The sequence below is a fragment of the Lepidochelys kempii genome, chromosome 15 (assembly GCF_965140285.1).
Source record: "Lepidochelys kempii isolate rLepKem1 chromosome 15, rLepKem1.hap1, whole genome shotgun sequence".
NCBI classification, from domain to species: Eukaryota; Metazoa; Chordata; order Testudines; family Cheloniidae; genus Lepidochelys; species Lepidochelys kempii.
The window spans coordinates 10,683,889-10,791,316 of record NC_136394.1 but is presented as its reverse complement, the minus strand read 5'-3'; the positions used below and the strand labels follow the sequence as shown (position 1 = coordinate 10,791,316).

The following is a 107,428-nucleotide window of genomic DNA, read 5'->3' as shown; positions in this document are numbered from 1 at the left end:
ACGCGCTATCTCAGAGTATGGAGAGAAGTAAATAGTGGTTTCCCTGAGGGGCTTGTACTGGGACCCAGTCAACAGATTCATAAATGATCTGGGAAAAGGGGTAAACAGCGAGGTGGCAAAATTTGCAGATGATACAAAAAACTACTCAAGGAGACTTAAGTCCCAGGCAGACTGCAAAGAGCGACAAAAGGATCTCAGGTTTCAGAGTAACAGCCCTGTTAGTCTGTCTTTGCAAAAAGAAAAGGAGTACTTGTGGCACCTTAGCGACTAACCAATTTATTTGAGCATGAGCTTTCGTGAGCTACAGCTCACTTCGATGAAGTGAGCTGTAGCTCACGAAAGCTCATGCTCAAATAAATTGGTTAGTCTCTAAGGTGCCAAAAGGATCTCACAAAACTAGGTGACCTGGCAACAAAATGGCAGATGAAATTCAATGTTAAATGCAAAGTAATGCACCTGGCAAAATATAATCCAACTATATATCCAAAATGATGGTGCCTAAATTAGCTGCTACCCCTCAAGAAAGATCTTGGAGTCATTTGCAGTACTCCGGAAGCACTGTGTTTCAGCTTACTGCAAATGTATAAGAAGCCTTCTCGCTGTGCCTCTATCATCCTGAACTCATTCTTCAGCTTCAGAAGACTTCAGAATTATCTCCAGTCATCAATGGGACAGACACAACTGAATAACGTAGCTGGGCTTAACATGCATCAAAACAATACCAAGGGACCTAGATGTAAATAAGATTGCTGATCCTTTCATCCAGAAAGCGACAGTGATCCATAATGTCTTTAACCTGGGACGTTAGTGAAGACCGCTTTTAAGTAATTGCAATGATTTTAATCTACTGTAATTCATAGTAGTGTAATTATGTAGTTCAAAACAACTTAATTTTTAAATAGTAAAGATAACAATGAGAGACACATTCAGTAACTAGAATAGGATAGACGTGTGCAGTATAAATGCTGACAATTGCTTCCCCCCAAAACTGGCAGAGTGCCCCCTTCACCCTCCCTCCCCAAGCACACACACACCCCCACCTCCTCAAAGTATCCACTAGTCAGCACCTATGCTACACACAACTCACTCACCCCAAGGGTCACGTAGTCGCTCCTCCTTCACCTGGAGAACTGCCTCCCAAAGTCAGGTTAGCTGCTCCTGTTCCCTAGCTCCTCTGGTCGCTTAGGAGCAGACTTTTTAAAGACTCGTTCTTCATGATTAGCCCCAGCCCCGAGTGAAGGGTTGGCAGGTCCTACAGGGATGGGGGGATGAAAGCCTCGAGAACACGCTCTCAGCCTTGCATTGCAGTCCGCTAGGCTCAGCACAGGCTCCCTCAAACAACCAGCACACCACACACACACACACACACCACAAACTCACCCCATGGGCTGAAAGTTTCCTGTTCCCAAGCATCCCTCATCCCTTCGGAGCAGGCTTTTTAAAGACTCGTTCTCCCTGAGGAGCCCCAAACCCCTGCTAAGGGTTGATGGATGCTCAAGGGCTTGGCCATCACAGCCTCCTTAAGAAGCTCTCAACTTTCCTAGCAGGCCACTAGGCTCAGCACAAGTTCCTTCAAACAACAGACCACACTATATCCTTCATTGAAGCAGCAACCACACTACACCCCCCCCCCACCACCACACTCACACACACGCACACCCACCCACCCCACAGAGAAAAAAACTCACCTCAAGGGTCATGGACCTGCTCCTCCTTCATCTGGTTACCTGCCTTGCAAAACTCACAATAGCTGCTCCTGTTCTCTAACTTCTCTCCTCCCTTAGGAGAGGGCTTTTTAAAGCCTTGTTCTCCCTGAATAGCCCCAACCCCCTGGTTAGGGGTTGATGGGCGGTGGAGGGCTTGGGGACCAAAGCCTCCTTATGCAACTCTCCACTTGCATAGCAGGCCCCATCCATGCCCTGACGAGGTGTGAACTGCCTCTCTGTTCTTGGAGAGTTTTTGCATGGGCTCGCTTTAAGCAAGGAGGATACATTTTCAGCCTCATAACTATATACATAAAATTATAACTATACTATAACAATTACTGTAACAATTTAATAATTTTATTAAGATGAAATTTATAACATCACTATAACAACCATGCTTAGTTCATTATGAGCGTTCCGAAGGCACCCAACATGACAAACTTTGCATTGCATACCACACAATCATTTTCTAAAGATGAACCTGGTGTGTAGGATGTTCCCCCCGAGGTACAGAGCATCACACCTCCCCTCTTAGTTTACTGATCTGAAAGGTAGTTTGTTGTTATAGTTCTCTTGGCATCCAGCCATTAAGGCCATGAGGGAGCGTGACTCAGTTTCCCCATTCACACACCGCAAACCAGGGGTTTTTTTTGTGGTTTCTCTGCTGTGATAAGGTTTAAACCCGTTTACAGGTATTAATTGAAAAGTAGCATTCTCAAAAGGTTTAAAATCTGTGTTGAAATTCCTATCCCCAAAACTTAACATTAATACCAAATTTTTTTTATCACAGATGGGTGTTTACAAGTATCTTTTGGATACCACACCCCTCTGTTCAGTTAGTGTAGTTTGAGGTTAGTTTGTTCATTACCCATGGTGTCCTTTGACTCTCCCATGTAATCAGTCACAGGCTTCTCTTTCCCTCCAGTGTTTCCCTTTGTGTGGGCTCTTAATTTAATCCTATTTCTGGGCATTTTGATATCTCAGGCTCTGGCAAGATAAGGGTCCAGGGGGATCCTGCACACTGGCTGGCCCTTTAGGGAGTGGTCTCCCAACCCCAGGACTGTACGTATGTAGGCAATCCAGCTCCCCTTTTGGGGTTACCCCTGTGTTTCCCCCTCCCAGCACTGAGTCCTTCCCTGCCCCCTAGAGGGCTGTGATCATAGAACATCAGGGTTGGCAGAGATCTAGTCCAACATCCGGCTCAAAGCAGGACCAATCCCCAATTTTTGCCCCAGATCCCTAAATGGCCCCTCTCAAGGATTGAGCTCACAACGCTCAGTTTAGCAGGCCAATGCTCAAACCACTGTGCTCTCTCTCCCCCCTGCGATCCCTGCTCTCTGTGCTAGCTGTGTTTACCCTTTGACCAGCTGAACCTCTTCCCAGCAGCTTTCCCATAACTGTTCCCCGTCTCTCAGCAGCCATGGGGAAACACCCCTCCTCTCTATCGGCTGGGTCATTTGTGTTCTGGCCAAAGGCCACCGGGAACTTTCCTGGACTCAACTCCCCTGCTGTTACTGGAGCTGCATCCTGATGTAAAAAGACAGTTGGTTTCCAAAAACTTATCAGAAATAGCATCTTGAAAACTCGGGACCTGGATTGGGGTACCCTGCGCCAACCCTCTCTCTGTCCCTGAGAAGTCAGCTCCAGGAGGTCAGTTACAGAGGTCCTTCTCAAAACCTAGGTCACAGGCTGAGTGCCTGGGTGCAGGGATGCTGAGCCAGCCACCCCCCTAGTGTCCTTAGCATCCTGCCCCAAGTGACTAATGAGGACACACTCCTGTATCCCCACTATTCTTTCCCCAGTTTCCTCCTCTGGGCCCCCTCCTTCAGCTGCCAGCTAACAACGGGGACAGTTTCCTTAATGACTGAGGACACCTCTCCTGCCCCTGTGCCTGAGGGCATGTGGCCTTCTGCTGGAAAGGAGCTAGTCTCAGCCCCTCCCATACTTAGAAGCACCCTGCTTCCCTGTGTTACAGAAATCCTCACTCACCTCAGTGGTTTCTGAGATTCCCTGCTCCATATCTTAACATGCTCCATATCTGGTTCTGCAGTGGCTAACCTCACAGAACCGATATGCAAAAAGAAAAGGAGGACTTGTGGCACCTTAGAGGCTAGCCAGTTTATTTGAGCATAAGCTTTCGTGAGCTATAGCTGACTGCATCCAATGAAGTGAGCTGTAGCTCACGAAAGCTTATGCTCAAATAAATTGGTTAGTCTCTAAGGTGCCACAAGTACTCCTTTTCTTTTTGCAAATACAGACTAACATGGCTGTTACTCTAGAACCAATATGATAAGTTTCAATTGCTTGGGGGGTTTCTGGGTTGAAAACAGCAGAACTAACATGAACTATTGTTTGCTTGCTTGCTTCCTCCTAGCACAGGGCATTTATTCCTCCAGCGATCAGTGGAATTACACTGATTGCACCTTCTGGTCTCTAAGCTCGCAGTTCTGTTCTCTCTTCTGAGGGACAAAACGGGATCCTCCCCTCCCACCAGTTTTAAACTCCTCTTTCTGGGGCCTGCCCTCAATAGACGCCTGATTCTGTTTGAAGGCATCAGCTGAAAAAAGCCATCTCAACCACAGACTTTCCATCTTTGTCCCACAGACACTGCTTCACATCAGCCTTAGGTATGCTTATATTGCACCACAAACACACAATACAGACAAACTCACCCCAGGGGTCATGTAGTGTTCCTCCTTCACCTGGAGGACTGCCTCCCAAAAGTCAGGTTAGCTGCTCCTGTTCGCTAGCTCCTCTGGTTGCTTAGGAGCAGGCATTTTAAAGCCTTGTTCTCCCTCAGGAGCCCCACCCCCTGGTTAAGGGTTGATAGGTGCTAAATGGCTTGGCCATCAAAGCCTCCTTAAGAAGCTCTCAACTTTCCTAGCAGGCCTCTAGGCTCAGTTCAGGGTCCCTCAAAGGAACAGACCACACTATATACTTCCGTCAAGCAGCAAGCACACAACGGACAAGCTACGGACCATAGGTGCTGACTCTGTGGGTGCTCAGCACCCAGGAGCCAGAGCTTCAGTGTAGAATGTGATCAGTTCTGCGCTGGGAACAACTTCTGCCCTTTGGGCAGGGAGTTTGTTTGTAAGCAGAGGCAGGGTGATTAATTACAAGCCTTTTGTAATCTTAAATTAAGTTAAGGATGGCTAGATCATGAAAGCATTCCCAGGCTCTCCAGTAAAAGATAGGAAACAAAAGGTAGGAATAAATGGCCCATTTTCAGAATGGAGAGAAGTAAATAGTGGTGGTCCTGAGGGGCTTGTACTGGGACCTAGTCAACAGATTCATAAATGATCTGGAAAAAAGGGGTGAACAGCAAGGTGGCAAAATTTGCAGATGATACAAGAAACTACTCAAGATAGTTAAGTCTCAGGCAGACTGCAAAGAGTGACAAAAGGATCTCACAAAGCTGGGTGACCTGGCAACAAAATGGCAGATGAAATTCAATGTTAAATGCAAAGTAATGCACCTGGCAAAATATAATCCCAACTATATATCCAAAATGATGGTGCCTAAATTAGCTGCTACCCCCTCAAGAAAGGGCTTCGGCTTCAGAAGACTTCAGAATTATCTCCAGTCATCAATGGGACAGACACAAGTGAATAACGTAGCTGGGCTTAACATGCATCAAAACAATACCAAGGGACCCTAGATGTAAATAAGATTGCTGACAGTTTCATCCAGAAAGCGACAGTGATCCATAATGTCTTTAACCTGGGACGTTAGTGAAGACCGCTTTTAAGTAATTGCAATGATTTTAATCTACTGTAATTCATAGTAGTGTAATTATGTAGTTCAAACAACTTAATTTTTAAAATAGTAAAGATAACAATGAGAGACACATTCAGTAACTAGAATAGGATAGACATGTGCCGTATAAATGCTGACAATTGCTTCCCCCAAAACTGGCAGAGTGCCCCCTTCACCCTCCCTCCCCAAGCACACACACACACACACACACACACACACACCTCCTCCAAAGCACCCACCAGTCAGCACCTATGCTACAGACAACAAACTCACCCCCAAGGGTCCATGTAGTCGCTCCTCCTTCACCTGCAGAACTCCCCTCGCAGAGCTCTCCTGTTCCCTAGCTCCTCTGGTCGCTTAGGTGCAGGCTTTTTAGAGACTCATCCTCCACGGTTAGCCCCAGCCCCAAGTGAAGGGTTGGCAGGTCCTACAGGGATGGGGGGGGATGAAAGCCTTGAGAACATGCTCTCAGCCTTGCATTGCAGTCCGCTAGGCTCAGCAGAGGCTCCCTCAGACAAACCAAGCACACCACACACACACAGACCACAAACTCACCCCATGGGCTAAAGTTTCTTGTTCCCAAGCGTCTCTTGTCCCTTAGGAGCAGGCTTTTTAAAGACTCGTTCTCCCTGAGGAGCCCCAAACCCTGCTAAGAGTTGATGGATGCTAAAGGACTTGGCCATCACAGCCTCCTTAAGAAGCTCTCAACTTTCCTAGCAGGCCACTAGGCTCAGCACAAGTTCCCTCAAATGAACAGACCACACTATATCCTTCATTGAAGCAGCAACCACACTACACCACACATACGTACACCACAGAGCAAGAAACTCACCCCAAGGTCATGGACCTGCTCCTCCTTCATCTGGTTACCTGCCTTGCAAAACTCACATAAGTTTTCATCGGATGCAGTGAGCTGTAGCTCACGAAAGCTTATGCTCAAATAAATTGGTTAGTCTCTAAGATGCCACAAGTCCTCCTTTTCTTATAACATCACTATAACAACCATGCTCAGTGCATGATGAGCCTTCCCAAGGCACCCAACATGACAAACTTTGCATTGCATACCACACAATCATTTTCTAAAAATGAACATGGTGTGTAGGGTGTTCCCCCAAGGTACAGAGCATCACACCTCCCCTCTTAGTTTACTGATCTGAAAGGTAGTTTGTTGTTATAGTTCTCTTGGCATCCAGCCATAAGGCTATGAGGGAGCGTTCCTCAGTTTCCCCCATTCACACACCGCAAACCAGGGTTTTTTTTTATGTTTTCTCTGCTGTGATAAGGTTTTAAACCTGTTTACAGATATTAACTGAAAAGTAGCATTCTCAAAAAGTTTAACATCTGTGTTGAAATTCTTATCCCCAAAACTTAACATTAATACCAAATTTTTTTATCACAGATGGGTGTTTACAAGTATCTTTTTGATACCACACCCCTCTGTTCAGTTAGTGTAGTTTGAGGTTAGTTTGTTCATTACCCATGGTGTCCTTTGACTCTCCCATGTAATCAGTCACAGGCTTCTCTTTCCCTCCAGTGTTTCCCTTTGTGTGGACTCTTAATTTAATCCTATTTCTGGCATTTTGATGTCTCAGGCTCTGGCAAGATAAGGGTCCAGGGGGATCCTGCACACTGGCTGGCCCTTTAGGGAGTGGTCTCTCAACCCCAGGACTGTACGTATGTAGGCAATCCAGCTCCCCTTTTGGGGTTACCCTGTGTTTCCCCCCTCCCAGCACTGAGTCCCTTCCCTGCCCCTAGAAGGGCTGTGATCATAGAATCATAGAATATCAGGGTTGGCAGAGATCTAGTCCAACATCCGGCTCAAAGCAGGACCAATCCCCAATTTTTGCCCCAGATCCCTAAATGGCCCCCTCTCAAGGACTGAACTCACAACGCTCAGTTTAGCAGGCCAATGCTCAAACCACTGTGCTCTCTCTCCCCACTGCGATCCCTGCTCTCTGTGCTAGCTGTGTTTACCCTTTGACCAGCTGAACCTCTTCCCAGCAGCTTTCCCATAACTGTTCCCCGTCTCTCAGCAGCCTGGGGAAACACCCCTCCTCTCTGTCAGCTGGGTCATTTGTGTTCTGGCCAAGGACCACCGGGAAACTTTCCTGGACTCAACTCCCCTGCTGTTACTGGAGCTGCATCCTGATGTAAAAAGACAGTTACTTTCCAAAAACTTATCAGAAATAAGAAAAGGAGTACTTGTGGCACCTTAGAGACTAACCAATTTATTTGAGCATGAGCTTTCGTGAGCTACAGCTCACTTCATCGGATGCATTACCGTGGAAACTGCAGCAAACTAACCTCAAACTACACCAACTGAACAGAGGGAGAGTGGTTTCAAAAAGAAACTTCCTGAAAAAGCACAAGATCAAATCCGCACAGACACACCCCTGGAACCCCGACCTGGGATATTCTATCTACTACCCAAGATCCATAAACCTGGAAATCCTGGGCGCCCCATCATCTCAGGCATTGGCACCCTGACAGCAGATTGTCTGGCTATGTAGACTCCCTCCTCAGGCCCTACGCTACCAGCACTCCCAGCTACCTTCGAGACACCACTGACTTCCTGAGGAAACTTCAATCCATCGGTGATCTTCCTGATAACACCATCCTGGTCACTATGGATGTAGAAGCCCTCTACACCAACATTCACACAAAGATGGACTACAAGCCGTCAGGAACACTATCCCCGATAATGTCACGGCTAACCTGGTGGTTGAACTTTGTGACTTTGTCCTTACCCATAACTATTTCACATTTGGGGACAATGTATACCTTCAGATCAGCGGCACTGCTATGGGTACCCGCATGGCCCCACAGTATGCCAACATTTTTATGGCTGATTTAGAACAACGCTTCCTCAGCTCTCGTCCCCTAAAGCCCCTACTCTACTTGCGCTATATTGATGACATCTTCATCATCTGGACCCATGGAAAAGAAGCCCTTGAGGAATTCCACCATGATTTCAACAATTTCCATCCCACCACCAACCTCAGCCTGGTCCAGTCCACACAAGAGATCCACTTCCTGGACACTACAGTGCTAATAAACAATGGTCACATAAACACCACCCTATACCGGAAACCTACTGACCGCTATTCCTACCTGCATGCCTCCAGCTTTCACCCTGACCACACCACACGATCCATCGTCTACAGCCAAGCTCTGCGATACAACCGCATTTGCTCCAACCCCTCAGACAGAGACAAACACCTACAAGATCTCTGTCAAGCTTTCTTACAACTACAATACCCACCTGCAGAAGTAAAGAAACAGATTGATAGAGCCAGAAGAGTTCCCAGAAGTTACCTACTACAGGACAGGCCTAACAAAGAAAATAACAGAACGCCACTAGCCGTCACCTTCAGCCCCCAACTAAAACCCCTCCAACGCATTATTAAGGATCTACAACCTATCCTAAAGGATGACCCAACACTCTCACAAATCTTGGGAGACAGGCCAGTCCTTGCCTACAGACAGCCCCGCAACCTGAAGCAAATACTCACCAACAACCACATACCACACAACAGAACCACTAACCCAGGAACTTATCCTTGCAACAAAGCCCGTTGCCAACTGTGCCCACATATCTATTCAGGGGACACCATCACAGGGCCTAATAACATCAGCCACACTATCAGAGGCTCGTTCACCTGCACATCCACCAATGTGATATATGCCATCATGTGCCAGCAATGCCCCTCTGCCATGTACATTGGTCAAACTGGACAGTCTCTACGTAAAAGAATAAATGGACACAAATCAGATGTCAAGAATTATAACATTCATAAACCAGTCGGAGAACACTTCAATCTCTCTGGTCACGCGATCACAGACATGAAGGTCGCTATCTTAAAACAAAAAAACTTCAAATCCAGACTCCAGCGAGAAACTGCTGAATTGGAATTCATTTGCAAATTGGATACTATTAATTTAGGCTTAAATAGAGACTTGGAGTGGCTAAGTCATTATGCAAGGTAGCCTGTTTCCTCTTGTTTTTTCCTACCCCCCCCCCAGATGTTCTGGTTTAACTTGGATTTTAACTTGAAGAGTGGTCAGTTTGGATGAGCTGTTACCAGCAGGAGAGTGAGTTTGTGTGTGTATGGGGGTGGGGGGGGTGTGAGAACCTGGATTTATGCAGGAAATAGCCCAGCTTAATTGTCATGCACATTGTGTAAAGAGTTATCACTTTGGATGGGCTATCACCAGCAGGAGAGTGAATTTGTGTGGGGGGGTGGAGGGTGAGGAAAACCTGGATTTGTGCTGGAAATCACTTTAGATAAGCTATTACCAGCAGGACAGTGGGGTGGGAATAGGTATTGTTTCATATTCTCTGTGTATATATAAAGCCTGCTGCAGTTTCCACGATATGCATCTGAAGAAGTGAGCTGTAGCTCATGAAAGCTTATGCTCTAATAAATTGGTTAGTCTCTAAGGTGCCACAAGTCCTCCTTTTCTTTTTGCGAATACAGACTAACACGGCTGTTACTCTGAAAAAAGATACTTGTAAACACCCATCTGTGATAAAAATTTTGGTATTAATGTTAAGTTTTGGGGATAAGAATTTCAACACAGATGTTAAACTTTTTGAGAATGCTACTTTTCAGTTAATACCTGTAAATGGGTTTAAACCTTATCACAGCAGAGAAAACATAAAAAAAAAAAAACCCTTGTTTGCTGTGTGTGAATGGGGAAACTGCGGCACGCTGCCTCATGGCCTTAATGGCTGGATGCCAAGAGAACTATAACAACAAACTACCTTTCAGATCAGTAAACTAAGAGGGGAGGTGTGATGCTCTGTACCTCGGGGGAACACCCTACACACCATTTTCATCTTTAGAAAATGATTGTGTGGTATGCAATGCAAAGTTTGTCATGTTGGGTGCCTTCGGAAGGCTCATCATGCACTGAGCATGGTTGTTATAGTGACAAATTTCATCTTAATAAAATTATTAAATTGTCACAGTCATTGTTATAGTACGGTTACAATTTCACGTATATAGTTATGAGGCTGAAAATGTATCCTCCTTGCTTAAAGCAAGCCCATGCAGAAACTCTCCAAGAACAGAGAGGCAGTTCACACCTCGTCAGGGCATGGATGGGGCCTGCTATGCAAGTGGAGAGTTGCATAAGGAGGCTTTCATCCCCAAGCCCTCTACCGCCCATCAACCCCTAACCAGGGGGTGGGGCTATTCAGGGAGAACAAGGCTTTAAAAAGCTCTCTCCTAAGGGAGGAGAGAAGTTAGAGAACAGGAGCAGCTAAGGACAGGTTTCAGAGTAACAGCCGTGTTAGTCTGTATTCGCAAAAAGAAAAGGAGTTCTTGTGGCACCTTAGAGACTAACCAATTTATTTGAGCATGAGCTTTCGATGAAGTGAGCTGTAGCTCACGAAAGCTCATGCTCAAATAAATTGGTTAGTCTCTAAGGTGCCACAAGTACTCCTTTTCTTTTTTCAGGAGCAGCTTATGTGAGTTTTGCAAGGCAGGTAACCAGATGAAGGAGGAGCAGGTCCATGACCCTTGGGGTGAGTTTCTTCTCTGTGGTGTACGTATGTGTGGTGTAGTGTGGTTGCTGCTTCAATGAAGGATATAGTGTGGTCTGTTCATTTGAGGGAACTTGTGCTGAGCCTAGTGGCCTGCTAGGAAAGTTGAGAGCTTCTTAAGGAGGCTGTGATGGCCAAGTCCTTTAGCATCCATCAACTCTTAGCAGGGTTTGGGGCTCCTCAGGGAGAACGAGTCTTTAAAAAGCCTGCTCCTAAGGGACAAGAGACGCTTGGGAACAAGAAACTTTTAGCCCATGGGGTGAGTTTGTGGTCTGTGTGTGTGTGGTGTGCTTGGTTTGTCTGAGGGAGCCTCTGCTGAGCCTAGCGGACTGCAATGCAAGGCTGAGAGCATGTTCTCAAGGCTTTCATCCCCCCCATCCCTGTAGGACCTGCCAACCCTTCACTTGGGGCTGGGGCTAACCGTGGAGGATGAGTCTCTAAAAAGCCTGCACCTAAGCGACCAGAGGAGCTAGGGAACAGGAGAGCTCTGCGAGGGAGTTCTGCAGGTGAAGGAGGAGCGACTACATGACCCTTGGGGTGAGTTTGTTGTCTGTAGCATAGGTGCTGACTGGTGGGTGCTTTGGAGGAGGTGTGTGTGTGTGTGTGTGTGTGTGTGTGTGCTTGGGGAGGGAGGGTGAAGGGGGCACTCTGCCAGTTTTGGGGGGAAGCAATTGTCAGCATTTATACGGCACATGTCTATCCTATTCTAGTTACTGAATGTGTCTCTCATTGTTATCTTTACTATTTTAAAAATTAAGTTGTTTGAACTACATAATTACACTACTATGAATTACAGTAGATTAAAATCATTGCAATTACTTAAAAGCGGTCTTCACTAACGTCCCAGGTTAAAGACATTATGGATCACTGTCGCTTTCTGGATGAAACTGTCAGCAATCTTATTTACATCTAGGTCCCTTGGTATTGTTTTGATGCATGTTAAGCCCAGCTACGTTATTCACTTGTGTCTGTCCCATTGATGACTGGAGATAATTCTGAAGTCTTCTGAAGCCGAAGCCCTTTCTTGAGGGGTAGCAGCTAATTTAGGCACCATCATTTTGGATATATAGTTGGGATTATATTTTGCCAGGTGCATTACTTTGCATTTAACATTGAATTTCATCTGCCATTTTGTTGCCAGGTCACCCAGCTTTGTGAGATCCTTTTGTCACTCTTTGCAGTCTGCCTGAGACTTAACTATCTTGAGTAGTTTCTTGTATCATCTGCAAATTTTGCCACCTTGCTGTTCACCCTTTTTTCCAGATCATTTATGAATCTGTTGACTAGGTCCCAGTACAAGCCCCTCAGGACCACCACTATTTACTTCTCTCCATTCTGAAAATGGGCCATTTATTCCTACCTTTTGTTTCCTATCTTTTACTGGAGAGCCTGGGAATGCTTTCATGATCTAGCCATCCTTAACTTAATTTAAGATTACAAAAGGCTTGTAATTAATCACCCTGCCTCTGCTTACAAAACAAACTCCCTGCCCAAAGGGCAGAAGTTGTTCCCAGCGCAGAACTGATCACATTCTACACTGAAGCTCTGGCTCCTGGGTGCTGAGCACCCACAGAGTCAGCACCTATGGTCCGTAGCTTGTCCGTTGTGTGCTTGCTGCTTGACGGAAGTATATAGTGTGGTCTGTTCCTTTGAGGGACCCTGAACTGAGCCTAGAGGCCTGCTAGGAAAGTTGAGAGCTTCTTAAGGAGGCTTTGATGGCCAAGCCATTTAGCACCTATCAACCCTTAACCAGGGGGTGGGGCTCCTGAGGGAGAACAAGGCTTTAAAATGCCTGCTCCTAAGCAACCAGAGGAGCTAGCGAACAGGAGCAGCTAACCTGACTTTTGGGAGGCAGTCCTCCAGGTGAAGGAGGAACAACTACATGACCCCTGGGGTGAGTTTGTCTGTATTGTGTGTTTGTGGTGCAATATAAGCATACCTAAGGCTGATGTGAAGCAGTGTCTGTGGGACAAAGATGGAAAGTCTGTGGTTGAGATGGCTTTTTTCAGCTGATGCCTTCAAACAGAATCAGGCGTCTATTGAGGGCAGGCCCCAGAAAGAGGAGTTTAAAACTGGTGGGAGGGGAGGATCCCGTTTTGTCCCTCAGAAGAGAGAACAGAACTGCGAGCTTAGAGACCAGAAGGTGCAATCAGTGTAATTCCACTGATCGCTGGAGGAATAAATGCCCTGTGCTAGGAGGAAGCAAGCAAGCAAACAATAGTTCATGTTAGTTCTGCTGTTTTCAACCCAGAAACCCCCCAAGCAATTGAAACTTATCATATTGGTTCTAGAGTAACAGCCATGTTAGTCTGTATTTGCAAAAAGAAAAGGAGTACTTGTGGCACCTTAGAGACTAACCAATTTATTTGAGCATAAGCTTTCGTGAGCTACAGCTCACTTCATTGGATGCAGTCAGCTATAGCTCACGAAAGCTTATGCTCAAATAAACTGGCTAGCCTCTAAGGTGCCACAAGTCCTCCTTTTCTTTTTGCATATCGGTTCTGTGAGGTTAGCCACTGCAGAACCAGATATGGAGCATGTTAAGATATGGAGCAGGGAATCTCAGAAACCACTGAGGTGAGTGAGGATTTCTGTAACACAGGGAAGCAGGGTGCTTCTAAGTATGGGAGGGGCTGAGACTAGCTCCTTTCCAGCAGAAGGCCACATGCCCTCAGGCACAGGGGCAGGAGAGGTGTCCTCAGTCATTAAGGAAACTGTCCCCGTTGTTAGCTGGCAGCTGAAGGAGGGGGCCCAGAGGAGGAAACTGGGGAAAGAATAGTGGGGATACAGGAGTGTGTCCTCATTAGTCACTTGGGGCAGGATGCTAAGGACACTAGGGGGGTGGCTGGCTCAGCATCCCTGCACCCAGGCACTCAGCCTGTGACCTAGGTTTTGAGAAGGACCTCTGTAACTGACCTCCTGGAGCTGACTTCTCAGGGACAGAGAGAGGGGTGGCGCAGGGTACCCCAATCCAGGTCCCGAGTTTTCAAGATGCTATTTCTGATAAGTTTTTGGAAACCAACTGTCTTTTTACATCAGGATGCAGCTCCAGTAACAGCAGGGGAGTTGAGTCCAGGAAAGTTCCCGGTGGCCTTTGGCCAGAACACAAATGACCCAGCCGATAGAGAGGAGGGGTGTTTCCCCAGGCTGCTGAGAGACGGGGAACAGTTATGGGAAAGCTGCTGGGAAGAGGTTCAGCTGGTCAAAGGGTAAACACAGCTAGCACAGAGAGCAGGGATCGCAGGGGGGAGAGAGAGCACAGTGGTTTGAGCATTGGCCTGCTAAACTGAGCGTTGTGAGCTCAATCCTTGAGAGGGGCCATTTAGGGATCTGGGGCAAAAATTGGGGATTGGTCCTGCTTTGAGCCGGATGTTGGACTAGATCTCTGCCAACCCTGATGTTCTATGATCACAGCCCTCTAGGGGGCAGGGAAGGACTCAGTGCTGGGAGGGGGAAACACAGGGTAACCCCAAAAGGGGAGCTGGATTGCCTACATACGTACAGTCCTGGGGTTGGGAGACCACTCCCTAAAGGGCCAGCCAGTGTGCAGGATCCCCCTGGACCCTTATCTTGCCAGAGCCTGAGATATCAAAATGCCAGAAATAGGATTAAATTAAGAGCCCACACAAAGGGAAACACTGGAGGGAAAGAGAAGCCTGTGACTGATTACATGGGAGAGTCAAAGGACACCATGGGTAATGAACAAACTAACCTCAAACTACACTAACTGAACAGAGGGGTGTGGTATCCAAAAGATACTTGTAAACACCCATCTGTGATAAAAAAAATTTGGTATTAATGTTAAGTTTTGGGGATAGGAATTTCAACACAGATTTTAAACCTTTTGAGAATGCTACTTTTCAATTAATACCTGTAAACGGGTTTAAACCTTATCACAGCAGAGAAACCACAAAAAAAACCCCTGGTTTGCGGTGTGTGAATGGGGAAACTGAGTCACGCTCCCTCATGGCCTTAATGGCTGGATGCCAAGAGAACTATAACAACAAACTACCTTTCAGATCAGTAAACTAAGAGGGGAGGTGTGATGCTCTGTACCTCGGGGGAACATCCTACACACCAGGTTCATCTTTAGAAAATGATTGTGTGGTATGCAATGCAAAGTTTGTCATGTTGGGTGCCTTCGGAACGCTCATAATGAACTAAGCATGGTTGTTATAGTGATGTTATAAATTTCATCTTAATAAAATTATTAAATTGTTACAGTAATTGTTATAGTATAGTTATAATTTTATGTATATAGTTATGAGGCTGAAAATGTATCCTCCTTGCTTAAAGCGAGCCCATGCAAAAACTCTCCAAGAACAGAGAGGCAGTTCACACCTCGTCAGGGCATGGATGGGGCCTGCTATGCAAGTGGAGAGTTGCATAAGGAGGCTTTGGTCCCCAAGCCCTCCACCGCCCATCAACCCCTAACCAGGGGGTGGGGCTATTCAGGGAGAACAAGGCTTTAAAAAGCCCTCTCCTAAGGGAGGAGAGAAGTTAGAGAACAGGAGCAGCTATTGTGAGTTTTGCAAGGCAGGTAACCAGATGAAGGAGGAGCAGGTCCATGACCCTTGAGGTGAGTTTTTTCTCTGTGGGGTGGGTGGGTGTGCGTGTGTGTGAGTGTGGTGGTGGGGGGGGGGTGTAGTGTGGTTGCTGCTTCAATGAAGGATATAGTGTGGTCTGTTGTTTGAAGGAACTTGTGCTGAGCCTAGTGGCCTGCTAGGAAAGTTGAGAGCTTCTTAAGGAGGCTGTGATGGCCAAGCCCTTGAGCATCCATCAACCCTTAGCAGGGTTTGGGGCTCCTCAGGGAGAACGAGTCTTTAAAAAGCCTGCTCCGAAGGGATGAGGGATGCTTGGGAACAGGAAACTTTCAGCCCATGGGGTGAGTTTGTGGTGTGTGTGTGTGTGTGTGGTGTGCTGGGTTGTTTGAGGGAGCCTGTGCTGAGCCTAGCGGACTGCAATGCAAGGCTGAGAGCGTGTTCTCGAGGCTTTCATCCCCCCATCCCTGTAGGACCTGCCAACCCTTCACTCGGGGCTGGGGCTAATCATGAAGAACGAGTCTTTAAAAAGTCTGCTCCTAAGCGACCAGAGGAGCTAGGGAACAGGAGCAGCTAACCTGACTTTTGGGAGGCAGTTCTCCAGGTGAAGGAGGAGCGACTACGTGACCCTTGGGGTGAGTGAGTTGTGTGTAGCATAGGTGCTGACTAGTGGATGCTTTGGAGGAGGTGGGGGTGTGTGTGTGCTTGGGGAGGGAGGGTGAAGGGGGCACTCTGCCAGTTTTGGGGGGAAGCAATTGTCAGCATTTATACTGCACACGTCTATCCTATTCTAGTTACTGAATGTGTCTCTCATTGTTATCTTTACTATTTTAAAAATTAAGTTGTTTTGAACTACATAATTACACTACTATGAATTACAGTAGATTAAAATCATTGCAATTACTTAAAAGCGGTCTTCACTAACGTCCCAGGTTAAAGACATTATGGATCACTGTCGCTTTCTGGATGAAAGGATCAGCAATCTTATTTACATCTAGGTCCCTTGGTATTGTTTTGATGCATGTTAAGCCCAGCTACGTTATTCAGTTGTGTCTGTCCCATTGATGACTGGAGATAATTCTGAAGTCTTCTGAAGCTGAAGAATGAGTTCAGGATGATAGAGGCACAGCGAGAAGGCTTCTTATACATTTGCAGTAAGCTGGAAACACAGTGCTTCCGGAGTACTGCAAATGACTCCAAGATCTTTCTTGAGGGGTAGCAGCTAATTTAGGCACCATCATTTTGGATATATAGTTGGGATTATATTTTGCCAGGTGCATTACTTTGCATTTAACATTGAATTTCATCTGCCATTTTGTTGCCAGGTCACCTAGTTTTGTGAGATCCTTTTGGCACCTTAGAGACTAACCAATTTATTTGAGCATGAGCTTTCGTGAGCTACAGCTCACTTCATCGAAGTGAGCTGTAGCTCACGAAAGCTCATGCTCAAATAAATTGGTTAGTCGCTAAGGTGCCACAAGTACTCCTTTTCTTTTTGCAAAGACAGACTAACAGGGCTGTTACTCTGAAACCTGAGATCCTTTTGTCGCTCTTTGCAGTCTGCCTGGGACTTAAGTCTCTTGAGTAGTTTTTTGTATCATCTGCAAATTTTGCCACCTCGCTGTTTACCCCTTTTCCCAGATCATTTATGAATCTGTTGACTGGGTCCCAGTACAAGCCCCTCAGGGAAACCACTATTTACTTCTCTCCATTCTGGAAATGGACCATTTATTCCTACCCTTTGTTTCCTATCTTTTACTGGAGCGCCTGGGAATGCTTTCATGATCTAGCCATCCTTAACTTAATTTAAGATTACAAAAGGCTTGTAATTAATCACCCTGCCTCTGTTTACAATCAAACTCCCTGCCCAAAGGGCAGAAGTTGTTCGCAGCACAGAACTGATCACATTCTACATTGAAGCTCTGGCTCCTGAGTGCTGAGCACCCGCAGAGTCAGCACCTATGGTCCCTGGCTTGTCCGTTGTGTGCTTGCTGCTTGACGGAAGTATATAGTGTGGTCTGGTCGTTTGAGGGACCCTGTGCTGAGCCTGGAGACCTGCTAGGCAAGTTGAGAGCTTCTTAAGAAGGCTTTGATGGCCAAGCCCTTTGGTGGGTGCTAACTCTTAATCGGTGGGTGGGGCTCCTCAGGGAGAACAAGACTTTAAAAAGCCTGCTCCTAAGGGACCAGGGGAACTAGGGAACAGGAAAGTTTTGAGGGAGATTAGAGGGGAGTGGGCGGGGGGGGGGGGAGGGAGGGAGGGAGAGGAGAAGATAACATTAAAGAATGTTAATGAAGTTTAAGTAAATAAAACCCCCCTGATAAAAACAAAAACAAGAAGAAAGGAAAGAGCTGCAGGAGTAAAAAGAGAATGCAGGCAGAAGTCCAGCAACAGAGTGGGGGCTATCCAGTTTATTGCACTGAACGTAGGATGTATGATTACCTGGCCTACAGGCTGGCGGCAGACTGCTACAACATGGCACACCATGCAGTAAGTTGTTGGACCATCTCTTCCTGGCTGTAGCTCTGAGGGAGTTGAGTGGGATGGGGGATAGAATCCTTCAATGACTTTGACCGCCTTGTAGACAGGCTCACTAAAGACCTGTCTGCAGAAATTCCATCGGGGAAGAATGGAAATCAGGGGAACACAGCGAATTCTCACAGAGCCCCTGCGTCTAGATATAACTACAGCCAGGAAGCCGGGAGAAGAAACACCTGAGTCACCGCTATGATCCGACAGCAGATTCCAGGATTCAGAAGCAATAATGGTCAAACCGTCCTAAGGCTATGAGGGAGCTCCTCGGACGGGTCCTCATCCTACCGTGCCATCCCATCCGAGAGACTCTTCTCATACTCCATGGCTGTGTTTGACCGTGTAGTCCCGAGCGTTCAAGATGGTTTTCGCCCCTGCCCCAGCTCAGCCATGAAGTGGTGCTGGAAGAAGTTGACTTTACAGCACAGGAAATAGTGACAGACGCATGAAGACACACAGTAGAGCCCCAGGAAAGGACAGCATTTGGTACGACAACTCCTGAAAAATACAGATCGTGGTTTCCTGGTGCTAACTGCTGTGGCAAAGGTACCTCTCAACAAGGCAAACAGCTCCATAAGGCAGCTGGCGAAGAAGAGGCTGTCACTCCCTGGGAGGGCTAGTAACGAGCACAGGTAGGGAGGCACCAACATCCCTCGAAGGGGTGATGTGTCTGACGCTGCGGCGATCACTTGCGCATTCCATCTTTCGATGTGCCTGGATGCTACGGTGAGGAACCTTGTGGCGAGTGCTGTGCGTGACATCATGGGGAAGCGAATCGCCGTGGCCCCTTCCAGCCAAGAGGTCGCCTGGAAGCCGTATTTGGAAGAGACGGTGGAGTCTTTGCTCCACTTTGGACTCATGCCTGCAATGCAACACAACAGCTGGAAAAGCATATCGGCAGCTACTTGATGTGGTGTGAGGAACGTCGGGAGCTGGGAGTCCTGCTGCCACGGGTCAAGAACACCGAGCGCACCATCATCACTCCGAGAGCGAGAACCATGCTGGAGAGGACCCTGGAGGATGCCATCCGTGGGTAGTACATGGAAAACCGGAGATGGAAGAAGACGCTTTTCATCCAAGCAGAGTCGTAATTTGGGGGAACCAAGTTGATTTTATTTGGAATAGAGTCTACGTGGGGGCGTGGTGCTGGAACAGGTACTAGGCTTATAGCTACGATGCCGGGCAGAGGAGCCCGTCGACTGCACGCCCTGTGGGTCCCAACAGCCGGCTCTGCTCAGCCTGCAGAGCAGACTTCACGTTCCCCTCTCTAGGGTCGGCTGTGGAGCGATGGCGCCACCTGCTGGTTCGGATTTCAAAGCTTGGTAGCAAAATAAACAACCGCAAGGGCGGGGGAAGCAACTCTCTCACCGAGTGCCTGACAGAGGTAAATCGATCCCCACAAAAAGAGAGTGAATGGAAGAGTAACGAGGAGCACTTCACAGTGGGAAAGCCTGCCACAAGCACTAGATCATGTACGCTCATCACAAAGCTCCTGTGGATGAGCTTAATCTTAACGGGGGTGGGAGCCTGCAGCGTGAAGTGGCCTGTCCCAAGCCACAGCCTAAGAAGGAGACGGTAAGTATCATGAGTTAGAATTTTTATAGTAGGTTTGGAGGAAAAAAGAAAAAAAATCAGGACGGGGACCTCTGGGTACAGCAGGACACCTAGTGCCTTCACATGGTTTCACAAATCAAGATCCATGGAACACATGCTGGGTGGGGAGAAGAATACAACCAAGTCTAATTAATTCACACAGTTGTTTAATCCAGGTTCTAAAAAGTAAGTATCACTTCATCAGATGCATGGAGTGAAAAATACAGGAGGCAGGTATAAATATACAGCCCATGAAAAGATGGGAGTTGCCTTATCAAGTGTGGGGGTGGGGTGGGAGGGCGGTCAGTGCTAACGAGGCCAATTCAATCAGGGGTGGATGTGGCCCATTCCCAACAGTTGACAAGAAGGAGTGAGTATCAACAGAGGGAAAATTACATTTGAGTGACCCAGCCACTCCCAGGCTTTATTCAGGCCTAATGTGATGGTGTCAAGTTTGCAAATTAATTCCAGTTCTGCAGTTTCTCGTTGAAGTCTGTTTTTGAAGTTTCTGTCTTTGAAGAATGGCTGCTTTTAAGTCTGTTGAGTGTCCAGGGAGATTGAAGCGCTCTCCTACTGGTTTATGAGTGTTACAATTCTTGATGTCTGATTTGTGTCCATTTTATTCTTTTGCGTAGAGACAGTCCGGTTTGGCCTATGTACATGGAATCAAGTTCACGCAAGTTAAGAAGGTAGGTAGGATACATCTGGGGTCAGGCTTAAGGCACGTATCGGTTACAAGGCTCACGAGATACATACATAGTATGTAACCAGCATACATACATACACCCAGATTGGGGGGTGCGAGTTCTTAAAGCATCAGTGATATGCCACCCAGAGAATATAGTGAGAATCCAAGTCGGTATTGGGTGTACCAAATTCAACTACTTCTATTTTTTTAACCACAATAGTCTCCCCAAGGGGAGGTGCACCGTTCCTGGAGGTACTGCAATACCAGGTCGATGCGTGGAGTGGATGGAGCAAGCTCCTATTCCATCTCCCTGTTCCAAAAATCCATTTAATATATAGTCCTCAGATAGAGGACGTATCAGATATTAAACTGATAAGAACAGATACTACACTTGATCTTAGCCAAAAGGCCGAGAAGCGATAACGATACGCTGAAAAACGAGGCAGCCCTACCTCTGCCACAGCTTTCTATGTCACCACGAGGAGCTCCCAGACAGGGACCAAATGCCCTCAATGAGACTTTGACAACTAGGAAACTCTCAGTGACAATCGCTCCCCCTAAATGACTCCAATGTAATAATTCAAGCAAGAACTCAACACACAATTCTGCTCAAGGACCGAGAATTCTTTCAGTCTGGTTACTTGGGTTCATCTCGCTGCTTTCCCTGGCTGCTGCCGCATACTCCTAAATTGCATAAACCCACCCACTTCCTGTGACGTACTCAGTCACTGTTAACTCTTGCAGCAAAACAGATCAAAGCAAATGTGAGCAAGCGCTATCCGGCCGGCCGGGGTGGCCAAACTGCATGCGGCTCTTTTACAGTTCCAGTGCGGATCCTGGAGCTCCACATTTCCCCCTGCCCGTTCTCCACCTACCACAGACTGGGGACGGGGAGCTCAGGGCTTCTGCCCTGCGGCAGAGTGGTGGGGCTAGGGGCTTCTGCTAGAGGAGACTGGTGCTTGCCACGGATAGCTCAGTGGTTTGAGCATTGGCCTGCTAAACCCAGGGTTGTGAGTTCAATCCTTGAGGGGGCCATTTAGGGATCTGAGGCAAAAATTGGGGATTGGCCCTGCAGGGGGTTGGACTAGATGACCTCCTGAGGTCCCTTCCAACCCTGATCTTCTATGATTCTCTTTCGCTGCACAGAATGCTTAGGGCAGATTGCTTTTCTTGCAGCATTTTCCAGGCAGACTTCTCTCTCCGTGTTCACTTCGGTCTCCCCAAGGACCGCTCATTTATCTTGAGAAAACACAGAGGACGCACACAGTGACGACAAGCCACAGAGAGAATGGTAATCTTTAGACAGGCATGGAGAGAGTGAGGAAAATCTAGCCTATAGTCAAGCAAATATAATAACTAGCCTATAAATCTTATATGCACATAGTTTGAAATAACTTGCTCACCAAGTACTCAGGATAGTTTGATATAGATAGATCTAGATCTTCCTTCGCTTCTCTCAAAACCCTCTATTTATCCTTTCGTCAGCACTCTGATATTTACTGTGAAGTTTCCCAAAACTGATGGAGGGAAGCCAAAACAAATGCATCCTCCTCAAGATCCGCTCGACTCAAGTCCATAAGACGATCGCCTGCAAGCTCAGGCACGTGAAACGTGGATGGCTCATGAAGCAGAAAGCGGCGTGCGCACTAAAATACACTATTGTACGGCTCAGAAGAAAGAAAACACACGAACACTTAAGAAAACGAAGAAAAACAGGAACGAAGGCACTATGCGACTCAACGTGCTGGACCGTAAACCAAAGACGGCGCCCTTCCGGGTATTACCAGCCAAGGGGGACGCTACACATGACCTCGCTCCTAGGACGAGTCCCGCACGAGTATGAGCTTGGCAGGATTGCTTCCTGACGCTGCCGTCTCTGACCTCACATTTCCTCCCGATTTTTACTGGGGGTGAGGTTATTTATTTAAATGAGTTCTGAAGGCACGGTCAGAATTTTACCAGTTGCAGCTGGCCGACAAAACGCTGCCTTAGGAGACTGACAGCAGACTTACTTGTAGAAATACTAATTTTACAAGTGCAATTCCCCCTTCCCTCAGCCCTGGCCTCGCACCTGTCAATAATGAACAATTAGTAAAGGGTAAGGGTTTTTGTCTAGCCAGATGTGTATATTTGTCATATGTGAACGAAAATCTCCTCCTCTTTTTCCCTTATCTCCTTTATTTATCAACCGATTTTGATAAAATTTGAAATGGAGTCAGTTTTTTCTTTTTTAGAGGCCTCTCCTACTGCAAGGCCCTAAGCTGTTCCTTAGTTAGCTTATGCCTTAAACCGGCCCTGGCCCCTGTGCTCTACGGTAGCCCCAATGCTCTTTTCTGCTCTCCCATAACTCTCTCAAACAGACAATCAGGCTTGCCTAAGGTACTCGCTCTCTTGCAGCACCAGTCCAGTTCCTTGCTGACTCTTGTCTAACCACCGCCCATACACCCTATCCTGAGCTGATTCCGTTCCCAACACTCCCGCTCAACTCAGGAAAACCAAGAATTAAGAGGTAAGCTGTGCAGGGAAATCCTGTTGAGGGTAGTTTTCTGGTGGTGGGGTGGGTGGCACTACTCATTCCAAAGCACGGAGTAATAGAGACAGATACCTAAATTAGATATAAAAATAGAGCTGGATAAATTTAAGAGTGGGATTGTCTTATGTGAGAACAAGGCTTCCAAAAGCCAACTCTCAAGTGACCAGAGGAACTAGCGAACAGGAGCAGCTAACATGAGTTTTGCGAGGGAGTTCTCCAGGTGAAGGAGGAACAACAACGTGACCCCCTAGGGTGTGTTTGGGGGGTGTGTGTGGGTGGGGGGGGGTGCTCACTGAAGTCTATAGTGCGCATTGGCGGCCAGTTCTAGGGGCCCGTAGTGCCTGGGCACCAGGAATATTCCTGGCCAGGGGTGACAGTAACTCTGCAGACTTACCTGTAAGGGGGCTGGGGCCAGTCCCGGCCCCCGGGAGGGGCGGGGCTGGGGGGGGTCAGCGTCCCCCAGCCCGCCCTTCAGGCCGCCTGAGCCACACCAGCCGGGGCGCCAGTGGCGGTTTAAAGGGCCGGGGGTTCCGGCCCAGTAGCAGCAGCCCCAGGCCCTCTTAAATGGCCGGCCCTGGCACGGCTGCTCCCTTTGCCCCCTCCCGCCCCCGTTGGCGGCTTGGCGGGGGGAGGGAAGGGGGAAGAAGGGTTCGTACCGGCAGAGGCGCCAACGGGGAAGGCGCAGGGACGTTAAAGCGCTGTTGCGGCAGCGCTTTAAGGACCGTCCCTTGCCGTGGCAGCGCTTTAACGTCGCCGCCCCTTCGCTCTTCTCTTCCCCCCTCACTGTCGGCGGCCCTGCCAGTGCTGGCCCTACCAGCAGGGCCGTGGACGGGGGAGGCAAAAGCAGCAAGCAGCGCTTTAATGTGGGCTGTGTGTGGGCGGGTACCGGCTCCCTTTCACCCCCGCCCGCCCGGGGACCGACTCCAGCGCTGTTTGAGGCTGGGTCTCTCCCTCCGCCCCGCCTTCCACCCCCGGGCACCCTTCGCCACCACCGGCAGCGGGGTGGCTTCCTGCCTGCTCGCTCCGCATGGCTGCCGGCCGCGGGCCGCGGCCCCTGGGCGGAGTGAGCAGGGTCTGTCCACACCTGCTCCTTCTGCCCCAAGCGCCCCTGGGGCCAATAGGAAGCTGCAGGGGCAGAGCCTGGGGGCAGCAGCGCGCGGAGGCCCCCCCGGCCCAGGAGCCCCAGGTAAGCACCACGCACCCCCCCCCTCCTTCTGCCCCTCCCCCCACGTCCTGTGACGTGCTCCGTGACCGTTAAGTCTGGCAGCAAAACAGATCAGAGACCATGTGCGCAAGCGCTGTCTGGCGGGGGGAGGGGGGCAAACCACACGCGGCTCTTTTACGGGTACAGTCCGGCTCCTGGAGCTCCCCATCCCCCCGCCCGTTCTCCACCTTCCAGACGGGGGGAGCTCGGGCGCCTGCCCGGCGGGGGGGGGGGGGGGGCTCGCGGCTCCCGGCTGCTGCCTCTCCCCAAGAGTGAACCCTCCCGGAGCAGTCGCAGGACGTCCGAGCGCGGCCACGGCCAAGGACGGTCCTTAACGCGCTGCCCCTCCCTGGTGGCTGCTGCGGCAGGAACCCCCGGCCCTTTAAACCGCCACTGGCGCCCCGGCTGGTGTGGCTCAGGCGGGCTGAAGGGTGGGCTGGGGGACGCTGACCCCCCCAGCCCCGCCCCGCCCCTCCCGGGGGCCGGGACTGGCCCCAGCCCCCATACAGGTAAGTCTGCAGAGTTACTGTCACCCCTGGCCAGGAATATTCCTGGTGCCCAGGCACTACGGGCCCCTAGAACTGGCCGCCTATGCGCACTATAGACTTCAGTGACCACCCCCCCCCCACCCACACACACCCAATCCCCAAAACAATACCAAGGGACCTAGATGTGAATAAGATTGCTGACCCTTTCATCCAGAAAGCGACAGTGATCCATTATGTCTTTAAACTGGGACGTTAGTGAAGAGCGCTTTAAAGTAATTGCAAAAAGAAAAGGAGTACTTGTGGCACCTTAGAGACTAACCAATTTATTTGAGCATGATGTAGTTCAAAACTATTTAATTCTTAAAATAGTAAAGATAACAGTGAGAGACACGTTCAGTAACTAGAATAGGATAGACGTGTGCAGTATAAATGCTGACAATTGCTTCCCCCCAAAACTGGCAGAGTGCCCCCTTCACCCTCTCTCCCCAAGCACATCCACCCCTCTTCCAAAGCAGCCACCAGTCAGTGCCTGTGCTACAGACAACAAACTCACCCCAAGGGTCATGTAGTCGCTCCTCCTTCACCTGGAGAACTCCCTCGCAGAGCTCTCCTGTTCTCTAGCTCCTCTGGTCGCTTAGGAGCAGGCTTTTTAGAGACTCGTTCTCCACGATTAGCCCCAGCCCCGAGTGAAGGGTTGGCAGGTCCTACAGGGATGGGGGGGATGAAAGCCTCGAGAACACGCTCTCAGCCTTGCATTGCAGTCCGCTAGGCTCAGCACAGGCTCCCTCAAACAACCCAGCACACCACACACACACACACACCACAAACTCACCCCATGGGCTGAAAGTTTCCTGTTCCCAAGCATCCCTCATCCCTTAGGAGCAGGCTTTTTAAAGACTCGTTCTCCCTGAGGAACCCCAAACCCTGCTAAGGGTTGATGGATGCTCAAGGGCTTGGCCATCACAGCCTCCTTAAGAAGCTCTCAACTTTCCTAACAGGCCACTAGGCTCAGCACAAGTTCCCTCAAACGAACAGACCACACTATATCCTTCATTGAAGCAGCAACCACACTACACCACACACACCTACACCACAGAGAAGAAACTCACCCCAAGGGTCATGGACCTGCTCCTCCTTCATCTGGTTACCTGCCTTGCAAAACTCACATTAGCTGCTCCTGTTCTCTAACTTCTCTCCTCCCTTAGGAGAGGGCTTTTCAAAGCCTTGTTCTCCCTGAATAGCCCCACCCCCTGGTTAGGGGTTGATGGGTGGTAAAGGGCTTGGGGATGAAAGCCTCCTTATGCAGCTCTCCACTTGCATAGCAGGCCCCATCCATGCCCTGACGAGGTGTGAACTGCCTCTCTGTCCTTGGAGAGTTTTTGCATGGGCTTGCTTTAAGCAAGGAGGATACATTTTCAGCCTCATAACTATATACATGAAATTATAACCATACTGTAACAATTACTATAATATCACTGGTTTCAGAGTAGCAGCTGTGTTAGTCTGTATTTGAAAAATTCCCACTGTGGGAAAGGTTTCAGAGGAACAGCCGTGTTAGTCTGTATTCGCAAAAAGAAAAGGAGTACTTGTGGCACCTTAGAGACGGTTAGTCTCTAAGGTGCCACAAGTACTCCTTTTCTTTTCACTGTGGGAAAGGGACTGCGAGGCTTTCCCCATTGGACCTTATGAACTGGAACCATAAACCCACTGAACATTAAATCCCACCAAATGAGGGTAGACCCATCCCCACCATCGTATCCACTCACTATACTCCGCACCTGAACGTAGCCGTCATGTGGATAACTTACCCCATATCTCGATGTCTGTACTCTGACCGGTTAAACTTTTACCCCTAGTCGGGGAGATTGCAGATTATTATGTGATCCTTGCTCCACCAGCTCCTAAATCGAATTTCGCACCCCTTGATAATCTGTACCTTATCCCCTGACAACCAGAAACTTCTATGCTTGAACTCTGTACCGTTTCTTATTTCAACATTATCTTAATAAAATTATTAAATCTGTTCTTATCAGTTTAATATCTGATACGTCCTCTATCTGAGGACTATATATTAAATGGATTTTTGGAACAGGGAGATGGAATAGGAGCTTGCTCCATCCACTCCACGCATCGACCTGGTATTGCAGTACCTCCAGGAACGGTGCACCTCCCCTTGGGGAGACTATTGTGGTTAAAAAAATAGAAGTAGTTGAATTTGGTACACCCAATACCGACTTGGATTCTCACTATATTCTCTGGGTGGCATATCACTGATGCTTTAAGAACTCGCACCCCCCCAATCTGGGTGTATGTATGTATGCTGGTTACATACTATGTATGTATCTCGTGAGCCTTGTAACCGATACGTGCCTTAAGCCTGACCCCAGATATATCCTACCTACCTTCTTAACTTGCGTGAACTTGATTCCATGTACATAGGCCAAACCAGACTGTCTCTACGCAAAAGAATAAAATGGACACAAATCAGACATCAAGAATTGTAACACTCATAAACCAGTAGGAGAGCGCTTCAATCTCCCTGGACACTCAACAGACTTAAAAGCAGCCATTCTTCAAAGACAGAAACTTCAAAAACAGACTTCAACGAGAAACTGCAGAACTGGAATTAATTTGCAAACTTGACACCATCACATTAGGCCTGAATAAAGCCTGGGAGTGGCTGGGTCACTCCAAAATGTAATTTTCCCTCTGTTGATACTCACTCCTTCTTGTCAACTGTTGGGAATGGGCCACATCCACCCCTGATTGAATTGGCCTCGTTAGCACTGACCGCCCTCCCACCCCACCCCCACACTTGATAAGGCAACTCCCATCTTTTCATGGGCTGTATATTTATACTTGCCTCCTGTATTTTTCACTCCATGCATCTGATGAAGTGATACTTACTTTTTAGAACCTGGATTAAACAACTGTGTGAATTAATTAGACTTGGTTGTATTCTTCTCCCCACCCAGCATGTGTTCCATGGATCTTGATTTGTGAGACCATGTGAAGGCACTAGGTGTCCTGCTGTACCCAGAGGTCCCCGTCCTGATTTTTTTTTTTCCTCCAAACCTACTATAAAAATTCTAACTCATGATACTTACCGTCTCCTTCTTAGGCTGTGGCTTGGGACAGGCCACTTCACGCTGCAGGCTCCCACCCCCGTTAAGATTAAGCTCATCCACAGGAGCTTTGTGATGAGCGTACATGATCTAGTGCTTGTGGCAGGCTTTCCCACTGTGAAGTGCTCCTTGTTACTCTTCCATTCACTCTCTCTCATCCCTTAGGAGCAGGCTTTTTAAAGACTCGTTCTCCCTGAGGAGCCCCAAACCCTGCTAAGGGTTGATGGATGCTCAAGGGCTTGGCCATCACAGCCTCCTTAAGAAGCTCTCAACTTTCCTAGCAGGCCACTAGGCTCAGCACAAGTTCCCTCAACAGACCACACTATATCCTTCATTGAAGCAGCAACCACACACACCACACCACAGAGAAGAATCTCACCCCAAGGGTCATGGACCTGCTCCTCCTTCATCTGGTTACCTGCCTTGCAAAACTCACATTAGCTGCTCCTGTTCTCTAACTTCTCTCCTCCCTTAGGAGAGGGCTTTTTAAAGCCTTGTTCTCCCTGAATAGTCCCACCCCCTGGTTAGGGGTTGATGGGCCGTAGAGGGCTTGAGGATGAAAGCCTCCTTATGCAGCTCTCCACTTGCATAGCAGGCCCCATCCATGCCCTGACAAGGTGTGAACTGCCTCTCTGTTCTTGGAGAGTTTTTGCATGGGCTTGCTTTAAGCAAGGAGGATACATTTTCAGCCTCATAACTATATACATGAAATTGTAACCATACTGTAACAATTACTATAATATCACTGGTTTCAGAGTAGCAGCCGTGTTAGTCTGTATTCGAAAAAATAAAAGGAGGACTTAGAGACTAACCAATTTATTTGAGCATAAGCTTTCGTGAGCTACAGCTCACTTCATCGGATGCAGTGAGCTGTAGCTCACGAAAGCTTATGCTCAAATAAATTGGTTAGTGTCTGAGGTGCCACAAGTTCTCCTTTTCTTATAACATCACTATAACAACTATGCTCAGTGCATGATGAGCCTTCTGAAGGCACCCAACATGACAAACTTTGCATTGCATACCACACAATCATTTTCTAAAGATGAACATGGTGTGTAGAGTGTTCCCCCGAGGTACAGAGCATCACACCTCCCCTCTTAGTTTACTGATCTCAAAGGTAGTTTGTTGTTATAGTTCTATTGGCAAAAAGCCATTAAGGCTATGAGGCAGCGTGCCTCAGTTTCCCCATTCACACACAGCAAACCAGGGTTTTTTTTTTATGTTTTCTCTGCTGTGATAAGGTTTAAACCTGTTTACAGGTATTAATTGAAAAGTAGCATTCTCAAAAAGTTTAACATCTGTGTTCAAATTCTTATCCCCAAAACTTAACATTAATACCAAAATTTTTATCACAGATGGGTGTTTACAAGTATCTTTTTGATACCACACCCCTCTGTTCAGTTAGTGTAGTTTGAGGTTAGTTTGTTCATTACCCAGGGTGTCCTTTGACTCTCCCATGTAATCAGTCACAGGCTTCTCTTTCCCTCCAGTGTTTCCCTTTGTGTGGGCTCTTAATTTAATCCTATTTCTGGCATTTTGATGTCTCAGACTCTGGCAAGATAAGGGTCCAGGGGAATCCTGCACACTGGCTGGCCCTTTGGGGAGTGGTCTCCCAACCCCAGGACTGTACATATGTAGGCAATCCAGCTCCCCTTTTGGGGTTACTCTGTGTTTCCCCCTCCCAGCACTGAGTCCTTCCCTGCCCCCTAGAGGGCTGTGATCATAGAATCATAGAATATCAGGGTTGGCAGGGATCTAGTCCAACATCCGGCTCAAAGCAGGACCAATCGCCAATTTTTGCCCCAGATCCCTAAATAGCCCCCCTGAAGGATTGAACTCACAACGCTGAGTTTAGCAGGCCAATGCTCAAACCACTGTGCTCTCTCTCCCCCCTGCGATCCCTGCTCTCTGGGCTAGCTGTGTTTACCCTTTGATCAGCTGAACCTCTTCCCAGCAGCTTTTCCATAACTGCTCCCCGTCTCTCAGCAGCCTGGGGAAACACCTCTCTCCTCCCCCCACCCCCCACCCCCCGTCAGCTGGGTCATTTGTGTTCTGGCCAAGGATCACCGGGAAATTTCCTAGTCTAAACTCCCCTGCTGTTACTGGAGCTGCATCCTGATGTAAAAAGACAGTTAGTTTCCAAAAACTTATCAGAAATAGCATCTTGAAAACTCGGGACCTGGATTGGGGTACCCTCCACCACTCCTCTCTTTGTCCCTGAGAAGTCAGCTCCAGGAGGTCAGTTACACAGGTCCTTCTCAAAACCTGGGTCACAGGCTGAGTGCCTGGGTGCAGGGATGCTGAGCCAGCCATCCCCGTAGGGTCCTAAGCATCCTGTCCCAAGTGAATAATGAGGAGACACTCCTGTATCCCCACTATTCTTTCCCCAGTTTCCTCCTCTGGGCCCCCTCCTTCAGCTGCCAGCTAACAATGGGGACAGTTTCCTTAATGACTGAGGACACCTCTCCTGCCCCTGTGCCTGAGGGCATGTGGCCTTCTGCTGGAAAGGAGCTAGTCTCAGCCCCTCCCATACTTAGAAGCACCCTGCTTCCCTGTGTTACAGAAATCCTCACTCACCTCAGTGGTTTCTGAGATTCCCTGCTCTTTCTCTGGGACACATCTCTCTGCTCCCTAGAGCCGGGTTTCTCTCTGGTTCAGCTGCAACCTGGACAGTTGTCTCCCTGGCAGGCATTACACCCCCATCCCTTCCTGATGTGGTGTTGCCTCCAGCTACAGTGTAGGAGTTGGTCTCAACCACCCTCCCACCTAGAAGCATGTGGCTTCCCCCAGCTGCAGAAGAAGCAAGGGGACTCTCTCCCATTCTCTCAGAAGTTCCTGAGACCTTCCCCTTCCCCTTGGGGGGTCCCAGCATAAAATTCCCTCCTGCTGCAGGCAAAGGCTTTAATCTGAGGTAGACAGAAAAAATCGTTACCCAGGAGCAGGCCGAATAGGAGGTGTTCCATTACCCGCCCAGTGAAAACACCTTCCAAACCACATGGATTTTAGCTAGTGGTATGAGGAATCTGCTTTTGTGCACCCCCAGAATCTCTGCTATTTGGCCAGGCAACATACTGGCCTTTGGGACCCCACACTGCTTAACCAGAGAGATCTGGGCCCCTGTATCCCTCTGCCCCGAGCATTACCTGCCATCAATTTGGACAGCCTTAACATGCTCCATATCTGGTTCTGCAGTGGCTAACCTCACAGAACCAATATGCAAAAAGAAAAGGGGGACTTGTGGTACCTTAGAGACTAACCAATTTATTTGAGCATAAGCTTTCGTGGGCTACAGCTGACTGCATCCGATGAAGTGAACTGTAGCTCACGAAAGCTTATGCTCAAATAAATTGGTTAGTCTCTAAGGTGCCACAAGTCCCCCTTTTCTTTTTGCGAATACAGACTAACACGGCTGTTGCTCTGAAACCTGTACTGCTGAAGTTATGAATAAGTTCTGAAGGCACAGTCAGAATTTTACCACCAGCTGCTGGCCAATAAAATGCTGCCTTAGGAGACGGATAGCAGACTTACTCATAGAAATACTAATTTTACAAGTGCAATTATCTTTTTTCCCCTCAGCCCTGGCCTCCCACCTTGTCTATAATGAACAATTAGTGAAGGGTAGAGGTAGGTTATGGGTATTTGTGTAGCCAAATGTATATATTTTTGTCATATGGGAAAAAAGATTATCTCTAAATATCTCCTTTATTTATCAACTGATTTTAATAATATTTGAAATGGAGTTTAAAAAAAAAAAGACCCCTCACAGTGCAAGGCCCTAACCTGTAGTTTAGTTAGTTTATGCCTTAATCCGACCTTCACCCCTACGCTATACGGTAGCCTCAATGCTCTTTTCTGCTCTCATATAACTATCTCAAACAGACAATCAGGCATACATAAGGTATTTAAAGTTTCTTGCAATACCAGTCTAGTTCCTTGTGTAACCACGGCACGTACACCCTACCCAGAGCCAATTCTCTACTCTACTCCGCTCAACTCAGGCAAACAAGAATTAAGAGGTAAGCTGTGCAGGGAAATCCTATTGAGGGTAGTTTTCTGATGGTGGGGTGGGTGGCACGATGCATTCCAAAGCACGGAGTAGTAGGGACAAATAACTAAATTAGATATAAAATAGAGCTTGATAAATGTGAGTGGGATTGTGTTATGTGATTAATGCCTGTGATAGAGACTTGGATCGGTGGCCATGTGTTCCCTTTTGGTCCTAAATCTTATATTCAAAATCTCATGCTTCAGGGATTCAGACATACCCCTCCCCTTATGTATTCGAGGTTTTATTTTTTGTCTTTCTCCTAAAGCATCTGAGATTGGCCATGGCTGGAGATGGGACATCAACCGGGATGGCTCACATGCTCACGGTCAAACTGAGCACCATTTTTTAGGTCAAGAAGGAATTTTACTGTAGGGGCTTTGGGTTTTTTTCAACCTTTCTCTGCAGCATGGGGTGTGGGTCGCTTGCTAGAATCATCTAGGTGTATCGCACCAAATCAATTCCCTACCTTTGCAGGGCCTCGGGCATTGGTGCACTTCAGTCCCTCCTATTCTTTGCCTGTGGCAGACACAGTTTAGTTTCTGGATGGCTGTAATACTTTAGTCTAATCCAGGTTAGTGGGCTCTTTGCAGGGGTAGCTGGGAGGGGTTTAGTGGCCTGGGACGTGCAGGACGTCCGATTAAGGTCAGAAAAAGCCACCAGATCATGTGATTCACAGGGCCACAACCTGGTTCTTCTGCTCCTATAAATTACCCCTAATCTGGGCAAACCATTTACAGAGGCTTTCCTAAATTAAAATAGTGAGGTTTTCTCCAGGGGAATGGGATGGAAAAATTCTCTCCTGGTAGGAGGTGGAAGAGAGAGAGAGAATGATCCTGACCACACAATCAATTCTGGAAGGTACACTAAGTACCTACAGAGAATAAAAAAAGGAAGCAGCAGTTTAACTGACCTATGAACAATAAAGTAAAATCTGCAAGAGCAGCCTTTCAACTCAGAGGGCTAATAAGAATAAGCTACACCTAACCAACCAAAGAGAAGAGTTACAAATGAATGAAAACTATACCCATATTACAAACAAAATGTTAACATAGACAACAACACAACACATTTCTTTGCTGTTTTTCAGCTAGGACGTGTACCATTCCTCAGTTCAGTGCCCCCACCTCCCCCAATTTAGTCTTATTTAGCCTCACCTGTTCCTAGGGGGTTTTCACACACACACACCCAGGCCAGCGCAGCTGGGCTCTTTACTCGTTTCTTCCCCCTCCCATCTTGTGAGACCGGTGAGGAGAGACTCTGCCAGCTTCTACCAGGGCTGACCTTCACAAGGCAGTTGGAGCATCTCGTGTCATCACCAGACAAGCTCCTGGCCTGTCTGAAATCCTCTCACGCGTGAAAAACTCATGAGATACCATTATTATGTCAGCCCCATCTCCATTGCCCTTGTGCAGGGAAATAGGGAGTGGGCCACAGTGACCCCAATGCCGTTGTGGTCTGAGCAGCTCGGGTAACCGGAGCCTAAGTTAGAGCAGCCCTGAGGCACAACAGGGTTACTATGGCTGTGGCATGTTTGATGGACTGAACTCCCCTGCCAGGCATCAGAGGGATGTCAGAGATGATGTCACAATACTGGCTCCATTGGGTGCGGGGGGGGGGGGGGGCGGGGGGTGCTGCAGGATGCCACGGGGAAAATCAGAGGGCAGGTTTTGGTGGTCCCTAGGCCCCGTGGCTGAAGCCCAGTATCCCAATAAGCTGGCGTGGAGGGGAAGGGGGGGGTGAATATCTCTCATCCAGAAGGGGGAGCCTTAGCAGGAGTTAGGGTTCTATGTGCTGCTACTGCCCCTTTAAATGACAGCGCCTTCTTGTGAATGACAAGTTTTCTGTCCAATAGGAGGGAGGGACTCGACCGGTCACCTGGATTGACGTCTACAAGGATCCAATAGATTGAGCGTGGCCGGAGGTCACCTATCGCTGATTGGCTGTGGCCGGGAGTATAAGAGGAGAACAGAAGGCGGGCGCGCTCCCTTTTCTTTCCCGGAGCCCTGGTGGGAGGTGGGTGTCCGGAGAGGGGGCGGCCCGCGAGGGACTCGGCCGCGCTCAGCCCCCGGCCGGGGAGGAGATCACGGGGATCCGGGCGAGTCGGCCTTACCCCGGGGCTCCCCGGCTTGCTGGGGCCCGCCGCGGCTCCGGGTGTCGCTAGGCCTCGGGCCTGGCCACGCGGGGCCGGCTCAGCACCGGGGCCGGGCTGATCCCGCGATCCCGATGGCCAAGGGGCCTCTTCGTCGCCTCTACGGAATCCCGTGAGGGGGCCCGGCCCCCCCGCGCGGGGCTGGAGGGAGCCGGGGGTGCCCGGGGCCCATAGACACCGCCCTGCTGGTGCAGGGGACACACAGACCGTCGGTTCCCCAGCTCCCCGGGGCAATCCCGCAGCGGCTCCGTTTTCTAAAACCCTGGAAACAGCCTCCACTCTAAGCCCCGCTTGATCGTTTGGGGGCCGGGCCATCCCCTTATCGGGCGGGGGGCCGGAGGCCGGGGCATAGGCTGCGGTTGCAGTGGTCTGGCTGAACCCTGGTTTCCCGACCTTGTCTCCCGCAGGTAACAGCTTGTCTTTAAACCCTTCGTGGCAATCCTTGGAAGCACCGTCGAGATGCCCAGGGAAGACAGGGCTACGTGGAAGTCCAACTATTTCCTGAAAATCATTGTAAGTGTCTCCCTTGGGGTGTGTTCGAGACAGTCTGGACCAGGGGCTGGGGCTGGGATGGACTCTTGTCGCTCCTGGCTCAGTCTGCCTTGGCCGTTCTCTGGACTGCACCTGCAGACGTGCACCCTGGGTTAATCCTAACGCAGCATAGATCCGTGGTGGCACATGGGGCGCTACAGAGTGAAGGGGGGCTGCTGTGTTTGACAGCAAGGCAGGAGCCAGCCTCATCATTCACACAGAGCTGCAGTTTGCAGAGGTTACGTGATGGAGGAGGAGCAAGCTGTGCTGGGACAGTGGGTCTCCATAGGCTGTAGTTCCACACTGTGGTTAATGGCTTGTGTAGCAATTTGCTCCATTGTATACCAATGAGGTGCAGCCCCCAGGCTCCTGGAAAGTTGCCAGTGAAGCTGCTGATTGGGCAAAAACTGAGTAGCACTATTGCAGCTGGTCCCCAAACTTTTCACAGTCATGCTTCCCTCTTACCCTTCCCCCGCCTGAGCCAGAGTGGGACTGGGGGTGGGGTGGGAGAACACAGACAGGGGGGCCTCAGCTGAGGGCAGAAGTGGAGCTCTGGCTGAGGCCAGCAGATGGGGTGCCGGGCTAGGGAGTGGAGCAGGGTGGCGCTCCCTCCCCGCCCCCTGTAGGAGCTGGCTTGGGCCTCAGCTGTGTTCCCCCAAACATTCCTCCATGCCCACCCTCACCCCCAGTTTGAGTACCTCTGACCAAGAGCCTGGTACTCCACATTTCCCTGCTGGTGGCTGCTATTATGCGACTCTGAAGACTTTTCTAGATGTTATATCCAAATTTCATCAGAAGGGTCCTCAGTAGGCTCCTTCAAGTGATCTTTGAAATAGATACTTGCATAGCTGTTGTCTCTCTCTTACAATGAATATACCTGCCATTGGCAGGGTTTTGAACATTTTAAAAGCAATTGGGAAGCCTGAGTAAGGTCCCCAGAACACTTGAATCTGGAAAGAATTAAACCATGCTACTAAGAACGGAGTCCACTCCAATCACAAATAAATCCTTCAGAAGAGCCCTGTCAATGTTAGTGCTGCTTCTTAATTGAATATCATTTGTATTTTTAATGCCTCAATGTGTTCTGTAGCAGTGAGATACTGTTCACAGTGACTGTGTAAGCAAAAGTAGCATCGGCAAAAGAGCCACACATCCGAGCCTCCTTAATGGAGAGCATTATCAAGTTGTTGGCTCTTTACAAGGGATCCTTTCAGATAAACTGCATTAACGTTTTTACAGGCATAAACATCACATCTCCGCTAAGCTCCTGGTACGTCCTTACTGTGCTTTATTTGGAGGGTTGAAATGCATCTCATTTAGCATGTTTGTCTCCCTTAAATGTACCTTGGGACTCCTTTATTTCCTCTCTGGGGGTCATCAGAGAGCTGCTCGTATGTAATTTTTTTCAGAAAGAATTGCACTCTGCATTTTCTGTAGCATTGGGTTGGCAGCCTTGTAACCATATGTTTTAAACAATGGCACGCTCCCTGTCAACCTAAAGAGCCTGAAAATTGGCACATCATGGTTGGTTTGGAGACTTGTGGGGGAAAGGAGGGAAGTAGCCGCAGAGTGGCAGATGGTGGGACAATTTATTTGATTAGTGCACATACTGGTTGCTGACTGGAATGTGTACCAATGTTGGCTGTTTAAGAGCCCTAGTCAGGTGAAAGGGTTTTTTGGTTGCTTTGGGACAGGTTCTGGTTGGTAACATTGGGTCAGATTTCTCAGCTTAGCATACAGTAGCTCCCATTTATGCATCTAAATGGAGTTCCTGGGTGCTAAGCACTTGTGGAAATCTGGCCATTTCATTATGGTGCCTAAATGGGACCTAATGTTACTCTATACCCTGGTCTAGGTTTCTTTGTAAAACTCATTTGTTCTTTCTGTAGCAACTCCTGGATGATTATCCAAAATGTTTCATTGTGGGAGCAGACAATGTAGGATCCAAACAGATGCAGCAGATCCGCATGTCCCTGCGTGGGAAGGCTGTCGTGCTGATGGGGAAGAACACCATGATGCGCAAGGCTATCCGTGGTCATCTGGAGAATAACCCTGCTCTGGAAAAGTGAGTAAAATAGTATGATTCCACACCCTGTTTCCTGGGGAAGACTGTATGTTGTCTGGAAGAGTGAAACTGAATGATGCTGTCTTTCTGCCAGGCTCTTGCCTCATATCCGTGGGAATGTGGGCTTTGTGTTCACCAAGGAGGATCTGACTGAGATCAGGGACATGCTGTTGGCTAACAAGGTAAGGGAGGAGGACACTATTGTTATAGTGCGTCTACTCAGGGAGGTCTTGGGGCCTGATCTGAAGGAAGGAGAGAGTGTAACACTGAACGTTCTCTGTGGATGTGTGATTTTAGAATGAGCAAGAACTGGGAACCAGGCATTTCCTGTGTTATACTCAGAGTGCTGCCATTGACTTGCTGTGACCTCAGTTTCCCCATGTGAATAACTGGGAGATGCTGATTTCACAGAAGTGCTGTGAGGATGAATTAGTGTCTATACAGTACTGTCTGAAAGCCAAGCATTATTTTGCTTTCTCTTCTTGCACTGTCTTGTCAGGTGCCAGCTGCTGCTCGAGCAGGTGCCATTGCCCCTTGTGATGTCACTGTGCCAGCCCAGAACACTGGTTTGGGTCCCGAGAAGACCTCCTTCTTCCAGGCTTTGGGCATCACCACGAAGATCTCCAGGGGTACCATTGAAATCCTGGTGAGTGCAGAGCAAAGTTCAGTGTGCTACTAGCAAGTAAAAGGTCATTCACAGCTTTTTAGCTGCTCCTATATACTGGATGGCCCTGGTTGGACAGTTTGGCAATTCCACTGAAGTTGGGACTATAGATGTGTAGCTAGTTCATCCCTACATCCCCATGTCTTGTGCTGCTTTCCATGGCACAAGATCGATCCCCACCTTCTATTGAGGACTTTGGAGGCATGTCTCTAAAGCATCTTAAAAGGAAAATAGCAGAGTAATGTGACAATAGGACATTGCATGACAAAGAAATCCTAATCAAATAGTAACCTGTCAGAGAAATTAGGCTGGATAAGTTCTTTCTGCCTCTTGCCAAGCCGGGTGGGAGCGTTGTCTGAGCAGTTGATCTCCCATCCCTAACCTCTCAGATGCCTTTACCAGATGGCAAAGCAGGTCAGATTTGCTGACTGAGAGCCTGCAAATGCCTTCGTCAGTGGCCCACTCATTCATCTATATGATTCCATGCTATAATTGAAGCGTACGTCATAGGCTTGTTGCAGGAATGACTGGGTGAGGTTCTCTGGACTGTGTTGAGGAGGAGGTCAGACAAGATGACCATAATGATCCTATTTGGCCTGAAGAAGTGGTTTTTTTACCCACAAAAGCTTATGCCCAAATAAATCTGTTAGTCTTTAAGGTGCTCATTGTTTTTGTGGATACAGACTAACATGGCTACCCCTCTGCTATTTGGCCTTAAAATCTCTCCCAGCAGCCCTCTCCCTTGTAAAACACTCTTGGGAGGGGTGACCTGCTTACTCCTCAGGTCCTTTCCAACCCTGATATTCTATGATTCTGTCAAGAGCAGCATTGCCAGTCTCCTGCCCCTGCTTAGGCTTGGGAGGCCAGTGCTTTCCCTCCCCGTGAAATACAGCGGGTGTGGTAGCAAAGGGGAGCTGTGTGAGGACCTGGACTGGTATTTCACTGTGAGGCAATTTGAGGGAGAAGTTCCTTGCTCTCTAGCCATTCTTGGAGGTGGGGAAAGTGGGGCCTGAGGCTGCTTCTGAAGGCCAGGTGCCTATCGAGTTACTCCCCTTCATCAGTTCAGGTAAATCTAGATAGTGGCTAGTGTTGGCAGTATTCTCATTTACTTGGAAGAGTTGGGAAAATAAAAGGGGTAACTTCTGCTAACTAGTGGTGTACGTAATAGTGCAGGTTCAGTAATGCGAGAGAGGAATTTCAAGTCCAAGTCTGTTAGCTTTGGCAAAGGGTTTTTGAAAAAAGATGAGTCTCTGAACAGTTTCAAGGAAGGTGAGGTTTTGAAAGGCTTATCAGTGAGTATCGATCCATTTTTGACAAAACTGCCCTCACAAATTTAGACTATTTTAGGTAACTGCTGCTCTGTGAGGAATAGTAAGTATAAAGGTTAAGACGTGAATAAAAACTTAGACATAATCTTAATGGCAGTGGTGTTGCTGCTCTACCTTCAGTAATCTTTAAAGCCAGATGTCTAGTTTGACTCCTGTGGAGAAGAAGGGTTTATTTAGTTCCTTCTAGCTGGGCACCCTGTACTTTGGGTATGAGAATCTCTGATTTGAGTGGCTAATGGGGCAGCCTAGGTCTAGATGATGTGTTAAGTGTAGCTGATTCCATTTGCACATCTCATAATTATGGACCTCGCTTTGAAATGTGCCATCTGCTGGGTGGGCTGTGCCTCATGCTTTGCTCAGCTGAGCTTTGAACTTGTTTTGATACAGAATCATTTGTGGGTCTAACTCCTTCAGTCCCATCTACAGATGTTTGTAATGGGAAGCTGAACCTTGTTGCGGCTCTGTGCCCGCGTTTTAACCCCTGTAGCGGTTCGTTGCTCACTTTTCCCTCTTTGACTCTCAGAGTGATGTGCAGCTGATCAAGACTGGAGATAAAGTGGGAGCCAGCGAAGCGACCTTGCTGAACATGTTGAATATTTCCCCATTCTCCTTTGGGCTGATTATCCAGCAGGTGTTTGACAATGGCAGCATTTACAATCCTGAAGTGCTGGACATCACCGAGGAGACTCTGCACAGACGCTTCTTGGAAGTAAGAGTTGCTTGCCTGTGCTATATGCCCTGTCTACTTTATTCCATGTAGTTATGGGGACAGATTAAGTGCTTGAGTATCTAATCTGAAGTTCAGGAGGGCTGTGTGTGTGGTTTTTTTTCCCCTTTTGAATTGTGAATGAGACTAGCACTGAATTCTAAAAGTGATTTTACAGCGCTGCAGTCCTGAATAACAAGGTTATTGGCCTGGCATGGTCCCTTTAAAACTGGTCTGTGCCATTTCATTGCCCTCCAGAGTTGGGACATCCAGATGCAAGTGTGTGTCAGCCTGCTGGCCAGCACCCCAATTTTCCCAAGGTGTTTTGATGTTCCCTATTACCTTTGGAAAATAGAGGTAGTGCGAATCGTGGCTTTGCCATACAGTAGTCTTCTTGGTGGGTTGTAGCATTCATCCCTGAATGCTGGGAATTTTGATTTGCAACACAGATGTGTTTTCTACTGGGAGTGATGTTCCATTCTGTTAGCTATCTGTTATGTATGAAATGCAGAGAATACAAAATCTGGAAACCCCTTGTAACGAGTGTTAAAGGTATGTGGTTAAGGCTACCTCTTGTTTATCTCCTTTGCCAGAACCACGCAATTCTCTCACCCATAGTACCCTTTATTATGCTTGCACATATTGTTATTGATGGTTGTGTTTACTTGCAGTATAATTTTCAGAGCTGAATGCTTGGAACATGACTTTCTTTCCCTCTTCCTCAGGGCGTTCGTAACGTAGCTAGCATTTGTTTGCAAATTGGCTACCCAACCATCGCTTCTGTGCCTCACTCCATCATCAATGGGTACAAGCGAGTCCTAGCTGTGGCTGTGGAGACTGAATACACCTTCCCATTGGCTGAAAAGGTAAAGTGTGAGCGAGACAGACTGGAATAGATTGTGCGCGGACTTAAGGCTCACAAACTAGTCTTTGAGCCTGAGCCTTTAAAGATCTAGAAGGTTGTATGTTAGAGATCTGCACTGAAAAGAGGCCTTGAACAGCGTGAAGTGCATGTAACTGCATTGCAGCTGGGGGAATTCCTTGCTTAGTGGAGGTGCAGTTCTGCCTCTTCACCCCTCAATCCTAGGAGCAGTATATTGGCAAGGAGGGTGTGGAGTGTGTTTTCTGAGAGCATCCCCAGTCCTCTTCTCATATGATAAGGCAACGTTGCCCTCCTCTGTTGGTTGTCTTCAGTTTGTTTGTATAATGCATCCCTTGGGTTGCTAGTAAGTTGCTTGCATGGCCTTTGGGGTTGCAAAGGTTGTGCTCCCTGCTCTTAATTCCTGGGGAGACCCACTAATACGCTATCTGTTTTCAGTCTGGCAATCGGATAGTAAATTGTGACCTGTTTGTTCCCTGAAATTACTATATGCTTTTATCCTCTTACAGGTAAAGGCCTTCCTAGCGGACCCCTCAGCCTTCCTGGCTGCTGCCCCTGTGGCAGCTGAAGCTGCAGCTCCTGCTGCTGCTGCTCCAGCAAAAGAGGAAGTAAAGGAGGAATCAGAGGAGTCTGATGAGGACATGGGATTTGGTCTCTTTGACTAACCCCTACCACATGCTCACCACTTCATCAGCTGGTTTAATTAGAGAAATAAAGTGCTATTTTACACCCTCTGTTGTGTGTTTATCTTGGGTGGGGGGGAGGAATCATCATGCATGAACTTTCCATTGGTGTGAAACTTAATATATGGATTTTGAATCTAAAGATGTACTTTTTTGATTTTGCCTTCAATCATAAACACTTACCAAGACACCCATAAAATAATTTCAAGAAACCTTCAACTAACTTTCCCCTGCAGGTGAGAGCAAGAGGGATCTACACATATCAAATACTAGTCATGTCACTTAATGAATTCTGCCTTGGCTACACTGGAATGTTACTGTGAATTAAAGTAGAGGGTGAATTTAAAGTGCAAGAGATATTCCAGAATCACTCTGTGTGGATGCTATAGTTATTCAGTTGTGTAGACAAGCCCTTAGGCTAGCAGGACTTGAGCTACTGTACTAAAAATAGCAGTGTGGATGTTGTGGGTCAGGTGCTTGCTCAGGCTTTGTCTTACGAAAACCCCTGGGTCTGAGCTCAAGTGGCTAGCCTGAGTGTCTGCTGGAGCCATGAGGCACAGCAAATGTGCTCAATGAATCACTGATACTGCAGGCAAATAAACAGTGTCCCTGCCCTGAGGAGCAGTCTACATTAAACCGAATACACAATGAAAACTAAGGCCTTGGTTGATAAATTAGATAAGCAAGTGATGAGTGGATCAGTTTAGAGACTCAGTCTTATGAGGTTGCCTGTTGCAGCTTTGGAACTGTCTTCAAGGGGCCAGCAGTGGAACATTCTCAGTTGCAGATGTCACCGCAGTGTCTGGAACTTGATTGCTCTGGTGTGCTTCAGATTACGCTGTAAGATTTAGCAATTCAACAGTAAATGTTTTTGTTCTGCTGCCCAGTTAGGCCAGGTGTGTCCTGTATTTTATGAAGAATGAGCTGTTGTGATTTTTGGTGCTGTGATTCAATCATTATGTAAGATGCAGGCCAAAATGTTGAGCCAAAACAAATGCCTGATTTTCAGGGTTGTAGAATATCACTCCTTTTAATTCAATGAGAATTGTAGCTGATTATCACTTCTGAAAAAATGACCCACATATAGGTCAATGTGGATTTAGGTGCATAACTATTATGTTTTGATACTAGCAGCCGTGTTAGTCTGTATTCGCAAAAAAGAAAAGGAGTACTAGTGGCACCGTAGAGACTAACCAATTTATTTGAGCCTAAGCTTTTGTGAGCTACAGCCCACTCACTTCCCGCTGATGAAGTGAGCTGTAGCTCACGAAAGCTTAGGCTCAAATAAATTGGTTAGTCTCTAAGGTGCCACAAGTCCTCCTTTTCTTTTTGCGACCTTCACCCAGGCGCTCTGAAGATGGGATTAAACTCTGGCAGCAGGAACTGCCTTTTATGTTGGCCCTGGCAGCACCTCGCCCAAGGGGACCCCGATCAATGACTAGGTGCAACTTTACACCAGCAACTGAAGACGGCTCCTATTGCTACAAAGTCAATTTCAGAGTAACAGCCCTGTTAGTCTGTATTTGCAAAAAGAAAAGGAGGACTTGTGGCACCTTAGAGACTAACCAATTTATTTGAGCTCAGGAAAGCTCAGGCTCAGATAAATTGGTTAGTCTCTAAGGTGCCACAAGTCCTCCTTTTCTTTTTACAAAGTCAATATCTGCCTGAGTCAGCCCGTGAGCAGCGGCGCCCGGGTTTCCGAGGCAAGTGACCAGCAGCCTCGCCGCGGATAAGGGAGGAACCATCAGGGGCAGGGAGCGGCTCGCCCGCTTGTGCTCGTGCACGGGGCCCCCGCTGCCCTGGTCGGGGCCCCCGGGCCGGCCGCTGTGGCCGAGCCTCTCCGGGCGCGTTCCGCTGGGTTTCCTTGCCGCAGGCGGCCGCTGTCCGCCCGGCGCTGGAGCTGGGGAAGCTGCGGGGGCGGGGCCGCCCCCGGGAAACGGGCAGCTCCTGAGGCCTCGCCGGGGCGGCCGCAGGCCCCAGCCCCGCTCACTCGGGGTCAGGCCCCGCGCTCCCGGCATCTCCAGCGCCACGAGCCCCGCCTCCTGGGCGGGTCTGCGCGTGACCCGGAACTGAACCTCGTGGTGCTTCCGGGGTCAGGCCGGCGCGATGGCGGCCGACACGCAGGTGAGTGCGGGGGGCTGGGCCCAGCCGTGGGGCTGGAGGCGGCTCCAGGAGAGGCGCTCCCGCGGGCCGGCCGTGGTGCGGGCTCCGCTCTGGGGCTGTCTGTCTCCGCGGCCCGGTTCCTCAGCTTGGCCGCGCTCGGGCGGCCGCGTCACGGGGAGGTGGCGGTGGCTCGCGGGAGCCGGCCCCTGTCAGCGGGAGAAGGGACGTGGCAGTCGCGTCAGCCCCGGCCCTCGCCGGGCGCCGACCCCCAGCCAGCCCGGCCGAGCGCGGGCCCAGCCCCGGGACAGGCCGAACGAGGCCGCGGGTCCCCGGCCGAGCTCGCGCCTGCCCCAGACAGCCCAGGCTCGCGGTGCGAGCCTGGCCCCGCCGCGGAGTCCGGCCCGGCTGCGCAGGGGATCGGAGCAGCCGCGCTGCCTCGCCCCGCGCGGGGAATGGGACGGGAGGCGTTTGTAGAGCGCGACTGTCGCGTCGTCTGTGTCCGTGCGAGATGGGAGTTGTCTGAGCCTCAAGAGCCGGCGGGACGAGCCTTTCTCTGCCGCTGGGCCAGGCTCGGCGGGGGCGAAGGTCGGGGTTGGCTCAGCGCTTAACATCAGTGTTAAAGAGGCCCTTATGACGTTGAAACTTGCTCAGTTTCCAGCAAAAACAATCTGCTCTGGGCACCACCCCAGCCACTGAGACTTTTTGTGGTTCTACAGTTGCCTTGTTGTATCTTTTAAACAAATGTTTCTGTTGCCCTCTAAAAACCTTCACACAAACAGTAGAGGACATTGACCCCTTTTGTAAGGAAACCAATGAAACTGACTATATGGAAATACCTATCAAAAGTATAAAGTGAAAAAATCGATAAATATTTTCTCTAGTTTTCCAGTTTCTTTGGTCTTGACTGGTACTTGGAATGTGAGTAGGTTTAAAAAAATTCAGTAAATGTTCATTTTAAGACAAAAAGGGCTGTCCCTAATACATTGAAAAAAATATGTACGTAATAAAAATGTATTCCAGTTTAATCACATAGGATATTGCAATAAGACTTGTGCATGTGATCACATGCATGTTCAGCTCTTTTTTAGGTGGAATCAGAACTGCTCCGATCCTATTATGTGTCTAACAGCTAATGAAGATTTATCAAGTGGTATGGATTTAGGCTTTAGGAACAGGAGAGTGAGTTCTGTCCATATTGCTGTGAAATTATAAATAGCTGTGATGTGCAGAAGAGTGACAACCATACAGTTCTTAGCTCATTTGTTACAATATTTTCCTCTTTTCTCTATATGCTTATGGTGATGCACTTTTCATTATTTTATGGAGGTTGCTTCAGAGAGCCCCTCCAAAGTCAGGTCTTATCTGGCTTGATATGTATGTTTAGGCTTCACTTTTTCATGGACCTTTTTTCTTGTATAATTTACTAACACATGTTTGTCTATATACATCTTAATAAAAAGAACAAGCAGTGGTGCATGAGACTTTTGCACAGTGACTCCTCGTCACCGAAATGGTGTGAATGATAAAAACTGCTCATTCCCTAAGTTAGTGGATCAATTGGGAACAACTGGAATATAATGAGGATTTAAAATTATCCCAAGCCTCTGAAAACAGAGGTGTATTCCTTGTAAATGGCTGTCACACCTATATATGGTCAATCAGCATCAGTACCTACTAGACATCTTGGATTTATCTTTAACAATGGAAAGTTTTCTCTAAAATAGTTGCTCACATATTCGTACCTTAACTGGTAGGCTGACAAACAGTTAATATTGATGACAACCATCTCTCAACAAATTCTGCAGGTTGCTAGCCAGATTTACCCTACCCTTTGCCCATCCTTGGAGAGAGGCACAAGGATTGGGATGGCTGAGTTGGAGGAAAGGGGAGGTAGGAATTTCCTGGAAATTTCAGTCAGCAATTTTGAGGGGTCTCTTGCACACAGACAAAAGCTTCATTGAGATCAATGGAGGCAGTTCATACTTCTCAAGAGCAAATCCTGCCATTTCCATGCATATGAAGGAACCTTTTATTACAAAACCAGTGGAGCTCTGCTTTGGAGGAGATGGATCAGGATTTGAGGAGTCCATGGAGGGGATGGAGTCCATGGAGGGCATGTGTTCCTGGGAGTGCAGGGCACAGTTCAGTTGGGCTCCCTGTGTGCCCCAGTATAACAGGGGCTTTGGATGGTGGATCAAGGCATCTCCACCTATGCTGTGGAGATACAGGTGGTATGGAGGCTATTCCAGCTTTGAAGTTGAAGTACTGTACATGAAGCATTTTAGGACTGCTCAGTCCGTGTGCTGGGTTGGGATTTTATATTTAGGTGGTTCTCATGCATCTACTGTTTCAGGTTGTCTGCAGGAAATTGACACTACATCAGTTGCTACTTGCCACCAGATGTGCCAAGCCCTGCTGTTAGCCTAGAACAAATTTTTTTTCATGCATGTTTTACAAAACTTTAATAATGTTTTAATATATTTAAAAATTAAGGAAACAGATTATTACTGGGTTTGGGATTTAAACATTCTCCTGCAGTGTTTTCAGTCCAGACATCACAACATGGTGCTAGTGCATGAAAAGTGAAACTGATGATACACCAAAGTGAAATTGAGTGGTCTAGTTCCACTTCTGAAGCTGGGTTAGGTGTAAAAAGTAAACAGACAGCATAAATGGTGAAAAGTAAATTACTGAAAGAAAACATTTAACAATCTAATTTCCACTTGTGTGGTAACATAGGAAAGAGTTTTTTTTATAAACAGGATGTGACATTTTTAAACCTGATAGACATTTCAGTTTAAAAGGAGACTAACCTACACAAACTCCATGAACATGTGACAGGTGTCTGTTAAGGTACAATGAAAAACCTTTCACTTGTTGTTCCTCTTACATAATTTCATAACAATTGACAATGTGAAATACTCAATATATGAAATTAAGCCTGCAGCATAGACTGTCTCATGGAGGAAGCTCCCCTTAAATGAGTGAGTGAGTGCAGTCTAGGGAGGGATCTCAAACTCAAATCACCATGGGGGCCATATGAGGACTAGTACATTGTCCTGAGGGCTGCATCTCTGACACTCACTGCCCGGCCCTGCCCCTGCCCCACCTCTTCCCGTTCCAACCTGTTCTCCAAAGTCCCCTTCCCCAAATCCCCGCCCCTGCCCCGCCTCTTCTCCGCTTCCTCCCCTGAGTGTGGGGCTCCTCCCTCCTGGAAAAAGCTAAGCGCTGCCAAACAGTTGTTTGGCAGTGGGAAGTGCCTGGAGGTAGGCAGAGGAGCGGGGACGCAGGGAGCAGGGGGGAGGAGAGTGTGGCGGCCTGCAGGAAATAACTCCGGGGAGGGTGCGAGGAGCTTGGTGGGCCGCAGGAAATAACCCTGTGGGCTGTGTGTTTGAGACCCCTGGTCTAGGGGCTAAAGTGCACCACTGGAAAGCAAAAGATCTGCATTCTATTCTGTTGCAAATTTTTTAACCTTTAAAGTCACATGTACTAGGCAATTGATTTTTCCAGTTCCTTGAGTGATTCACATGAGACATTGCATTGTAAATATAGTCTGTCCACTTTATAAAAGGGTAATTGGAGACTAATGGTAGTGTATATTACTGAGTGAGGATGCAGTGCCACATAAGAAGGTTGAAAATCAGAGAAAGGTCATCCTACTGTATATATGAAAGAGATTTTGAATTATCAAACAAGTAGAGGAGCGTCACTTTGTATGAGACTCTAATGATTCTTTCTTTTCATGGATACAGGCAGGAGTTGTTGGCTTGCCAAGTACCATGGTGGTTTGGATGACTGTGTCTAACCACACCGGTCAGTTAGTAAGAGGAGTTGGCTGTCTGCAAAAGAGCATATTCTCCCTTCCCGGTGCTTCTGTTTGTTTTGGTTGTGCAGTCCATATGTTGATGGTGACAAGAGAGTGATAACTTTTTTTTGTATGAATGGCTGTTTTAGGTTTCTGATACACTGAAGAGGTTTGCTGTAAAAGTGACCACAGCCAGTGTGAAGGAGCGAAGAGAGATACTTAATGAACTGGGAAGATGTGTCACTGGGCAAGGTACTTGTATTTCATCTATTTAAAGCATTTGTTTGCTATTTCTTTCACAGAGAGTATGGAATGGGTTTAGGCATGTGCTAAAGCAGCGTCTCCCAAACTTCATTGGTTCACATACCACCTTCTGAAAAAAATCATGGAGTGAATGGATGAAACATCAAGCTCATGTACCATCAGTGGTCCATTTACCACAGTTTGGAAACCCCTGCAGTGCATTTCATTTTAAAAGACCAGTGAAATATTTGTCCCTTTTTTGAGACCGTAGGGCTGTAGGCATTGGACTATGTGCTTTCCCTTTAAGCAATTCTAACAATTGTGTGTTTGTGTCTGTATATATGTATACACAAGTACAAGGAGACATGAACCTTTAGCATGGCTTGCTGGTCCTGGAGATTTTGCCCGATTTTTCTGTTCTGCCCCTCTCCTCCTAAATAGCTCTAAACACCAACAGACCTTAATGTTATTCATAAGGAAAGACCACAGGCTCAGTTCAGTGGCAAAGACGCTCGGCCAGGTATATTGTTGACAAAGCACGGTACTAGTGTCCCATAGGAGCTACAGGTACGTTAACATGTATGCCTGCAACAAGGCAGCTGCTCAGTCCACGCACCAGGATGCAGTCCCCTCGGCAAGTACAAAGTTGCCTTTCCTATGCCTTTCCCCTTTTATACATTGATACAAACAAGTTACGTATTGCACTCCATATGGTTTTCGTTACTGTCCTGTACCTTGTGCCTGCTAGTTCAAACAAAACATCCCCATCCGTTATCTTGTCATCCCATCCTTTTCTTACGAGAGTCTGTGTGTTCCTGTCCCGTCTCCTAGGAATGTGTTTATGCCGTTATTTGAGAACACTGTACCATCCTCTCAGGTCAGGAGTGTGTTTACTTGGTGCGCTGCTATTTTGCCAAGGCCAGACCACTCTGGTTCATAGCCTTTGGTTATTTATTTATGCGTAGGATTCCAGCAAAGCCAAAAACGGGTATCTCAGATGAGAAGTGAAGATGTAAAGTGGTATTCCTGATTATTACATATTCCCATTGTAGAGGTGTCCTGGCAAATTTTTGTGAGATCAGATAAATTTTGCTGAGATGAAATTGCAGGAGTGATTTAAATTTAGTTTCTCCACTTTGTTTTAACATGTTGTGTAGTGTAGTGTTGTTTTGTACTTTTAAACAGCTGCTGTGAACTACCCCAGAGGTGGCTGTTTTTCAGTGTTGACTGAAATGTTTCCTTTTTACATGAAGTTCATTGGAATCCTTTGAGGTGTAAAGGTGTTCTGTAAATGTGATGATAGTATTACTGGGCATGATAGCATGCCTCTTCTGAAAGGTGAATAAATAACTTCCAAAATGGTCCTGATCTAAGAGCAAGCAACCTATAGCTGATTACTCATCTGGGTCTGCCCTGTGGCATAACTCTGCCCCGCTGAGTCTGACCATAGTGAAAATGTATTCTCTACATTTGGAAAAAGGTAACTAAGAGGGTGATGAGGAAACATGCAGCAACAATTTTTGTATCTTGTTCAGCGTAGACATAAGAAAAGAGGACGAGGAATGAAAATATAAAGGTTAAATCCTTCGGCAGATACTCATAAAATATTTGTGGACACTGAGATGCGGAGGGAGCCCTGTTTGATGCTGATGTCCAGTTGGTTTCACTCAAACTAGTGTTACCATATTTCATGTAGGAGGCTGGATCTTATATTATGCTTCTTGATTACAAAGCAAGCCTAGAAGTTTTAACTTGCTCTCTACAAATGATTAAGGACCTGATCCAGAGCTCATTGAAGTTGATGGAAAGACTTCCTTTGTATCTATGCACTCTATATCTGGTCCTAAGGTTGAATATTTGTCTCAGCCATGGCTTTTAGGGTTTTTTGTATAAAATCATGCTCTTTATCACCCTGGTCAGTCTTTTACTAAATAAGACTCCTCCATGAATCATTACTGCAAATGTAGCTTTATATCTGTGCAGAGTAGTGGAATATGGGATTTTCAAATGCTCTTAAATAATTTAAAATGCATTTATGATTGAAAATGAGGGTTTTTTTTGGTATGGTGGTGGGTTTTTAAAAAAAAAAAACGATATTTATTTGACTTTTCTCACACTCTCCCATGGCAAACAATTTAATATTCAAGTATTGTGTGCTCTGATTTTTTTCCCCACTTCTAAAAATTGAAATTCTGATTCCCATTTTTTTTTGGGTCATGACAGTCAATCAGCCTTGGGCCCTGGTCCTGCAAACACTCACACACATGCTTAACTTAACTGCTGTGAATAGTTTCAGTGGAATCAGTGGGACTACTCACAGTAGTAAAAGGAAGCATGTGCATTTTTTCAGGATTGGGGCCTTAGTGATGATTCCCAAATAAACACTTTGGAATCCAATTTATTTCAGATCTGCCAGAGAGTGTGGTTAAAGGCCTTTGCAAACTATTCTGCCTCACCCTGCATCGTTACAGGTGAGTACGTGGGGCTGGGAAGGCTACATATCTGGTAGTTGTACTTGACTGTAGTAACTTCCATATGGAAATAGTGTTGATGTGGAGTGTAGTATATAGAGAGATTTGTCATAAAAAATGCTGTCCAGTAATGTCAGCCCAACATTTAGAATCTGTAGAAAAACAAGTTTTATAACACCTAATAACAAAAATTCATCTTTTCAAATTAAAAACAAATTCAGATCTTGATCCTGAAAATCACTGTGCATGAGTGCATCCCTTTGCCCTTGCAGAGCTCCGTGAGTTGCAGGATCGGGCTGTAACTGAGCAATTTTTGGTTAGATTTAAAACGTGGTCTGTAGAAAAGAAGTGGTTGAAACCCCCCCTTGGGCCTGCCAGAATTAATTGTTAATCTTGTGTCATGGGATGAGAATTGTTGTGGTGGTCCTCTGGTCAGGTCAGGCTGTGTGTTGAGGTAGGATATGGGGCATTCTGCCATGCGTGTAGATGATACAGAACCTTCTTCACCTGTTGGAATGGTAAAGATATACTGGCTGTTGGCCAGACTGATGAGAAGAGGAAGCAGAACCCTGTGTGTGGAATCTAGAATTTAATATCTGAAACACTGACAAGATTTGTAACATTTACAGAAAATGTTTCCTTTTCTCTATAGAGATGCAGCGTCCCGCAGAGCCCTGCAGTCTGCTCTCCAACAGCTTGCAGAGTCTCAGCCAGAAGCAACTGCAAAGAACCTTCTGCAATCCCTGCAGTCTTTAGGGATCAGTGGCAAGGCTGGAGTTCCAAGGTGAGGGCTGACTGCTATTCCCGTTGCTGTGCATGAAACCATTTCATGAAATACTGCCAGTCAGCTTCTTGCATCCAGAATTGAAGCTTTACCACTGAGAGGGGTTAACTCTTACTTTTGCAAGCAGAATTAGGGAAAGTTGATGGTTTGTATTTTATTCTCATTTACCACGTCAACTATCTTGCCATAGAAGCAACATCATTTCCAAGAAGGTGACTCAGAAACTTCTGCCGAAGCCTGTTTCGACTCTGATTGGAGAGTACTGCGGCTAGTACTTCTTTATGCAGACGAAGCACACTGAATGCCCATTGGGAAGGGAGAGGCTTGGTTCTAGTGAAATTCAGATAGCAGGGTTGGGCTGGATTACAGTTTCCTTTCAGTAGCCTTCAAATACAGGACGACTTGTTTTAAGCTGCTTTATCAAGGAATGACCAGGAAAGGGACACTTGTTCAGCTATTTAATTTCAAGATATTATTATAGACATTCTTAGCTTTGGTACCTTAATCTGCTTTGGGTTGGTTCTCTGGTGCAGGGGTAATCAATAGGTGGACCATGTTTTAGATTCAGTTCTAAAACACTTTATTGCTGTTATATTACAGTAGCAATCAGAGATTCCAGTTAGGGAATGGGTCCAGAAGGCCAGAAGTGACCATTATGATTGAGCAAGACCGCTAGCATAACACAGACCACAGAACTTCACCCTGTGATTCCTGCATCAAGCCCAATAACTAGGGATTTGAATTAGAGTATTTTTAGAAAAAATGTCCAATCTCGATTTATCCATGTAATGTTGTATTTACTCCTCTAGTTACTGTCTGGCAGCAGCTGGTTCTTAAGGGACTCTGATCCTATTATTGTCTATAAGGATGTTGGCTATGACATTGTACCTTGAAGGAGAGAGAGGTCAAATGGGGGTATGATTTTTAGAGCTCTGACAGACATGTGAAGGATTCATCTTCTGCCATCACCTTGGGAGAGAGCTGAGGATTACAACAGAGATAGGAAATAGATCTGGCACAAATCAGAAATAAGGGTATTGTGCCAAAGTGGCTGAGGGTGAATGATACGTGAGTGTTCATTCAGTAATCTGAGAAGTGCAGTCCAGTCTGCCTACAGAAGAGAGCAACTGATGAGAGGGCTGGGTTACTTGCAGCCCACAGTTTCAACTTGCAAAATGTTTGCCTCTCCCTTCTGTACTGGCCTTAGGGATCTCCACAGATCTTAGGGATCTTTCTCATATTGTGGTTTGACATCCCCAGAAGGCAAGGTTTGGCCTTTTGATGTGTTGTTCAGAGGATTCTGAATGTTTAAAGTGTGCTAATTAGTGGTGCTGAGAAATGATTTAAAACCTGAGACTTCAGCTGTTTTTCTCCAGTGAAGATGCTTCACTAACAAGGTGACAAATTCCAGTTTGGGCATAATAATGTGTGTGTCCTGGGTTAATAACACTGAGCAATATCCCTGGAACTATAGACTCACTCCTTTTCCCCTTTCTATGGCAGTAAGAGCAGTGGATCTGCAGCTTTGCTGGCTCTCTCCTGGATTTGTTTGCTTGTGCGCATAGTCTTCCCAACACGTGACAAGAGAGAAGGAGAAACATGGAAAAAGCTGGTAGGTACTTTTGTGCTCTGGAAAGGTATCTTGCCCCTCAGGGATAAGGAAGAGTCTTTGAAGTATTGTGTATTTCCAGGCTAATGTGAAGAATCCTGAATGTGACTGTGGGCTCAGTAGTGGTGATTGTAACAGCTGGTGTTACATTAAAACACATCCTTATAGGGCTTTCTCGTCCCTTTGTTTACCCTATACACTTCATATAGTTTTTTGGTCTCCCTTATTCTGGTAAAAGAGGCAGGAGGTATTGAGATTAATAGTCTTGGCTAGAGCCAGGCAAGCTTGCTCTGTACACTTCTGTCTGGCAACAAAACTGGTTCTAGTCTGGGATACCCCCTGGATCTGTTAGCAATGCAGCTGAATCCCAACCTGCAGTATCCTGTGCTGGTCTCATCCTGGGTGTCTCCTAAGCAGGTTGCCAATTATACCACGTTTGGGATGGTGTAAAGAAGCTTTTCACTTTGTTTTCTCTCGATTGGTTGGTCTGTCCTGTGGACCTTATTCCTGCCACCTTGGATTGCAGTACCAACTGGAGAGGTGAAACTGCTGTTCTCTTTACAATGCTCACATGAAAATGTATTTGAAATCCTGTTTAAAGTCATTTGTGTTGAGGAAGTTGCTGATAAAGATCCTAGAAGCCTTACTCCAAGTTAGAGTGGACGTTAATTGTTTCTTTCTCAAGTGGTAAGTGTGTGAATGTGTCTTTTCCTATTTCTCTTGGCAGGTGGAAGTTCAGTGTTTGCTTCTATTAGAAGTTCTGGGAGGTTCTCACAAGCATGCAGTGGCTGGAGCTGTGAAGAAATTGAACAGGCTTTGGAAAGAGGTGACACATGGGTTGACACAGTGTGACCTAATTCACTGACTTTTCTAGTGTCACTTGAGTAAATGTATCTTATGGTTCTTCTCAACAGAACCCAGGGCTGGTGGATCAGTACCTGTCTGTCATTCTCAGTCTAGAACCAAACCAGAGCTATGCTGCAATGCTGGGGTTTCTGGTGCAATTCTGCACGAGCCAGAAAGAAATGGATGTTGTTAACAGACACAAGGTAAATAAGAACACTGGCTCCTCTTTCTCCTCCATAATAATCAGAATGATTTTCTATTGGGAAGGGATAGAAATGTTACAGCAGGGCTGGTGCTTTACATCTGTCTGTCTGATAGTAAAGTGAGATTGCTCTGATTAAAGCTCAGGTGTCCTGATCTGAGTTATGTTTAGGGAGACCGTTGGCACACCCAGCTCTTCAGTGTATCTCTTGCTTCTAGGGAGATGGCCAAGATGCTTGCTTTCCCTATCTCTGTATCCTGATTTCAGGAATGGAGCTGAGCCCCTAGCTCTCTGTGGATTTTGTGTGTTCAGGCTGGCAGATAGGGCAATGAACCATGCTTCCTAGTGGACCTGTGTGTGAGGGAGTGGTAATAGAACTGAAATTCAGCTTGAATGGGACTATGGGACTTTTGGGGGAAAGAAGATGGGGCGTGATCTTTGGCTCCCTGCTGGCATTCGGGGAGTGTGAGCAAGTTGTGACATGACTGTAATGGATGTTCTGCTTGTTCAGAGTGCCCTTCTGGATTTCTACATGAAGACCATCGTGATGAGTAAGACAAAACCTCAGAAGCACTTGCTGGTGAGAGACATGTGGCACTGTTTATACTTTTGTCCCAGGTGTAAGGTTTGCTGCTGTGCTGGGCGCCTGACTGTGTTCTCTCTGCAGGATAACTGTGCCCCCCTCCTCCGATATGTGACTCACTCTGAATTCAAGGACCTGGTCCTACCAACTCTGCAGAAATCCCTACTGCGGAGCCCTGAGAACGTGATTGAAAGTGAGTCTTCTCTAAAGCAACATGGGGTGGGGGCATGAATAGTTGTTACTTGGAGTTCAGGAGTTGGTATGGGGAATAGGAGAATGCCACCCATTGGACTGTGCTCAGGCAGACTCTTTGCCTGTGAGCTCGGTGGCAGGTTGGCTGGCTCCTATGGGGTGGGTGTGGAGAGGTAGCATTGGTGATGTGATCCCAAGTGGCTGGGTGTGTGGTGTCTACTGCTTGCGGGGAACAGACTTTCAGAGCTGAATGTGTAGAATTATTTTGAGTAAATTTGTGCATTGGGAGGCAGTTTCTATGGTTTTCTTTCCATTTCTCATGGCAGCAACTCCTCTCTAATGGTCTCTGACGGCTTGGACTGTGTGAGGTTACTGCCAGGCTAGAAGCCAGTTGTTGTTTAACACCATAACTTCTTTTCTGTCCCCAGCAATCTCCTGCTTGCTAGCATCCGTGACTCTTGATCTCAGCCAGTATGCTGTGGACATCGTGAAAGGACTGGCCAGTAAGTGCCATGACCTCTGGATGGGTTGACAGATTCTTAGCAGGACTCCCTACAACTCCGACTGTGCCTGTGTGTTTATGATTGCCATATTGTTAGTGCCATTCTTGACTATGAAGATGTCCTTGTCATTGTGGGTGGGAGGCGATGCTGTGATATGGAATTAAAATATTGCACATTAAACTTTTGAAAAAAATTGGGGTTTCAGTTCTAGCAATCTTATGGCTGCCTGAGGCCTGTTGTGCAAAGTGGTTTAGTAGCAGGACGACGGCTGCTTTTGGGGTAAGGCACAGAACAGGGAATTAAGAGACTTGGCTTCTGTTTCCAGCCTTGCTACAGACTAGCTTTGTGATGCTGGGCAATTCACTTAATTCTGTGTGCCTCAGTATCTCCATTGGTAAAATAGGGAAGTGTCATTCCAATCTCACAGAGGAGTGGAGTGTACATTTATTAATGTCTGTAAAATGCTGTAGAACTGTGGAGTTAATAGTAACAATATTGATTATATGCCCTGCCAAAATGGAAGGGAGGAAATTCTCACTTGGCCAGAAGCTAAGGCAGGCCACATGGATTGCACAAAGATGACTCTGCACCCTGTTGAGGAGATGTGCGTAGCTCTTGAGTAACTCTTAGCTTGTATATTCCATTTTTAGGTCAATTGAAATCCAACAGTCCACAGCTGATGGATGAGGCAGTGGTGGCATTAAAGAATCTGGCTCGACAATGCAGTGATCCATCGGCTGTGGAGTTGCTGGGGAGACACCTGTTTGCCATCCTGGGGGGTAAGTAACTTATGAGTCAGTCAGTGCAGTTCAGCTGAAGTTTGCTTGCTTTGAGGAGTGTTCCATGTCGTATGTCAGCTGTAAGTTGAATAGAGCCAGCATGATCTGGATCAGATGAAAGGCTGAACAGTTTTCTGGTAAAAAATAGTCTGCCTCTCTCATGGATTTAATGCCCCAGTTAGATTGCTTGCTACCAACTCTCTCACCACCATGTTTTTTGTTGACAGGTTCTGAGGGGAAACTGACGGTTGTGGCTCAGAAGATAAGTGTCCTTTCAGGTAAGGCTCCTGGAAGAAAGTAGAGAGGTTTATTCTACAGTGGAACAGATTTAGCAGAAAGATGAGTACGTGAGCTATCAGTGTCTGGGCTGAGAGCTCCCAGCCCAGTAATTCTTAACCAGCCATGGCTAGAGGGTCTTGGGTGAAGGTACATATTATTGCCTGCAGGCTAATGGCCTTCTGCTGTTTAAGTAGGTTGATGGCTGTTGGTGGCCATTAGAGACCAGTGGAATTCAGAAAGCTTTAAAATGTGTAGCCAAAGAATGAGGATTACGTGGTTGCAGCAATGATTGAAATTTAGAGAGAGGTCCTGCAGGTACAGAACCTGGTGGACGGCTAAATCCAGAACTGGTGCAGCGATGGAGAGAAATTTGGACAGGCAGGGTTGAATGGGATTGAGCTATGAGGTGTTGGTTGTAGCCTACATTGTCTGGTTTGCAGTAACTCTTGTAGTAGGGCACAAACCAGGGAGGGTTTTGTCGTTTTAGGAATTGGCAGTTTTAGTCATCATGTGGTTTCTGGATCTTCAAGTCAAGCTCTGAGTGGAACCATGGCTGAACTTTTCATCCCTTTCCTGCAACAAGAAGGTGAGGACACAGTTTTCTTTGTTCTGGATCCTGCCCAGCTTCATTCAAGCCAGAGTAGGATTTTGGTGCAGATCATGTTTAGCTGAAGATCACTTTGAAACACAGCTGTTGAGTTGCTGGATCCTTTGTGTACACCAGAGGTTCTCAAACATCATTGCACTGCGACCCCCTTCCGACAACAAAAATTACTACACGACCCCAGGAGTGGGGACTGAAGCCTGAGCTCGCCCACCTGGGCCCCGCTGCCCTGGCGGGTGTTCCAAAGCTGAAGCTCAAGGGCTTCAGCCCCAGGTTGGGGGGGCTTGTAACCTGAACTGTAGCCCTTGGGCTTCGGCTTTGGCCCCGGGGCCCAACAAGTCTACTGCCAGCCCTGGCGACCCCATTAAAACAGGGTTCCGACCCACAGGTTGAGAACCGCTGGAATAGACCCTCATTCTATAGTGATAAAACAGCCTTGTAGAGAAAATATGCTATGTAAGTTCAGTTTGAAGTGTAACGATGGATTATCCTTTCCATCACTCCTCAGCATCTTCCTGCTACCTTGTCACTGCATTCGTGGGTTTGAGATAGCTGTGTTGACTTTCTCTGCATTTCTTCCCAGTCCATGAAGGCACTTTGGTACATGCTGTCTCTGTCCTTGCTCTTTGGTGTAATCGGTTCACCACAGAAGTTCCTAAGAAGCTTGTAGAGTGGTTAAAGAAAGCCTTCAGCCTTAAAACCTCTACTTCAGCTGTGAGACATGCCTACCTGCAATGCATGCTAGCCTCTTTCAAAGGTAAACTTTACGATCATAACTCTTACAGTTATGCAGGGGAACAGAAGGGTAATTGAATCTCATTCTTCTAGGTGTAAACTGATCATTGCAGGGATATAGATAGATTCTGTGTGGCAAATTGTTTCTGAAGTAAAGGTCTTCAGAAACCACAAACTTTTGGTGCTCCTTTGAGAATTGCTTTCACTGGCCCTCATCATTGTGGACTCAAAATTTGACTGTAGAGTAACAATCTCTGTAGTCTAAATAAAATATATAATATACGTTTAAATAAATCCACTGTTACTGAGACTGTATAAACCAAAGAGATGATCAGCATTGGTGTAGCTGAACAATAAATGCAAATATTATACAGATACTGTGGAGCTGCCTTCATTTTCTCATTGTGAGTGACTGAATTTGGACTTTCTAAGTGAACCCTGCATTTCTCTCTACCAGGAATCTTGTCTATTTTTATGAGGGCAGAAGCAAATACTTTGAGAACTAAATTAGTCACGAGAGCTAGGATCCTGCAATGAGACCCATGTAGGCAAACTCCTGAGGTTGTTGGGGCTTCATCGGGGTGCATGGGTCTGCTTGTGTGCAACTGCTCATGGGATCAGGAATCAAGGCATTAATATTACAAAAATGGAAATTACCCATTCATCTTGTTGATTGTGCCTTTGGTTTGACCTACCTGGCAAACCTTGAGAATTTTTTTCCCAAACAACTGATAAATATGAAGAATATAAAGATATTGATCTCATTCTTGGATTTTTTTTTATGGTTAAAACACTCTTTCTTGACTGACTTCAGAGTTTTGTGGTGATACATATTTGGAAATGTTTCTTTTTGTTTATAGTATTTTGTGTTACATCTTGTTTTGGAAATTTAAAAAAGGTAGGTAGTTTTGAATGTTAATTTAAAGGATATTTAAATTTGAAAGCCAAAGGTAGAATCCTGTGATTTTTTTTTTGATTGTTTGAGATGAGAGGGGTGCTCACAGACCTTCCAATGCAGTCCGCTTTGCCTCGTTTCAGAAAATGTACTCTGTTCAGGAAACATTCTCTGTCAAATGCAAGGAAACTGGGTGGAATTTGAGGGGATGAGTAATTGTGTAGCATTGGATCAGAATCTTTCACTTGTGAACAGAAATTCAGAGAGAGAGAAGGCAGCATGCTCCTGAGGAGGGAGGAGTGGGGAAGTGCCTCTGTTTGCCGTGGCTTAAAATTTAATTACAGTGGTGATGTAAGGAACTAGAGTCCTTTTGGCAGATTATCTGTTCTGGAGATGTAGACTTTTCCCAGTGGTCTCTCTAGTTCATTTCCATAACTGGATTTGTGACAACAGAACAGCTGTTAGAATTTTTCAGTGTAGATCCAGGAAGTCCACCTTCTCTTGCCTCTTATCTCTTCCTGTTTCCTCAGGCGACACGTTATTACAGGCAATGGACTTATTACCAATGCTTATCCAGACAGTGGAAAAGTCTGCATCTCAAAGTACGCAGGTTTCCATGGTAACGGAAGGAGTTGCTTCTGCTTTGCTGATCTGTAGGATGTCTTTGGCTGATGCACTAACTGGTAAGAGCCCGCAAATGAACAAGTTACCAGGACAGTGACAGTGGATTTGTGATATATGTCATATTCTTAGTCTGTTTGTTGCTTCCTCATAGAGAATCCTTGTCCGTTTGTAAGCTAGTTAAAGTATAAACCATGGTAAGATTTATCCCATGTGGAGCTAATGCAGGCAGATCTCATGTGAGTGAGACTACGCAGAATTGTTACTGTGCCATAGCTGTGAAAATCCCAGCCTCCGGTGCCTTAGCTGGTGCAGCATGCCTTTTTAGTGGTCTCTCTTCTTACAGAAAATCTTCACGTAGGTGTTAAATTCCCATAATTCTTGACTGAGGCATTGATTAAACCAGCATTAAGAACATCCTTTTTCTTTTGTAACACTTTTTCTCTTTCTTTGGAGCGTGGTGGGATTGGAAACTTGGGAAATGATCCTCTAAAGAAGTAGCTGGGGACGCCACCATCCATTAGAGTAGCAAAGGTTATATGCTTCCAATTAAATACTGCCACCAAAGCCTCTTTCCAAGAACTGTCCAAACCCAGGTATCTGCTAGGGCAAAACTCCTCTATTCAGCTTCCTCCCCTTCAATGTTTGGATCACTTGAAAGACTTGTCCTCGGAAAGTCTGGATGAGACAGAGATGCATGTGTAAATGGGGCTTTCTAGTTCTTGTAATCTCTTGGTTCATAAGTAAATGTCTGTAGTAGAAAGTGCTGTTGTAACAGGGCTGTGGGTGGGTGTGTAGGCAGTATACATTCTGCGATAGCGGAAAGTTGTGGTAGCTTTATACCTGAAGAGCAGTGAAGGTAGAGAACCCCAATTTAAGAGACAGGATTGAACTATGTTTCAATGAAAGAAGTAAGTGCATGGTAAATCTGGCCTTATTTTGAGTTACCTTGATGGAAGAATCTCTCTCTCTCTCAGAGTCCAAGCTGAGTGGTTTCTGGCAGCTGATTCTAGATGAGAAAAAGCAAATATTCACTTCTGAGAAGTTCTTGCAGTCTGCATCAGAGGAAGGTGAGTTGTTAAATGTGATCAGAGTTCATTCGTACATATAGCCAGTTCCTGTTTAATCCTGTTATTTGGGACTTTACAAGAGCTTCTGCTGCTTATTAGCCATATTGTCTGACACTCACAGGGTCAGATTTCAGATTAAAGTGAACAGACTGCTCTCTCAAAGGGCCTATCTAGTCTACTGATGATCCTCTTTTAATGTGAATTTGTTGGTTACCGATTACTTTGAAACACCTTGTGAAGTGTCTAGATTAGCATTTAACAAATGTTGTTCCATGACAGAAATAATTGTGGAGTATCTAGAGCAGTCATAGATTATCACAAATTTTAGTTTAGAGAAACCCAAAGGGTGAGGTCTGGTGGAGGAAAGCAAAAAAAGGGAGAAGTAGTGGTGTGTTGGGAAAGAAAATGTATGGGAGAAAGAGAGATTTGTGGAGGAGGAATAATCTGGGAGACAGAAAATCTGTTGCGCTATAAATTATAGTGAGTGCTGTCTCCATTTTGTCCTCCAATGTTCAAAATGAATTAAAAAGATTTAAAAGAAAAATTAACAGAACATGTGTCCAGAAAAACATGACCTTTTCAATCAAAATATTTGAAAATGAGCTGAGTAATTAGTTCTCAAAGTGATTTTATGAGTGCAGAGCTTTGAAGATGTAAATCTTTCTAAATTTGTAGTAGTATTATTTCTCCTTCACTCACCATGATTGCAGTTCAGGAGTCAGAGTTCTCCTTTTCTCCTGATGACATTAGTGTTGCTGAAAGATGTTGTACTCGTCATCTTGTTCCTGTTGAGAGCAGAGCTATGCACACAACAACTCTATGAACATGGCGGTCACGAACAAGGTGCTAGTGTTGTTTCCCTGACTAGTATGGACAGGGATTTTTTTCTCAAGACAATGATAGCAAAACAGTATTACAGAGATGTGATGATAGCCAGGGCGCATGTGTTCTGTGCTGCTGCAGAATCCACCCTTTACTATAAAATTATGCTTCAGAATCTAAGCTTTCATTTAAAAGAAGAAGTTTCCTGCTCTCGCTGTTGTGAAGGAAACTTTGGAAACACTAACAGAGGTCCTCCTGAGTCTGCAGACAACCTGAAATACTATCCCTCAGATACTTGAACAGCCACTGTTAATTGCAATTACATTTTAACTCTGGAGCCTAACGCTGACAGTGTAAGTAACCAATTGTTAAATGTTTCACTACAGATTAAGTAAGCAGAAAGAGCCAACTAAGTTGCTTAATAATACCAAACCATTTCTGGTGACTTTCTGGTTGCCAAAAAGCCCCACTTTCCCCTTATCCAAGTGCCAAAACCTTCAGTGTCTCTCAACATCTTCCATCATGCAGCTATATGTTGTTGAGACAAAAACCGGGGGCATGCTGAAAAAGAGAATCTGAGGATGGCCTAAATTAAGTAGCACAGACTATTGTAGCAATAGTAGTATATGCTCATTTTTGAATGAAGCTGCACCAGAACGCCACAGATACTAGGGCGTTGCTGCAGAATTTAGGACCATCATGTCGCAGGGTACACAAGATCTTGTCTGTAGCCCAGTTTCTATAACCCGGTATCAGACAAAAATTGTCCCCACTCACATTGCTCGGAGGAATCATGCTAGACCCCTGCTAGTAACAGTCCTGTTCAGTTACATTTGGTACTTCCAGTATGGACAAAATCTTAGTTGCTTGTGATACTGTTACCCCTTACACAGGATCAGTAGAGGATGTTTCTTGGCAGCTATGGAAGGATCGGTTTTTCAGATATGTTGTTCTGAAGTGTCCTGTGTACTCTTTGTCTGCTCATAGGTTAAGATCCAGCCTCTTTAAACCCACAGTAAGTAAGCCCTCACGCTGTTTGTCTTACGTGTCTTGTGTTTCTCTACAGCCATGTGCACGGTATTGCAGCTGACCGAGCGCCTCCTCTTGGATCATGCACATCGGCTCCCTGAAAATAAAGTTCAGTACGTAGAAATTGTCTGTTTTAATTGGATGCAGTTAACTTGCTGAAATATTAACGCAGGCAGTGGAGAGGAAGGTCTTGGGACTTTACACAGAGAGGCTGGACTTTTTGTATCTACATGTCTGAATGTTCTGCCTGACTAGCTCCCTTGCTGAACTTGTTTCTCTCTGTTTTCAGACAGTATCACCGAGCCCTTGTTGCAGTACTGCTGAGCCGGAACTGGCATGTTCGTAGGCATGCCCAGAAGACGGTTAGGAAACTCTTGTCCTCACTTGGAGGGTACAAGTTGGCCTATGGGATCTTGGAGGAGCTGAAAACAGTTCTCAAGTCTCATAAGGTGAATGATCACCAGGTCTATTCCCTTGCCACTAGTTTCTAGTGTCATGCAGATTTAGCCTCTGTAATCCCTTTGCTATTAATGTTGCTGCACAACATGATGTCAAAACCAGAATTTTGGCTTTATAAAGGATGTTGTGTTAATGATCCCACATAACACCACTCCTTCCTTACTAGACTTCCATAAGGTGTCCAGGACCTTTCAGGTGATTTATCTTTCCTTGTGACCCCAGTTGTCCTCACTATCCCTCCTATGCCTCTGTTTGGGGAGGAAGACTTCCACCTTCTATTTGCCTGTGTTTTTTTTGTCTAAGTAACCTAACCCATTTCCCCTTGTTCTCCCCCCCCCCCCAACAAGATGTTCTTGTTAAACCCTGGATTTGTGCTGGAAATGGCCCACCTTGATTATCATACACATTGTAAGGCGAGTGATCACTTTAGATAAGCTATTACCAGTAGGAGAGTGGGGTGGGGGGAGAGGAAAACCTTTTGAAGTGATAAACACCCATTTTTTCATGGTCTGTGTGTATAAAAATATCCTCACTGCATTTTCCACTTTTATGCATCCGATGAAGTGAGCTGTAGCTCACGAAAGCTTATGCTCAGATAAATTGGTTAGTCTCTAAGGTGCCACAAGTACTCCTTTTCTTTTTGTCTAAGTAGTTACTTATTATTTTCTCTGTCTCCTTGGTGAGGCCAGAGTACTCTGTTCCCTTTCTCAGTGTGCCGGTTAGTAGCAGGCCTTAGCTAATAGTTCAGATGCTCTGTTCAGGCTATCTTTAAAAATTATGTATAATATGCACATTTTATTGGTAATTATTTATAAATGAAAAAATAATAAAATAAGAGACCAAATATAACACACTATTTGCTAGGCTGTGACTGTGCGTAGTTATAAATTGATTTGCATTATCCAACCACCATAGATGGGTTTTGCAAAAGCACCTACATGACTTTCAGTGGGACTGCTGCTCCTAATTCACTTAGGCATTCCCTCCCAATGTCAGATGGATCCAAGATGCTTAGCAGAAGTTTTTTTGGTTAAGGACCTTGTGGGGAATTACACATTATACAGTTTGGAGGTACTTGTCAGAGTGAACGTCCCCAAATCCATCCTCTAGGAGGGTGACTTATTTTATCCTGCCTTTCCCCACTGGTTGAGTTTAGAATAACCTTCCTTTCTCAGTTTTTCTCTTTCCTTTACATTGCTCTTAGTTCTGTGCTTCAACCACAGAACCAGCCTTTATCCCTTCTTTCTTCCATAGTCTGCAGGTTCACAGTATTATCTAAGGCAGTTTATTTTTGTTCCAATACAATTTTATTTGTGCTGAGGGGGAGAAGTGGCAAGGCCTTAGAACATGTGCTTTGATGGGTTAATAGCAAGTTCTGTCTGTTCAGGTGCTGCCCATTGAGGCTCTGGTGACAGAGACTGGAGAGCTGTCTGAGCTGGGGAAAGCATACATACCCCCTCGTGTGCTTCAGGAGACACTATGTGTGATCTCAGGTGTAGCAGGGCTGGAGGTGGACCGTACTGAGACAGAAAATCTGGCACTGGAGATGCTGTTAGTGAGCCATCATCCTTCCTTGGGTGAGTGAAGGGACAAGACCATCCTACTGGCTATTAGGTGTTGGTGAGGGGTGCCTATGGGGTTGCTTAGATTTCTTAGCAGTCCCTGCTCTGTATTTATTATGCCTATGTATTCCCATAAACGTCTCTTCAGTGGAGGTGCAGTCTGGGCTTTGGCCAGCCCTCCTTATCAAGATGAAGATAGACCCTGAAGACTTCATTACCAAACAACTGGATAAAATTCTACCCAGAATCACCACCCAGACACCCATAAACCAGGTGACTAGCTTTTGCTTTCCCTGAACTATCTCCAAAAACATCTTAGGGGCAAAAGGTGGAGGTGATGAGAGAGGCAGAGTGGTTCATCGGGAGGGAGCTCTGTTCTGCCATGGAAAGAGTGCAGGAATGAAAAAACCTTTTCCATAGGAAGTTCCTGGGAGATGAAAGGGAAATAATGTGCCAGTGACTGAGCTCTAGGCCTGGGTGAGGTGTCAAGAGCACCTTAGACAAGGAGCTCTTTGCTCGGAAAAAATGGCCTACGGGACAAATAGTTCAGGCCAACTGAGCAGGGACTTAGTCTTGTGAATAAGATGGCGAGACTGTTTCAGTGAACACTGACCACGGTGTTTTTTTCTTCGCAGTCATCCATGAATGCAGTGGGATCGCTCTCGGCACTTTCACCTCGCAAAGTGCTCCCTCAGCTGATCAGCACAATCTCAGCTTCTATGGAGAACCCAGCTCTGTGCCATGTGACTCGAGAAGAGTTTGCCATCATGCAGACGCCAGAGGGGGAGCTGTTCGACAAATCCATCATACAGAGGTGAGGGCTTTTAATTCCCTGTGTAAGTTGGAATGTGGAAGTCAATTTCCAGTGGCTTCCAGTCTTGGGGTAAAGGGCTTCAGCAGCTGCTCGTAGATGGGTGTTCCTGGATCTTTAGCAAGAACCTTTTCAGTCCACTTCATTGTGCTGATTCCTCTAAATACTTTTTCTCAGTGCACAACAAGACAGCATGAAAAAGGCCAACATGAAGAGGGAGAATAAGGCTTATTCCTTCAAGGAGCAGATCATTGAGCTGGAACTGAAGGAGGTAAGGCTATAGTAGCAGGACATCCCAATGCTGAAGGTTTTAATGACCAGCCTAGCTCATCCGTTTCATTGCATGGCTCTGGTGTGTGTGTGTCTGTGTGTATTGAAGGAAATATAAATTTTTGGTGTCCAAATACCAGCTGTTACAATTGATTTAAATGCATACATATGCTGTGCAGTTTTAGTGAAGTGAACGTGATTACAATGCAACCAGTATATAGTGCATGTGCAAGGGTCTCTTCTCTCCTCATGTCTTATTTCATGCATCTTGTATAACAGTCTATTAATAGGTTCTCAGTAGGCGTTAACGGGAACTTGCATTTTGGTAACAACTAGCAGATCCATTCAGTATGTACATATATTCTTTATGGGGAAAGTAACAGAGTAGAAGGAATTATGTCAAATTAATCAAAGGGCTCTTTTTGGACACGTTGCCATATGTTTGATCAATGACCTGCTCAACCCTCAGAGGAACAGGATGAGTATCAGTTCTGTCTACATGTGATATTAATGTCTGGGAGAGCACCTCCCATCACAGAGCTTTACAAACCTGTCTGATGTACACACTACATGTAAGGATCACTTTAGGGATTGAAATGTGTCCGCTTTAATAGCATCCAGCAACAATCAACTGTATGGGACAGGAAGTGAAGAATAATACTGTGTCCAGTTAAAACTTTAGGAGGAATTAGGGGAGGCAAAAATATAGTGACCTGAGTTTTAATCTGTCCAGTATACCATGGTTAATATCTCCTGTCCTTGTGAAGATGCCATGGTATCTTTCAGGATTTCTCATTTAAAACCATGGGAACACAGCTCTCTAACTCTGTGCCATGACAGTAGTTCAGTATGAACTAGGAGAGGCAACATAGTCCAGTGAATAGGATGCTAGTCTGGGACTCAGAAAACCTAGGTTCTAGTCTCAGCTCTGACACTGACTTTTCATATAACCTTGGGCAGGTCATTTCACCCCTCTATGCCTCTGTTTTACCTTACATCCCTTGTTCAGATTGTAAACTATTCAGGGTAAAGACTGCCTTTTACTCTGTGTGTGTGTGTGTGTGTGTGTGTGTGTGTATACACGTACAGCACCTAACACAATGGTGCCCCAGTGTCAGCTGGAGCCTCTAGGTGATACTGTAATACAATTAGGGAGGAAAGGTGCTACCTACTGGATCACCGGTATCTGAATGGCAAGGACACAGCAAAAGCATGTTTGCAGAATCCAGAAGTAAATGAGTAGTTTGCTATTAAACAGGGTGTGGCAAGGTACCTCCTTCGTCTTTCCAGACTTAGCACTTCCCACTTAGGTGGTGGTGGGCCTGGGGAAATCCAGCCTCACTCTGGGCAGCATTTGTCTTCGCCTTTCCGTGTTCCTTTGGCTGTATTTTCAGGGTGGGCCTTAGGGTTGGCCTAAGGGGTGATTCCTCCACCAAATAAAAAGGAAACAGTCTCACAAACTCAAAAACAAAGGGGGATACCTTCCCTCACTGGGGCAGGGTGTTGTCCCATTGTTTGCCTCAGGGTGTCAGTGTCTGCTAGGGGAAGAACTCGGGTTTGGCTGTTTTCCCCTATGGGAAGGAGCACAGCCTCTCACCCTGGAGAAGTTAATTTCCTTGCTGCCACTAGCCTGGCAGCCACTTCTCTCTCTCTCTCCCCTTTTCTCTCGCCAGAGGAGGGGTTTTAAAAGGTCTCAGGCAGCCCTTAATTGGATTCAGGTGTCCCTAAATGACCTGAGGTAAACCCTTCTCGGCTTGTAGGAAAAAGGGCCTTTAACATTCTAGGGCTAATATCTTGGCCTTCCAGAACCCTCTTGCAGCCATCCGGCCTGACTTTGTCACAAGGGGTAGTGCTGAGCTCCAGGCTGAGGTGGGGAGAGGACATCTCCAGCAAAGATCAGTGTAGAACCAGTCCAAATGCAACCTAAGACCAGAGCTCAGTAATATGAAACACTGCCATTAGGACTAAATGTGATAAACTGAAATCGTAGCAAGCAAATAAACACTTTTTATGTCTGTATGAGAGAATAATTCCCATTATTGTATGGGACAAGTGGTAAATCCTGTTTAAATTGGGTAGCTGTATTCAAGTGTGAAAGCATAACTTCCTGGAAAAAAACAAACCCAGATTTATTTGGAGGCCTCTGATTTACCTGATATAGTCAATGGAAATACTGCATACAGCTATTTCCACTGAAAGTGCAGTTCATTGAATAATTCCTTGCTGAACAAAAGCTGGGCAAAACTGGTGCCTTGCTGCTGATGGGATGCTCTGCTGAGTTGTGAACTCATTGAGCTTCATTCTGCATTTAGGGCTTGTCTAGGTTTGAAATGCAGCCGCACAGCTGCAGTGCTTCAGGGTAGACACTACATACGCCAACGGGAAGTGTTTTCCCATCAGCGTAGGTAATCCACCTCCCCAAGAGTCAGTAGCTCGGTCAGTGGAAGAATTCTTCTGCTAATCTAGCCTTGTCTACTTGGGGATTTAGGACACTTTAATTATGTCACTTAGGGACCTGGAGCTTTCACACCCCTGAATAAGGAAGCTGGGTTGATCTAATTTTCAAGTGTAGACCAGCCCTTTGAGTAGGAGTTGTATGCCTTTGGAGCAGTGTTTTGATGTTGCCTTATGAGTAGCTAATTTTGAGTTGATTGCATTTTCTCTGTCTCCACCTCCTTCCCTCCCACTCCATAGCCTGTGTGGAGAGGATAGTGCTGATAGTCCCCAAATAATGTCAATAACTCTGTCCTTCAGGAAATAAAGAAGAAGAAAGGAATAAAGGAGGAGGTGCAGCTGACTACTAAACAGAAGGAGTTGCTGCATGCACAGTTGGAGAAGGAGTCTCAAATCAGAAAGCAACTGAAGGAGGCAAGTTACTGAATTTGCCTGAAATTGGATCTCTGCTAGCTCTAGGGTGGGGACAGGGGATGGTATTCTGATATTTTTGACTCAAGGCACTTTCGTCACCTCTGCAAACTGAGATGAACAAATCATTTCAATTAAAAGAAAAGTTAATGAAAATGTAAGAACTGACAATAATCCATTTGCGGTTTTTCATCAGAAACAAAAGATTAAACCTCTTCCTTGATTTGTAGATAGTCTTTGGAGTAACCATTGCAATGATTTCTCTTGCAGCTTGATGGCGAACTGGAAGCAGCTCTAGGACTCCTGGATGCTGTTCTAAAGAGTAACCCTCTTGGTCTAACCCAGTACATCCCGGTTCTCATAGGCTCCTTCTTGCCACTGTTAAAATCCCCATTGGCTGCTCCCAGAATTAAAACCGCTTTCCTTTCCTTAGCTTCCTGTGTCATGCCTCCTCGACTGAAGACTTTTGGTTAGTGTCTGCAATTTGTTGTGTGTTGTATAAAGATTTCCTGTTCAGGGAGTGCTTCTGTTATATGGGATTGTAAATGTTTCTTCTGGAACTTTTAAAGTGAATAGAGAGAGTGTGAAATATGTTAGCTAGATAGCTCTGAACGCTGCTTTGTTTTAGCAATAGAACAGATATGTCTCAGTCTGTCCTGGGATGAGAGTATCTGCCCCAGTGTAGTTCTTTGACTGCACGCATTCATCATTCAGTCCTTGGCTACCTTGTTGAACTTGCCAATAGGGGTACCAAATGTCAAACTTGATGTTTGTTCATTGGATGTGGAAATGGGCAGTAACTAGCAACTCATAGCAGGCCATCAGATGGCGATAACAACTGACCTATGGCCCTTATGTGGAGAACTCTGAGAGAAACTTTGAATGCATGAGGCTTCTTTTCTTGGGTTTCCTGATGGCTCTTGCAGAAAACGGCTCATTTCTGGTCAAAGAATTAAGCTTAGCCTGAAATCTGATTGAAATGCACACAGATGGAGACATCTCTCATAAGCTGGAGAGTTTGTACTCTGTTCCCTCTACTCTCATCCAGCTGGTGTGAGAGCCCTTAGCTCTGTGGGTAGCAGTTCCTTCTCTCTGGAAGTTTGGTAACAGACGTGCTGGAACTACGGGTGCTGGGAGTGCGGCAGCACCCCCTGGCTTGAAGTGGTTTCCATCATATACAGGGCTTACAACTTTGTTCAATGGCTTTTAGCACCCCCATTATAAAAATTGCTCCTACGCCACTGGTTGATAATGTTTGGGGATTTATGTTTTACCTCTGGGAATGACTTTTATTGTTTGTATTTAGTCCACTCAAAGACTGTTTTATTATATTTAGGTACTTTAGTGAGTCATGTGACCTTACGCCTGATGAAACCAGCATGTGAATTAGATGAATCCTGGTGCCAGGAAGAGTTGTCTACTGCCATTAACAGAGTTGTTTGCTTGTTGCATGCACACACCATCCCCAGCAAGACTGGCAAGGGAGAGCCAGGTAAGAGATGCTAGGGGTTTTCCAGATGATTTTTTTTTAAGATATTTGTACAGCCTCTTGTGAGCTAAAACGTCACATTTATTTTCCCCAAATTAGATAGAAAAGCTCCTCTACTTACCCAAATCCCCAGACTTACTCCCTAAGATTTTTTTTGTTGCAGTAATAGCGGTAATGCATGTTGTCACAGGTACAATCAGTGCAAGTATAAAATTGCTATCAATTATTCCTTGTTAGTTTTTCATCTTTAAAAAACACAACCAAAAACCAATTATACAAACAAACCATGCTACACCAGAGTTCATACTAAGGCCCACATCCTGCAGAGGAATCTGTACGCATGGTTCATAAATATGTGCAAACACTGAATAATTCTTAGTATTCAGCACTGCTTAATAAGTGTTGACTAAGTGTGGCAAATATTAGTCTAAGCGAAAAGAGGAAAAGAAGGGGGGGGAAAAAAAGGTGAGTTGCCCCAGCTTGCTTGCCGTGTGAGCTGTGGCTCATCCCGGCTTCTGGTTGTTTACCATCTAACTTAACCTTTCTGTTCCTGTCCCATTATGACCAGTATAATACCTTAGGATACAACCCTTACAGTTCTTTAGAGGAAATCTAAGATACAGCTTTATTCATCATTTTAAAGACCTTGTACCTCAGTGCTATAGTCCTTCACCCACCACGGTCTGCTTCTTTGTGGTAGCAGTACACTTATTCTTTACAGTTTAGTGAGCCATTGACCATGGTGCTTTCCACTTCAGTACGTTGTTTAACATCTCAGTGATATTGTGACTCTGCAGTATATCATCTGTTTCAACTGTACTGTCTCATTAATATTTAGATCCATTTTAAAGCTTCTGTCCTGAAAGTGGCCGTTGCTGGATACAACCACAATACACATTGTTCCTCCCACTCAGCAGTTATTTGAACAAATGTCTGAGAATTTGCTCATTAGTAGATTGTTGTGCAAATCTTGTTGCATGGATAAATGCTTTCCCAGCTTTTCTATTTGAAATTTTGATTTAACTCCTTTTCCCATTAGATTGAAGATTTTTAAATGCTGTAGTGCTTAATGTCTCTTAATATCCAAAATATTATTAATCTTTTAAATTAAGATTAATTCCTTGATTTACCATGAAATTACCCCTTCAAAATGTGATGTAATCATCTGTTTCTGAAGCATCTGGGCATATTTTTACATACTTAAATACAATAATTGTTGTCTGAAATGAATGCAAAATAGCTTTCCTCCCTGATAAAGCCCCTTGTAAAGAAATCAAGAACCTCCCTTGCTTAAACCCATAGTCAAGCCAATGCTTGACCCATGATGAGATATGCCCTGAAGTTACCGTAATTTGGGGCTAGAGGGAGCAAATTCCACAGCCGTGGCTTCTTCATCCATGGTCCCTCTGTAGTAGTGTTAAATTAGCAGCTTCACAAAGAAAAAGGGTCATTAATAATTCTTCCTTGAAATGCTCTGACAGCTTGTGTCCTACATTAGAGGAAACTGGCTATAACACTGTAGTGCTGTATCTGCAGAGCTCTTCATTCTTCCATTTGAAATTAAAATCTGCATTCACTGATAGAGAAGGTAGAAGGCAAACATTCCTCTTGGGTATTCACGCTCTCTAACCACTATTTATTTTTAGCAGTATTTGGAAAAGGACTGTAACTGTGGTCCCATGGGAGGATTCTTATGAATACTGGTCCATAACTAACCAGTGGCTATATTCATGCAGTACCCTGCAGTAAATAACTCTTGACAGGATAGCCTGACACTGGAGATTTAGGGTCATTTATTTTGCTAGCCTTTCTAATGCTTTATTTTCTAATACCTCCCTGTTTTGGACTGGCTGGGAGGAGTGTGTGTTTCACACCAGTTCTAAAGTTGATTCACTATGAGAGAAAAAGACCCAGCTGCCAAACAACTGGAGTTCAAAATGCTTTATTTGTTGAGCCTCAAACCAGAGTTAAAGGAGTGTTGTCCCCTGGAATCCATGTGACGTCTTTAAGGGGATGGTCTGGCTAGGCTGCTGGGTACTGTGTAAAAGCTATTGATGCTGAGCTCAGTATCTCATCTGTTTTTCCACTTTTTGTCCCCTGAATTTCAGTGATTCCTCTTACTCTTTGTGCTTTTTCTGCACGGTCCTAAGCGTCTGACATCATTTGAGCTCCTAATGTCACTTAATTAAAAGCCCACTAAAAGCACACTAATATAAAATGCACCAGCACTGAGAGCAGGCATCTCAGACCGGCTCAATGCTGCGGCCTGAATGCCACTGCTGTTGAAGTGAAACTGCAATGTGACAGTGGTTAGGCAGATGGTGAGCTGTGATTGCTGCTTTAGAATAGCTAAGAATTGTGCACACCTTGCTACATTTCTTACCCTGTTGCCCAAGTCCACTTGTTACGTATGGTCTCTTTTAGATTGTAAGCTCTTTGTGGCATTTATTGTGTGTGTTTGTACTGTGCCTAGCACAATGGGGCCTAACCCGGTTGTGGCCTTTAGGCGATACCACAATATAAAAGTTAAAGAATAATACATTAATCTCTTACATATCTACAGAGTAAATGAAGGCCCAAGAGACTCCACTGTGCTCACAGGATTTCTTCTTTTCTCTCTACCCATTACAGGCACTGCATCGTTATCAGCCCCAGCATTTTCCTTAGTCTTTCCTCTGTTAAAGACAGTGCTGACTGAGACGCCCAATGATAGTGAAGAGAAGGAGGCGCTCATGGTCAAGATCCTGCAGATCCTTACAGTTCATGCTCAGCTGAGATCAGCAAGTGGCCAAACTTTGCTGGTGGATGAGGTCAGTGTTCATCCGTTCCCCAGGGCTGGGAACTGGAGGAATGTGAAGAGATCACTCTGAAGATAATGGCATTAAAGATAAGAGAGTTGCCAAGGAGTGGTTAATGTGGGCACTGATACCTTCAGCAAGAAACCCTGGGATGAAGAGTTCTGTGCAGCTACTAAGTTGTCCCTTCAGCAGAGCTTGCTATTGATTGTATGTGAAAATATCAGTGATTGTATGCAATGATCAGTCCCAGGATATTAGAGGGACAAGGTGGGTGAGGTAATATCTTTTATTGGACCAGCTTCTGTGGGTGAGAGAGAGAGAGAGACAAGCTTTCAAGCTTACACAGAGCTCTTCCTCAGACCTGGGAAAAGTATTCAGAAAGTCACAGATAAACACAAGCTAGAACAGATAGTTTAGCTTAAGTAGTTAGCACATATCTATCTGTACTTAGCTGTGTGACTCTGAGTGTCTTTCCCAGACTGAAGAAGAGCTCTGTGTAGCTCGAAAGCTTGTCTCTCTCCCCAACAGAAGTTGGTTCAGTGAAAGATACTTCCTTGCCCATCTTGTGTCTCGAATATCAGTGAAGCAGTTTCCCTAGCTCCCTGCTGCTGACTTGCTCTGTATCCCCTGTTCTTAGACACTCAGTCTGAGCCTTGTTGCTTGGACAGAATTTACAAGCTGGCAAGTTGATGAGGGTTTATAGGGAGTATCTGTTGTCTTTTTCACAGCCTCTTAGGCTTTATGTGGTAGGCTTTAGCACAAATTTGGTGCTACACAAATAATCTGATTTCTCTTTGTTCATATACTTTTCCCTGGTCTCATTTGATGGTAGAGGACCTAACCATCACTACTTGCAAATAGCTTAGTCAAATATTACTTTCCCTTCAGAAGTCCCTCAACATCTGTCGTAGATATTTTGAAGGTTCCTATCCTCTTGCTACTGAATTGCCTAGCTAAGATCACTATCCCAGCATCTATCAGTATATGGATTAGTTTGAATTAATCCTTAAGAGTGTTAAATTCTGGAATGGATAAAGCAAATTCCTTCTGTGTGTCTGATGTAATGATTCAAGGTTTTTTGTTCACTGGTGTAGGAGTAGTGCAGCTGGCATTGGAGTGGGTTTCCTTCCTGCCCAGCTAACTTGCTAGCACTGGATTTTCTCTGTCTGTTAGCTTTTGGGGTTACATTTGAACGAATTAGAGTGGCAAGATGTTATTTTTCCCCCTCTTCTTAGAATGGCCCCGAGTTGCTTCCTCGCACAGATATGCTGCTGTTGCTGACCAGGGTGATTGGAACAGGTTCTCCACGGTTACAGGTGAGCTGTCCACTTAGTCTAGCAGTATAGACCCAGCCTAAGCTGGATCAGCAGCTGAACCTAGGAAATATGTCCATCAATTCTAAAATCTCTGGGGCTGGTTGTTCACATATGTTCACGTACCACCAGTTGTTTTATATGGTGCCAGTATCTGAGGATAACAAGCCTTTGTTCTTCCTCTACTGGACCAACTCGTTCTTCCCCATTTCCCCCTGAGTTTGTCCCTATTTATTTCCTCTCTAAGGCCTTGTGTGGCGATCCTTGTCCCTCCAGCAAAGAAGTGTAGAAGTGGCTCCTTTCAGAGTCCAACTACACTGCTCATTCTGTATTGGCCAGGATGCTGTTGAGGAGGAGAGTCAGAAAAGCCTTTCCCAGATAGAAAGCAAAGCACCAAGTCACTTCCTGGCTGCATGTTGCACTGCCACTGGACTGTCTGTTAGATTTTTTCCTTTGTTGCAATGTAGTCATATCCACCTATATTTTATTTATGATCAGTGCAATGGGATGGAAGGCTAGCAATAGGAGCTCTAATACTTTGTAATTGTGTTTCAGGTTCTGGCTTCCAATACGCTGACTGCTCTGTGCACCAGCAGCAGTGGAGAAGATGGCTGTGCCTATGCAGAACAGGAGGAGATTGATGTGTTACTCCAGGCCCTGCAGTCTCCATGCATGAATGTTCGAGATGCAGCTCTCAGGGTAGGTGTGAAACATTTGTTCTGACTTCCACTTAAACTCGGGGCTCTCTAAGTCCTTTGTGCAGGCTACCCAACTCCCTGTTTGGGATAGTTCCCATCATTTGTTAAGCGGGTCTCTGGGCTAAGCTCTGTAGGAGGAGACAGTGACTACTAAATGTTCCCACTATGGACAGTCAGAACATTATTAATTGCATTAAAGGGTCTGCACTGGGTTTGTGGTTCAAATAGCAGTTCTGGCTTATCCCCGTCTCCTTCCTCGTACAGCTGTGTAACGCTTTAACATTCTGTTTGCCCTTAATTATAGGAGGAGCTGGTTGTGCTCCTGTAGTAAAGGTTGCCTGATGCTTCACATTACAAGACCTTATTTCTGGTTGCTTATAACTTTGCCAAACTTTGGGCCATTTGGGCTGAAATGTTCCGTGTCTGGCTCAGGTTGAATGTTTTTAGAAAGTTTCAGCAAAAATGGGTCAGCCATTTCTGAGAATGGGATAAGGGGACAAGAGGTTGTTGTGTCAAAGTTAAAAATTCTTCCTACAGACTTGCTAAGGAGCTCAAGCACCTCCATGCTTTGGAGCAGGGGCTTGAAATTTGGCAGGAGAGGGTCCCTCTGATATCAGGGATGTGTCTCTTACTGTTCCCATTTAAAAAAACCAACAAAACCTGTCCAAATTTTGGCCAAGTTTTAAGCCTTGGGAAAAAAAACTGTTTACACATGCTCAGTAGTGTTCGGAAGGAGTTAAAATTTAGCCAGCAAAAAAGACAAACTGCTAAGAAGCAAGGACATAGTTTTTGTTAATACCTGATAACATAGCTTAGCTTATATGGTTAATGCCCGCCCAGTAACTTAGCTCTTAGAATAATGCTAATTTTCCCTTCACAACCCACCGGATATTTGTAAGCACTCATTCACCGCCATCTCTCTGCCTCCTTCCCCCGCAAGGTAGTCATAAATGTTTGATGCAAGTAGGATGACCTTTATATGTATGTACTTTTTTTATTTTTATTTTTGTTTAGGGTTTTTTTTACTTGTAACAATGTCTCTGTATGTACAAATGAATTAATAAAAAGTATATAACTGGCCACTATGGCACCATATTTTTAAAGCTGCTTGTCTGTCTTCCCGGTACCGTAAATAAACCCCCTTCAGTATTGTCTGTGCTTGCCTAATTCTTAGGCAAAAAGATTTTTTTAAACAATAGAGACTGGTTAGCATTTTGGCAGCTAGTTTTCTGAAGAGTCTGTTTGCATGGGGCATGCTGCATGCTGGGGCTGCAGGAGCCGAGCAGGCCTTTCCCTGCAATTGCTGCTCATCACTGTGGTACCAGGCACAGGAACTGAGAGCAAAGAGACTCTTTTGTGCTCTTAATGCTCTTCCTGCTGGCATCTGGGCAGCATGGAGGAGGTAGCTTCCTGACTCAAATGCAGAAAGGACAAGAGCTGGACTGGGTGTGGGGTGCAAAGGGTACAGAGGGAGTAGATTGGGAGGACTGGGTCTGGGAACTGGTGCAAGGAGTGGGTGGATACTGGGATTGGTCAGTCAAGGAGACAGGGTTTGGGAGAAGAGATGGCTGAAATTGGACAACAAGTGGGAAATTTGGGATGAGGAGCCAGGATTGGGGGAAGACTGGGATTTGGAGGGAAAAGGAGACTTGGACTGGGATTGAGGGAGGGGCAGAAAGAGTCAGGATCAAGCTTGAAGATGAAAAGGGCAAAAGGATCTGTAACCACTAGAGCAGGGCTTCTCAAACTTCATTGCACTGCGACCCCTTCTGACAACAAAAATTTCTACATGACCCCAGGAGGGAGGACCAAAGCCTGAGCCCCTGGCACGGAGGCCAAAGCCTTCAGCCCCAGGCCAACGGCCTGTAACATGAGCCCCACCATCCAGGGCTGAAGCTCTCAGGCTTCAGCCCTAGGCCCCAGCATGTTTAATGCCAGCCCTGGCAACCCCATTAAAATGGGGTCACGACCCACTTTGGGGTCCTGACCCTCAATTTGAGAACCACTGCACTAGAGAACACTCCTCTCCAGAACTTGTAATGTAACTCAATATTCCTGAGTTTCTGATATTTCTTTGTTGATGAGCAAGTATCTGTGAAACCCACTGGCAAAGTGTATGTCTCAGGTTGCACACACAATCTTAATTCTGACATCTTTGAACTTTTGAATGCTTGACTTTGCAATCCTAACATTGTTTTAATGAAGCTTACTTGTGTAGTTTGTTATGCTGGTGTTTTGTTATCTAGCTCGAGAGGAAGAAACAGTCTAGTTGCCTTGGTGCTTTTATTCCCCTTGAATCCTGACATGGACTGACTTTTGAGGAATAAATTTCCTCCTACCGTAGTATAAGAGTTGTCCGCAACCCTAGAGTTCTGTCCAGTGCTAGACACCTACCAGAACTCTACTTCTTGGTGCTCTCTTGTGGAAAAGCAAGTTCAGGCAAGCATCTTCCTCTGAGTGTGCACAGCATTACTCTGATAATTCTTTCCCCTTTTATGGTATTTCTCACCATGGCAACAATTGCAAATGACACTATATTGTCCTATTCAATGCAGGTATGATTTCTGTCTTTTATTGGGCTCCTGATCCAGGCAATTACCTGGGCCTGGACTTCTAAGCAGCTGAGAGCTATTGCTTGGCTGCTGTACCTAATTACATTGGTTTTATGTTCTCTTATCCCCTCCTTCTTAGTCCTCAGTCACTATTTTACTGGTGATTATTGAGCAACTGGATGGCAATATAGCTTCCCTGTTAAATTACAAAATGTGTTCTTCAGAAAGGTGAGTGCAACACTTCTTTTGTGTGAGACTGCTGAAATGGTTCTTTAATCAAGTATTAGTCTCCTTGCATGGCTGTGAGATGGCTCAAATATAGTAAAATTGAAATAGTCCCTCTTCTCTTCCCCCTCCCCCCCAAATACTCCTTGCTTAACTATTACCCAGTCTCTGGAACTCCATTTTGTGCAATTTGCAGCAGCTTTTGGCAAAACGAAAGAAGTGTCAAGACGTTCTTCAGCAGAAAGTTAATTTAATCAATTTTCCTTTACATGGAAGATCTCCTGTATTATGATTTAAGGTCATCTCTGCTAAGGGTGGCTGTAGAGACCAGACATTTGCACTGAATGTCCTGTCGTTTCATTCAGGGACTAATGGAGCTGCAGATGGTGCTACCAACACCTGACAGTGATGAAAAGAATGGATTGAATCTGCTGCGCCGGCTCTGGGTGGTGAAGTTTGATGTGGAAGATGAGATTAGAAAACTGGCAGAGAGGTGAGAACTGTACTCTATTCAATGGATTGTAACAGTGATGCTTATTTGCCTTCCCATATGGGGTCTTACACAGAGGATCTGTGTAGGTCTTGCCCCCAAAAGGGTGCAACTTTAGATCTGTCTGGTGTTCTATGTGTAGGGGGATCTCTAGTTGTCTGAAGAATGATCAATCACCAATTTGTGTTACCTGCAGGCTGTGGGAATCTATGGGTCTGGAGTTGCAGCCTGATCTCTGTTCCCTGCTGATCAAAGATACTATCTACTACGAGGAAGCAGTGCGTCAATCTGGCGCTGAGGCTCTTTCCAAAGCTGTAGAGCAGTATCAAAACCAGGCAGCTGAAGTCATGAGTAAACTTATGGAGATTTACCAGGAGAAGCTCTATGTAAGTAGCTGCTGTTGTGTGGAGTTACAGGCACAACCCACACATGCTCAGTGTTATGTCCTTTTCTTACTCAGTCTGTGCACTCACCACATTCTTCTGTTGGTGCTGTCGTATATGTCCTTTATTTTTTGTTAAATGTGGTATTGCAGATGTGGAAGGTATCATGGATCTAAATTTTGTAGGCTAAGGAGAGGAAACTAGACTGAGCTGCTAGTAAATTTCTGTTATACAGCTTTGTTTTTTCCCTTCATGTTTTGTGTGTGTGTCCTTGGAAAAGCATGCTGATTAAATATATCCATTTCCCCACTCACAGAGGCCACCTCCAGTTCTGGATGCTCTGGGACGAGTGATATCTGAGTCTCCACCTGACCAGTGGGAAGCAAGGTATTGTGTCTCTTCAAATTCTGCTCTTCACTTCCAATGCTTCCTAAATGAGATGTTTCAGACTTTTGCTCATGTTGTTATAGGTGAGAGGGAAGCGTATGGTCCAGGGAAGTGTTTGAGGAGTAAACTCTCTGCATTTGCATTTGTACCAACTGGTGATCGTGTGGTCTCCCCTATTATGGGACACTTGTCTCTCTTAGAGCAGACTGTGCAGACCAATACAGCTTTGCATGTTCTTCTGGAACATTTCCAGATCCATCAGACCATGGGTGGTGCATGGATCGCTGGCTGGGGGAGGCTAGTCCCCAGCCCTGCCCTTCCAGTTGAGGCCCTGTTGCAACTCAGAACCTTCCACCGTGGCCACCAGCCCCCGCCCCAGGCTAGTGGCCCCAGCCCCAGGTGGGTGGCATGGCCCCAGTGCCAGCCCAAGCTGGGGCCACTGCACAGGGGAACTGGGAAGAGTGGGCAAGAGCAGGAAGTAGGAGGAGGTCTGGGGATAGGACATGGGCAGGGCCACGCCTGGCTATTTGGGAAGGCACAGCTTTCCTCAGCCTATGATACCTGCCGCCCATGCATCTGACTGATGTTCTTCACAATTTTATCCCTGTCAATCTCATAAGAATGGAATCTTTTCCTATCAAAGTGGCTCATTTGTGGTTTATGTCAACAGATTCTCAGTCTCTGTTCCGTGCTCAATCATTTGTGTCAAGAATAGCGATGCTAGCCTCAGTGAACTGGACAAATTCCAATTTGGATAATTACATTCTGCCTCTTAAATGCTTTCTGTAGTTTTAATTGGACAGCGTATTGTTCACTGCTTCCCTTAAACGAATCTGTTCTTTAGTGCTTATGTGTACTGCTCTACGGCTACTGCGTTTCAGTGGTGGATGAAGTTATCCTTGTGTTTGGGTTTGTGTAAAGTGCTTGAGATCCTTCAGATGAAAGTTGCTGTACGAATGCCGGATTATTGTACCTTTGGGAACTTGCAGCAGGGAGCTGAAAGTGAAATGGTGGTTGCTGCTCTGGGATCATCACTTTGGGAAAATTGGCATAGCTGCTGAACTATCTGAAATGTTACGGTTCCATGGCGTTCTCTCTGTTAACTGTTGGAGTTGGAAGTGGTGATAGCTGCAAAAAACAAGTGCTTACAAAAGTCACTCATCTGAATCATGGAAGCCCAATTCATACATAATACATTTTTTTTATACAGATGTGGGATAGCCTTGGCCTTGAATAAACTCTCTCAGTACCTGGATAGTTCTCAGGTGAAGCCCCTTTTTCAGTTCTTTGTACCTGATGCCCTTAATGACCGGAATACTGAGGTCCGGAAGTGCATGCTAGATGCAGCTCTTTCTACGCTCAATACCCATGGCAAGGTAAGCTCAAACTCTCCTTCCCTTAAAGATGGGAATAAACGTGAGTGGGACTTGGATACTGTGTTGAAGCCTCTATATTAGATAAAGCCATTGGTACAAAGTAATGGTTGAAAACCTTCATCTAATGAGAATTTCTTTCTCTAATGTATTTTAAAATTGTTTCAGTAGTGACCAGTACAGACTAACAGCCTAATATTCTCCTCTCACTTACACTATGGTAAATCAGGAGTAATGTAGTTGAAGTGTCTGGAATTGAAATGGTGTAAAACTGGTGCAATGAAAGCAGAATTGGACTATACTATTAAACAAAGGTAAGTAAAATAACTGCTGTAAAGACGTGGCAGTGAGCACCATCAGAGGCTGCCTGTGTCTGACAAGGAGTCACATGTATAACTTTAATCTTCTGATGCCAGCATCTGAGAACTGTGTATACAACACCCTATATATCTATATCTATATGTATCTGTGTGTGTGTGTGTGTATATATGTGTGTGTATATATATATAAAATGTAGGAGGCCTTGCATGCGAACCTTAGAGCCTTTGACATTTTAAAAATGAATCAAATAAAAAACCCCAAAGTTAAAGAAATGCATACTTATTATAGTAAAAAAATATATGGGTATTTCACATGTAGCTCATGTATGGATCTGTCAAGAAAAGATGAGTTGTCAAGCCCAAAGCACTGCACCCCTCATGGATTTTGGAGGGGAGAGTTGGAACTCCCTCATTCAGGTTTCAAGGTGTCTCTTTATGATCACCCCATTCCTGTAGTCAAAAAGAACTTGAGTATTGTCACCACTAGCTAGTGCTCTTAGTTGCCAGATGAGCAATATCAGGTGCACTTTCCTCTTTCGCTCCCAGCTCATACTAATTCAGGGAACAAGAGAATGGGTGCTGAAATCCAAACCAGCTCTCCCACATGGTAATGCCCACCATTTTCACCAGATCGCTGGGCTGGCAGGTTTGTGTATCTATTTTTTTTAATATTTAAGAACTAACTGCTCTTTCACAGGAAATAGCCATAGCCTGTAGGATGCCACATGGTCCTAAATGCTGTAGTATATGAGACTATCTCTGTATGGAAAATGAACTGTAAATTGAGACTCATAATTGCATAGTTTTAGCCTCTGATAAGGATAACAAGGTCTTCCTGAGCAGAGCAAACCTTGCTCTGAGAGTGGACTTTAGTAGCAGGTGACATGTTCTACATTTTGTTTTTCAGGACAATGTTAACTCTCTCTTGCCAGTATTTGAAGAATTCCTGAAGAATGCTCCAAATGATGCCAACTATGATGCCGTCAGACAGAGCGTGGTCATTCTGATGGGCTCCCTGGCAAAACATCTGGACAAGAGTGACCCTAAAGTGAAACCAATTGTTGCCAAACTGATAGCAGCCCTGTCTACTCCATCCCAACAGGTACCTCCTTTCAAAAGTTCTCAGGAGCCAAGCAGAAGCAGGTTAATTCTCTGACACTTTCAGGGATTTCATCATTTACTTTCATCCCTGTTCTTGGAAATATGGACTCCAGGCACAACAGAAGTAGTGAGTTACAGAGCAATGAACATAAGAACGGCCATACTGGGTCAGACCAAAGGTCCATCCAGCCCAGTATCCTGTCTATTGACAGTGGCCAATGCCAAGTGCCCCAGAGGGAGTGAACCTAATAGGTAATGATCAGTGATCTCTCTCCTGCCATCCATCTCTACCCTCTGACAAACAGGGGCTAGGGACACCATTCCTTACCCATCCTGGCTAATAGTCATTAATGGACTTAGTTTCCATGAATTTATCCAGTTCTCTTTTAAACCCAGCTATAGTTCTAGCCTTCACAACCTCCTCAGGCAAAAGGAGTTCCACAGGTTGACTGTGCGCTGTGTGAAGAACAACTTATTTTTATTTGTTTTAAACCTGCTGCCCATTAATTTAATTTGGTGGCCCCTAGTTCTTATATTATGGGAACAAGTAAATAACTTTTTCTTACTCACTTTCTCCACACCACTCATGATTTTATATACCTCTATCATATCCCTCCTTAGTCCCCTATTATCCAAGCTGAAAAGTCCTAGCCTCTTTAATCTCTCCTCATATGGGCCCCATTCCAAACCCCTAATCATTTTAGTTGCCCTTTTCTGATCCTTTTCTAATGCCAATATATCTTTTTTGAGATGAGGGGACCACATCTGTATGCAGTATTCAAGATGTGGGTGTACCATGGATTTATATAAGGGCAATAAGATATTCTCTGTCTTATTCTCTATCCCTTTTTTTAATGATTCCTAACATCCCGTTTGCTTTTTTTACTGCCGCTGCACACTGTGTGGACGTCTTCAGAGAACTATGCATGATGACTCCAAGATCTTTCTTCTGATTTGTTGTAGCTAAATTAACCCCCATCATATTGTATGTATAGTTGGGGTTATTTTTTCCAATGTGCATTACTTTACATTTATCCACATTAAATTTCATTTGCCATTTTGTTACCCAATCACTTAGTTTTGTGAGATCTTTTTGAAGTTCTTCACAATCTGCTTAGGTCTTAACTATCATGAGCAGTTCAGTGTCATCTGCAAACTTTGCCACCTCACTGTTTACCCCTTTCTCCAGATCATTTATGAATAAGTTGAATAGGATTGGTCCTAAGACTGACTCTTGGGGAACACCACTAGTTACCCCTCTCCGTTCTGAAAATTTACCATTTATTCCTACCCTTTGTTCCCTGTCTTTTAACCAGTTCTCAATCCATGAAAGGATCTTCCCTCTTAACCCATGATAACTTAATTTACGTGAGAGTCTTTGGTGAGGGACCTTGTCAAAGGCTTTCTGGAAATCTAAGTACACAGTGTCCACTGGATCCCCCTTGTCCACATGTTTGTTTGACCCCTTCAAAGAACTCTAATAGATTAGTAAGACATGATTTGTTTACAGAAACCATGTTGACTTTTGCCCAACAATTTATGTTCTTCTATGTGTCTGACAATTTTATTCTTTACTATTGTTTCAGCTAATTTGCGTGGTACTGACGTTAGACTTAACGGTCTGTAATTGCCAGGATCACCTCGAGAGCCCTTTTTAAATATTGGCGTTTCATTAGCTATCTTCCAGTCATTGGGTACAGAAGCTGATTTAAAGGACAGTTTACAAACCATAGTTAATAGTTCAGCAATTTCACATTTGAGTTCTTTCAGAATTCTTGGGTGAATGCCATCTGGTCCCAGTGACTTGTTACTGTTAAGTTACTCAGTTAATTCCAAAACCTGGCTTTAGAGTGTTATAAAGGGAATTTGTATTCTCTAAGCCAGTGGCTTTCAACCTGTGGTCCACGGACCCCTGAGGGTCTGCAGACTGTCTAAGATTTCCAAAGAGGTCTGCACCTCCATTTGAAATTTATTAGGGGTCCAAAAATGAAAAAAGGTTGAAAACCATGGGTCTAAGCAGCTACACTCTGAAGTCAAACATGGGTTCAAATTCAGAAACATGAGAAGGCAGAAACCTGTCGCTGGGGACACATACCAATAGATCAGCAAGGTGAGTGGTGGGGACAGGTTATAGTGTTAGTGACATACACCTTGTGATATGTTTGATAACTAGTGGGTTTTCCCATAGGTCCAGGAGTCTGTTGCAAGCTGTTTACCACCTCTTGTGCCTGCAATTAAAGACGATGCAGGAGGAATGATACAGAAGCTAATGCAGCTGCTATTAGAGTCTGATAAGTATGCTGAGCGCAAAGGTGCAGCATATGGACTGGCAGGCTTGGTGAAAGGCCTTGGCATCCTCTCTCTCAAGCAGCAGAAGATGATGACCACGCTGACAGATGCCATTCAGGATAAGAAGAACTTCCGCCGGCGAGAAGGTGAGTGGCAGGCCCTCTCCTCTCCATCTTTTTGAAGTTTTCTATATTTGATCTGCTGACACTTGTACCAGACATATTGATACCTGTACTTCCTCCATTTGCTTGGGACTGACTGACTTGCATAGGAAATCCTGTATCTGGTTACTCTTTTCCCCTCAATTGATACTGTTAAAGTGGGGAATGTGCGTCTCCTGAAATCTTGATTTCTCTTGTACAGTATATTTTAAAACAAACAAACAAAAAAACCCACCTCACAATGGAGTACAGGAAGGGGTCTTAGTCTCTGGAATGTGTCCTCACTCTCATCTCTCCCATCTCAGGTAAGGGTGTTGCTAGGGAGGCTCTTGCTTCGCCCAGGGCAGTAAGGATAGGAGTGTAAGCTGGTCCAGAGGTGGCGATGGGTTTTTAAAACCTCTTCATTGCATTTGCTGCTGTATGTTTTCCATCCTTATTTCTCTTTCCTTACTCTGATCCTAACTTACACTGGGACTCAGAAAGCTACCAAGCTTCATTTTTAATGCTATCAGCCTCTGCGCCACCTTTGGGGAGCAGAAGTCCCGGACACAATACTCCCTTCTGGTTTAAGGAGGGAGAATGAGATGCCCAGGGGGTTTCTGGATCTGAGGTTCCCACAAAAAATTACCTCTTAGCTCCTCAGGCAAATCTGATCTTCTGATCCCACCTAGAGTGGTATATTATTTCCTGATTATCCTGTCTTTTTCTAGGGGCTCTGTTTGCCTTTGAGATGCTCTGCACCATGCTTGGGAAGCTCTTTGAGCCCTATGTGGTTCATGTGTTACCCCATTTGCTGCTTTGTTTTGGAGATGGAAACCAGTATGTGCGAGAGGTGAGTAAGAGGTTCCTGAGAACCAGGAATGTGAGAGGTGGTAGCAAAAACCATTCTTATTCTGAATAACTATTTAAATTTAAAAAAACCAAACCCTTGTACAAACCACAGGCCAGTAGAATTTGATTTCTTTGATAACCAATACCATCGTATTCCACTGGGCATTAACTCTAGGTTGGGACTGTCTTTCAACTAGCTATACTGTTGGACATCCACACTGTTTTTACCCCAGGGCCATGTTCCCACCCGCTCTTTAAAGAAGCGGGAGAAACCAGCAGTGAGGCAGATTATAAATGTCCTCTTTCCTCCTTCGAGGCTGCAGACGACTGTGCCAAGGCAGTGATGAGCAACCTCAGCGCTCATGGCGTGAAGCTGGTGCTACCATCGCTTCTGGCGGCACTTGAGGAGGAGTCTTGGAGAACCAAAGCTGGTATGGACTAGTGTTTGACTCTGCTATAGCTCAGAGGAGCTTGAAGTTCACTGATACACCACTTGCCTGGCTTATTCTTTCATCCCAGTGAACACTGTGAGATCTTGTTCTTTTTTTTGTGCTACAGCGGTGCATGGAGCTTTTGGAATGAATGCTTCATTTATCTGTCTCAACATATTTAAGCAGCATTTTCTTGTGACTGGATTCTAAGAAACATTCTCTTGCAGCTATAGAGGTAGCTGAAGAGCAGGAATCTTGGCCTGCTGCCTCTCCCAAACAGTTTTTAAAACTTCCCATTATTTAAAAACCTCCGCAATGCATGCGCTTTCTGGACTATTGCTCTGTGCAGGGCTGAGTTTGAGTTGAACACTGCCATTGCCAGTCTCTTCCGTTGCATTAATTTTCTCTTACTCTGTGTTCAGGGTCCGTGGAGTTGCTGGGGGCTATGGCATACTGTGCCCCAAAACAGCTCTCTTCCTGCCTGCCAAATATCGTGCCAAAGCTCACTGAAGTGCTCACAGACTCCCATGTAAAAGTGCAGAAGGCAGGACAGCAGGCTCTTAGGCAAATTGGCTCTGTTATCAGGAATCCGGAGATCCTGGGTAAGAACCCTGTGCCTGTGTGTTTGTGTGTGTTGTTTGATTACTCAATGCATCCCAATATGAGACCCTGGTTCATAACTATGTCCTAGAGCAGGACCCTTTTAGTTTACGTTCACATTGAATATGTAAACTTGAAACAAAATCCACTTTAGAAAGGTATAACCTGAAAACTGCAACACAAGTGTCTGTTTTTAAGCTTTCTAAATGTTCTCTGAATCTTCTCAGCTGATGTCAATAGGGCTCCCTTTACCATTTCTCACTTTGTCATTCTTTAGAAGGATTCGCACTTTTTTGGGTGGGTGCAAGGACACCAGCTGTGGCTGAAGCTGTCTCACTTGTCTGTTCCATGTACAAACGTAGCATTTTTCTCTCCCATTTTGAAACGTGTAGCAATAGCTCCAGTACTGTTGGATGCGCTCACTGACCCATCCAGGAAGACCCAGGAGTGCCTGCAGACCCTGCTGGATACCAAGTTTGTCCATTTCATTGATGCTCCGTCTCTGGCCCTCATTATGCCCATTGTTCAGAGAGCCTTTCAAGATCGTTCCACAGACACCAGGAAAATGGCTGCCCAGATCATTGGAAATATGTACTCCCTGACTGATCAGAAGGTATAATGCTGGGGAGATCTTTCCAGCTATAGACTTTGCTTACTTTGGAGAGGAGAAATAGTCTAACAGAGCAAAAGACTGTGAATATTTTACTGGTGTGTCTGGGGTTTTGTTCTCGGTAAGGGTAATCCGAGAACTCTGAGCAGTTCCACTGACTCAACATGGATGTCATGTGAGCAAGTGACTTCTACAAAGATAATGAAAATCCTAGCATGGCTGAGACCAACTTATAAACTTTCTCCTTTGATCTACTGTGTAGCTCTGATGCCATATACATTTCCCAAACAAGTCTTGTAGAAGAATTGGTAAATATTTGTGCTCTAAGAGAGATGCCTCCATAAATCCACTACTTTGGAATGAATTCAGAGATTTTCAGTGTTGGTTCACAGAAGGAAAAGTTGAAGTAACTGTAGAGTGAAGATCGGTGTTTGATTCCTTTATTGCTGGTTACGCTCTAAAATTAAGCCTTGCATTGGGGGGAAGAGGGCTGGATTTAATTTAGGAAACAAAAATGTAATTTATGAATGAGCATGAAAGGTTTTTGAGTGACCTGCTTATTGTGACAGTGCTCTGTAAGGACCGCGTGGGAAAATTGAGTTAATTGGTGTATTATCAGTGCTGTGGAGGCAGTGTATTAAGCTCCCAGGGTACAGCTGTATCTAACTGTTACCAGACAAAGATGAGATTCTGATGGCTCAGTTTTCTTTTTGAACCCAGCACTTAAACACTGGGCTTTTTGTTTCAGGATCTGTCTCCTTACCTACCCAGTGTGACCCCTGGACTGAAAACCTCTCTGTTGGACCCTGTGCCTGAGGTAAGTCTTGGTAGAACTACAGTTCTACTCAAGTGTGAAGAGTCTTTCTGCCTGTAGGATTAATCCTAATCTTTCCACGAACTAGTTTGTGGTTAGAATAGTGAGAGAAGCTGTGAAAAGTGATCAGGGAGGGGAGTTAAGACCTCCATATCTCTCTGTCTTGATAACTTTCATTATGACTGGATATTTTGCAACTTTACACTTCTCTCTCTTGCCTGTTAGGTGCGTACAGTATCTGCGAAGGCATTAGGAGCCATGGTGAAGGGCATGGGGGAGTCGTGCTTTGAGGATTTGCTGCCATGGCTGATGGAGACGCTGACGTATGAGCAGAGTTCAGTGGATCGATCTGGTGCAGCGCAAGGTAAGTATAACAGGAGCTGAGCAATGGTATTGGAGTTCCTTAGCTTGGCCTAAATAGAAGCTTGTGTGTGTCGTCATTGTGTGTTTACCAGCTTTGAAATTGAGTGTTGTTTTTCAGGTCTGGCTGAAGTCATGGCAGGGTTGGGGGTAGAAAAGCTGGAGAAACTTATGCCAGAAATAGTAGCTACAGCCAGCAAAGTGGACATTGCACCCCATGTCCGGGATGGTTATATCATGATGTTCAACTACCTGCCCCTCACCTTTGGAGACAAGTTCACCCCCTATGTTGGGCCAATCATACCGTGCATCCTTAAGGTAGGAAGCAGATAGCAGGAAATTCACGATTTAGGGAAGGGAAGGAAAGTTCTCTATGCCTAATAAAGTAATTGTCCATAGCAGATTCTATTCCCTGCTCTTCCAAGGTCCTTGATAGCATTGTTTGCTGGGTTTTATGTGTGGCTTTTCGTAAATCCTTGACTTTGGAGATTGTGGGAAATGGGAAGAGGTCTCAACTGGGCATTCACTGCTTTGCAACTCATTACTTTTAATGGATGAGGGGGAGGAATGCACCATCTCACTGTGGAAATCAAGTGCCATCTATTTGGTATTTTCTTCCACATTGAAAACCACACTTTGTGATTTGTCTCTTGATCTAGGCTCTGGCAGATGAGAATGAGTTTGTGCGAGACACCGCCCTTCGTGCTGGACAGAGAATCATCAGCATGTATGCAGAAACTGCAATTGCTCTTCTCCTGCCTCAGCTTGAGCAAGGTCTCTTTGATGACCTTTGGAGAATCAGGTAGAGAATAAGTTTTTAACCCTGCAGTAACCATCCTTCCACCAGTGGAAGATCGGATGGGTTCGGAGCCTCTCAGTGTTGCTCTTTAAAGAAGTGTAGGAGCTGCTTTGAAACAAGACGCTCTCCCTTCTACACGTAGACTATGTGGTGCCTTTGTAGTAGTACTCTGACTCAGAGTATGGAGTGGAATATGGAACATGCAGTTTCTCCCAGGTGATAGTGCAAAACACTCCTACTGGATCACTTAGCCAGGTCGCAATTTTAAAATGCTTTTCCACAGCAGTTTCTCTGGTAATATTTAGAACTCACATACGCATAGTGCATTTCTTTTTTCAAAGTGCTGTCTCAACAATCATTCCCACTGGTGTGGAAACATGAAGTGGAAAGCACCCTGATCTAAAAATTAGTTACATAAAATGGCTACTGATGAGTGCAGTCTTGTGGCATCCCAAGTGTGTGTTCATATCAACACAGAAGACAGTGGACATAGACAATGTGCAAATGATTTTACCCACAGGCTATTTTGCTCCTCTTCATAGTTCAGATCAAGGCTTATTTGTCATTTTGCTGCCCTAACATGGGGGCTCTCTAATCTCTGTTTTAGTTTAGAATTCCCTCCATCCCATCATCTTTATAATGCTCTTTCTCACTTAGATTGACGGAATGATCTTTATGGCATCTCATGTGACAATTCACATTGACCTGGTTCTCTTCCTCACCATTTGCTCCCTTGATAGTGTCTAGCATCACAGTCTGTCAGTTTGGACAGGTACCACTTGTTTTCTTTTTTCTGTATGTAACACTGATCTTACTCCCTTTGTCAGGTTTAGCTCAGTTCAGCTCCTTGGGGATCTTCTATTCCATATCTCAGGAGTCACTGGAAAAATGACAACAGAAACTGCCTCAGAGGATGACAACTTCGGAACAGCTCAGTCAAACAAGGTAAGTGCCATTGTCTGTTGCTGTGTTCCCATTTGTGGCGAGAACCTGCTGGAGTGACCTTTATAATGGCAATACCTCTTCTAAGTTTCATGAGGCAAAAAGTGCAATGTTGACTTCACTGGTTTCCTTTTATTTATTTCAGGCCATTATTAGTGCTCTTGGTGTGGAACGGCGGAACAGAGTTCTGGCAGGTCTGTACATGGGCCGATCAGACGCCCAGCTTGTAGTTCGTCAGGCATCCTTGCACGTCTGGAAAATTGTGGTCTCAAACACACCTCGCACACTACGTGAAATTTTGCCAACCCTCTTTAGTCTTCTGTTGGGGTTCTTGGCCAGTACTTGTGCAGACAAGAGAACGGTAAGGGTTCTGCACAGGTGGTACTCTGCTAACAAAGGTTACTCTGTTCATAACTGGTGTTTGAGGAATGTGGTTACTCTTTAAATAAACTGCCCCAAAGCTGTCAGTAACCTAACCTACTTAAACACACATGCATGTCTCCTCTACATAGTCCCTGTTTATTTGGAGCAGCTACGGTGAAATAAACATTTTTTTAAAACCTCCCTTTTCATAGCTGTGTTCCCATCTCCACTCATCATTAACTCTGCTATGAACACTTGCTTATGGATAAAATATGGCATATAAGAGTACAACAAATAGAGAGTAAAAAAAATCACTTCAACCATTAAGTTTCATGCGACTAAGAAATGGAAGTGTTGGGTTTCAGATGTTTGTACTGTTAAAAACTTAAAAGGAAATTAAAATGTGCATGAGGTCATATTGTCTAGAGTGGCAATATGGACTGTATTTCATGAGTGTATACGTAGCATGTATATAGTGTCTCGATGCAGTCTGTATTCGTCTGAAACACTGATGGACTAGGGTACGTAATGCTAACTGCCTTAGATCTCTTACTAGTTAGAATGGAATGTTCCAGTTCAGTTGGAGTTGACACATTCTAACTAGTTGCTTGTGATAACTGTTCAGAGTGACCTGTTGTATGATTGTTGGGGACAGGTTGCAGCACGGACGCTGGGGGATCTCGTTCGAAAGTTGGGAGAGAAGATCCTTCCAGAAATCATCCCTATCCTGGAAGAGGGTTTGAGGTCAGAGAAGAGCGATGAGAGGCAAGGTGTCTGCATTGGTTTGAGTGAGATCATGAAGTCCACCAGCAGGGATGCAGTAAGTTAAATTCCAGAGGGGAAATTTCAAACTTCTTAGCCCATGAGCTGTTATAAAATACATTCTTTGCAGTTAAGGGGTGAAGATGCAGCAAACTTGCTTTATGAACTGCCGTAAAAGGAACTGAATTTCAGGACTTGCAACTATTTGGAACTGCTGTCCAGATGAAAATGTGTGTGTGTGTGTATATATATATATAATTTATGTCTGCAATTGGCAGTCTTAAAACAGTGCAATCTGTCTTCAGATTATGAGACATAAGAGTTGAAAACTTCTTTCAAACTAATCTACTCATTGTGGATGCTACAGATTTTCACACACATTAATCCATCTAAATTTTCCATGAATTAATTTCAAATAAAGAGCAATTTATTTCTATTGTGTAAGTCCTGAGTTCCCAGTTGCTGTGTTCAGGTGTTACTAATGCTCCACCTGCCAGGGACAGATGTCCTGTAATTGTATCTATATATCTCATAGGTGCTGTTCTTCTCAGAGTCTCTAGTTCCTACAGTGAGAAAAGCTCTGTGCGATCCTCTGGAAGAAGTCAGAGAGGCTGCAGCCAAAACATTTGAACAGCTGCACTCAACAATTGGATACCAGGCTCTTGAAGACATCCTGCCATTTTTGTTGAAGCAGCTGGTAAGTGTTTCAGATATGACCAAACGCTTTTTAAAAAACCTCACTGTAGGACAAGTTTTGAGATTCTCGATACAGGCTGAAGGAGGAGTTGGTCTGTAATGCTAGATCTTTAGGGGAGGGTCACAAGTCTAATTATTTCATTTCTTCCCTGGATTCATCTCTTCTGCAAGAGGGGAAGGGAATGGTCTTCTAGCTAAAGTGTAGAACGAAGAGTTGGAACATCTGGGTAATCTTCTGGCTCTGCTAAATGTCTCCATTTTTCATTTGGGAAGTCACTTAATCTGTGTGCCTTACTAACGAGATTCTTCCCAACCTGGTAGGGAGGCTTGATTCAGAGTCTGAAAAAGGCTTTGAGAGCCCCAGGTGGAAGGACTTATATAGGTGCTGGTTGTATGATTATCCCAAAGATTGTCACTTGAAACAAGGTCTAGTTTGCTGTGGCAGAGATAATCTTGCATGCGAGCTGGCTAACTCCCCTGTACTCTTTCTGTAGGATACTGAAGAGACATCAGACTTTGCTCTGGATGGTCTTAAGCAAGTTATGGCTGTTAAGAGCCGTGTGGTGCTGCCTTATCTGGTGCCAAAGGTATGATTTGGAATAAATCTAAACTTCGTAGGTGTTTTTATTTCTTCTTGCTTCAAATGTTCTCTGCACTGATATTCAAAGACTGGGAGCAAAATTTCAAACTCTGCACAGGTTACTTGCAGAAGCGCTCGTTGTAATTTGGATTATGATGTACCCATGGTTAAGAATTGTTCATGTCTGTGTATTAGTGAGTTGCCTTCTGAAAAACCTTACTGGAGTAAAATACTGTTGCTTCTCCTGTTTCCTTTAGCTAATTTCTCCTCCTGTAAACACCAGAGTGCTAGCATTCCTCTCATCTGTGGCAGGCGAGGCCCTGACACGGCATCTGGGTGTAATCCTACCTGCTATGATGTCTGCGCTGAAAGAGAAGTTGGGCAGTGCTGATGAGCAACTGGTAAGTGGCATAGTTCATTTTTTGGTAAGTAAGGAAGACTAGTATTTTAAGTTCAGTTATAAACAATGTTTTAGGGTTTTTAGATAAATTGATGGTATGTTTTAATTCAGTGCATTAGCCCCTTGATTCAATGATCTTTTTGTTGGTGGTATATCAGGAGTTGGGAAAGTTAGACTACCTGAATCTAAATGGGCTTGGCCAACAGTGTGTCCAATTAACGGGATCTGTTTGTAGCGTTAGAAAACTGGGGCATTAGATGAGAGACTAAAAATATACGTATTTTCTTACAGTTCTTACTCTGAGTGTGGTTCTGTTTCTATACTGCTTCTTGTGATTTCAAAAATATATAATATGCAAAGTCCAGAGTGTTTGTCCCCAAGAATTGATTGTTTTTGTCTGTCTGTTTAGCCCAGTGTAACTAAAAATTAAAGTGATGGGTTCATTGTCTATTCTTAGATGTCTGTTAGCTGATCTTTCAGTCTCCTAGCACAAAGATTCCCATGGAGCTATCTAAAGTTGTCCATAGCTGACATTCCCTTCAGTATGGTGACTTGGATCAAGATGAAGTATTGTGTGCTGGGACCTGTGATCTCTAAACCTCTGCACTGAAGATGGAGCAAAATGCAACCACACTCATTTTATGTAAATTAAGTGCAGCCTTTTGGCTCTTGGGAAGCTACCTGTGCAGCTTCTCATTTGGGCAAATGGGCAATTCTTAATTTTAGAGAGAATCTACCATGTACTCTCCTCTCCATCCTTCAAAAATTGTGTTCCATCCTTAGTTTATGCCCTGGATTTATCATTAAATAAGGACAATCAATTGTTAAAATTAGTTACTAACAAATAAGAAATTGATTTGGGCTCTAGATGGACTACAAGAACAGAAGACCTGTAGGTGGTGTGACTGGTTTCCATTAACAGTAATTAACAACTGTACAATTTATCCTGGAGGATAATGGTCTGTAGGGCAACAGTATTAAACCTTGAGATGTGTGGCTTTATTCTGGGTGAAAGCTAACATAAAGTTCATTCTGACTTTCTAGGAAATGGCTAACTGCCAGGCTGTAGTCCTGTCTGTGGAAGATGATGTCGGGCAGAGAATTATCATTGAAGATCTATTAGAAGCCACTCGCAGCCCTGAGGTGGGAATGAGGCAGGCAGCAGCTGTCATTCTAAACATTTACTGCTCCAAATCAAAAGCAGACTGCACTGCCCATCTCAGGAACCTCGTCTCAGGCTTGATCAGACTTTTTAATGATACCAATCCTGTGGTTCTGAATGAAAGCTGGGATGCTCTCAATTCCATCACCAAGGTGAGATATGGGGCAGGGTTGTTGTAGCAATACAGGCTTGGGAGGGAATGGACTTGGTCAAATACTCTGACAAGAAAACACACTATTTTCACTGGTTTCAGAATTGCTGCCGTGTTAGTCTGTATCTGCAAAAAGAAAAGGAGAACTTGTGGCACCTTAGAGGCTAACAAATTTATTTGAGCATCAGCTTTCGTGAGCTACAGCTCACTTCATCGGTTGCTTATGCTCAAATAAATTTGTTAGTCTCTAAGGTGCCACAAGTCCTCCTTTTCTATTTTCACTGGAAATGAAGTCTTTGCAAAGATTGTAGTATTTTGAGGACTGCACTAGACTAGTAGTAGTATATATGAAAGGTCAGACATTCAGAGAGAGTGGGCATAGATAGCAGTGGCTTATCTCTTGGTAAACATGAGAGGAATTCAAAAATTGTGGTGATTAATGCTGTTACACATCTTTGCCCTTTCTGTCACTCCTACAGAAATTAGATGCTGGGAACCAGCTTGCCCTCATTGAGGATCTGCATAGGGATATTCGTATGGTAGGGAATGAAGCCAAAGGAGAACACATGCCAGGATTCTGTATTCCAAAGAAGGTAAATGATAAGTGTGTAGTGTGGGGCTGTGATTTACCACAATAATACTGTTGTTTCTTTCCAGTAACCTAGTTAATTTGATTTTTGTACCTATCAGAATATTGTAACACTGGAGCATTCCAGACTTTTAGGTGTAGAGACTTTCTATAGGTTACTGCTGTTACTTGATACCCCAGTTTGGGTTTCTGTTGTAAGTAACTATTTGACAACTCTATAATGCACATGAGTCATATTAGTTGTCTTTTTGGTGGACGTGTGAAACTGGACTTCTCTGCCAAATCTTTCAGGATTAAAATTTACTAAGCAGCGAGCAGTTTAGTGAGGCATAACTGCATGAAATCAAACTGAGCAAACGTACTTCTAATGGAAATAAAGATCAGTAGGAAATTGATAAGATATTTCCAAGCTTGCACTTCCAGTGGGAAGTGGGGGGAAAGTAGGTTAGGTGTTGTCTGCATTGTTGGTTCTTGTTTTCTTGTTTGATTCCTGTGACAGGGAGTGACTTCTATTCTTCCGGTGCTGCGAGAGGGAGTTCTAACTGGTAACCCAGAGCAGAAAGAGGAAGCTGCAAAGGCCTTAGGACTAGTTATTAAACTGACCTCTGCTGAAGCCCTGAAACCCTCTGTCGTGAGCATTACTGGACCACTTATTCGGATATTGGGAGATCGGTTCAGTTGGAATGTCAAGGTGGCTTTGCTTGAAACATTAAGCCTTCTGTTGGCCAAGGTAAGATTCCAAATCACTGGTAAACTTCTTTGTTTTTCCTTTTTGTCAAGTCTGAACTCTCCAGATCTGTTAACCTTCTCTACGTAACCAAGTTACACTGGGCTTTTGTGTACCATGTTTAGTTACAAAGAATACTCATGTCATGGGTGTGAAAAACTTCAGTGCTTAATTCTCTGCTTTCTGACAACTGAATTCAGTCCGAGCATGACTTTCCCATTTTTTTTTAGCTGTGTGTTAGGGAGATTCTTCATCTGGATGGGCAAGTGCTGATTTTATCATTTATATCTAAGTGCTGTTAGAAGAGACCACACTTTTTTTGATCTTCCCTGTCTAGTTTTTGTTTCACATTTGAGTGCACGTGATTCCCTCCCACCACCTAAATCTCTGCCTATACAGGTTGGGATTGCCCTGAAACCATTCCTGCCTCAGCTACAGACTACCTTCACCAAAGCGCTACAAGATTCAAACCGTGCTGTACGCCTTAAGGCTGCTGATGCACTCGGTAAATTGATTGCCATCCATATTAAAGTGGATCCTCTTTTTACCGAGCTGTTAAATGGGATCCGTTCCAGTGGGGATTCTAGCATCAGGTAAGCAGTGGAAAATGGGCAGGGCATGAACTACTTGGCAGTAGTGGGAAGAAAGGCAAGTTTAACTTTGTAAAAACACTCAATTAACGTCAGAGATTAGTTGTCTGTAGAGCAGAAGCCAAGGTTATATAAATACTATGAAAGACTCCAATAGTTTGTTTCCTATTTAGCATTTGTTTCAGTCCATATGGACTTGGTATTTTTTCCTAGTTCCAAGAATAAGTCCACCTATCAGTAAAATGCCCAGCTCCCTAAGAAATGAGCCTCGTACTGGAGAAGATTTTCTCTCGTTGTGAATGGCCAAAGAGCCTTTCCAGCAGTAAGCATGACAATCAGATGTGAACCAATGCAGGCATTGTTTGGTGCTGATGGTTTCCTGCCCTTAGAGAAGCTCCATCCCCTTCAAATTTAGGCACACCCACCTTTGTGCTATTCATTGTGTATGTGAATCTGTTGTTGGCAGCCAGCTCCTTGTTCTTTGTTGACATTCTGTTCGGGGAAAACTACAGTCTTGAATTGTAACTTGTGGTTGTTCACTGCAGAGACACCATGCTGCAAGCGCTGCGATTTGTAACGCAAGGAGCTGGTGCTAAAGTGGACGCAACAGTTCGGAAGACCATCACCACAGCGCTTCTCGGAATCCTGGGACATGATGAGGTATTGCTGTGAAGGGCCCGTGGGGGACGTCTCATGCACTCTGTGTGTTTGTTTTTTAATTTAAACGCTGAGCTTTCTAACAGAATTGTTTCCTAAAATAGCTTCCTGGAGGAGTTACTAATAATACACTGGAAAGAGAGCTTCTGTAAAAGCAGGCTGAAGCTCTGCATTGCTCGCTAAACAGAATTTAATCTGTAAAACTGAAATCGCTTCAACACCTTACAGTATGTTGACTGAGAAGCAAATTTTATCCAGGAATAAGATACGTCCCTGGTCAATCTATTGTAACTCCTAAATTTTGTGAAATGAAATGTTTCCTTGGCTGCTTTGTGTGTTTGACCTTCTGTTCCCCACCAACATATTTGTTGAGGCAGCTAAAAACTATTCACTTACCATCAGCCGAAGGTAGGAAATATCCCAGCTGCACTGTAAAAGCATATGTGAAGTCTTAACATCTCCGTCAGTATAGACAACCTCAATGTGGTTATGCAGTTCCCTTTTTTCGGAGGGGTTACATTCTCACTGACAAAGAAATTATCCAGTTTTAAAGAGGCATGTGCTGCGTATGGCAGATTGCAACACTTACTCTGGAACCAACATAGCACTGCACCGCAAAATCAAAATTCACATTCTGTAGTAACTGCCCCCTTATTCTACATCCGTAAAACACAGGTTGCTGGCATGTTAGAGATGGAAAAACTCTCATTGCAATGTAAATATCATAGAATATCAGGGTTGGAAGGGACCTCAGGAGGTCATCTAGTCCAACCCCCTGCTCAAAGCAGGACCAGTCCAATCAATGTGTGGAGAATTGCAATGGCAAACTCATCATTTTGGCAAGCTAAAGTAACAACGGGTGCTAAAAGTTTTGAAGCAGGGCATCTTCACTGCAAAAGGGTATTTTGCAGGCGGACAGCAGGCACCACTGCTGTGTTTCCCAGCCTGTAAATCAAGAATTTGAGCTTTCCATGTCCACAAAAGGCTCTCTTAAATCACAGAGGTGAAAGCAAATGTGTTTTCCATGTGTATAACTCAATGCTTACATCAAGGCAGTGGTGCTGTACTTTGCACTGAGCTGACCATTTTGGCTGTGGGCTTGATTTTAAATTTTACTGCAGTGTACAAGAGAACTTGGAGTTGACTGAAATCAACAAATGGTGGGGGTGGGGAGCTGGCTGTGAAACCTTCATTTTCCTTTGTGTTTTTGTTTCAGAGCTTCTTTTGTCACTTAGACAATTTCCACTGAGAAGGCAATGTGTATCAAACTCCTCTAATCTTTGCCTTTCTCCCCCTCCTCTCCTTTGTAGGATGCTACCCGCATGGCGTCAGCTGGCTGTCTAGCAGAGCTGTGTGCATTTCTGTCAGAAGAAGAGCTCAGCACTGTTCTGCAGCAACACTTATTGGGTATGTCTGGCAGATAGTTGTAAATATGTTCTGAAATAAACAGGGCGTTTTATTAATTATGAAATCTTAAACTGTGGAGAAGGCCCTAAGTACTGCAGAGTAGCACTTTCAGTCACTGGTCCCACAGGCTTTCGTGACTTGTGTTCTCAATTCTTAATGTTGAGCCTCTATTCTAGGGCCTCTATTGCACATTCCTCTGCTAGTCTCCCATTCATTAGTGTGCACTCTCATCCGCAGTGGGGCCTTGGATTACTCCTGTAATTTGAGACAGTCAGTGCTCCGTTACCCAAAGGGCAGGCAGAGTTGAATTGGGGATACATAGAACATGCAGAGTTGAATGGAGAAGCTATAGACACTAACATGTACAGCTGAGGTCTTAGTGTAGCAGACTGATGCAGCAGACCAAAAAGGTTAGAAACCTGTGTACTGTAAAAATACATTTTTATAGCAAGTTTTGAAACAGCTGCCACTTTTTGTGTCATTTGGCTGTAACATTGAGAGATTGTGGAATATCAATGCCCTAAGACTTCTAACTGCTCTTGGAGAATTAACTCCGTTGTCCTGGTTTCTGGCAAAAACATTAATTCTCCAGGAATGGTTAGTGGTTTGGGGGCATTACTATAGCATTCCACTCTGTGGAGTTAAAATGGGAATCTAGTGATTGGTTGCTATGAATCTATGAATTGCCAACAAATGTGTTTATTTCATTGAAGAGATGTAGCTTCACTAATGATGACAAGATCCTTTACATTTTTAAATTGTTACATGTCAGAGAATAATACCTAATTGAGATCATCCGAGGCAATGGGATGAGCATGGGGCTGGGAACCAGGAACTGCTAAATTGAATCCACAGCTATGCCAGACTCATTTTGTAGCCTTAAAATAAGTCGCTTCTTTGTTCCAGTTTCCATAGCTGCAAAATGGGTCTCACATGATAGAGTTGTTGGGTTTAATGTTAATGTTTGCATAGAGCTTTCTAAGCAAGGTATTATTGAAGTGTTTGTTTTTTTTATGAAAACAGACAGATGACAAAACTCATTTATATTTGGTATACTGGGTAGCAAGGCTCAATATTGCTCTCTCCCTCTTGCAGCGGATGTCTCTGGGATTGATTGGATGGTGAGGCATGGACAGAGCCTTGCACTGTCTGTGGCTATAAAGGTAGCTCCCAGCAGACTATGTGCCCCCAAATACTATAACAGCGTTCAGGAGAGGATCCTGAGCAACGCCACGGCAGACAGGGTAAGCACTATCTGAAGGCCATCCAGAGCATTTCCCGAGAGCTCTGTCTGTTGCACTGTAAACAGTTTAAAGCTTTGCAGACTCTCAGTGCTACCCAATAAAACTGGGACAGCCCTCAACCACACTCTGAAGAATGTTCCATGAACAAAGAGAGAGTTCTGCACTTGAGCTCCTTGATTATTCTGATTCTCATCTGATTTCCACTGTCCCTGGAAGTGGTTGGTGTGTGATGGTGTGTAAGTTGTTGAAAGTGCTCTTTGTTGTCTATATTTTAAATTTCACACTTCTGGAGTTCGTTTAATGTGCTGAACCCAGAGCATGTTTGGAAAGCACTTCAGATACAGGCTCATTCCTCTTTCCTCCGACCTTACTTCAGTGAAAGTTGTTTACATTGCTGAAGCAGTTTTCAGCATGACCACACAACTGTCTGATCCTCCTATGATAGGTGCTCAAGTTAGGACTAGAATTACTAGGGAATGAGGGTCTCTTTCATCTTATGAAGAAGGTCTGTATGTAGGCTGACCATCATGGTGTGACTAATTAATACTTAGGAAAGATAAAGTAATAGTTGTGCATATTTAGCTTTGAGAGGCAGTGTAATCCTTAGCGATGGGACTCTGGATATATGATTTCTATTCTTTGCTTTTCTACTGACCTGCTGTACGACCTTGGGCAAGTAATTTGACCTCTCTCTGCCTCCGTTTCCCCTCCTTTCATTTATCTGTCTTGTCTGTTAGACTGTAAGCTCGTCAAGGCAGGGATTCGCTCTTACTCTGTGCATGTACAGTACCGAGCACATAAAGGCCTCTACACACTACTGTAATAATTATAATAACGAAAGTGCCCTGGTTCTCTTTGTGCTGCAGATCCCCATTGCAGTTAGTGGTATCAGAGGAATGGGTTTTCTTATGAAATACCACATAGAAACAGAAGGAGGAAATCTGCCTCCCAAACTTGCCAACCTTTTCATTAAGGTGAGCCCAAGAATGTGTCATTTAAGTTTTGTGCTACCTGAACTATTCTGCAAAGACCATAACCAATGGAATGTGGCCTGTATTGGGGTCAGCTGCAGAGGGTCATTGGCCAGTTGATGGTTTGGTCAATTAAACTCTCAGTACTAGTTGTAATATGAAATAAAAGCAGTAAACTTGGACATCTTGTATTTTGAATCTGTGAACCCGGGAGTGCTTGAGCATCTAGATTTGTCTGCAACAAAGTACAAACAAAATGGTTTTTGATACCTTTTAGTTTTTAGAAGCCTGTGTATGTTCAGATAGTGTTAACAGCACAAAAAAAAGGGGCTTTACACTCAAACCTTCGCCTCCTGGTTATACTTTTACTAGTGCAGATAGATAGCAGGTACATAATATACATGTTGCAATAATGGTGACTTATAAAGGAATAAGTAAAAGAAAAATTGAGCTTTTGTAATTTTTTGCTGCTGCTTGCTGTATGAGGAAGACGTGAAAATGCCTTTTCCCCCCTTTTAATATTTCTGCCTTTTTTTTAAAACCTAGGAAATATCCAGAATGTTAACTCTCCTTCCCTGGTTTTGGTGCAGCACTTCCCACGTTTTGCAGCTCTCACCTCTTTTCTTATTAAAGAGGCGGGGATGCTAACAAAGATGTCTTTTCTCTACAATGTCCGTCACTGACGTTAAATAGATACTAACAAAAAACCTGAAGCAAACCAGAGTTTTAAAAAGTCTAAAAATCCCTTTCTCTCTGTTGCTCTGGTTTCAGTTTCTTAATGCGTCACCTTTTTACCAGGGTAGACAGGAGCTGAATTTCTAATGTGAAAACCAAGCAGAAGCCCTCTTGCCCCTTTTTCATTGGAAAAAAAAAAAAAACCTCTCAGGACTTTTTTATACAACATAAAGAAGCAAAATTGAAAAAAGACACAAGCTCAATTGTTTTCTTTGCCAGTCACCTTTAATTGGCAATAAAGACATTTATTTTTGTTTTCAGGATTTTTTTTCCTTTTTAATTTAAAAGCTCTGAAGCACATGATTAGGGCCCTACCAAATTCACGGTCTATTTCGGTCAATTTCATGGTCATAGGATTTAAAAAATCATAAGTTTCATGATTTCAGCTATTTAAATCTGAAATTTCATGGTTTTGTAATTGTATGGGTCCTGACCCAAGAAAGAGTTGTCAGGAGGTCACAAGGTTATTGTAGTAGGGTCGCGGTACTGCTACCCTTACTTCTGCGCAGCTGCTGGTGGGGCGTCGCCTTCAGAGCTGGACGCCCGGTCAACAGCCATCACTCTCCAGCCACCCAGCTCTGACGGCTGGCAGAAGTAAGGGTGGCAATACCACAACCCACCTAAAATAATCTTGTGACCCCCCCTGCAACTCTCTTCTGGGTCACGATCCCCAATTTGAGAAACGCTGGTCTCCCCTGTGAAATATGTATAATATAGGGTAAAAGCACTCAAAAGACCAGATTTCACAGTCCATGACGTGTTTGTCATGGCCCTGAATTTGGTAGGGCCCTACACATGATATAGACCACAGTGGCTTCAAAGCAGCTCCTGTTATGTGAAAGCATATCAGAAAGTACTAGACATCCAACATTTGTAGCCCTTACATTTAATTTGTATGACACATTATCATGTACTGTGGTATAAATATGCTGTTAATACACATGAATATTGTGATAAAACCAGTGTGGTGCACAGTAAATCATAAATTGGTTAAGGTTAAAAAGAACAGAAGGGGCAAGTTCATATTAAAAATTAAAGGTTGTAAAACTCATTTAAAAAAGGCAACGGTGACCCATAGCCACTGCTCTGACATGTCAGGCTTCAGACTGTCCCAGGCTTTTATTGGAAAATGAAAACGACCAAAAAGAGGACATTTAATGGAAACACTCAAATTCTCAACTGTTGCTGTGCTAGTGGTCATTGCTGTTTCCTGAAGTAGCTGCAGGGAAACCACAGGACCTGCAGACAACCACAAGCTGCAAAACTTTTATTTTAAAAAGGTGTATTGTTGTCAAGTTACAATCCTGACTTATTCTCATTTAACAGTTTGCTTAAACTTGTTGGTAGATAATGAAAAACAGAAATGTACTGTGGGGAGAATGAGGAGCATCTGCAGTTCTGTCCGTGCTTGTAGTCTTTAGTTTAGCTTCCCTATCAAAAAGGTAAATTGAAATTAAGGATGTCTTTGTGTGTCAATCAGTGTCTCCAGAATCCATCCAGTGACATCAAGTTAATTGCAGAAAAGATGATCTGGTGGGCGAATAAAAATCACCTCCCCTCTATGGATCCTCAAACAATTAAACCAATCCTCAAAGCACTTCTGGACAATACAAAAGACAAAAACACCAGTGTGAGGGCCTACAGTGACCAAGCCATAGTTAACCTCCTGAAGATGAGAGAGGGCGAAGAAGTGCTTCAGGTATGAACAAGAAACACTTTGCTACCTAGTGGAAGGCCATATCATGTTGTGTTGCATACGAGTAACCTAAATATTGTTGTGGGTGGAGCCTTTTATCTTTGAATATATAAATGAATCTCTTGCGGTATAAAATATTACAATTGATGGATGTGGGGCGGGTGGAATGGGGAATGTTTCTTGGGTTAGCATCTAATTCTTCATCCTAGATCAATATTCTCATACAAACTTCCATATTTCTCCACTTGGCTATCTTGGGCATACATGGTTACAATGCGGTAATATATATCACTAAAATGTATCAAGCTAACTTCCCTTCTGTACCCAACAATTAATAGCCACATCTTTAGAATGCTATTAGGCTTTGCCATGCTGTTGATTATAATAAGGGTCATCTGTATATGAACATATTTCTGTAGTAGTTGCGCTCTGAGCTGTTGTAGGATGGATGAAACATTCCTTTGCGTGTCAATGTCCAGAATTCTTTTCCAGCTCTAAGGTATTTTTATTTAGTGCTTATGTCTGAATTTGTGGAACCAGCTGAAATGCTTTGATGTGCTTGTAAGTGTGTAAGAATTTTTCTTTGTGTGTTTCTTGTTTGAAATTCATAGACTTTAAGGCCAGAAGGGATCATCATAATCATTTAGTCTAGTGGTCCCCAAACATTTGAGGGTCACACCCCCACACATACCCCGCTGGGAGCTGGGCCATGCCTGTGGGTGGCGGTTGAGAGAGATGCAGATGGGTAAGGGGACTGAGGCTGGGGCTGCAGCTAGGGGTGGGTCTGGTGCCGGAACAGAGCTGTGGCCAAGGCTGGGGGATGGCGTGGGGCCGGGAGCGGAGCCATGGCTAGGGGTGGGACCTGAGCAGAACTGGGGGGTGGGTGGGGGGGGCGCCAGAGCATTCCCTCCCCACCCCCACCCAATGATTCTCCATGCCCTGCTAAGGGAGGCATGCCCTACACTTTGAGGACCTCTGTTGTAGTCTGAACTGCACATCACAGGCCATAGAAATTTAAAGATTTCAAGTTACAGAGAATCCACCATTTACTCTAATTCAAACCACCAAGTGACCTGTGTCCGACGCTGCAGAGGAAGGCGAAAAACACCTAAAGTCTCTGCCAGTATAACCTGGGAGAAAATCCCTTCCTAACCCCAAATATGATGATCAGAGCATATGGGTGAGACTCACCAGCCAGACACCTGAGAGAGAATTCTCTGTAGTAACTCAGTCCTCCCCATCTAGGGTCCCATTTCTGGCAGTTGAGGATATTTGCTACTCGCAGTCACAGATGGGCCATGTACCATTGTAGGCAGTTCCATCATACCATCCCCTCCCTAAACTTATCAAGCTCAGTCTTGAAACAAGTTTGGGTTTTTTTGCCCCCTCTTCTCGCCTTGGAAGGCTGTTCCAGAACTTCACTCCTTTGATGGTTAGAAACGTGGTCTAATTTCTAGACTAAATTTGTTGGTGACCAGTTTTATATCCATTTGTTCTTGCATCAACATTGGCACTTAACTTAAATAACTCCTCTATCTCCCTGGTGTTTATCCCTCTGCTGTAGATATAGAGCGCCTCCCCTCAGCCTTCGTTTGTTTAAGCTAAACAAGCCCAGCTCCATAAGTCTCCTCTTGTTAGCTAGGTTCTCCTTTCCTCTGATCATACGAGTAGCCCTTCTCTGCACCTGTTCCAGTTTGAATTCATCTTTCTTAAACATGGGAGACCAGAATTGCACACAGTATTCCAGATGAGATCTCACCACTACCCTTGTCCAATGATAATACTTCCTGGAAATACCATGTTTGATGCGAAGACTGCATTGGCCTTCTTCACGGCTGCATCACATTGGCAGCCAGTAGTCATCCTTTGATCAACCAATACACCCAGATCATAAGAACATAAGAATGGCCATACTGGGTCAGACCAAAGGTCCATCCAGCCCAGTATCCTGTCTACCGACAGTGGCCAATGCTAGGTGCCCCAGAGGGAGTGAACCTAACAGGTAATGATCAAGTGATCTCTCTCCTGTCATCCATCTCCACCCTCTTCTTCCTCTTCCTGTCACTTCCAATGCATCCCAGTTTATAGCAAAAATTCTTGTTGTTGGCCCCTAAATGCATGACTTTGCACTATTAAATTTAATCCTATTTCTATTACTCCAGTTTTCAAAGTCATCCAAATCTTCTTGTATAATATTCCAGTCGTCCTCTATTAACAATACCTCCCAACTTTTTGTCATCTGCAAATTTATTAGTACACTCCTCCTTTTTTACCAAGGTCATTCATGAAAATGTGAAATAAGATTGGTCCCAAGACTGATCCCTAAGAATCTCCACTAGTCACCTCGCTCCAGTCTGACAAGTCACCTTTCAGCATGGCCTGCTGTAGTCTTCTCTTTAACCAGTTCCTTACCTACATTTTAATTCTTGTTTTAATCTCCATCTTTTCCAATTTAACTAATTTCCCATGTGGAACTGTATCAAATGGCTTACTGAAATCCAGATAGATTATATCTACTGTATTTCCTTTGTCTAGAAAATTGGTTATTTTATCAAAAAAAGAGATCAGGGTAGTCTAGCACAATCTACCTTTGATAAAACCATGTTGTATTTTATCCCAATTTCCATTTACCTGTATGTCCTTAACTAATTTCTCTTTCAAAATTTGTTTTAAGACCTTGCATACAATTGAGGTCAAATGAATGGGCCTGTAGTTTCTCAGAGCATTTTTGTTCATTCTTAAATTATACAACATACAATTGCAGAGAGCTTTGTGTCCAGTGGTATTCTCATCTGTTCATATTAGACTTAACCAGAAGAATTTGTGGTAATGTTGAGTATTTCCAAACAGGTTTTATTTAGTCTGTAACCCTGAATCTTGCTCTCCATACCAAGGATGTTAAACTCTCAATTCTAGTCCTAAAAAAAAAAAATTAAAAATGCACACCTGTTTAATTATAAAGAGATAGAACTTTGAATGCAAGAAGCTAGACAGATCAATTATGTATGAAAAGCAAGATTTTTATGTTTGACTCCTAACTGAATTTTATTCATTAGATCTGTTGGGAGAAGAATTACAAGAGTTTTCTTCAATACAGCTGTAAATTTGGGTATAAATTTAGCCAGTGTTTATGTTCTGACACACCCTGTAAGATACTGAATTTTTTTAATGCTTTTTTTGGGAATAGAAAAAAATAGATAAGGGCTAATATAGCATTAGGAGTGAATGCTTTTATTGGTATTATCTTCTTCCTCTTTCCATAGTCTGTCTCCAAGATCCTAGATGCTGCCAGTCTGGAGCTGCTGAATGAGAGCTGCAGGAGATCTCTGAAGAAGCTTGCCAGCCAGGCTGATTCTGTTGAACAGATCGATGACACTATATTGACGTGATATTTAAGATCCCGAAGAAAAGAAAACACTGAACCAACAGCTGCATCAGCATTTCAACTCAAAAACCAATGTTAAATGTTTTCATTTTTGAAAATGTTAATTCCGATGGGGGCTTATGAAAAGGGCTCCCAGAGAGTATTTTAATATCAAAAATATACCAGAATAGCCTTAATTAGACCTACATTCACTAAAAATTGAAAATTTGGTCCCCTTTTTGAAACTGAATGCACAAGAGACCATCATACCAATCAGTATCAGTTAATTGTAACTGATTGTGAGGTGTGTCTTGAGCATCAAGCCTGTGCGTGAAACCCGTTTCCTTCTCAGAAGTGTGTAAAAGCTCTAGTAAAGGAGCTTACACTGGTCTTTTCCACAGATCTTGTGCAGAGGAAATAGAAATCTGTGAAAGTTAAAACGTAATGTTTTTGTGTACTAACTTGTGGTGGTTCTGAAGACTGAAAATCCCTGTAAAACTACTATTTAAAATAGCCTTAGAAATTTCAAATGCAAAAGGGGGATTAAATGCAGATTGTTTGAAGATGGAACGTTTAATAAAGGCTTTGAATTTAATGCTGATGATGAAAGCATTTTTCTTTCTACAAAAGTATATTGTCTAAATGTAGAGCCATCTTATGCCAGGTATATGGGAAAAGTTTTCCCATGATGCGTGTACTTTTTGAGCCATTTTTTTCAAGAGATATTTGGAGCACTAATTTTTTAGTGTACATAACATTGCAATGAACAAAAGACCTTTCCAATATTGAAACAAGCTGGGGGGTTTGGAACCAAGGCAAGACTAACACAATTTTAAAAAAACCTGACAAGTACTGATTTCAACTCAGTAACTACATTCCCTAGCTCCCACAATTCTGTTGGTCAGTGGCATCTTGAACATACCGTCTTCAGTTGCCCAACTGTTGAACATAACAGGCCTCCACTTTTGTGACCTCTAACACTTGGTAGTGAATTAAGATTAGTACTAGTTTTAACAAGATTGATTTTTTTTTTTTTGATCATTTTTCTGGTCATTGAACTCTGATCTGAGTTATTCATCTAGCAAGATCCACTTCAGGAATTTATAGTTCACCAATACTGTTGGCCCCATATACAGAGAGACATCAGAAAGCTCTGGTAGCAGGAAGCTGAGGTATTTTTGGAAGATAAAGTGAGATTTTTGTGTTCTCTAAGATTGTTAAACAAACCATATCTATTTTATCGGATAAAAAATGGTGAAGCCTAAGAAATGCAGAGCACTAAGAACTTTTGTTTGAAATATGAAAAGAGACTGCTTTGACTCCTCAAAAAGCAATGAAATTTATGGGCTCAAATCAGGATGAATGGATAAGTGTGTTCAGTCCCATACATTGAAGTTGTTTATCTGATCATACAATCTGGAGTAATCCCATGTGGTTATTAATGCTGATTCATAGATACTAAGATCAGAAGGGACCATTATGATCATCTAGTCTGACCTCCTGAATGGCCACAGAATTTCACCCACCCACTCCTGCAAAAAACCTCTCACCTATGTCTGAGCTATTGAAGTCCTCAAATCGTGGTTTAAAGACTTCAAGGAGCAGAGAATCCTCCAGCAAGTGACCTGTGCCCCATGCTACAGAGGAAGGCGAAAAACCTTCAGGGCCTCTTCCAATCTGCCTTGGAGGAAAATTCCTTCCCGACCCCAAATTTGGCGATCAGCTAAACCCTGAGCATATGGGCAAGATTCACCAGCCAGATACTACAGAAAATTCTTTCCTGGGTAACTCAGATTCCACCCCATCTAACATCCCATCACAGGCCATTAGGCCTATTTACCATTAATATTTAATTGCCAAAACCATGTTATCCCATCATACCATCTCCTCCATAAACTTACCGAGTTTAATCTTAAAGCCAGATAGATCTTTTGCCCCCACGGCTTCCCTTGGAAGGCTGATCTTCTGTAGCTGCCATGATGATGGGAGTAAGTAGGAAAGGGCTTGATGATCTGGACCATACCAATACTGAAACTTAGGAATTAAAAACAGATACTAAAATAGAAAGAAATATCCCCTAGGGTGGCCTTTTTGGAGGGTTGAGTTTTTCTGTTCAAGAGTGTATTGCTTCAAAATCTGACAAAATGATCTTACTCTCCCCTGAAGTGTCCATAATATGATTTGTGATCCTGCAGGATGAGATGTGTGCTATATAATTTAATTATTTGACTCCCCTATGGTGACTTTATTCTATATCATGTTTCTACTTTGTTTTGGTAAAAGTTGGTGAATTGTATGTTTCTTGAATGAACAGAAATTAATGAACATGACTAAACATAGTCATAAAAGGGTGAAATTTACCCTAGTGCTGTGAAGGGCCTAAATGCTGAGGTCTTTTGCAGGCTCACTGCATTAGAGTGAATTTCACCCATTATGCATGGAGTTGTATTTTGTTAGTAGATGTTATGCACTGAAACAGACTTTAAAAAGTTAATATCGTCCAAAAGGTACAAAACAGCAGACAGCAAAATGTTCAATGGATGTACTGAAAGTGCACCTATGTCATTATAGTAGACAGGCAGAAAAGGGAGGAGAATGCAGCAGATTCCCTAAAGAAGGGTGGCTAGATCATTCAGTAATTGAGAGCACTGGTCCTACACACACATCATGCACACTCTCTCTTCATGATTTATATATGTTAGTCTCCACTTGCAAAAACAACTAGAAGAAAATTATACTTACAGTTTAAAAATTACTGTTGGCATGTGAGTAAAAGTTGGACATGGTCAATGAAGGATACCTATGATTCTCATTATGTTGTAGCTTGTAAATTAAGGGATCCAATTTTTATTGGCGGAATTAAATATTAAATTTTAAAGCCACTACATACACTTTTCTCCTTGTATAGTGTCAAGTGAAAAAATATGGTGAATGAATACAGTCTCATTTCAGGAAAGACTATATGAATTCATCTGTGTTTTTAAGAAGATTAAGAAAAGGAGTACTTGTGGCACCTTAGAGACTAACCAATTTATTTGAGCATGAGCTTTCGTGAGCTACAGCTCACTTCATCAGATGTTTACCGTGGAAACTGCAGCAGACTTTATATACACACAGAATATAAATTTCTGAATATAAAGTCTGCTGCAGTTTCCACGGTAAACATCTGATGAAGTGAGCTGTAGCTCACGAAAGCTCATGCTCAAATAAATTGGTTAGTCTCTAAGGTGCCACAAGTACTCCTTTTCTTTTTGCGAATACAGACTAACACGGCTGTTCCTCTGAAACCTAAGAAGATTAAGGTAACTTTCAATATTCTATTTAACTATTTTAAAAAAAAGTTTAAAGCTGGCTTTAGTCATCTTGATTTGTGTTTCTGACTATGTAGAATACATTTTGATGAATAAACAGATAACGTATAGTCAACCAGAAATAAAAACACTCACCAATTTTACCATAA

General features: G+C 44.8%; 2 protein-coding genes, 1 non-coding gene and 1 pseudogene across 5 annotated transcripts; 3 read left to right on the top strand and 1 right to left on the bottom strand.

Annotated features, from left to right (window-relative positions):
- Positions 1-20,592: 20,592 nt before the first annotated feature.
- Positions 20,593-20,783, bottom strand: LOC140899031 (U2 spliceosomal RNA). Its single transcript, XR_012155197.1, has one exon. It is a non-coding gene; the product is annotated as a U2 spliceosomal RNA (small nuclear RNA).
- Positions 20,784-26,584: 5,801 nt separating this feature from the next.
- LOC140899010 (U2 spliceosomal RNA) lies at positions 26,585-26,759 on the top strand (annotated as a pseudogene).
- Positions 26,760-33,673: 6,914 nt separating this feature from the next.
- RPLP0 (ribosomal protein lateral stalk subunit P0) lies at positions 33,674-40,817 on the top strand. Its single transcript, XM_073313317.2, has 8 exons — positions 33,674-33,773; positions 34,317-34,422; positions 36,330-36,505; positions 36,600-36,687; positions 37,005-37,151; positions 39,021-39,206; positions 39,929-40,069; positions 40,593-40,817. The coding sequence occupies exons 2-8, from the start codon at positions 34,369-34,371 to the stop codon at positions 40,746-40,748; spliced, it is 948 nt and encodes a 315-aa protein (XP_073169418.1). The 5' UTR covers positions 33,674-33,773; positions 34,317-34,368; the 3' UTR covers positions 40,749-40,817.
- Positions 40,818-42,785: 1,968 nt separating this feature from the next.
- On the top strand, positions 42,786-104,563 carry GCN1 (GCN1 activator of EIF2AK4). Of its 3 annotated transcripts, XM_073312943.2 has the most exons (58): positions 42,786-42,890; positions 46,824-46,926; positions 49,325-49,388; positions 50,041-50,172; positions 51,676-51,784; positions 52,509-52,607; positions 52,696-52,830; positions 53,341-53,409; positions 53,497-53,605; positions 54,033-54,107; positions 54,758-54,886; positions 55,114-55,164; positions 55,653-55,751; positions 56,353-56,526; positions 57,930-58,082; positions 58,998-59,090; positions 60,979-61,054; positions 61,231-61,390; positions 62,788-62,977; positions 63,111-63,235; positions 63,598-63,776; positions 63,951-64,044; positions 66,798-66,911; positions 67,179-67,377; positions 68,245-68,400; positions 71,029-71,207; positions 72,431-72,511; positions 73,064-73,207; positions 76,349-76,476; positions 76,670-76,859; positions 77,173-77,243; positions 78,454-78,619; positions 79,844-80,038; positions 82,226-82,472; positions 83,198-83,319; positions 83,635-83,749; positions 84,172-84,351; positions 84,742-84,962; positions 85,708-85,776; positions 85,999-86,137; positions 86,255-86,451; positions 86,793-86,935; positions 87,760-87,877; positions 88,020-88,235; positions 88,893-89,057; positions 89,535-89,696; positions 90,190-90,282; positions 90,533-90,676; positions 91,720-91,989; positions 92,468-92,581; positions 93,077-93,307; positions 93,704-93,897; positions 94,440-94,554; positions 95,862-95,958; positions 97,054-97,202; positions 98,069-98,176; positions 100,389-100,607; positions 103,868-104,563. In XM_073312943.2, the coding sequence occupies exons 1-58, from the start codon at positions 42,873-42,875 to the stop codon at positions 103,991-103,993; spliced, it is 8,013 nt and encodes a 2,670-aa protein (XP_073169044.1). In that variant the 5' UTR covers positions 42,786-42,872; the 3' UTR covers positions 103,994-104,563. The 3 variants fall into 3 exon arrangements, with proteins under 3 accessions (XP_073169044.1, XP_073169045.1, XP_073169046.1); XM_073312944.2 differs by lacking the exon at positions 100,389-100,607; XM_073312945.2 differs by lacking the exons at positions 98,069-98,176; positions 100,389-100,607.
- The last annotated feature ends 2,865 nt before the right edge of the window (positions 104,564-107,428 follow it).

Excerpts from the sequence above, each read along its gene's own strand:
- GCN1 (XM_073312943.2), top strand. Across the intron at positions 61,391-62,787 it reads CAGTTCTCAAGTCTCATAAG|GTGCTGCCCATTGAGGCTCT; the intron begins GTGAATGATCAC and ends CTGTCTGTTCAG. Across the intron at positions 82,473-83,197 it reads GAACTTCCGCCGGCGAGAAG|GGGCTCTGTTTGCCTTTGAG; the intron begins GTGAGTGGCAGG and ends GTCTTTTTCTAG.
- RPLP0 (XM_073313317.2), top strand. The coding sequence starts at position 34,369 with ATGCCCAGGGAAGACAGGGCTACGTGGAAGTCCAACTATTTCCTGAAA. Across the intron at positions 37,152-39,020 it reads GGGGTACCATTGAAATCCTG|AGTGATGTGCAGCTGATCAA; the intron begins GTGAGTGCAGAG and ends TTTGACTCTCAG. Across the intron at positions 40,070-40,592 it reads CCTTCCCATTGGCTGAAAAG|GTAAAGGCCTTCCTAGCGGA; the intron begins GTAAAGTGTGAG and ends ATCCTCTTACAG.